Genomic DNA, 144,179 nt, shown 5'->3' on the forward strand with positions numbered 1-144,179 from the left:
AGGGTTGATTTCCTTTTGGATTGATTGGTTTGATCGCCTTGCTCCTAAGGGACTCTCAAGAGTCTTCTCCAACACCACAATTCAAAAGCATCAGTTCTTCAGTGCTCACCCTCTTTACTGTCCAGCTTTCACATCCATACATGACCTCTGGAAAAACCATAGCTTTGACTCTGTGGATCTTTGCTGACAAAGTGATGTCTCTACTTTTTAACATTCTGTTTAGGTTTGTCATAGCTTTTCTTCCAAGGAGCAGGTGTCTTTTAATTTCATTGGTGGAGTCGCCATCCACTGACTTCTCTGAATGTTGTAGATCCTGTGTTGCTCTGTGCTATTCTCAAGTTATGACTGCACATTTCATCTAAATGTTTAAGCTAAACTTTGATAATTTATGCACTGCTAAGTCACTTCAGTCCTGTCTGACCCTGTGCCACCCCATAGATGGCAGCCCACCAGGCTCCCCCATCCCTGGGATTCTCCAGGCAAGAACACTGGAGTGGGGTGCCATTTCCCTCTCCAATGCATGAAAGTGAAAAGTGAAAGTGAAGTCGCTCAGTCGTGTCCGAGTCTTCGTGACCACATGGACTGCAGCCTACAAGGCTCCTCCGCCCATGGTATTTTCCAGGCAAGAGTACTGGAGTGGGGTGCCATTGCCTTCTCCGAATTTGTGCACAGTCATTGACTAATCATTGCTGGATCCAGAGTATAGTTTATCACTTTATATTTAAAATAATTTTAAAAAAGCACAGCCTTTACTTACCCCAAATTATGCATGTGTTAGTTTACCTGAAATTTTGTCTAAATTTTTTTTATAGCTTCCTTCTTGATAAAATTCAAATTTAGACTTTTCTGAAAAATCAGATCATTGAATCTCCCTATCGTCATGTTGTGGATAAATCTTTAGGAATAGTATATATTTATTTGATCATTTATTGATTCTTATACCCAGACTTTAAATTTCTTGGATAGGAATCATTTACATCACTCAGGGATAAGCATTGTCATAAATTTGACATGCTGCTGCTGCTGCTGCTAAGTTGCTTCAGTCGTGTCCGACTCTGTGCGACCCCGTAGACGACAGCCCACCAGGCTCCCCCGTCCCTGGGATTCTCCAGGCAAGAACACTGGAGTGGGGTGCCATTTCCTTCTCCAATGCATGAAAGTGAAAAGTGAAAGTAAAGTCGGTCAGTCGTGTCTGACTCTTCGAGACCACATGGACTGCAGCCTACCAGGGTCCTCTGCCCATGTGATTTTCCAGGCAAGAGTACTGGAGTGGGGTGCCATTGCCTTCTCCAAAATTTGACATAGATCCTTCAAATTAAAATACACCTTCAATTTATCTTGAAGTGTTGATTGCAAAGCTATATTAATTAAAGTTATAGATTTTATGATTCTTTATCAAGAGTTTTTTTTTTTCCCCTCTATGGAAAGATGGCTGAGGAGGGATCTTAACAATTCTTTCTTTACATCTTTTACAGGCTAAAACAATTGGAGCCATGTTCTACATCCTGTAATTTTGGTGCCTTAATAGTTAGCCTGTATGTTAGCTAGTTGCAAAATTATTGATCTGGGGAAATCTTACCTTTGTTCTACATTTGAAGTGTGAGTGTATTCAGACAGCTGCATCTCAACTTCATAAGAATATGTCAACATTTCCCTCAGTTCATTTGACTGTTAAAGTAGCAAGAGAGAAAATCTGTACTCCAACTCACTACTATTTTGATAAAACCTCAAAACTCAGTTGAAAGTAGTATTTTTGAGAGGTTATCTGAAGAGTATATAGTCAATTTCATTTGTCTAGAAGTCTTAAAGTTTAACTTTGAATTAAGTCATATCAGTTAGCTGTATATTTGGACACTATTATCTTGGCTTTTTGTAGAATTGTTTTGAGAATTGATTTTTGAATTTAGCAAGTCCTGACCTCAACAGGCAGTTTATGAGGAATAGTGGGGATGAAAGCCCAGTTAGAATGGGCTCAAGGAAGAAATTTTAGATGAGCCTAGACAACTGTTTTGTTTTGTTTTTGTCTTTTACTCTGATAAAATCTTAAACATAAATGAATATCTCTTAAGTATTTATCTAAAAGGGATCCCTAATAGTGGAATTGCTAAGTCTGATGGCATACACATTTAAAATCTGATAGTTTCTGCTAAATTCTTCTCTAAACAAGCATGGATAACTCTTAAGAGAAGTTTCAGTGAGTAGAAGGAGAGATCACTAAGAGACTGGGGGGCTAGTATATTTTAATTTGGGGGGAAATAATAGCATGGTTCTCTGCTGATGCAAAGAATGTAGTAGATAAGGAAACACTGATGGTGTAAGAGAGAGAACACAGACTTATTTATTAGTACAGTGCTTTGAGAAGTTGAACAAAGATGAGACCTAATACATTGGCCTTACCTAGGAGTTTAGCCATAATGGAAGAGAAGGTAGAGCATATGGGAATGAATGCTGGTATCTTATTCTAGTGTAAGGGAGCATCATAATTTATTTAACAATCTTAGAAACTGCCATAGGTTCTTCACTTTCAGAGCTCTGCAGTGAAAATCCTTTCATCCTTGTATACCATGCAAGTATTTTTATACAGCATCTAAAGGATAAACCTCTAGAAACTGTATGCTGGCTCAAAGGAAAAGCATATTTAAAATTATAAAATGTTACCAAATTCACATTTAAAACACTGTTCCAGTCCACACTTCCTCCAGCAGTGGTGAGAGGTCTATTTCCAAACCATCCCCTCATCAACAGTGAATTTTCAGTCTCTTTAGTTTTGGTTGATCTAGTAGGTAAAAAATATAAGTTTTGATTTTGTATATTTGGAGATATTCCTTCTCTTTTTTTCAATTTCTGGGTGACTTAAAAATGTCTTATTGAGACATACACATACCGTTAAATTCACCCATTTAAAGTGTACAGTTATGATTTTCAAGGTTCATATGTGTTATGTATTAGAATCATTCCTCTTCTGTAATATTTCATTACAGATATATACCATATTTTTAAAATTCATTCATAATTTTATTTGTTTTGTTTGATTATTATGAATAATGTTACTACAAACATTTGCATACAACTTGTTGTGTAGATATTTGTTTTCATTTTTCTTGGATGTATATCTTGAAGTAAAATTGCTGGGTTTATAGTAACTCTGTGTCTAATATTTTGAAGAACTACCAAACTATTTTCCAAAGCAGCTGCAGCATTTTAAATTCCTACTAGCAATGTATGAAGGTTCCAATTTCTCCATATCCTTCCCAACAGTTGTTATTGTCTGTGTTTTTTATTATTGCCATCCTAGTGGGTGTGAGGTGGTATCTCACTGTGGTTTTAATTTGCATTTCACTAGTGGTTTATAATGTTGAGCATGTTTTCATGTACTTATTGGATATATGTCTATCTTTAGAGAAATAGTTATGCAAATCTTTTGCCCATTTTTAATTGGGTCATCTTTTTATTGTGGAGTTATAAGAGTTCTTTATATAGTCTGCATTTTTTGGTTTGTTCATTCGATAAATTGTGTTCGCCTCTTTGAGGCCTCATGAACTACAGCATGCCAGGCTTCCCTGTCCTTCACTATCTCCCAGAGATTGCTCAAACTCATGTCCGTTGAGTTTGTGATGCCATTCAACCATCTTATCCTCTGTTGCCCCCTTCCTCTCCTGCCCTCAATCTTTCTCAGCATCAGAGTCTTTTCCAATGAGTCAGCTCTTGGCATCAGGTGGCCAAATTATTGGAGCATCAGTATCAGCATCAGTCGTTCCAGTGAATATTCAGGGTGATTTCCTTTAGGATTGACTGGTTTGAGCGCCTTGCTGTCCGAGGGACAGCAAGTCTTCTCCAGCACCACAATGCAAAAGGATCAATTCTTCAGTGCTCAGCCTTTTTTATGGTCCAACTCTCATATCCGTACATGACTACTGGAAAAACCATAGCTTCAAGTATATGGACCTTTGTTGGCAAAGTGATGTCTCTGCTTTTTAATACGCTGTTTAGGTTTGTCAGCTTTTCCTCAAAGGAGCAAGTGTTTTTTAGTTCCATGGCTGCAATCACTAGTGCACAGTGATTTTGGAGCCCAAGAAAATAAAGTCTGTCACTATTTCCATTGTTTCCCCATCTATTTGCCACGAAGTGATGGGACTGGATGCCATGATCTTAGCTTTTTGAATGTTGAATTTTAAGCCAGTTTTTTTACTCTCCTCTTTAACCATCATGAGGCTGTTTAGCTACTCTTTGTGCCATTAGGGTGGTGTCATCTGCATATCTGAGGTCATTGATATTTCTCCTGGCAATTTTGATTCCAGCTTGTGAGCCATCCAGCCTGGCATTTCTTGTTATGTACTCTACATGGAAGTAAAATAAACAATGTGACAATATACAGCTTTGATGTACTCCTTTCCCAATTTTGAACCAGTCCATTGTTCTGTGTCTGGTTGTCATTGTTGCTTCTTGCCCTGCATACAGATTTCTGGGGACAGGTAAGTGGATCTGAAATTCCCATCTCTAAAAATTTTCCAGAGTTTGTTGTGATCTACACATTTAAAGGCTTTAGTGTAGTCAATAAAACAGTAGGTTTTTTTTTTTAATTCCCTTGTTTTTTCTGTGATCCAGCAGATATTGGCAATTTGATCTCTGGTTCCTCTGCCTTTTCTAAATCCAGCTTGGACATCTGGAATATCTCAGTTCATGCTACAGCATAGCTTGAAGGATTTTGAGCATAATCTTGCTAGCATGTGAAATGAGTGTAATTGTACAGTAATTTGAACATTCTTTGGCCTTGCCTTTCTTTGGGATTGGAATGAAAACTGCCCTTTTCCAGGCCTGTGGCCACTGCTCAGTTTTCCAAATTTGTTGGTATATTGAGTGCAACCGTTTAACAGCATCATCTTTTAGGATTTGAAATAGCTAGGTTGGAATTCCATCACCTCTGCTAGCTTTGTTCACAGTAACACTTCCTAAGGCCCACTTGACTTCACACTCCAGGATGTTTGGCTCTAAGTCAGTGACCACACCATCATGGTTATCCAGATCTTTAAGACCTTTTATGTGTAATTTTTGTGTGCATTCTTGCCACGTCTTAATCTCTTCTTCTTGTGTTAGGTCCTTGCTGTTTTGTCCTTTAGTGAGCCCATCTTTGCAAGAAATTGTTCCCTTGGTATCGCCAGTTTTCTTGAAGAGATCTCTGTTCTTTCCCATTCTGTTTTATCCCTCTATTTCTTTGCATTGTTCACTTAAGAAGGCTTTCTTATCTCTCCTTGCTGTTCTCTGGAACTCTGCCTTCAGTTGGATATCTTTCCCTTACTCCTTTGCCTTTTGCTTCTCTTTTTTCAGCTATTTTTAAGGCTTCCTCAGATAACCACTTTGTCTTCTTGCATTTCTTTTTCTTGGGGATGGTTTTGGTCACCACCTGCTATATAATTTACGAACCTCTATCCATAATTCTTCAGGCACTCTGCCTACCAGCTCTAATCCCTTGAATCTAATCATCTCCACTGTAAAATCATAATGGATTTGATTTAGGTCATACCTGAATGGTCTAGTGGTTTTCTCTAATTTCTTCAATATAAACCTGAATTTTGCAATAAGGAGCTGATGGTATGGGCCACAGTCAACTCTCGGTCTTGTTTTTGGTGACTGTATAGAGGTTCTCTGTTTTCAGCTGCAAAGAATATAATCAGTCTAACTTCAGTGTAAACTTCAGTGATGTCCATGTGTAGAGTCATCTCTTGTGCTGTTTGAAGAGGGAGTTTGCTGTGACCAGTATGTTCTTTTGGCAAAACTTGTTAGCCTTTGCCCTTTTCCATTTTGTACTCCAAGGCCAAACTTGCCTTTTACTCCAGGTATCTCTTGACTTCCTACTTTTGCATTCCAGTCCCCTGTGATGAAAAGGACATCTTTTTTTGGTGTTAGTTCTAGAATATGTTGTAGATTTTCAGAGAAACTGTTCAGCTTCAGCTTCTTTGGCATTAGTGGCTGGGACATAGACTTAGATTACTGTGACTTCCCTTGGAAATGAACTGAGATCATTCTGTCATTTGTGAGATTGCACCTAAGTACTGCGTTTCAGACTCTTTTGTTGACTCTGAGGGCTGCTCCATTTCTTCTAAGTGATTCTCACCCACAGTAGTAGATGTAATGGTCTTCTGAATTAAATTCACCCATTCCCATCCATTTTAATTCACTGATTCCTAAAATGTTGATGTTCACTCTTGCCATCTGGTTGACTATGTCCATTTACTTTGATTTCTGGACCTAACATTCCAGGTTCTTATGCAGTATTGTTCTTCATACCAGTCCCTAATTAGGATTTTTGATTTACAAATATTTTCTTTGGTACTATGATTTGTCTTATAACTCTCTTGATAGTATCGTTTGCAGCAATAAAGTTTTCAATTTTGATATAGACTAATTTACCTATTGTTTTCTTTTGTTGTTTATGCTTTTGGTATTATGCCTAAGAAATCATTGCCTAATCCAAGATCACAAAGATTTACTTGCATGTTTTTTATTTTGTTTTGTTCTTTTGTAGTTTTAGCTTTTAGGTTTATGATGTATTTTGAGTTATTTTTTGTGTTTGATGTAAGAAAGCATTCCAACTTCATTTTATTTGCATGTGGATATCCAGTTATCCTAGCACCATTTATTGACAAGACTTTTTAGACATTATTATTGTTTTGTGAAGACTCAAGTGACCATATATGTAAGTATTTCTTTCTGGACTCTCAATTCTATTCCATTGACCTATATGTCTCTCCTTATGGCAGTATCATATTCTACTGATTATTGTAGTTGAGTAGTAAGTTTTAAATTTGAGATATATGAGTTCTACAGCCTGTTCTTAGTTTGAAGATTCTTTTGTTTATTCTGTGTTCATTTAAATATGAATTTTATGATCAGGTTTTCAGTTTCTGCAAAAAATCAAGGTGACATTTTTAGGGATTATGTTGAATCTGTAGATTTGGGGAATATTGCCATTTTCACAATATTATGTCTTCCAATCTATGAACCTGAGATGTCCTTCCATGTATTTAGATCTTTAATTTTTTTAAACAATATTTCCTAGTTTTAAGTCTACAAGTCTTGGACTCCTATTGTTAAATTTGTTGCTTAGTATTTTATCCTTTTAGATGCTCTTGGAATGTAACTAATTTTATTTTCTTATTTTTCATTGCTAGTGTATTGAATTCCAATTAATTTGTATCCTGCAACTTTGCTGAATTCGTTTAGTGGTAATCATCCGTGTGTATATATGTGCATGTATTCTTTATGATATTCTATGTGCAAGATCATGCCATCAGATAATAAAGATCATTTTCTTTTTTCTCATTTGGATATCTTTTTAAAAATAATTTTTAAAATTTATTTATTTTTGGCTATGCTGGGTCTTCATTGCTTCATGGACTTTTCTTTAGTTGCAGTGAGCAGGGGCTACTCTCCAGTTGTGGTGAGCAGGCTTCTTATTGCCCTGGCTTCTCTTGTTAAGGAGCATGGGCTCTAGTGCTCACGGGCTTCAGTAGTTGTAGCTCCCAAGTTCTAGAGCACAGGCTCAATAGTTGTGGCCCTCTGGCTTAGTTGCTCCATGACACGTGAGATCTTCCTGAATCACAGATGGAACTCATGATTCCTGCAGTAACAGGTGAATTCTTTACCACTGAGCCACCACGGAAGCTCTGGATGTCTTTTATTTCCTTTCCTAATTTCCCTTGCAAGAGTTCCACTCCAGTGTTAAGTAAAGTTGTAAGCAAGCACATCCTTGTCTTGTTACTGATCTTAAGGGCAAAGCATTCAGTCTTTCACCTGTATGTGTGATGTTAGCTGTTGGTGTTTCATAGATGCTGTTTTCAGGTTGAAGAAGTTCCCTTCTATTTCTAGCTTGTTGAATGTTTTATCATGGAAGGGTTCTGGATTTTTTCAAATGTTTCTTCTGCACCATGGGAATGATCATGTGGTTTTTGTCCTTATTCCATCAATATAGTACATCACATTGATTGATTTTCATATGTCACAATGTGGTGAGATTATGGAATTCTCTTCAGGGATTTCTACTTTAATATGTGGTTGTGTATGTAGATTCTGGTGATAAACTAAGTTCAAGTCATGGCTCATGCCAGACACTAACTTTTTGGCCTTGAGCAAGTTGTTTGACATCTCTGTTTCTCCATCTGTAAAATGGGGATATTAACAGTACCTACTTCATGGGTTTTTGTAAAGTTCAAATATAGAAATTGATGTATGTGGAGTGCTTGTGTTTAGAACAGGGCTTGGTATTAGAAAGGAACTTGTTATTATTGTTAACATCACTATTAGTATTATTTAGTAGTTTTGGAAGTTTCATTGGTTATTCTACCCTTCTTCCTCTGTTCCCTGCTTATTCTCCCTTTGAGAATTACCATTCTAGATTTCTCTTCCCACCTTGTATTTATCTATTTTTGGAATAACACTTTATCTACATGGAGGGTAAACTGTAAGAGTACCATTGCCTTCAACCTAGCTGTATATCTCTGCTCCCCAGAACTTCCCTGCTTGCCACTTATATGTTCATCGTTTATTATATAAGCTCCTAGTTTACGCTTGTGTGGGTGCACAGCAGTGATCTGCACTATAGGAATAAACTGCCTGCTGCTGCTGCTGCTGCTAAGTTGCTTCAGTTGTGTCTGACTCTGTGCGACCCCATAGATGGCAGCCCACCAGGCTCCCCCATCCTTGGGATTCTCCAGGCAAGAACACTGGAGTGGGTTGCCATTTCCTTCTCCAATGCATGAAAGTGAAAAGTGAAAGTGAAGTTGCTCAGTTGTGTCTGACTCAGCGACCCCGTGGACTGCAGCCTACCTGGGTCCTCCGTCCATGGGATTTTCCAGGCAAGAGTACTGGAGTGGGGTGCCATTGCCTCCTCCGAATAAACTGTCTAGAAGGAGGCAATAATTATTACTGGTCCTGCTTCTTGCTACATGACTTTGCTGATCATTTCTTCCTGTTAATTCTTTAAAGTTGATGGTTTATTGTGGTTTAATTTTGGATACAACATACTAAAATTTTTTCCTGTAAAAATCATGACACAACCAAAAAAGCACAGTAGCAAACTCTTCTTGGCATAGATCTATCTATTGGTCATCAGCCTTTAAAAACCAGATACTGTTTGTGAAGGGCCTGATTGGCTAGTAGAGTTATATTGAAGTGTGCACAGTTCTTTTTCATATGGGTAAATAGAACTAAACAATTCATTCTCAGTTTTAATGCTTAGAGTGGAATGAAGCAGAATGACTTATAGGCAAGTTGGGAATCTGTTTCATGTACCATCTCCTTCAAATTCTTTTAAGAATTTATTGCATAAAGCAGAAGGATAAAACATCCCACTTCCTTATTTATCCGCTTGAAACAATACATAGACTTCAAGTGCTGGTTTTGATTGTGGTCAATTTGAAGTTAGGGTGTTAATCCCCATGAGGATAGCGGGATTTTTTTTTTTTTTCCCCCTGATGATTTATGATGTTAATGTGGTTTTCTTCTGAAGTAATTTAAAACAATATTTTAAAAGTTTTAGTCTGAAAATATCTTCTTTTTTAGTCTTCCCCCTCCTCCCCCCAGTCTACATTTGACTTTGACAGTTTAGCTATGTGGATTGAGAAGTAAAAATTAAGAGACAGCAATAGGAAAGTTTACAAAGTTTGAGAGTCCTTGATTAGGGAATGTTTTTTATGTAAAGTCAAAACTAGGGTTTTGTTTCCGTGTGTTTCAATTATCATCAAACCAATCTTAAATTATACTTCTGAAGGTTCCAAATAAATTTAGATTTTCTAGATACAGTAGATTGGAACATACGAATTTACTATCTTTTCTGTCTGTTGGACTTGTGTTGTGGATCTGCTCTGCATCAAGTGTCATATTAAACATGTTCTTGCCCCCAGCTCCTACAAAATTGATGTCTTTAGTCAAATCACGAATATAAATTTCATCAGTGCTATCCTGTATGAATTGGTGATGGACAAGGAGGTCTGGAGTGCTCCTGTCCATGGGGTCTCAAGGAGTTGGACACGACTGAGCGACTGAAGTGAACTGAACTGATTCTGTATGGATTAGGATATAAGGGTTTACACATTAAAGTTATATCTAAGAAGATATATCCTCAGATATGCAGAGTCATGTTGGAAACATCCATGGGTTTCCTTATTTTCATACTTAAAGATTGCTAGGTAAGATCAAAGCTAAATTCTAATTCCACTTAGTTTTATGGAATGATCACCCTTCTCTGTTTCTTAATAAGTTTCCAATTATTTAGCCCTTTTCCTCTAAAATCTACGTAGGATTTAAACACTATCTTCCCCTTAATTTCATAGTTTATTTGAAGGAACTTTGTAGGGAATGGAGCAAGATGACAGAAAACTAAGCATGAAAAAGACTGGGTTCTTGAATCTTATTGCCTCCTGGTAAAGTATTTGCTAAAGCTGAAACTCCAGTACTTTGGCCACCTCATGCAAAGAGCTGACTCATTGGAAAAGACTCTGATGCTGGGAGGGATTGGGGGCAGGAGGAGAAGGGGACCACAGAGGATGAGATGGCTGGATGGCATCACTGACTTGATGGACGTGAGTCTGAATGAACTCCGGGAGTTGGTGATGGACAGGGAGGCCTGGCGTGCTGTGATTTATGGGGTCGCAAAGAGTCGGACATGACTGAGCGACTGAACTGAACTGAACTGAACTGAAAGTATTTGGGGAGTGCTGCAGTCATTATTATTCAAGAGTAAAGGAACACTGGAAAACAATGTAGTTTTTCAAGGTAATCATTCAGATTTATTTTAAAAAGGAGAGGAGAATTCTTTTGTTGATTTTATAACAAAGGTAAGAGTCAGGTGTTTGGCTAATTCATGCAATCCTTGAGTAAAATTTAAGCCCAGGTTACTTTGATATGATTTAAAAGAGTAAAACATGTGAATACAATGATGTTAGATCTGTGTAATTCTGAATAATAAAATAAAGATTAAGATGGTAATATTGGTCCCTCAAGTACTGGTATTTAAACTTTAAAAATCATTCAAGAGAGAAGATTAAGTGGTGTTTCTTTGGTACTAAAAATGTAAAGCTAAGACCAAATTCTTCTATTTTCACAGATTTAAGATACAAAGAATGATATTTAAAGACCTTAAAATGGCTATTAAATTATCTTCAGTTTGTAAAGAATCTCCTATGAAGTATGCTTAGAAGAAATCCCTGAGTACATTAACTACTCTATTAGTATCTTCCTTCATAAACAAAAAGGAACAATTTAAAAGCTTTGCAAGACATATAAACACAGTACTTAGTGAAAGCAGTATCTATATATAAAACTCCCTCCATAGTGCTTGTAAATTAGGCCACCAAATATTTAACAGGAGAAATAATAGAGTCACAAAATTAAAATATGATATTTGGACACATTAACCATTCAAATCAAGAAACCAGTTTCTTATGGTGTCCCTGTTTTGTTTTAGCCACTCGATATTGTTTTTCACTGTTTCCAGTACTTGCTCCCTAGGTTTTTGTCCCGCTCCAGCTTCAGGATATCTTTCAAAAAAGCTCTTGATCTATAAAAGAGAAGGCAGTAATTAAGAAAGTAATTTTAGGCCCAGTTATTCTTCAGGGATTTTATTGACATTCTGGATTTGTTTCCTTCTTCCCTGGAAATTCAGTATCACTGAACAACATTAAGATACATCTTCTGGTGCATCATTAGATTGAGCCCATCTCTCAGATTGGTAGTCATTACCCATGGCTTTGGATGCCTGGCAGCATGTCCCGCAGAAGAGGCCCTGCTGTACTGGGGAAGGAGAGCCGCACAGTGGTGGCGGGCATGCTCTCTCTGCTTCTGCAGGTTCCTCAGTTTTCTGCACATTCTCCCAAGGTGTTTCCTGGAAAATCTGTACTGTGGAATGATGGCTTTGCTTTGTTCCAAGAGTCTGGAGTGTTTTATATACACTCAGTTCACTCATTGAGGGCTCATCAAAAAATCTCTATTAAATCTGGTTTGTTTTCCCTCTTCCTTCCAAAACCCTCTCTGAAACTTAACCATAGTAGTATATGCTATTTACAAAAATAAGAATTATTTTGTTTCACAGAAGGATTAAGAATTATTTTGTTTCACAGAAGGATGTAACCTTCCAAAATTCATACAATCTTTGTTTGGCTAATGTTAATGAACATCCCCTCACCCCTCTACCCCACAGGAATTGATGAAAGATTTGGGCTTAGTTTTGAAATTCCAAAACTCTGAGTTCTGAAAGGAATCAAATTTTGAGCAGCTTATGCCAGGATTGCACTTACCTGGAAAGGGGAGATTGACTGCTCATGGCTTGCCAGACTGTATGGTCTCATGGACCAAGAGCCTAAGCCTCCTCAGGCCTCACCTTTCTCAACTTTTAAACTTTATTTCTTGGTTATTTGAAATTTTTTTAGTTTAGAAAAAAAATAAGATGTACATTTAATTATATATAATAATTATTACTTTTTCCTTGTCTTTCGGGATCTGAATAGAGAAAATATAATTTCTACTTGACAAAAAAAATTAATTCTGTTCCTTCCTTGACAAGTATAGAGGAATTTATCTTCCTACCTGCCAGAGTTGTAGTTCAGTGTTGAATGGCTCGGCTATAGTCACAATCCGGCCAAGGTTTCTGTTATTGAGTGTATACCTGAAGAGAAATTTAGGGGTGGAAAAGGCTACATAAGTGCTCAGAACTTTAAATCTTTCCTCTAGATGCAGACATGTCGTTTTTATTTTGAGAGTTTTTTTAAATTGTCACAGTAAGTATAAAACAGTAAGTAAACATATTTAATTTAAAATAATTCTATTCAGTAGAAATTCACAGCAACTTCTGCACTTTTTTTTTTGTAGACAGATCCACTCCACTTTCCCAGAAATGGTAGGCTGGTTGTTACATTCCCCAAATCTAGTCTCCTTTTTCCTGCACACGTGAGAACCATAGTCAGATTACTTGTCTCAGCCTTCCTCCTAGCTAGGTGCAAACAGGTGATCCAGTTCTCATCAATGGAACATAAACAGAAGTGGTAGGTGCAACTTCCACCTTCTTGTTAAGGAAGTAAAGGGAAATTGCTTGCCTTCGATCTTCTTTTTTTCCTTCCCCTTCTTCCAGATTTCAACTACACAGAATAAGGCCCTAGGCCTCATGCAGCACAACCACCCTAACAACTTGGAATGCTCACTTCAGGAGACCAATCCAAATGAGAAATAATTACTTTTGCCCTTTAAGCTGCTGTATTTCTGTGTCTCTGTTACAGCAGAATAGCTCTGTCACCTTTATCTTAACTAATAATCTATGTGTCTTCCTACAGATACAGAAATTCGAATATAGGCTATTTATTCTGCTTCCATAAAGCTTTATTGGCTACTTGCATATTTGGCATTATCATCTATATCAGCCTGCTAAGCAAAGACATTTGAAGCTAAGTGCAAAGATAGCACTTGAGCGATTATATTCTATTCCTATACCTTTTGCATTTTTCTCTCTTAAAAAGTAAAAATCACAAATTTCCTTACAAACCAAAATGCAAATAACAGTGACACAGGTAAAATTTCATCCCAATTAATCACAGTATAAAAAAACAATCCCAAGAATTATCTATAAACTTTGAATTTTTGGAATGTTGGGAAAGGATAAAGGAAATATATCAACGTATAAAGTATTAAACAGGAGGAGAAATTTTACATTTAAAAAATATCACATAAAAAGAAATCATGAAGATAAAAACTAATAGTTTGTCACATACACATTAAAAAATTTATGTGAAAGGAAGCCTGCCATAAAATTAAAAGTAAAAATTTATTGTTGTAAAAAGAGCAAATATTTTGACTATCTAAAGAGCCCTTTCAGATTGGTGAAAGTCGCTTAGTCGTTGTCTGACTCTTTGTGACCCCATGGACTATACAGTCCATGGAATTCTCCAGGCCAGAATACTGGAGTGGGTAGCCTTTCCCTTCTCCAGGGGATCTTCCCAACCCAGGGATCGAACCCAGGTCTCCCTCATTGCAGGTGGATTCTTTAGCAACTGAGGCACAAGGGAAGCCCTTTCAGATTGGTAATAGGGAGAAATACGCCAACATGAAATTAGCAAAGGAATGAATCATCAGTTTGCAAAAGAAATATATAGAGAAAATGTACCCAATGGAAACAGATGAAATGCTCTAATGATTATCCACAATTTTGGTATACTAGGTCCAATGATCACTCTTATCGCAGACACCACTGAATTTAAATCCATTATGTCTTTTGTCTTTATTTTCTTAGAAGTATAATGCAAACGATTTCCCTTTACGTAATATCATCAGTCATTATCCAAAATGTAAGACTCAGGCATGACACTGCACCTGTCATGTGTGTACCTTCTTGTCTCTGACTGGGCCGTCTAGAGTTACTCTCAAACCCTTCACCTAGCCCTTTGGAACTACCCCTTTACAGAGAATACTACTACTCGTTTGGAGAATGTTTCTTTTCCTGTATCCTCCATAGCAGCAGATCAGAAAAGGAATTGGTGTGATCATGCTCCCCATTAAGTTTACAAACCATTATTCCCTCACTCTTTAAGACCCTCTGCTTCTTCAGGTTATTCCCCTTGATCTCATTTATGATACACTTTAGCATCTGACTCCTGGTTGTCTTTTCTACTCCAGGCCATGACTTCAAGGTCCACTTAGATGAAGATAAAACAGCTTAACTCCTTAGTTTCTTGACCTCCTCATTTCCAAAGATATTTTCTCCACTCTACTCCAGCCACCAATTTCCATCATCATACTTTGTGATCATCCATAAGTACTCTACCTCTAAAATCATTAATTTATGTATGCTCCATGACATAATTTACCCTCATTTTTTGACTTTATCTGGATTTCTGGTCCACTGAGCATCTCTATCCCTACTTTCTTCAGGATCATCAGCTTTTCCTTTGCTTTCACTTTTTTCCTAAAATAGTTTAAATTCCATGATATACCATTTTCAATAACATTTTCGCCTAAGCCCTAAGCTTCCTTATAGTTCAGTAATGTGTGTATATGTATGTACGTATACACACACTCACACACATACCTGAACTCACTGTTCTGAAAATTTTATCTTTTCTAGAAATCTAGACATTTTATTTTTGTCACCTCACTTGCCTCCCATTATTAATCTCAGTCAGTTCAGTGGATCAGTTGTGTCCAACTCTTTGTGACCCCATGGACTGCAGCACGCCAGGATTCCCTGTCCATCACCAACTCCTGGAGCTTGCTCAAACTCATGTCTGTCAAGTTGGTGATGCCACCCAACCATCTCATTCTTGGTTATCCCCTTTTCCTCCTGCCTTCACTCTTTCCCAGCATCAGGATCTTTTCCAGTGAGTCAGTTCTTCACATCAGGTGGCCAAAGTATTGGAGTTTCAGCTTCAACATCAGTTTTTCCAATGAATATTCAGGACTGATTTCCTTTAGGATTGACTGGTTTGATCTCCTTGAAATCCAAGGGACTCTCAAGAGTCTTCACCAATGCCACAGTTAAAAAGCATCAATTCTTCACCACTCAGCTTTCTTTATGGGCCAACTCTCACATCCATACATGACCACTGGAAAAACCATAGCTTTGACTAGACAGACCTTTGTCAGCAAAACAATGTCTCTGCTTTTTAATATGCTGTCTAGGTTAGTCATAGCTTTTCTTCCAAGGAGCAAGCGTCTTTTAATTTCATGGCTGCAGTCACCATCTGCAGTGATTTTGGAACCCAAGAAAATAAGGTCTCTTACTGTTTCCATTGTTACCCCATCTATTTGCCATGAAGTGATGGGACTGGATGCCATGATCTTAGTTTTTTAAATGTTGAGCTTTAAGCCAGGATTTTCACTCTCCTCTTTCACTTTCATCAAGAGGCTCTTTAGTTCCTCTTTGCTTTCTGCCATAAGTGTGGTGTCATCTGCATATCTGAGGTTATTGATATTTCTCCTGGCAATCTTGATTCCAGCCTGTGCTTCATCCAGCCCAGCATTTCGCATGCATGATCCCAAGGACGGAGGAGCCTGGTGGGCTGCCGTCTATGGGGTCTCACAGAGTCGGACATGACTGAAGTGACTTAGCAGCAGTAGCAGCATTCTGTATATAAGTTGAATAAGCTGTCTAACTTCTAGTCTACCTTTCTAACTTCTAATTCTAACGGTTGTTCTTATCTTTTCATCTTTATCATTACGCCCATAGTATAATCTACCACCATCTTTTATCAGGATTATTCCAGTAGCTCTATAATTGCTTTCCCCAAGTTTCCCATTTAGGCTTTACCACTAGAGCTTTCTTTTGAAAACAAAATTGATCATTTTTACTTTCTTAATTAAAACCCATTAGTGACTTATCATTACTTTTATTTTTTGGGGGGGGGTACTTTTTATTTATTTATATAAATTTATTTATTTTAATTGGAGGCTAATTACTTTTCAATATTGTATTGATTTTGCCATACATCAACATGAATCTGCCACAGGTGTACACGTGTTCCCCATCCTGAACCCCCCTCTCACCTCCCTCCCTATACCATCCCTCTGGGTCATCCCAGTGCACCAGCCCCAAGCATCCTGTATCATGCATCAAACCTGGACTGGCGATTCGTTTCATATATGATATTATACATGTTTCAATGCCATTCTCCCAAATCATCCCACCCTTGCCCTCTCCCATGGAGCCCAAAAGACTGTTCTATACATCTGTGTCTCCTTTGCTGTCTCACATACAGGGTTATCGTTACCATCTTTCTAAATTCCATATATATGCGTTAGTATACTGTATTGGTGTTTTTCTTTCTGGCTTACTTCACTCTGTATAATAGGCTCCAGTTTCATCCACCTCATTAGAACTGATTCAAATGTATTCTTTTTAATGGCTGAGTAATATATCCATTCATCTGCTGATGGACATGTAGGTTGCTTCCATGTCCTGGCTATTATAAACAGTGCTGCGATGAACATTGGGGTACACAATTCTGGTTTCCTCGGTGTGTATGCCCAGCAGTAGGATTGCTGAGTCATAAGGCAGTTCTATTTCCAGTTTTTTAAGGAATCTCCACACTTTTCTCCATAGTGGCTGTACTAGTTTGCATTCCCACCAACAGTATAAGAGGGCTGCCTTTTCTCCACACCCTCTCCAGCATTTATTGCTTGTAGACTTTTGGATAGCAGCCATTCTGACTGGTGTGAAATGGCACCTCATTGTGGTTTTGATTTGCATTTCTCTGATAATGAGTGAATGGTGCTGAAGCTGAAGCTCCAGTACTTTGGCCACCTCATGTGAAGAGTTGACTCATTGGAAAAGACTCTGATGCTGGGAGGGATTGGGGGCAGGAGGAGAAGGGGACCACAGAGGATGAGATGGCTAGATGGCATCACTGACTCGATGGACGTGAGTCTGAGTGAGCTCCAGGAGATGGTGATGGACAGGGAGGCCTGCCGTGCTGCGAATCATGGGGTTGCAAAGAGTCGGACACGACTGAGCGACTGAACTGAACTGAACTGAACTGATAATGAGTGATGCTGAGCATCTTTTCATGTGTTTGTTAGCCATCTGTATGTTTTCTTTGGAGAAATGTCTGTTTAGTTCTTTGGCCCATTTTTTGACTGGGTCTTTTTTTTTTATGGAATTGAGCTGCAGGAGTTGCTTGTATGTTTTTGAGATTAGTCCTGTATCAGTTGCTTCATTTGCTATTATCCATTTTGAGTTTATTTTTGTGTATGGTGTTAGAAAGTGTTCTGGTTTCATTCTTTTACACGTGGTTGACCAGTTTTCCCAGCACCACTTGTTAAAGAGATTGTCTTTTCTCCATTGTATATTCTTGCCTCCTTTGTCAAAGATAAGGTGTCCATAGGTGTATGGATTTATCTCTAGGCTTTCTATTTTGTTCCATTGATCTATATTTCTGTCTTTGTGCCATTACCATACTATCTTGATGACTGTGGCTTTGTAGTAGAGCCTGAAGTCAGGCAGGTTGATTCCTCCAGTTCCATTCTTCTTTCTCAAGATTGCTTTGGCTATTCGAGGTTTTTTGTATTTCCATACAAATCGTGAAGTTATTTGTTCTAGCTCTAAAATCCCATGGACGGAGGAGCCTGGTGGGCCACAGTCCATGGGGTTGCTAAGAGTCAGACATGGCTGAAGTGACTTAGAAGCGGGAGCAGCAGCAGCTTGATAGGGATTGCATTGAATCTATAGATTGCTTTGGGGAGTATACTCATTTTCACTATATTGATTCTTCCCGATCCATGAACATGGTATATTTCTCCATCTATTAGTGTCCTCTTTGATTTCTTTCACCAGTGTTTTATAGTTTTCTATATATAGGTCTTTAGTTTCTTTTGGTAGATATATTCCTAAGTATTTTATTCTTTTCGTTGCAATGGTGAATGGAATTGTTTCCTTAATTTCTCTTTCTATTTTCTCATTGTTAGTGTATAGGTCATTGCTTTTAGAACAAAAGCCCAATCTTTATGTGATCCCCAAAAGCTTAGCCCTTACCTTTCTTCTTTTCAGCCAGGAATGCTCACCTCCTGTTCATCTAATTTACTCCTGCCCTTCTTTCAGAATTCAGCTCAGTCATCGCTCCCTTTGGGAATCCCTTAACCTCCAACTTCTCCTGACTTGGTCAATTTCCCCATTATGCTCTTTCAGTGTACCTAGAAACTTTTCTATCTGTAGTTATTACAGTTTTAATTATACATGTATTTATTTGATTCTTTGCTTACTGTTACAGGCTTCCCTGGTGGCTCAGATGCTAAAGGATATGCCTGCAGTGCAGGAGACCTGGGTTTGATCCCTGGGTTGAGAAGATCCTTTGGAGAAGGAAATGGCTACCTGCTTCAGTATTCTTGCCTGGAGAATTCCATGGACAGAGGAACCTGGTGGGCTACAGTCCATGGGGTCACAAAGAGTCGAACACGACTGAATGACTAACACTTGCACTTTTCTTAATATTGCTATTCATCATTAGACTTTAAACTCCATGAAAACAGAGAAGCAGATCTTTTTCTCCTGTACACTATTATAACTTTAGTGCCAAGCACAGAGCCTACCACATAGTATATGCTCCATAATACTTAATGAATGAAAGAATTATTTAAAATGAGATACCAGTTTTCATGCACTCAATTAATAAGAATATTTTTAAATGATAGCACTGAGTATTGGCAATGGTTGGAAAATAGGCAAAGTTAATAGTAAAGTTTGTTCTGGGAGACAGTTTTGCAATATTCATCAGAAACTCTAAAAATGAATGCATCTTTAACTCAGCAGTATTGCTTCTAGTATTATTTGTATCCTAAGGAAATTGTCAAGGACATTCAAAGAGAACAAATAAGTTCAGTTTCAAAGATGTTCATTAGTACATTAATTATACAGTGGAAAATTTCAAACAATTTTATTATCCAACAGATGGAGATTAGCTAGATAAGATGTATTTACATGTTGAAATATGACTGAGAATTTACATAGGTAGTTGCAGTTTTTATTCAATCTATTCATTGCTAGTTTCTAAATATATTCTTTAATTTTTAGTCACAAAGAATAAAACAGAAAAGAAATGTTATAGAAATTATAGAAAATCACTGGAAAACTGTTAGCTGTAATAGACTTTCTTCAAATCTATAAAATACCATTACAGGAACTTAGTGTGATTTCCTTTTTTAAAATTTCAATTTTCTTATCATAAAATAGGTGTATATTATTTTGCACAAAATACAGAGAAGCAAAAATAAGGATATAGAAATCACCCATACACACCACCTAAAAAAAAATCCCTATTGTCACATAGCTGTTTTCCCTTGAGTCATTTTTCCATGGATGTTTGTTTATAGAAATGGAATGATATTAAACATGTTTTTATAATCTGCTGTTTTTTACATTATCCTATATTGTAGATATCTTTTTATGTCTTTAAGTAGGCTTCTTTGATGTTATTTTTAATTCTCAGTCATATTTCAACATTTAATATAAGTATGTTTATTCCAAGAAACTAATACCATATTGAATGTACCATTTAAGGGGAAATATGCTGTATATTTATCATATTGATTATTTTAAAAACTAAAATAAGGATTTAATTATATCTTAAATATTTTGAAAAATAATTATATAAAAATAATCTCTGACTTAATATTTGCTGAGTGGAATAAATAAAAGCAAATAATAATTTCTGAAGTGTTTTTGGAACTTTTTGGTTAAGTCTCAAACTGGAAAGGACATTAGTGGTTGGTCATCAGCTGTCATAAAAACCATAAAGCAAAAGCTTTATAAAAAAGCAGATTATTTAAGATGACTATAAATTATTTAGAAACAGAGGCAGTAAAACCACTCATTCTGAAGTCTGGAAAATGTTTAAGAGTTTGAAAATATTTGACTGAAGCTTGGCTCATTTCTGTTTAATTTGTCTTATCCAATTTTAATGGGGAAATTATACTTTTTCAAATTAACCATAATTAATATTGGGCTTTTTTGTTTGTGTCTGACATATGGTTATTATATGATTTTATGTTTCATGCTACTTGAAATAATATCACATGAGAATTAGATTATCAGACTATGAAGAAATATTAAAAGCCTTGGGAGAGGGTTTAGAACTAGCATTGGAAATAGTCATTAATTTATTTGTCCTGAAAAAATTAAACTTCAGGTCTAATAGATTTAAGGTCAACTCTTTTTGACTTTTATCATAATACAAACCTGTTTTTTTCTACTTCTTAATTTTTTAAGAGGTATAACAGTGAACTAACTTTTAAAATGAAATATGCATTATTTGAAATAAACCACATATGTGTGCTTAGTTGCTTGGTCATGTCCAACTCTTTGCGAGCCCATGGACTATAGCCCACCAGGCTCCTCTGTCCATGGGATTCTCCAGGCAAGAACACTGGAGTGGGTTGCCATTCCATTCTCCAGAGGACCTTCCCTACCCAGGGATCAAACCTGGGTCTTCCGCATTTCAGGCAGATTCTTTACTGTATGAGCTACAGAGAAATTCCTTTAGGGGCTTCTCTGATGACTCAGATGCAATTTAGGCATGTTTGAAGATTTTAGAAATCTATTGATCAGTTGGAAACACTACTTTCCAGGAAAGGAATTATGCTTAAACTAGCATATTGCTTTCCTAGAGGGAAAGTACCATGATCCTTTACTTCTGATAATATGGCACTTCAGATGTTGTATAGATGTCAGAGAAAGCACAAAAAAGAGAAAAAAAAACTTGTAGATGGTATCAGACAAAGAGAACAAAAAATCATTATCTAATCACCTCACCTGTTGACTAGATATTCCCAGTTGAGTTGTATCCAATTCCAGGCCATAGTCTTCCCATAGCTGTTATATGAGATGTATTGAATGACTGTAAACACATCCTGTGTTTTAATAAGGTTTGAGTCCTTGAGTAAATCCAAATACCTAAAAGAAGTCAAATGGAAAAGCAATTCAAAATGAACCTTCAGTGTTCACCCTTAGCTAAATTCCAATAGAACTCAGCTTTCATTCCAGTAATTTAATTATTGAGTCATCAACTGAAACACTTAAATATGAAAAATAATAAAACACAATTTAATATTTTCTAAAATACTTAACTGTTCTTTAATTTTGAGGACTAGAGAAGTGTAAACTGTATGAAAATTTCAGTTATTTTGGAAGTACTATAACAGTTAAAACCCACAATTTTAACTATTAATTTAAAAAATTAATTGTATTTATTTAATAGAAACACTCCATCCATTTGCCTATTATTCCATGAAACTAAAAAAGGAACTAATAAATTAAATTACTGATATTCTTTCTTTTTCATAATTTTATAAAATTATAAAATTTTGGCTGTGCTGAGTCTTCATTGCTGCACAGGTTTTTCTCTAGTTGCAGAGTGCAGGGGAGTGCAGGGGCTACTCTCTAGTTGTGGTGCATGGGCTTCTCACTGTGGTGGCTTCTCTCGTTGTGGGGCATGGGCTCTGGGGCATGTGGGCTTCAGTAATTGTGGTGTGTGGGCTCCGTAATTGTGCCTCCAGGACACTAGAGCACAGGCTCAGTAGTTGTGGTACATGAGCTTAGCTGCTCTGCAGCTTGTGAGGTCTTCCTGGATCAGGGATCAAACCCACATCTCCTGCATTGGCAGGCAGATTCTTCATCCATGCGCCACCAGGGAGGTCCTTATGTTCTTATTTTATATGGGACTACAGTTAAGTCTTAATTGATGCTTTTGAACTGTGGTGTTGGAGAAGACTCTTGAGAGTCCCTTGGACTACAAGGAGATCCAACCAGTCCATCCTAAAGGAAATGAGTCCTGAATATTCATTGGAAGGACTGATGTTGAAGCTGAAACTCCAATACTTTGGCTACCTGATGTGAAGAACTGACTCATTTGAAAAGACCCTGATGCTGGGAAAGATTGAGGTGGGAGGAGAAGGGGACGACAAAGGATGAGATGGCTGGATGGCATCACCGACTCAATGGACATGAGTTTAAGTAAACTCTGGGAGTTGGTGATGGACAGGGAGTCCTGGCATGCTTCAGTCCATGGGGTTGCAAAGAGTCAGACATGACTGAGCGACTGAACTGAAGATTGTGAAAAAAACAACTTTCTAATATAATATGTATGGTTAGATTAGTTGGCTATAATTAGAGTATAAAGCAAATAAGTCCAAGATAAATTAAGTGACCAAATAGATTTTTATTTACTTTATTCCATGGCTGTACCCAGAGGGAATATCTGAGCATGCTCTAATAAACTTCTGCATTGGAGTGGGGCACTCCTGAATTTTGTACAATTTATCTTTTATCCTCTAGTTCGTAAGAATCTTAGTATGGCATCTAAGTGGAGCTTCCCAGGTGGAACGGTGGTAAAGAATCTGCCTGCCCGTGCAGGAGATCCAAGAGACGTGGTTTGATCCTTGGGTCAGGAAGATCCCTTGGAGTAGGAAATGGCAACCCACCCCAGTATTCTTGCCTGGAAAATTCTGTGGACCGAGGAGCCTGGTGGGCTACAGTCCATGGGGTTGAAAAGAATTGGGCATAACTGAACACGCACACATGTAAGTACTTGCTAATTTTCTCATCATATACAACAATTAGCATGATGACAACCAAGTAATGAATCAATATGATGTTTTGTGGAATGTCAAGATGATCAAGTTCTGGATAGATAGACTATCTTAGGCCAGAGAGAAGGAGACTTCACATATAGCCCTGAGGTGAGATAGTGAAAGTATATTGTTGACCCTGCTAAGTAAAAGCAAACTGTTTCTGGTAGCTCTTACAAATTCGTTATTGCACTATAATTTACTATTTATATTCTGCCTCTCCCATGAACCTATAAGTTTCTCAAGGATAGATATTATTCTTTTTCATTTTTATTCCCACAATCTACATACCTATACAAAGAAAGGATATCTTAAGTGTTGGTTAAATGAATGAAGCAAATAACTCAGAATCTATATAAGCAAAAAATGAATAAGGCAGAAACTAGTTAATTTGGGACATAGGTGTGAAGTGGGAGAACATTCATAGATGGGCTTCAAGTGGTCTCTTGACAGTCAAAGTGAAGTTGCTCAGTCATGTCCAACTCTTTGCGATCCCATGGACTGTAGCCCACCAGCCTCCTCTGTCCATGGGATTTTCCAGGCAAGAATACTGGACTGGGTTGCCATTTCCTTCCCCAGGGGATCTTCCCAACCCAGGGATTAAACCCAGGTCTCCCGCATTGCAGGCAGATGCTTTAACCTCTGAGCCACCAGGGAAGGCTGTATCTTTTGAGTATAATGTAAATAACTATTTGTGTGTGCATACATGCCTGTTGTGGTGGACAGTCCTCTGCTGACAGAGACCAGTTTCGTTCTGGGTTTGGATCAAGGTATCCTTGATTCTAGAGAAGGCAAATTGCTACCCCATCCTCAGAGTAGCAGGATTGGTCCAAGTCAGTCAAAGGAACTCAAGTTCATTGTAGTCAGCAAGTGATCAAGTGGTAGATCCAGAGAATCACCCAGAATGGTCAAGGGTGACCTAGTGCTGGATTATGAGAGGAAGTGAAGATAACTGACCTCTTATCGTAAAAGACAGAGTCTTGTGAGGAGGAGCTCTTTTGCTCCTGTCTTTCTTCCATTGAACGTATTTATGTGAAGACAAAATATCTGGGGCTCTGGAAGTCGTAAAACATCCAACATGTTGAAGACGGCAGAAAAGAAAGAGAAAGAGCCTAGGTCTTGGATAAAATGTTGAATCACTGTACATGACTGGAACTTATCTACCTCTAGAATTTTTTATATGAGATAATGTGTCTTTATTTTTTAAGCCACTCTTAGATGGATATTTTGTTTCTTGCCAGGAAAATAATTTTTTAATAGACTTTCTTGGAAATGTATCTTCCATTAATTAGCATTTTAAAGAGACTGTGACATGTAAACTATCGAGTACCTTTCATGTAATTTTTAAAAACGTTCCAACTTACCTTGACAAAAGAGTAACATTCTTCACTGATGCTAATCCATACAGTAGCTTTTCTTTTTCTTGAGCTAATGAAGTTTTCTGGTATTGCTCGAGAGTGTAATTCCATGAAGTCTCATTGCCAGAGTTCTGCATACCATACCGATATACCAGAAGCCTGAGATTTACAGGAAGACTAGAAGAAGAAACAGTGTTTCAGAGATTTTAATTCCTCATTTCTCAGTTTAAAGTCTTCTAGATATGAAAACATGGGAACAGTCACCTTACAGTCCCAGTTAGCCACTCCTGAAATAACTGGGAAGCATTGTTCAAGGCATCGCTGTCTCCCGTCTTGCACGCCAGTCCTAATACAGAGGCACGGAGTAATCTAAGAAAACAAACACACACAGAGCTGGGGCCTTGAGAACTTTTCAATGTATCTTAACACACACAAATATTAAACAAATATTAATTTTTAAAAAGGTAAAAAAATAACTTTGTGAGGTGGTCTCCAACATCATTCCATCCCAGAAAATCTGCAATGGGCTTCACTTGATCTCGGAAGTATTTCTGAAATACAAGCATCATGTGCAGTGAGTAATAATTTACTATTTAGCAACAGTCTCCCATTTATTATTATCTACAGTTCCCAGTGGTAATCTTTTCCCCTACTAGTTCAGAGAACTTTGGGCCTGTACTTAGGAAAGGTATATATTCCAGTTTTTATTACATAGCAGTTTTACTTCAGTTCTGAACATAAGAACATTCTGGATCACTCTCTAATGTTTTATAGAACTTTGGGTCATCCCCTTTTAACCTCCACTTCTTAGCTGACATTTTAATAAATAGAATAACACCTGATAGACTTACCATATTAAAGATTGCTCAAGTATTAATGAAATAGTAACTAATATTTGTATATTGCCTTAAGATCTACAAAGGATATTTATATTATATGATTCTTACTATCCCATTACCATGGGAAGTCAAGTACTAACTTCCTATTGTACAAAGAAAATGAATATGAAATCATTTGTCCAATTTCTTTCATAAAGAAAATGGAAGAGCTAGAAATTGGAATCCAGAATTTGTTTAAAATTACAAGTGTTCTTGTAATCAGAAAGTGCTACAGAAATCACAAAGCCAAGAAAAGTAGTCTGAATGACTGTCATAATAAAATCTCAATGTGGAAATAACAGCAGTAATAATAAGGAAAATGATGTTATATTTTGATAAGAATAAATTCATTTTAACATAGATAAATCCATTAAAATAGGATCTAGTTTGTATCTATGGTTTAAAACATTATATGTTTTAAATAAAATATTAACTATTGTATTTCTTCTAACACTAAACTACACCTTTAAGTCGTATACTGAACCAGAAATACTGATACACTTCAAGCTGAAAGAAAATAGCATCTCTTTGATTTGATTAGTCAAGTCATTGTAATTTCCTTTGATTTTACTTGGCAGTCAAAGTATGCTTTTGCGTTTCCCAGGAGCTCCATCTCTCAGAAATCTTCCTATTCTACCAATGGGATTAAACATCTACTTTCATGAGATATAGCATTACCTCAATCACAGGGTATAGCTCTTTATCATCTTCAAACATGCTAATAATATAGGTTACAGCTGAAATGGCTCTCTGCCATGGTAAATATTCCTTTTCTTCTCTGAGATACTTGGTCAAGTTCAGAGCCTCCTTATAAGTTAGAAGCTGAGCTCTAAGAAAGAAAAAAATACCCCACAGTAAATTAAAACCAATAGATTGGTTTCCTTTGACTGAAAGTACTAACATGGGCATCATAAATGTCAATGTTAATGAGAATCCTTCAATTAAACAATTAAGAAAATGCATTACTATAAAGGTCCAATCAAAGAGGTTTGTTCACAATCATGTATTAGTGTTTTCATATGTTCAACAATAAAGAGGAGACAAAACATTAAGGTATGCATTGAAAAATTTCTGTGGCAGAATTTTAGATAAAACAAAAGCCATTTAAAGAAACGAATCGCCAGTCTAGGTTAGATACAGGATACAGGATGCTTGGGGTTGGTGCACTGGGATGACCCAGAGAGATGATATGGGGAGAGAGGTGGGAGGGGGGTTCAGGATTGGGAACTCATGTACACCCGTGGTGGATTCATGTCAATGTATGGCAAAACCAGTACAGTATTGTAGAGTAAAATAAAAATAAATAAATAAATAAATAATGGGGGGAAAAAAAGCCATTTAGTTGTATGGTTAATATTGACAAATAGAAACTTTTAAACATTAAGTTCACTAGCTCATTATAATATACAAATGCACCATTATAAATGTACCTTATTGAATTTTTTATATTTGATATGAATAAGAAATATAACAGTACTTGTGAATCATCAATGCTTAAAACATTTCAATTGAACTTATATTCCCCACAAAACATCTCCTTTTTAATGGCACCCCACTCCAGTACTCTTGCCTAGAAGAATGCCATGGATGGAGGAGCCTGTTAGGCTGTGGTCCATGGGGTCGCTAAGAGTCAGACATGACTGAGGGACTTCACTTTCACTTTTCACTTTCATGCATTGGAGAAGGAAATGGCAACCCACTCCAGTGTTCTTGCCTGGAGAATCCCAGGGACGGAGGAGCCTGGTGGGTTGCCGTCTATGGGGTCGCACAGAGTCAAACACGACTGAAGTGACTTAGCAGCTTAGCAGCAGTAATATTTATAAATAAAAATGGATTTTGTTCCTCAAAACAACATGAAATTACTATTGACACTTTAGTTTAAAGAGTCTGACTTATTCCTCCTTAGAAAAGATTTTGGAAGGTTTTGAAATAATAGTCTCAGAAATCTGTTATGCCTCAAATTTTAGCCTAGGTTTTGTAAAGACTCTTAGGTGGGAATCCTGTCTTTCCAAACTACATTTTGAAAATTTAGGTTAAATAATAAACTTTAAATTACTGAGTAAGTCATACTGGTGCATTGAGTGCTATTATGCTTGAGATCACTTTTTGTGAATGAGAAATAATATAATCATACCTTGATTTCTCCCCTGAATTGATAAGAAGATAAAATGGTATTGGAGATCTAGGTAAGAATAAATACTTTCAGCATCATATGATTTATACTAATGTGATATGATATAGAGTTTGTTTTCAGTTCAGAGAGCCGATTTCTCCTATTTTCTCAGATCTTAATCTTATTTGTTGTTCAGTCGCTCAGTTGTGTCCAACTCTTTGTGACCCCGGGGACTGCAGCACACCAGGCTTCCCTGTCCTTTACCATCTCCTGGAGCTTGTTCAAACTCATGTTCATTGAGTCGGTGATGCCATCCAACCATCTAATCCTCTATCATCCCCTTTTCCTCCTGCCTTAAATCCTTCCCAGAATCAGAGTCTTTTTCAGTGGGTCAGCTCTTCACATCAGGTGGCCAAAATACTGGAGCTTCAGTTTCAGCAGTCCTTCCAATGAATATTCAGGGTTGATTTCCTGTAGGATTGACTGGTTTGATTTCCTTGCTGTCCAAGGGACTCTCAAGAGTCTTCTCCAGCACCACAGTTCAAAAGCATCAATTCTTCTGGCTCCGCTTTCTTTATGGTGCTCAACCTTCTTTATGATTTTTTAAAAGGATTTATATTTTGGAACATTCAACTTGTCTTAATAAAAGTATAACTAATATTGAGAAATGGAGTACTTTATTGAGAATGTTTGTTGAGTAGAAAGTGATTGTAGAATTTTATGTTGCAATTTGAAATGAGAATTTTCTAATTTTAATAATTCTCTAGTTTTCTGGGTGGATAGAGCAACAGCTTTGACCTGTCAGTATTTTCTTAGAATAACTATGAATAGCTGTTGCTCTGAGGATCAAATTGGTGAAGGCTAATGAAAGTTTATGAAGAATAATAGGTAATTCAGAAACCTAGTGGGCTGCACATTTATAGCAGGTGAAGTTTAGAGGCCCATTTTATAAATATATATAAATACTATATATAATATATATAATATATATTTTATAAGTATATATAAATACTATATATTTATCTTCCCTGGTGGCTCAGACGGTAAAAGCATCTGCCTGCAATGTGGAAGACCTGGGTTCAATCCCTGGATCGGGATGATCCCCTGGAGAAGGAAATGGCAACCCACTCCAGTATTGTTGCCTGGAGCATCCCATGGACAGAGGAGCCTGATGGGCTACAGTCCACGGGGTCGCAAAGAGTCAGACACGACTGAGCGACTTCACTTTCACTATATATTTAATGTTGAAAAATCGATATCCTATCCTAGTGCCTTGTTTTTCAATGTATTTGATAGCTATGCAATCATTGCACTGGTATCACTTATTCTTTTAAGGCTGAGTCACTTGGTCAAAACACTGGACTGAGAATAAAATTTTTGTCAGTTATTATAGAGAGAATATTTTGAGAATTAAGTTGATGCCCTTTTCATTTCCCATACATCATGTGATTCTGTGTTATTTGATACTTCCAAGGAAGAGCGGTATCATTTAGGTTCATGATTCTCAAGTTTGAGCATGTATCAGCAACACCTGAAAGGTTTTTTTTAACACTTGGGCCCCATCTCCAGAATTTCTGACTCAGTAGGTCTGGTGTAGGGCCTAAGAATTCTCATTTCTCACAAGTTCCCAGCAATGCTGATACTGGGACCATGTGTGAAGAATCAGTTTTTAGAACAAAGACATCTACAGTGCCCTTCCCTCCCAGGTCCCCTTACAGTGCTGTTTTGGCTCATAGCTGCACTTTTTCTTCAGAGAATAGCCCTTGACCAAATCTACCCATCTTGCTTAAAAGGTTATGCAACCCCTACCCCTGGTCATTGATTGTCTGATGCAGGAATGCAACAGGCCAGCCTGCTTCCCTCAAGCTGGGTCACTATGTACTACAGCTCATGGATGGCTTCCTACTGGAATCTGGCAAAGCTAAACTCCTGCTAAGACGATGTATTTGCTGCTCAGCTTTTCCCCTGCCCCACCCTGCTTCTCACACTCCCTACTTCATAAGCATCTTCTCTCAATAAACCACGTGTTCATGAACCTCCATTTCAGACTCTGCTTTGAGGGAACTCAAGACAGCATTTTTACTCACTTTGAGCCTCCAACCCTATTTATTAAATCCATAGACCAACAGCAGTTATGAAAGCCAGATTTGGTTGAGAATTTTCCTTATTCAGAAATCTTCCATTTATAGTAAGAGTCCAGCCTGAGGAACTTTGATCCTAGAATTGGCCTACAATCTATATTGTAGAGAGGATAGAGGCTATAACTTAAAGAAAGTTCCCACAAAATGCTATGAAGAAGAAAACAAAAAGGTCTTTTGAGGAAATTCTTGCTCTCCTATCTTGGGCTGAGGTACTCAGAAGTTTGGGGAATCTTGGAACAAAAGGTTTGCTTTTGCTTTCCTGGGTATGACCTGGAAAGACTGCACAGTCCTCCAAGAAGGTCGAGTTCAGCACAATGTCTTATCAAACAGTGGCTTTTGAATGGGACAGGACAAATGGTTGAGAGGTGGTTAGGTAGAGGGATCTGACGCTATGGTCTCAAGTTCTTCAGCAGAGCCTTCAGGTGGTGTGGAGACTTGAAAACTTCCCATGTGTTTGTTCTCTTGACGTTAACTTTCTAATTAAATTCAGATTTCTGGCTTAAAACAGTCTCCTTGCAATCAACTAGATCCCTTTTGGAGTCTTTCCCCAGCAACTCCCTTCTCCCTTTTTTAAAAGGGAGTCCTCAATAGGGTGGGAAAAGTTACTTATCTAGTTCTGTGCTGTGGTCTGGTCAGCTCTGTAAGCACCTATAAAAAGGTAACCTGGTGCGCCTAGAGGTCTGTAACCTTGGCATGGCTCATGGCTCACTTTGTGGTCTTTATTTGCTAACCTTCCCCTCACCTTGGACATGGTTGGAGCCTCAGTACCTTGAAGTCTGGCAAAAGTCTGCTTACATCATTAGTTTAGGTGGCCCTTGAAGCCGCCTTCTCTGCCATCCTTTCCTCAGCTAGAAACCCCTGCCCCCTTCCGTGTGCTTGCCAGCCAGCACTCTCTGCTTTCACTGGTGCTATTCCTGGCCCCTCTCCTGGCTTTGGCACACAGTGGGCTGCAAGGTGCCAAATAAGCTATTGAAAAGACAAAGCTCTACTGCAACAGGTAGACAGGAAAGGATTCTGTCTCAGTTTTGGCAAGGCCCCCAAACCAAGCCCCTCGGCCTGTACTCAAAAGTGAGATGGGGGCCGATCCAAGCAGGATTGACATGGTCAGGAGGGTCAGCTTTCTGTGACCCTCAGCTGACAGCCCACTACAGCTGTGAAAGAGATTGGAATGCCTAACAGGGAGACAGAGGCCTTTTAGAAGAAGGCTTTTGGAGAAGGAAATGCCTACCCACTCCAGTATTCTTGCCTGGAGAATTCCGTGGACAGAGGAGCCTGGCAGGCTCCAGTCCATGGAGTGGCAATAAGTCAGGCACGACTGAGCGACTAACACACAGTTTTGGAGGACTCCTTTAGTGTACTGAATGTGCTGTCCCCCCCGGAGGACAGAGTGCAGGATGCTTTCCCCCTCACACCCAGCCTAGAAAAGAGGTTTTAATGCAGCCACTTGAAGAGTTTTATCTGTGTATCCTGGAACTCGTGTGGACACAGTGGCCTGGTATCTGATCCCCAAGAAATCTAAAGGATGAGAGACTGTAGTCGACTACTGCTTTAACATCAGAGTGAAGAGATGGGACTGCATGAGGTGGCCATCTCTCCAGACTTTGTCAGGGGAAAGGATATATGAAAACTTGCTATAGACTAGATGTGGTTTGGAAGTTTTCTCACCTCAGGGAACTGCAGAAGAAAGACCGTTGGCCATGGACTGGGCCATACGATAGCACATACACCATGAAAGCACCATACAAGGGAAAGCATCAGTGCCAAACATGTCCAGAGTTCAGAGAGGACCAGAAGTAGACAGCATGTCAGGATCTTCCCTCCTCTGCCCTCTCTGTGCTCCTCGCAGTGGAGAATCAGAGGCAACATGGTGAGAAGCAGGAGCTCCATGTAGCAAAATGGAGAGGAGATCAGGCACCTTGTTCTCATTGCAGGTGGCTGGCCTGAAATTAGCCTGAGTAGGGGGCTGGGGGAAACTTTAAATGAACTTCAAAACTTTGAGGGTATAACTAGGCAGGGCATATGGTTGAGCTGAGCCTGTTGTGGGGACTCAGAGTGACTGGGTGAATTCTTGCTCCTTGTCTTCAGCAAATGTGCCCAGCTGGAGAGCAGTAAGACTCCTGGCTCCTCACATTTGGGGGCAGGGAAATCAAGAATCCATTTATTTTTAGATCCGTCAGTTTACTGATGAAACATAATAGTTCATTTCTTTTTGAATATCAGAGTAGAACTGTGTAAATTCTAATCCTCCCTCATGCACTTACCTATCTACGCATTTCTATTTTTCTCTGAAGTTTGAGTGATTTGGGACAGACTCTAACGAATACAGGTGGGGGTCTGTTTCTGAGTCCATTTTTCCTCATGTGTTGCAGACAGAAATTGGGTGATAACTCAATAGCTCAGGCAATGTTTCAGATGACAGCTCAGGTATTTTCTGGATTGGTTGCTGTGTGATTCTACATGCTTTTTGACTTTCAAATTTGTTTCACTTTCTTCCTTTCTGAAGCTCTTCAAAATTTGATGGGGCTATGGTCAAGCAGCTGAACAAATGCAGGAAGATTTTTCAATTGTGTGAGTTATCCACTTTGTATCCCATTCCTCAGAGAAAGCTGTTCAAGAGGCTTTCACTTCTTAAAGCAAAAGAACTGTGTTATGATGAATCTTAAACTGTAAAGATATTATAATATCTTTATAATCTTTACAGACGAGATTCTAAGCTTTGGAAAAGATCATAATACATTCACAGGAGAGTTTTCCTGAAAAAAAAATCTAATAGTCCTATTATATTTAAAAAAGGCTTTTTTTTTTTCTTTTTTCTTTTTGGCCACACCATGCAGCTTTCAATTTCTTAATTCCTGGACCAGGGATTGAACCCATGCCCTCAGCAGTGAAAGTGCAGGGTTATAACCACTGCACTGCCAGGGAATTCCCTAAAAGGTGGATCATTTTTTTTTCACCATATTACCACTTAATTTTCCCAATCTACATAGTGCCAGGAACAGAGCAGGTGCTCAATATATATTTATAAATGAGGGATTGATATACCATAACATAATAAAAATAATCTGTTACATAGCCAGGAGATTAAACTTGGAGGTTCACCAAAGAGAATCAAGTTCTATTACCTATAATAGAGTCTAGATTACAAATTTAGAAGAGCTTTTCTAAATGCTTCTTTTGTTTAGTTGCTCAATCATGTCCAACTCTGTGTAATCCCAGGGAATGTAGTCTGCCAAGCTCCTCTGTCCATGAGATTTCTGAGGCAAGAAAACTGGAGTGGGCTGTCATTTCCTTCTCCAGGGGATCTTCCTGACCCAGTGATCAAACCCATGTCTCCTGCATTGACAGGTGGATTCTTCACCACTGAGCTACCAAATGCTTCTTTGCTGCTGCTAATCAATGGTGGGTGCCTTTTTTGGTCAAGCACTACGATCTATTGAGCACTTCCTAAAGACTGGACAATGGTTGGGGTCCTTTGTGTACATTCTCTCACTCATTCCACACAAGAGTGTTGTAAGTTCATATCCATTTTACTAATAAGGAAACTAACTGAAGCAGAGACAAGTTAAGAAACTCTCTCAAGGTTATACAGAGCCAGGATTTTAACATGGTTTGAGAGCTTGTTTTTAATTCCCTATAAATTCCTCCCTTAAACATATCACAAAGGGTTTCTAACTTGCAGTATCTAGGGATTTCATGTAAAATAGTTCTCCCATGCCTTTAGCGCTGTTACACTATCCTTCCAGCCATATATTCAGTTCCTATTTAATGAACATCTACTAGGGGCCAGGCACAGTTAGGAGCTGGGGATAAAATGAAGAGGAACATGATCCAGGTGCCTACCTTCATGAAACTTATAATTTGGTGGGTGAGATGGATAATTAATAAGCAATGACAGTTGATATCACTGGAAACATAGGGGCCTATAAAAGGGACACCCAACTCAGACAAGGGGAACTGCTGCTGCTGCTGCTAAGTCGCTTCAGTCGTGTCTGACTCTGTGCGACCCCACAGACGGCAGCCCACCAAGCTCCCCCATCCCTGGGATTCTCCAGGCAAGAACACTGGAGTGGGTTGCCATTTCCTTCTCCAATGCAGGAAAGTGAAAAGTGAAAGTGAAGTTGCTCAGTCGTTCCTGACTCTTAGTGACCCCATGGACTGCAGCCCACCAGGCTCCTCCGTCCATGGGATTTTCCAGGCAAGAGTACTGGAGTGGGGTGCCATTGCCTTCTCCAGGGGAACTAGCATCTCATTGTCAGTACATTGCTTGTGTCTAAAATGAGGCTACTACAAAGTCAGCAAAACAAATTGGGTGTGTCCCTAGCTCCTACAGAAGTGCCAGAAATTCAAAAAATGCTGGTCAAATTACTAGTGTTAGCCTAGCTGAAAAAAGAATCTCAAAGGTGCTATGGTTACTACTCTTACATTACCCCAATCTATGTTGATTATTTTCTTTTTTCAAGGTGTGGGTTGTGTTTTTCTAAGTTAAACTACCTTTAGGCCATGAGAAAAAATTCAAATTTCTGAAATGACACTTTAATTCTATCAATCCTAGAGCACCATGTCTCATTCTTCTTACCCCAATGACCTGAATAATATTTGAAAACTCTAGCCATAAAATCTGAACAGACTTTTGGACTCTGTGGGAGAGGGAGAGGGTGGGATGATTTGGGAGAATGGCATTGAAACATGCATACTAGCATATAAGAAATGAATCGCCAGTCTAGGTTCGATACAGGATACAGGATGCTTGGGGCTGGTGCACTGGGATGACCCAGAGAGATGATATGGGGAGGGTGGTGGGAGGGGGGTTCAGGATTGGGAACTCATGTATACCTGTGGCGGATTCATGTCAATGTATGGCAAAACCAATACAGTATTGTAAAGTAAAAAAAAATAAAAAATAAAGAGCAAAATAAATAAATAAAATTTTTAAAAAAGAACTAAGGGGAAAAAAAAATCTTACAATGGGTTTGGGCTCATAGAGATGAATTCATGAAACACATTGTTTGTCTTTTTATTAAATCAAATTATAATGGTGCACTTTTGAGCATTTGTAAGTGTCACTCCTAATTAGCTCAAGAACTCAGATTAGTCAAACTTCACTTAAAGTCAATAGGATAGGTGAGGTTTTTGTGTCTGTTAAGGGCTGATATCAGTATTTTGGCTATAAGGCTCATATTAGTTTTAAAGAAGAAAGCTATGTAAAATAATAATGTTGTAAATAGTGGTTCTGGATACTTTAAACTATAAATTAATACTTAAACTGTGTTGTAATTCATTTTAAAAGAAATTTATGACAAGATCCGTAGTATTTTAAATAATTGAATCTCATTCCGAAACCTACCGTGCCAAGGCAAAAGCATCATCAATAAAACTTGCACGATCAGCAGAAGAAAAGTCCTGGGAAGAGAAAGAAAGAAAGGTAGGAAACATGAATCTTAAAGCAAAATATATTGAAAAATTAATATCATTAAGATGCTGTTCTTAGAACAAAAGTAAAACAATTCACAACAATTTCTACTTTTACCGTGTGGTTGATGGAAAGATTGGTAGCTATCCATTCCCAAGTTGACACTTCATAATTTACACGATAAAAGCCAATATGATCAGGGTTTATTTTGAGAAAAGCATTTCCACTAAGAGTAGATTCCAAAGTGATTCCTGTGGTAGTAAATAAACACTAATGAGAAACATGTTTGCACATACTGTAAACACATAGAAATTAGACCCAGAGGGCAAAAAGAAATGTTAGTTTGAGGAGTCAAGTTTGATTTGGATCCAAAGCCCCAAAGTCTAATTCTTATTATTCTTATTGCCTAATTTTAACATGTCATTGTAGTGTGTGAGATGAAAAAGAAATAATTACAGGGCACTTACCTATATTAAGTGCCCTGTAATTTGTGACTTATTATTATTTCTTACTTTCAGAAGCTTGTCATATGGGTGAAATAATTCTATGCTTGTCAATCCCTCAATAAAAACATTTAAAAAAAAAAAACAATACTTAAAGACAGAGAAGTCCATGCCCTTTGGGGGTAATCCATATATTCTTAATCATGATGGATTAATTACACAAACAATATTCACTGGGATAGCCTAGGAAGGATACAAAAATGTAAACATTTAAAAGAATACTATGTTTATTTAAAATCAATATCCTAATTGATGGATATGGTGATTGCTAAGCAGGATAATGATTTGAGAGTCAGTAACAATTTTCAAATGTCAAGAAGGCTTGCAATAGGACTAAAATCCAAATACAGCCTTTTTGATCTTGTAGTCCATTGCATACTCATTCTCCCAATTTTATTTATTTCTGTAAAGCCTTCTACTTTCATATTTCAACTGATTATATCAATGTTTTTTCATCAGTGGATTTACCAAATTAACTTGATTTCTAAAGTAGTATTTAGAATTTACATAAGGCTCTAGGATATAGATTGTGGAAGCTCAACATTGAAGGAACAAAGACTTACGTTTTAAGTAAAAACTACTCAAAATAAGGCAGGAGGAAAAGGGATCAACAGAGGATAACATGGTTGGAGGGTGTCACTAACTCAGTGGACATGAGTTTGAGCAAGCTCCAGGAGTTGGTGAAGAACAGGGAAGCCTGGCATACTGCAGTCCATGGCGTCTCAAAGAGCTGGACACTGAGCAATTGAACGGAACTGAGCTCCAAATAGTATTTATGCTCTGATATGACCAGTGTTGGTTTAGCATTACTCATATACTTTTTAACTCCTATACTCTTGTCTGTCTGGACAATATGCAATTTAAATAATGATGTGGGAATACTTAGTATATTTAAATAACTTCAGATAGTTTAATGTAATAATAACATGGGATGTGATATTGGAAAATAGGATATGCGGCTGGAAGTAAAAGTGGGGCTTCAGTGTGAAGAGCCACACGCTGTATTAAGTCCATCTTCTGAGAGATGGTAAAAAAAGAGAAGATTTTTAGGCAGGTAAATAATACACTCAGGTCTGTTTCTAGAAAGATAATTTTGATGGTAGGATGGGAAGGAGATATTGGAAGGAGATTCTAGAGTCTACTGTGTTAATCTAGGGCAAGAGAAAATGATTGTTTACCTTAATGTGGAGATGATGAAAATAGATGATGTGTTCAAGAGACACATCACCAGTAAAATCAACACTTATCTTTTCTGACTTGATGTGGACAGTTAGAGGGGAAAATGGCGTGCATGACTGGATGAATAATGGTGTTGCCATTACAGAAGGAAGAGAGGAAGATGAGTCAGTTTGGGAGGAAAGGTGATTTACATTTTGGAAGTGCTCACAAGGTTTGGAAGATATCCAGCGACACAGTAGTTTTTCATAATACATGAGTAAACACTTCAGCAAGACAATACGTTTCTTTAGGAACATTCATAGTAGGTTCTTGACAAATTGTAAACCTTTACCTCACTCATGTAGTATTTATCTTTCTTTGTCATTCTCCCATGGACAGGTTGTTGAAAGGAAGCTAATCTTTTGGCAGCCATACACTTTGAATGTTTGCATCAGGAGGAGAGCCTCTTGCTAAGCACAGAGCCATATGTTACAGGAGAAAGAACATGAACTTTCGAGTCTGACAGGTCTAGGATACAATCATTGCTCTCTCTGACTTACTAGCTGTGTGATCTTGGCCAAATCACTTGACCTCTCTGTGTCTCAGTTCACCATGAGGGAAATGGATAAAAATCCCTCACAGGGCTATTGTGAAGATTAAATAAGATAACATAGGTAAAGTGTCGGCTACATAGTTATGTGTCCAACAGATGGTAGCTATCCCCATTATTATGAAAGGGGATATGCCGCCAGTTCTATAAATAGCAAGGCAAATATAAATAACATTGAGAAGTTCCTGGCAATCCATCTAAATACAGCAGTATTTTAGTGTGCTTTATATATACCTAGTTAAGCCTGTCTAGAGTTACTGTGATTTTTCTCACTTTATGGATGAGGAAGCTGAGGTCCAGGAAGTCAGTAGTTACTGGACTTTCCAAGTTCATGCTACTTCTGGAGCAGCTGTCAACAACAAAATACTGTTGGGTTGTTTCGTTGCATAATGAAGTAAGTAGGATAAAATACTGATGGCTGTTCCAGGCAGCACACAGAATAAAGGGCGCATGATTCACTCTGTTTCTCCAGTTACTAATAAGATTTTTCTGATTATAACAGTAGGATGTGTTCTTTATGGTTTCAAATATGTATTTGGAAAATAAAAAAAGAATATAATGAAGAATACAAAAATTAGCCACCACCAGTTGACATTACGTTTTTCTCTTGTGTGTATATGTGTTTTTATCTTCCAAATATATGCACATGTGAAGACACAATACATATAGAGAAATTTATTGTTTTTGATTATTAATCCTTTTCACTTGAAATTATATTGTAAACACTTTGCAATTTCATTTTATGTATATGAAGATGTAGATTTAATGGCCACATAGTAATCACAGAATTTATAAATTGTTTTGTACCACTTCTTTCTAGTTTTATGGATAAGAATGGTAAATGGATTCTTTCTGGGTAGGAACTGTTTCTAAAATTTTTTTTCCTTTTGACCTGTTTGACAGATCTGCTCTTACAGAAAACTGTGTATGTGGAGAAATCTATTGGTTGTTTACCACACTGTTCCCTTTTCTTCTAGGTACACAGCTAGACTATATTTATTAGCCTCCCTTGCAGTTAGGTGGCAACATATGATTGACACTGGGGCATAAAGTGTGGGCAGAAATAATAGTTGTCCTCTGATCAGATGCAAGAGATCCAGTACGGAAGTCTAATATTAGTTTGTAGAGAGAGAGGAAGTGGAGCCATAAGAAGGAAAAAGACAGGAATTCTAAGTCATTATCTGCGTATGAGCTACCTAGGAGAGATGGCAGGTCAGGAACATCTCCATTGGACTGCTGCATGAATAAGAAATTTTTGTTGCATTAAACTACTCCTGATAGCCAATATATGCAATAATTAGGCTTCCCTGGTTAATGCAATATACAAAGCTGTCACAGCTTGATTGGCATCTTTAAAGCAATTGATGTAACTTAGCTCTCCCCTTACCCTAGTTAAGTAAACTTTCTTCCTGGAAGAGATGCCTAATTAGCTGAAGTGAATATTCTAGTTGACGTTAGCCAGTATGTTTTTGTTTGTGTAAATTAACAAATTAGCATTCTTATCTGTGTGGTTCATGTGAATAAGTCTTTCAAGACTTTGTTGACCAGTGCTGAATTAAACAAACTGAGCTTCTCAATCTGCAAAACTGAATCCATAATGAATGATTATGGATTTCTTTTCTTTTTGTTTTCTTTCTCTCTCTCTCTCTCTCTCATTAAATTAGAAAAATATATGTCCATCATTATTTTGGTATGAAATATTTAAATATAACAACCATAACATTTTAGGAATATTTATATGATAGAATTTGGTTATCTAAATCATCCATAATACATAACTGAAAGAGTTGCGAAAACAGTCATCACAAAGTCTATTCTACATCCTATGCCCTAAAACTGTCTTTTAGACCCTATATGCTCATGAATCCCTATTTTTAAATCTGTTTTAGCAAGACTGGTTGTCTGATATCGTATGCCAATCTATAAGTCTGCTAAATGTTGGAAAGCAGCAGATTAAAAACAAAAAGGTGGTTTACTACTAAATGTAGATGCGTTGACAATAGACAGTATAGTAGCTGATGCTAAAGATAGAGGCATTCACTATACATAGGCAACCTCTAGAAGGACAGCAGTCTTCAGGCAAACAAGTCTTAATTAAGAAAGGACTTGCTGAATTCTTAGTACATCTTAAGATGTACACAGTGCCTTGAGGGAATAGGGTGAACAGGAGACAGGGAGTATGCTAGGCAGTGTGTACCTTCAAAGGGCTTATAATTTACATAAAAAGAAAAGACAGAGAATATGAACCTTAATAATGATGTTGCTTAAAATCTAAGGATTGATGAAACTGATAGCATAAAATATGCTCTCAACAATAAGAGGAGAGATTATTCAGGGTAGGTTAGAATTGCCAGAGAAGGCCCTGAGATGGACATCCTCTTTTTTTGTTAAAAAGTACATGTTTAATTGTTTTCATCTTTAAAATATTGTGCACAACACAAATGTGAATAAAAGACCTTAGGGGAAGCCCCACTATTGCCTGGGAAATTTCTAGCTGATGAATCACCAAAGAAACCAAGAAGAAGGAGGTGGGGCTGGTAACCTGAGCTGGTTGCCCATTCAGTACCCTCAGGACGTGTTGTCATCTGCGCTCTGAGCTGGGAGTTGAAGATGTCCCTAAACAGGAAACAGGAACTTATTGCATAGCCTAAAAATGGAGCAGGCACTTTGAAGTAGGAAGAGATGTCTAATTTGCTTCTGGCTAAATGACCAGTCATGATTCTGAAGTTGCAGATAAAGATAGGTTTGTCATCAAAGCTCTGTGGACATTAGAGCCACTTCATTCATTCCTTCAGTTAACAATTACTAGGTATCTGCTGGAGATATGGAACAACCACACAGCAACAAAAAATAAGCTTCATTCTCAAGGAATATTCTACAGGGAGGGGAGGGACAGATAAAAGTCGGTAGTTACAGCAAAAGAAATGTCTCAAATCGAATGACAGAGGGATCAAGGTTGCTCTGCGAGCCCTTTGCTCTCTCCCTTTCATACTAACATTTTCTGTCCATAGCACTGTTTGAGTCTATACGCAGTCAGTCCTATTATATAAACTCTACCGGTAAGTCCCCCTAACCCTCAGACAGATGTCCCTTTCTTTACTAACTTTTCTCAGCTTCCAGATCTCCACTTGTATTTCTCCTGTGAGCCAGGCCCTTACGACATGGTGTTATATTTGCCTGCTGACTCACCCATACCCTCCCTAGACAGTAAGTGCTACAAAGTAAGAATTGTGGGGATTTTTCGCTCAGCATTATCTCTGTATCTACCCCTGTGTCTGGCCCATTAGTTAGTGCTCAGTAAATACTTGTTTGAAAGAATTAATTAATATTTTAATTAAGGACTAAGTTCATTATTAAAACTGTGTCTAATAAGGACATAATACACATAAGAAAAATGTTTATTATTAACTCCTGAAATCTATTTTCTGGACCACTAGAATAAACTTTAGTTACCTGGAAATTTTACGTTTATGAAAACCTCAGTTTATGAAAATTCTGGATAGACTGTATTAGTGAAAATAAATTATCCATGCTTTAAATTTGTAAACATCACATCAAGAAGATTCCCAGATGTTCCTCCTATCTTCAGTTAACCAGTGGTGACCAGTGGGGAAAATATGTAGTAATATTTCAGCCAAATCCACTGAAAATTTCCCAAGGGAATCCTAGCCTCATTATGTTTATTGGTGCTATCGAACATTTTTTTTTTTACTGTATTTTTTTCTGTCCCCATTTTCCTTTGGCTTAAGTAAGAAAAAGCTCAGAAAAGATCTTGGTATGCAAACAAAATGATCCTATATAAAATACTGATCTGGGTATTCTAGAAGAATTTAGGAGAGACTGCTGACTACATCAATTAAAGTCAGTATAAATGAGCAAGAGAAAGTTTTTGTTGTAAAGGCAACAGTAAAAGGTCTTACCTTGACAATAGCAAAGCTAGTAGAGTTTACAGTAAAAGCTAAGAATCACAAAATAGGGCTTCCCTGGTGGCTTAGTGGAAAAGCATCCGCCTGCCAGTGCAAGAGACACAGGTTGGATCCCTGATCTGGGGAAAATCCCACGTGCCATGGAGTAACAAAGCCTGTGGGCCACAACTGTTGAGCCTGCGCTCTAGAGCTAGAGAGCCAAAACCGAAGCCTGCGAGCCCTAGAACCCCTGCTTTGCAACGGGAGAAGCCGCCACAGTGAGGAGCCCACACACCGCGACCGGAGGGCAGCCCTGCTGAACACAGCCAGAGAAAAGCCTTGCAGCAACGAAGACCCAGCACAGCCAAGATACACAAAGAACTACAATTATTTTTAAAATCACAAATAATTTATAATAAAAATAAAAAAAGAAACAAAGGTGAAAAACCTTATAGGAGCCACATGGAAACTTGTACACAAATGTTTATAGAAATATTCATAATAGCCAAAAGACAGAAACAATCCATATGCTCATCAACTGATGAACAGATAAAAGGTGGTATATCAATATGATATGAATATAACTTGGCAGTAGAAAGGAATGAAGTACTGATACATGCTATGACATAGACGAATTTGAAAACAAGCTAGGCGAAAGAAGCCACTCACAAAATGCTATAGATATCATTCCATTTATATGAAATGTCCAAAATAGCCAAATCTATGAAGATAAAAAAATAGGTTAGTTGTTGCTTAGGGCTGGGATCAGGAGAATAGAGGAGTTGATAGCTAAAGGGTGTGGAATTTCTTTTTGAGGTGACTGAAATGCTGTAAAATTGACTGTGGTGATGCCTACACATATCTGTGAATGTAATAAAAAGTGGATTGCACATTTTAAATGGGGGGATTTTTTAATATGTGAATTGTATCTCAATAAAGCTATTTTTTTAATCTACTGGAAACGGTAAAAATTTACTTGCCAGAGGAAATGAATTACTATTTTAGAATATTTTGCAGGAGCAAATAGGCATATGTAAATAGAGGGTAGATGATCTGCTTTTATTCTTGAGAAGCAATGGGTGAAAGTCCATGCCAAATGCTATTTGGAAACCAAGTCCTTATAGGATGGGATGAAAAAGAGTCTCATTTTGTTTTAGATAAGGAAGCGACTTTGAAACACAAAACAAGCACAATAGCAGAAGTATAGAATGCAGGATTCTTCTTGGATAGTTGCTAAAACTTGCCTTTTTAAATTATTTTTTCAGCGATCTGTAGTAGAAAACGTGATAAGGTCTTGTTTTCATGTAACTCTAAAATTTTTCAAGAAAAGAAAATACAAATGAATGGAAATAGAATACAGAAATATATTTCTAGTTGACTTAAGTGGATGGAACAGTCACAGCTGAACTTTAACACAGGCAAGGGTCAATGCGTTCACTTTGGAGGTGGATGGATGGATGGGTAGATGAATGAATATAGATACTGATAGTCCCTTGAGCTACTGGCGACAACTTACAGCTTAGAAAAAATAATTTAGTGTCATTAAAAATTCTAGTGTCATGCCGATTTGAGAAAAACATTAGGTCTGATTTAATGGCAGTATTTTAAAAGTCAGGCTTGTCACATAACATTTTAAGAAATTCAATGACATTTGATATTTATAAAAAGAAAGGAAGAGGGAAGGAAAAAAGAGGGAAGAGAGAAAAGCAAAGAAGAAGACTGATATACTGATCTTCTAGTGGTTGGGTGTATGACCCTTCTCTTTGAATGCAGGTATTTATTATTGTTTCAGTTATGGTAAATCATTACAAAGAATTTCTTATGGCAAAAAATTCTGATTATTATAGATAAGGATTTGGGCTTATCAGTTAATTATTTAAGAGATTTAGCTGAAATTTACATCATAAATTCCAGTTTTATTGCTGTTTCTTTACACATACTTATTTAATGTAGTACATTAATTCAAGGAAGAAATAAATCAATTGATGATATTTACCTCCTGTTTCTGACCTATTGTATAATGTAATCCTTTGCTCATCATCTTCAGTCCATTTAACTGGAATATTCCATGTGTAACTAGTTTTTTAAAAAGAAAAATTTAACTTTGATTACTAAAACATAAAAATATTTCCAAAGTAAAAATAGACAAGCATAAAAGGCAATAAATAAGCATATTGTCCTCATATGCGATTATCTAGTATATAGTATACAATTAACACAGTTAATACATTATACTCTTTTTATGGTAAAGATAGGCTATGTAATTGCTTTCAATTTATATAAATCTTTAAAATTTGGAAATCTTTTTCAGAAAATTAGCTAAGGTGAAGAAGATTATTTCAATAAAATGCCTTGAGACTTTGGGATAGAATTATTGCATAAATATAATATATATATTATACAAGAAAACTGGGCATTCACCTACATACTCATATGCACTCTAGTATGCTATAGTTCCCATCAAGGAACATAATGCATTGTTAGAATTCAGAAGACAATCTTAAAATGCTGTGAAGGAAATGAAACATTTTGGAAATTACATTGAAATGATACTACCACCATCATCCCTTAAAATGTCTCATGCTCTTTAAATATCTCCTATTTAGAATCATGTGCACCAGTGTGCTGCAAAGAAAATCACTAGGCAAGCACGTTTCAGGGATTTTTAGTGTTTTCTTTAGCTCCTTAGTATTTTCTCCTGGAGCCAAGGGAGGAGATGAGCTTTGTATTTTGATACAATATGCATACCTAATATTTACTCTTGAAATCTCTTAAAAGAGATCATAAGTGTCTTTTTGGTTGTTCTCATTATCATACAAAATACAGGAAAATACAGGAGATCTAGAGAAACGATGAAATCTGAGTTTGGGTTTAGGTTTCGCCTCAAAGTTGACCAATGACCTGTGATCATTCAAGTCCCTAACAGAGAATGGGGGAATGAGATTTCTCCCTTTCAAGAGCTAATAAAATTTATATAATTCAGAGAGATGTGTGTTTGTCATCTGCATGAAAGAAGTAATCCTTTCTTTTATAATTAGTGAAATGTTTTATAGGTTGAGCTTTTACTAGCTTTTTTGAAGGACTTTTTTGCATTTGAATATTTTCGGCTGTTAAGTTTCACAGAACCAGTACATAAACTGTTTCTGGGATCTTATAGGAGACATTGTCAGTGGTCCATCCTTATCCCCTTGAATCCCTTTGTCATATTTGTACTTCCAGTTGTAGATTCCAATGTGCTTTCCCTGCCGACAGCCAACACCGGGTCTGTCAGAGGACTGCCCTCTGGCTGCCTGATCAAGGAAAGCCAGAAGTTCCTGAACATGTATACCCTTGGGTGCAGTCTTTAGCCAGTGGTGGCTGGGCGTGAGAGTGTTCTTTGCCCCATCTGGCAGGACCATGCTGAAGCAGTCTCTAGAACTTCCTTACAGGGTAGTTACCTTGGACAGCACCTGCCTGCTGTATTTTGCTGCTTGATATCCCACTGCCGAATCCCCCACCAGCCTTTCCTAGATTTCCTTATGAGTCACTGTCACTTGAATGATCAGAGTCTGATTTTAGTGAACCTAAGAAGGATACCTTATAACGTCTTGACAGACAGACAAAGAAACGTCTTTTAAAAGTCATATCCTACCTACAGATTTCACTGTCACTGCTCTGCTGATTTGGTGTTGCTATGTAGACTAACATTTCATTCTCCTCAGCTTTCCCCCTTGCCAACCCAACTGAAACAACTGATTCTGCAGTGTCTGGATACCCTATGTATACAGTTAGGATTTCACACTTCCACTGTCCCCTCTAAGACATGGTGTTTGGGACTAGGCTGTGCCTGAGAGTAAGCATAAGACATATTACTAAGGTCATATAAAAAAATATTACTCTGAGGTCTGTAAGAGCATCATAAGACAAAAAAGGTTAGAGGGTTGAGGCTATATAACTTTGTAGTTTTGGAACCACTTGCAGGATCTAATATAATCTGAGTAAAACAATAGACTTGAGAGTACAAAATATCAAGAAATAAAAATTACATAAATGAAATGATAGAGTTTCTTATCTGTTATCTAAACTTCAAGAGTATATTTTTAAAGGCATAATTCACTTTTTAAATATCTAACAGGGAATATATATATATGTGTGTATGTGCTTAATTGCTCAGTCATGTCTGACTCTTAGCGACCCCAGGTAGCCCGCCAGGCTCCTCTGTCCATGGGGATTCTCCAGGTAAGAATACTGGAGTAGGTTGCCATGCCCTCTTCCAGGGGATCTTCCCAACCCAACCCAGGGATCAAACTGAGGTACCCCACATTGCAGGCGGATTCTTTACTGTCTGGGCCACCAGGGAAGCCCATATATGTGTGTATATATATATAAAATTATAACTGATTCACTTTGTTGTATGGCAGAAACTAACACAGCATCGTAAAGCAATTTTCCTCCAATTAAAAAATAAGTTAAAAAAAGAGAAAAGTCTCTTCCCAGAAATATGTAAAACAATGTAACAGTTTCTGGCAGTATAAATATGGCCAATCTAATTTTTAAAATAAGGAAACTAATTTTGCCCTAATCTACCTACTTGCATTCTTGCACCTGTTTACATTGACTAGACTGCCAAAGACATGTAAACCTGTCCCATAGAGAACTCTCTCTGATGGAGATGTGAAACTCACCCATTTCTAAGAGATGGGTTGACGCCATAGTGTTAGAACAATACCTTACACACTTGTGAGCCATTTAGGTTATAAAAAAGTTCTGATCAGTAAGAATTCCCTGATGTTGGATTTAAGCAGTGAGAAAAGGGAAGAGGTTACTTAGTTTATAGTATGACTTAATGTTGTCTATCAGACAGGAATATATCTGAACAGAGAGCAAGTGAATACTAGGGTTGGAGGGGAAAAAGATTCCTTTCTGGGGGTATTAGGCATACATTATGATCCAGCTTTGGAGAAGGCGATGGCACCCCACTCCAGTACTCTTGCCTGGAAAATCCCATGGACCGAGGAGCCTGGTGGGCTGCAGTCCATGGTGTTGCGAAGAGTCGGACACGACTGAGTGACTTCCCTTTCACTTTTCACTTTCATGCATTGGAGAAGGAAATGGCAACCCACTCCAGTGTTCTGGCCTGGAGAATCCCAGGGATGGGGGAGCCTGGTGGGCTGCCGTCTATGGGGTTGCACAGAGTCGGACACGACTGAAGTGACATAGCAGCAGCAGCAGCATGATTTAGCTTTTAAATCAAATTGAAAAATAAGGAATGACAACTTTTTATATAATGACTTTTTTCTCTCTTATTAGTTCAAGAGTCACTATAGATTTTTAAGAAATGTTCTTAGAAGTAGAGCCTGTATTTTCTAGGTTTATTTTCCTATGCATATATAATTTGTAACTTTTTTAAAAAAGGGAACAAATGGATTGATTTTATGATAAATGATCACTAAAAATCATACATCTATTAATCTAACTTTTTTTTAAGTATCTGAAGGTTCAGACCAAAAAATTTAAAGAAAAGTATAAATGTTAGTATAGTTCCATGTTCTAAATCTTGATGGGACTTCTCTGGTGGCTCAGACAGTAAAGAATCTGCCTGCAATGTGGGAGACCTCAGTTTGATCCCTGGGTTGGGAGGATCCCCTGGAAAAGGGCATGGCAACCCACTCCAGTATTCTTACCTGGAGAATCCCCATGGACAGATGAGCCTGAATGCAATTTAAAGATTAATTACCTCCAATTATTATAAATGAATTTATATTAAAAAATAAAGATTTGTTATAACTTTAAAAGTGATTTTAGACTGGCTGATATGCTTAGTTCCATTGGCAATAACATCTTTTTCGTTTGGTGAGGGATCCATAACGCAGGAGTAGTTTTAGAAAATCCAGTTCCACGGGTTTAAAAACACCATTGGCTGTCTTTGACTTAACAAATCAGTGGATATGAGTGAGAGAAGGGAACAACTACTGTGAAACTTTCCCAGTGGAAATTTGTTTCTCAAGAAAGAAATATATTTTAAAAATTTTACATGTGTAAAGACTATTAAATAGCAGTATTAAAGATAGCCAATCTGATCTGCTAGAACATAAACAGTAACTGTAAAAAAAAACAATTTATGGTTAATAGAATGATCACATAAATTATGTATGTTTATGTAATTGAACTGTCAGCTGATAACAGGTCAGATCTAAGTATCAAATCATTCACATATTATGAAGAGGAAAGGAGGTCTTCTCCATCATAATCTCTCCTCTCCAAAATAAAGGATATACAGACGCTCCCTGACTGACTTCATTGGGCCTAAAAACTCAAATTCTCCTATATTTTGGCGTGAACTATTCATTTTCAGAACCTGCACTCCAGCAAGATATCCAGTTTCTCTGAATTTCCTTTACTGTGGGAGAGCTGAGGCTTTTGGGGGGTGGGGGCAGGGGGAGGCTGGTAACAGGTTTCAACAAGGTGACCACCACTGGCTTCTCCGGTTTAAGTGCCTACCAGTTTACTGGAAGTAGGTTATTTAATAATTCTGCGTGTTCTTCATCCTCCATGCCTTAGAAAGTTTTTGGCAATTTGAATTTTTGGAAACACCTGAGGTGCTATTCATGTGACTTAATTCCCAAAGTCCTGAACTGGAAGCCAGGAAACAGATTCTGTTCCCTATTGCATGGAATATGTATCATAAAGTGGGTCTATAAAGCTTTTTCAGTGCTCTAGAAATATGGCTATGACTCCTATGCTGCTGCTGCTGCTGCTAAGTCGCTTCAGTCGTGTCCGACTCTGAGCAACCCCGGAGATGGCAGCCCACCAGGCTCCCCTGTCCCCGGGATTCTCCAGGCAAGAACACTGGAGTGGATTGCCATTTCCTTCTCCAATGCTTGAAAGTGAAAAGTGAAAGTGAAGTTACTCAGTCGTGTCCAACTCTTAGTGACCCCATGGACTGCAGCCTACCAGGCTCCTCCATATAAACAAGATGAAAACAATGTTCTAAAAGGAGATTGTTCCTTGCAAATTCATCCGATTTGATTCCCTGTACACTGTTTATTCTTTAACTGGAAATTTTAGCTCAAGTCAATCTTTGGAACATCCGCCACATGCCCCCAGCCCTAGCCCCTCTCCTGGTGCGGGCCCCAGCAACTCCATCATCTCTCACAGAGGTCACCCACTATGGTATCATCCTACCAGGTCTCCCTGAATCCACACTGGCCCCACGTGATCTGTTCTCCATTGTACACTAGAGGGGAACTCTGAAAATTATAAACGTGATCCTGCCTGTTCTTGCCTTAAATTCCTTGAATTTGCACACTCTTTTGTTCGAATCTTTAACGTGGTCTGCACGCCTGGCCCCCATCTTCCTCTCCAGCTTTATCTGCCCCCAACTTTTCCCAGGGCCTCTTTGTCACCCAGTTCTTGGAGCCAGACTGCCTGCATTCAAATTGAGGATCCATCACTTACACTCTGTGCAACCTTGAATAAGCTGTTTAATCATGTTCTGCCTAAATTTCTCCATCTGTTATAAAAAAATACTCTAAAGCACTTAAAATTGTGGCAGCTACTTAGTAAACGCCCGATCAGTATTGCATATCATATGTAAAATGCTCCTTTTCAACGTTAGAGCCTTCATACATGTTTTCTATTTTGACAACCCTGACAGTCACCCTCAACATCAATTTTTACTCAGTTTAAGAATCACTTCCTCAAGACAGAAAGTCTTCTGTAGCCTTCTCTACTCCACCACACCTCTTGCCTCAGGCTCAGTGTATCAGTGGACACGTATGGCAGGAGAGAATAATTACTGTGAAAGTTCCAAATGCAAGCTTGTTTTGCGAGAGAGAAATGTTTCCAAAATTTTAATATCCAGAGGCTCTAGCAGTATTAAAATGGGCCAATCTAGTGATAATTTGCTGGAACATAGAGCTAACTATAAAAGAACCAGCTTACGGTTATTAAACACTTCCTGAGACACTTTCTTTACACCCTGTAATTCTCCTTCCTCATATTATCCTAAATGCTATTGAATAAGTGATCTTGTGATGCTTTATATATGTGACTGTAAGATAAGGTCAGTGAGACTATTTAAAATGAGAGGAAGAAGGTGAAGGGTCTCTACAATAGAAATCAGGCAGTGGCGATTAGAAGCCACCTGGAGTGTGGTGGGTACAAAATTGTCTCCACCCAAAGCAAGTGTTAAGCTAAAAGACAATTAAAATCAGCATGGATGAAATTGGAATAGTTTCCAGGGGATTTAGTGTATGGCTTTTATTTAGCCAGAATCCTGTCTAGGAGGGGGTTCAGTTGGGTAGGGGGGTGGTCTGAGATGATATCCCCAAAGCGGCACACCCAGGTTCCTGTGACCAGCCCCAGTGGCTGGGCGATCCTGCGGTTGTGGTTTTGTTCTCTTCAGTTGGGAGCAGTTGGCACTCCATTAATGTCTACAAAAATAACTAATTACACAGCAATGGCTATAGTATTAACTCTTTTATAAAAGTTGTTGTCATACCAGGGGGATAAGTTTAGAAACCACTGGCTGTGCGGCACATATTTTGTCAGCTTTTATAATAGTTGAGATGTTTAAGAAATCTGGCAAATTAGAGGGAATGACATATTGGATTTGTAATTTTAACTGAAAGTCTCAGACTATCTTCACTCAGTAGTCATGTTTAAATGTCTAGAAAAATCTGATTTTGCTGGGGATTTTTTTGTTATTGTAATTTTATTGGACTATAATTGACTTACAATGTCAGTTTCACGTATATAGCATAGTGATTCCATTATACATATACATGTATCATTCTTTTCAGATTCTTTTCCCATGTAGGTCATTGTAGAATACTGAGTAGAGTTCCCAGTGCTATACAGTAGGCCCCTGTTGGCCATCTGTTTTATACAGAGTGTGTGTATGTTAATCCCAAGCTCCTAATTTATACTCCGCCACCATGTTTCCACTTTAGTAACCCTAAGTGTATTTTTGAAACCTATGAGTCTGTTCCAAATATGATTCCATATGTGAGTGATATCATATGATATTTGTCTTTCTCTGACTTAACACACTTGGTATGAGAATCTCTAGGTCTGTCCATGTTGCTTCGAATGGCCCTATTTTGTTCCTTTTACGGCTGAGTAGTATTCCATTGTATACACATGCCACACGTTCCTCACCCATTCTTCTGTTGATGGATGTGTAGATTGCTTCCATGTCTTGGCTATTATAAACAGTGCTGATGAACACTGGGGTACATGTGTCTTTTCAAATTACAGTTTTCTCCAGATATATGCCCAGCAGTAGGATTGTTGGATCATCTGGTAGTTCTCTTTGTCATTTAAGAAAACTTCATACTGTTCTCCATAGTATTTGTACCAATTTATGTTCCCACCAATAGCGTAAGAGCGTTCCCTTTTCTCCATACCCTCTCCAGCATTTATTGTTTGTAGGTTTTTTGCTGATTGTCATTCTGACCAGTGTGAGGTGACACCTCACTATAGTTTTCACTTGCATTTCTCTGATATTTAGTAATGTTGAGCATCTTTTTATGTGCTAGAAAAGTCTTATTTTGTAAAGTTAAAGGTTTGATTCTTTTTGTTGTTGTTGTTTTTAAAGCTTAATGTGTTGAAAATGTCCAAGAAATTTGATATGCCATATTTATGAATTTTAGTTTGTTATGTCCATAAAAATGTATAGAAAAGTATTTTAAATTAGATTTATAAATCTGTGTCTTTAGGTGTTTATATTTGAAATTGTAAATGGAATTAAATAACGTGTTCAGTGGTATTGGGGGTTTCTCTGATAGCTCAGTTGGTAAAGAATCTGCCTGCAATGCAGGAGACCTAGGTTGGGAAGGTCCCCTGGAGAAGGGAAATGCTACCCACTCCTGAAGTCTGGCCTGGAGAAGTCCATGGACTGTGTACTCCATGGGATCGCAGAGTCAGACACAACTGAGGGAATTTCACTTTCACTTCACTAAGTAGTGTTGTTTAGAAGTTTCTTGTAAATGAAATATACAAAATAATTTGATTGAGTTTGTAATTGTTAAAATATTCAGGAGAATTTCATTTATGCATTGTAAATAAAGACATCTTCAATCAAAAACTAGGGAAACTGCTATTGAAAAGTCTCCTCCACTCTACCCACAGGCCAGCACCTCTCTCAGAAGCACCCCCTTTTAAATGCTTCTGGTTTTAGTTCTTTGGATGTCCTGTAACTATAAATACCTCTATATTTTTTAGGTAGTATTTATTAACTCACCCACAAAAGAGGGTGATTTAATTCACTTTCACTGTTTTCTTTTTCATTCTCCCTTTAACAGTCAAATTTTAATAAAGCAAAATTATTGCTATTCTTATTAGACTTTGTATAAATTACAGTTATTCCTTTAGATAGTATACTCATACTGCCGTTTCTTGTTTTTATAAATTTTAGTATTGCTACTCTCTCCTAACTGTAGAATAAGGTTCTCTTGTGCAGTGCTAGTAAATGCTCAATAACTGGTTCTCAGGGTGGAGTGGAAGGTGGAATGTGTTATTTGCTGATTTCTATTAACTCACATCATGACCAATTTCAGGCTACTGGAATGACATCTCTGAGTTGGGATTAAAACCAGCTTCAGTCCACCACTGAATCAGTATCCCAACATTCTTGTACCTTTTCTTCCTTTTCCACCTCCCTTCTTCTGTCAACTATTTTTTTTTCTTGTTACAGTGTTAAAACTGTTTATATGTACAATCTAACCTGCCACCAGAACAAAATTTTAACATGTTATCCATTGGTTGATTATAAAAACTAAAAGACAATAAATAACATATATGGAGTTATGCTGTATACCTATTGTTGGCCAAGAACTGCGTTGGAGTTATATTTCCTTTTCTATGGTTTGATTTCATGGCCTTTGAGTCACTTAAGTAAAAATTTCCCCTAACACCTTATTTTATAAGGGTAAAATCGACTCCTTTTTGGATTTCCCTGGTAGCTCAGTGGTAAAGAATCCACCTGCCAGTGCAGGAGACTCCTTTTCCTTATACTTCATTCTACTTCTTCATATAAAATACTTCTTCATATAAAATCATTCTACCTGCTTCTTCTTTTTTTTTATTTTTGGATCACAATTTTTACATATGGCCTTGATTTTTTTTTCTAATTTTTCTTCTTTACAGTTGACCAAACTGCTAGGCCTTCAGCAACCCCTCAATTTTGCCAGCCTCCCGATTATGCTGTCTTTTTCCTGCAGCTCACCTAACTCAGCTCCAGTCTTCCTGCTCCTACAGTGCTGTGAGCCACTGGATGGGCACTGACCTGTATTTCCTTCCATGGATCTCCTAGGCCAGACACACTGTTTCCTGGATCCTGTGTCTTCCTCTTTTTTTATATATTCATATTTTTTCTCTCCCTGCTCCAGTTCACCTGGAGTGTAGCCTTAGTAACTTTCTAAGTGCAGCATGTAAAGCATTTTCTGGGGCTGCATGTCAGAAAATGTCCTCACTATGCTGTTACTTTTGGTTTAGGGACTGGGTAGAGAATCAGAGGTTGAAAATATTTTTTGCATCTACATTTTAAATGTCTGCTTTATGTTCTTCTTGTGTTCAGAGTTGTTGTGAAGAATTCTAATGTCACAGTACCTCATGTACCCTTATTCTCTGAAATTTCATGAGGCTGTAGCTAAGTATGTTTTGGTTTTTATCATTTTGTACTATGTACTCAATGGGGCTTTTTAATCAGAATCCTTTGTCTTTTATTCTTTCTTTGATATAATATGCCCATTAACTTTCTGTTTTCCTTTCTTGAGAGACTTGTATTAGTTGGTGCTAGGTTTGTTTCATATTTATCTTCTCTTTCACACTTGCCAGTTCTGTATATGCTTGTCCTGTACTTTTAGAGAATTCTCCAAATTTATTTTGAATTGGTCTATTAATTTCTTTGAAACTGAAATTTTAATCTTTCATAGCTCTTTTATATTTTCAGTTTGTCCTTTCAAAAACAATCTGCTCTTAGTTAATGTGTATAAGAGCTTTGATCTCAATATATTTCATAAATTTTTTTATTTCAATTATGTCTGTTATTGAGATGGGTTTATTGTTTGTTCATGTGAGATTTTGACTATAAACATAAAGTTTTTTAAATTTTTTTCATGCATCTTGTTATCTTTGATGTTCATTCATGTTTAAGAAAGAAGGACTAAATTGATTATTCTTGGTGTCTTGTATTTAACCCCTCTACTGTTGAGAAGAGAGGTATATTTTTGAGACAGACTTCTCCGCTGAACAGGAAGTCTGACTAGAGGCTCTGTGTATGTATGAGTGGAGCTGGCAGCTCCAGCCCATTCATCCTACAAATGCCACGAGGAGGAAAGCTTTTCTCTGAGTGTACCAACCAAATGGAAATTCTTAGCTTTCCTCCACTGTTTTAGTCAATTTGTTCAGGAAAAAAAAAAAAGCCCTCTGGGTTTGGCTGGGTCATTGCCAGACTTTTGAGAGCTCTGTGCCGAGGAAAGAATGGCAGTCAGTGAAGGGAAAGTGGAGGGAGAGGGGTCTGGCTAATGCAATGGTCCTGAGTGCAGACTTCAAATTAACTGCCCTACTTTCAACCTCACTTCTCACTCCTGCCGTCCACTCTGAGTGCTGACATTGAGCCCAGGCCCATCTAGGGTAGGGGAAATCAGCTTCCACCTCTGCTCAAGTCTCTTTTCATCTGGCTGCACCTTCTCAGTTTGTTTTCTGTCTGTATCCCTCCCTCCCTCCCATCTAGGAACTTCAGAGTTCCTCTCTGTTTTCTTTACTTCTCTGAGTTTATTTCTTTTAGTACTTCTGTTTCCTTATTCAGTCACTTCCGGGAAGAATACGACTTGCATGCGCATGCTCAATCCACCATTTTGAACCCAGAGATGACTGAGCTATTTCTAAATGTCTTTATTTCCATAAAGATACTGTGCTTATGAATCAGGTACCGAAGAACAAGTTCTAAATGAATTGCCAGTATTTCCATCAGATTTCTGCTTCCCCTGAAGTACATTGTAGAGTCTTACCCAAAAGCTGAATGTGGCTCGGAAGAATTAGCTCTCGAGTCCAACAGAAAGCGTTTCTGTGTGATGTTTTTCATATTGTTCACATTAAGTACAGGGTAACCCATCTGATTGGTCCAGGTGTCCATTACTTCTTTCACTGGGAGATTACTTGCCTAAGATCAAAAAAAAAAGAAGAGAATAATCAATCAACAAATAAGGGAAATAAAAGGATAGAATAATCAGATAAAGAAATGATTGATAAATCATTTGTTAATCAAAGGAATTTTTGAGGATATACTTCTCATTACCTCTTCAAGTGCTGCCCAGAAATCTGAAGTTTTGGCGTTCTCAAATTTGTGTTTTTTCAAGTAATTCTGCATGTGAAAGATAAATATTTCAGAAGTCAATGTTTGCTTTTTCCATACTTTCACAACATGAGTGAACCTTTCAACAATCTCATTCTAATGTATAATATAGCAAGTATACCTGGAATGAAAATCAAATGATATTCTGTATGTAAAACATTTCATAACCTATAAAAACACTGTACAAATAATGATTTATTTGTAAAGTATAAGAAATACTTTTTATTATTAATGAGATAATTTTTTTTTTTTTTTTAGTCTAGTGGAATTGTGAACAGGAGAGGGAAAGTTTAATTTTTTCAGGATATACAATGCAAGGTACTTAAGGACAGTCAAGTGTTCAGCAGACAGTCAGCAGACTGTAACATGTTTGATCTGGTAGGGAAAAAAGACTCATGATTCTATGATGTTCACTTATTAGTGTTAAACTGTCCACTACCAGCTGTATCCCTTACCTTTATTTACAACAATAGTGTTTTCTCATCTCAGATACTAGACGGCCCCATCACTCATGAGTGGTTTAAGTGATATGCAAAGATAAAAACTGGTAAGCTTGGCTCTAAGCCAGGGCTCTCAGCAAACTTCTTCCATAAAAAGCTGTAAAGATTTTAAGTGTTGTGAGCCATATAAGCTCTGTCACAACTACTCAACTCTGCCTCCATAGCCCCAAAGCAGCCAAGATAATATGTAAGTGAGTAATCATGGCTGTCTTCCAGTGAAGCATTATTTATGCACTGATATTTGAATTCCATGCAATGTTCACATGTCATGAAATGTGCTTCTTTTGATTTTTTCCAGCCATTTAAAAATGTAGACATGATTTTCATTTGCAGACCTTACAAAAATGGGTGGTGGACTGGATTTGGCCCACAAGCTGTAGTAGTAATTTGCAGATTTTTGTTCTAAAGAAATGAATATACAGTCCTCGGAATAATAATCATCATGATGATGATAATGGATAAACTGGGGAAATTACTCACTTTAAAGTGTAAGCCTTAATTTTTCAAATATTTTTACAATACAGATACAAAATATTTTTAACTAGAAGTTTCCTCATTTTGTCAGTTCTGGTCCCCAAACCTCTCTGCATATGAGTTTTCAGGGATACTGTGATATCCCTAAAGAAAATTCCTAGTCTTCTAATCTCATAATTGGGCACTACTTGTGGTTCTCCAGGAAACCTTCCAAAATTCCTACTGTAATCTCTTCTCTGTTATACTCTAGAATTGTCCTGTTTAAAATATAGGTGTCTTTGATGGTAACAGAACCTTCTTAAGTGGTCTTTGAATCTTCAAAGAAAATAAACCAGTGGTTGACTTTGTACATATCATTTTCACTCTAAGTTGCTTTAACTTTCAAGACGTGCTATTCCTAAGTCATGTTATCTTCTAAATTCCTTTTTTTAGCCATGGAGAGATAAAACAATATTAGCAGGACTGCTCCAAGATACCTGGGAGAGGGTTGAAAACAGTTTGAAATGCTGCGTTCATGTTTGTTCTTTTGGTTGGTTGCCTGCTCAGCACTGCCACTGGAGGGCAGGCAAAGGAAGGGAGAGGAAACGAAAGGCACATTTTATCAAATTTCGTTCCAGAGTTTTGTATAGATCGTTCTTTCTTAGTTAAATAATTGGATACTTGAAACGGTAATGATTATAATCATAGCTACCTACGTAATGATGATTTTTAGTGAATAGTATCTTCTTAAAATTAATTTAGAGGAACTTCTTTGTATTGTCACAGTTGTCTTGTACTGAGAAACATGCAATCTTGGGACTGAAAGGAACGTTAAATACTGTTGTATGCGACTCACATTTTGGGGGTGAAGGAAACTGGTGTCTAAAGAGGAGAAGAGATTTGCCTGAGATTACAGTGAAGAGACTTCTGAGTCCTGGATCAGTCTACGTGGTTCTCATCACTGTTGTTACTGTTTTTTAAATTAGTTCCTTGCTTCTTCTGAGTGAGAGGATTGCAGCTTATAGTATACTAAAAGTAACTGATTTTACCTAGATTAGTGCTTTTGAATATTCTATATTGACATTTTCTTCTTCACTTTGAAAAATTACAATATAGTCATTCTAGTCAAAAGTTCACGATGCCTAGATCTCTCGATAATGGTCCCTCAGTTGTTACTGGTAAGCACAAAATGAAACAAAGTGTTTCTACTACTAATATCTTAGGAAGGGAAAGGACATTTTCCAAGCCCTAGCCCTGTAAAGGATATCAAAAATAACGAAGTAATCTGTTAACTTCTCTGTGAAACTTTGGCTAAGTGTCAGTTACAGACCCGATATAGGTAACAGACTGTATGTGAAATCACTTTGTTTGAGTTTGCAATATTATCTATTCCTGAACAAGGAAAGTAAAAGTAAAAGGGGAATTGTCCTTAATTAATCACATATCTTAACATTCACCAGCCACATACCAGTGTAGATTTTAATAGTATTAAAAGTAATAAGTCATACCTGACATCCTATTTGAAATTTCTCTGGTGTTATCCAGTTTTCAAGCATTCTCAGAATGGAAGCTCCCTATGATGTAAAAGAATGGCAAATAAAACTAATAGAGGATATACAAAAGAAACAAATAGCAGTGATCTCTATTGGGACTAGTATCTCATATTTGTGGGATAATGTCTTCAAGATGACTCTGCTAAATGGTTATCAATCTGTGATTCTAGGGTGAAAATACCATCTGGCATACCTCCATATCTATGCTTCTAAAATAACTAAAAGGCAGGAAGAAAAGGATACAAGGGCCAGCCTTTCATGAACCTAAGATTCAAATAATTATTGCACTTCACCACATGAACCAGTAGATGGGGCTTTCCTAATGAAAGAGAAACTTGGGGAAAAAAGTTTTAAGTCATCTTCTTTGAACAAAGAAACCAATTTCAGGATAAAATTCTGGCAACTTCTTAGGTATATTGGAATAGTTGGGAAAATTATATTTAACAGAGGGGAGTAAACAGTTGAGGGATTAATCAGGTCATATAGTTTAATATAGGTTAGACATATAATTTACTGAAGCCCAGGTGGTGCAGTGGTAAAGAATCTGCCTGCCAATGCAGGAGACACAAGAGACGCAAGTTTAACCCCTGGGTTAGGAAGATTCCCTGGAGAAGGAAATGGCAACCCACTCCAGTATTCTTGCTGGAAACGTCCATGGACAGCAGAGCCTGGAGAGTCTATGGAATCGCAAAGAGTTGGACACAACTGAGCACTATCCACACACAAAGACACATAATTTAGGCATGAAACCCTTCTCTTCCAAAATGGTTTATCTTACTTGGTTTTATTTAGTCTGAAGTATCTGATGAATACCTCTGCTCTCTACTTGCTTTTCATATGTTATAAGACTAACTCTAAAACACTTTATTGGTAGATTTAAACGGCTTCCTGGTGGCTTAGTAGTAAAGAATCCACCTGCCACTGCAGGAGACCCAGGTTCGTTCCCTGTGTTAGGAAGATCCCCTGGAGAAGGAAATGACATCCCATTCAATATCCTTGCCTAGGAAATCCCATGGACAGAGGAGCCTGGCAGGCTATAGTCCATGGGGTTGTAAAGAGTTGGACATGACTTAGCGACTAGACAACAACAACAATAGCCAAAATAGATTTTAAAAATCAATTTTCAAGTAGCTGACCAGAGAAACATTGCTTCCTCATTTAAATTAGCAATTTTTACTGTAATTTATTAAAATATAAGTTATTTTTATACCTAGTAGAAGGCTAAAGGCTTAGAAACATGTATTTATTTCTGACCTATTACCTTAAACCCATGGAATACCTGGGACTTAGGAAGAAGGTCATTTAATAAATATAAATGTGTCTCCATGAATTATCAGAATATACTATAAGTAGATTCAAAGTTTTCATTTTAACTGAAAGATAAAAAGAATAATTGACAATGTAAAAGAAAAATGAATAAAGGAAGTCTAAAAATGCCATGAGAATATATGAGAGGGAAAGCCAAAAAATACGACGCTATAAGCTTCAGATACTAATATATGGTATTTTTCATTCAAGCCAATGTTATCTACTATTCATTTTAATAATTATCATAGTTTGTCTTAAATAAAACTTTGAGTATCTCCTAGAACAATAAAATTTATTCGTTTACAGAGGTTTTTGGACAACTTAGTATAGTTGGTAAACCATAAGAAGTTGAGGTAGAAAATTGACTAAAATATGCTGCTTACAAATGTGGAATATGTTTAGAAGAGAAGCTACAGGAGAAAAAGTTGTAAGAGAAAATGGGTAGCATGAAACTTTGCGTCACTGTGGATTTTCCACACCTTTCATAGAATTAATGGATAAAAATGCCCCATCTATGACATACTAACAAAAGTCATTCATCTTTAAATCTCATATGAAACTGGATGAAAGTAATTCCTTAAATGGACTGGGATTTAAATACTTACTGGAAGCACTCTACTAGAAAAGGTGTCCATGTATATGGCATTTCTCATTGACTACAGAAAAAGATTTAATGTCATTCAAATAATCAAATCAAATAATTTTAAATTGGATGTTTAAAGTATAAATGTTCAGTTATCAGAATGAGAGCCATTTTAAGCAAAAGTGAAAAGAGAAACTTTAAAAAGAATCTGATTCAGAATTCTGTGACAATGACTAGCATTGATTATTTCCACTGAAAATTGCAAACTGTGGAATATTCTGCACTGGCATAAGCTCTACACTATTTCTCCAAACCCACTAACATAATCTAACCATTCTTACCATTTTTAGGCATTTGCTAAGGAAAAAGCCATTAAACAGGAAGACATTCAAAACAGTGTCATATTTTCCCCACCTTACTATAGGAAATTCCATCAAAAACAGATGTTATTTCATCAGGAGTTGTCACAGTGACTACAATTGGGTGTGAAGATATCAAAGAATCATCCTCCTGCACAGGTAATACATCATCAAGTATTATCTGATCACGCTGAAATGACAATGAACCAAAGAAATACAGCACTTTATACTGGTTTATATATAAAAATATTTATAGAACACAGATTGACTCATGTTATTTAAAGCAAGCATTAGGTGTCCAATTAATCAAATTTTGCATTGATTTTTCTATACTGATTCCATTCCCTTCCTCCACATATAATTCCTTTGACTTTGCCCCTATATGGCTGGCCAAGAAGACACAAGCATTTATAAATTCTGTTTCTGCTATTTCTTTATGACTTTCAGACATGTGCCAAACTTTTGAGGCTCTGTTTCCATATCTGTGCAATAGGAATGATGCTATCACCTCACAAATTTGTCTGAGAAGTAAGGAAGAATGTTGATTTGCCAAAAATGGATGTTTTAGGGGTCTTTTCTGCCAACTAATCATTGGAATTTGGATGATTCATTATTGAAGAAAATACTAACTTTTGCATTAGTTCTAATATTTACCTTCTCATTCCAACCCTAGGTTTTCACAGCAAAATAGAGTGGTTGAGAGATCTAGCCCTATAGTAAAGCTTTGTGGATTCAAAGCTCATTTTCTCGACATGTAAGTTTAAGTAATTTCCCTCACTCATTAAATAGGAGTAATGATGGCAGCTACTTTTCAGAAACGTGCAGAGGATTTAATGAGACAATGCATGCAAGCATTTGATATAGTTCTTGGCATACAGTGAAATCTTAGCACATTAGCTGCTGTTATCATTTTGATTCTTAATCAGAATCTGAAATCTAGCTCTAATAAAGCACTACTAATAAAAAGTCAAAAGCTTTATTGGTCTTACTTAATCAAAAACTGTTTCCAAAAGGGAGGATGCTATATTGGTTTACATTTTACAAGTTTGTGAATTCCATTTATGATAGGCAGGATACTACTGTCAAATGATGACTGTCAATCAAGGTAATTTGATTTAAATTTTAATTTTTATGTCCCTAAAATGTTTTGGTAAGAAGAAAGAATCTTATTCTCAATGTCAGTAAATTTGACTCTAGTCTTGGTTGTGTTACCAACTGTCTATGTAATATTGCAAACTTATATTACCTTCCTGGGCATCAGAGTTCTCACCTGTGAAATAAGGCTCCACTATTGTGGTACTTAGCAAGCTTTCTTACAATGCATCTTTGTTCATCTATCCCCTTCACCACCAGACCCTAAATTGGGAGCTTTTATAAGGGCAGGAAGTGTGTGTGTGTTTTATTTAGTTTTGAGACCTCTGTAGTGTTCATTGAATGAAGAATGAATGAATGGATGAAGAATGAATGAGTTGGATCATATGATTACATTTCATTTAAGAACTGAATACTAAATTGTTCTAATATTTAATTGGTGTTTTTGAAACACTAAATATTAAATGTTAAAATATTACATATTATATTATGCATAATATAGCAATATTAAAATGTTATAATTTCTTATATCTTGATATATAGAGGGTTAAAAAAAGTAAAGGACAAAATAACTTTTCATTTATATAGTTTAATTTCAACAAATTACAAAATCAGCATTTTTCAACATAAATGAATGGTCTTCAGCTAGGGAATTTTGTCCCCTAGGTGACATATGAAAATATGTGGGGAAATTTTGGTTTTACAACTGGGATGGAGAGTTACCCAAATCTAGTAGATACAGGCCAGGGATGCTGATAAATAGCCTACAATACATAGAATACCCCCACAACAAAGAAATATCTGGCCCAATAGTTCCAGATGAAAAATTCTGATGTAGATTAAATTTTAAGGAAGCAATTGTTGCAAATTAACTTTTTTAGTTTTTAAACCAGGTTGTGCAAACTTGAAGTACTTCAAGCATATAACGGTCTTCTCATTCTGTCCAGTAGAGGGCAGTAGCCTGTACAGTAGACAACCTTCTGTAACATTTCTTCCACATGCTTACACTTTTATATGTACAAACTGATAAGCATATGCTTTCCCTGGTGGCTCAGATGGTAAAGTGTCTGCCTGCAATGTGGGAGACCCGGGTTTGATTCCTGGGTCGGGAAGATCCCCTGGAGATACTTACATCATGTAAATATACTTGAAAACAGATATAGCTTTTCAGGAAAACAGTATCTGTAGAGTTCATAGAAGCCTCTGTTCCAGGCGCCTCGGGGACAGTTAATAATAGTAATTACCTGTACCTGTACATTTTTCGGGGCGCTTTTAAGCTTACGAGATAGAGAACAATGTTCTTTAATGGAAGAGAGAATGGACTCAGAGAGCGTATATAACTTGCTCAAGGTCACATTCCCTGTAACACACCTTAAAATGATTCATCCGGGATTTAAACCTGAGTCTAACTACTAAGTTTATGTGCTTATCTCTTTGCCGTTTATCTCTTTGCCATCATTTCAGCAAACTGTGTACGGGAAGTCATTTATAAAATTAGGCTTAGACATTTTTCAAAGGGTTAGAACTATGGATACTTTCTTGAACGCAGAGTTCACTCTGTTTAAGCTGGATATTTTTTCCTGCCTTGGCGTGTGTTCTTGAATGACTCTACCAATGACATCCTAGGCTTGTGGTGTTCAGTTGCTTGGGTGTAGGCTCTGAGCATGGTACAGTCACTGGAGCCAGCTGGCTCCACCCCATCCTCCCAGCACAGTTCCCAGTTCAGTACTGCACATGGTCCCTAACTCAGGGCCACTGTCCTAGTCCAAAGTCCCCAGTCTGCTTGGCACGAGCATAATAGAGATTGAAGTTTGCGTGTTTCAAGCTTACCATTTGCCAGTCTTTTTCTGCATGGTCTACTCCCAGGTACTCAAAGAAGGAAGCAAATCCTTCATTTAGCCACAAGTCTTCCCACCATTCCATGGTCACAATATTTCCAAACCACTGCAATTGTCAGCAATAAAGAGATAGTTAGATTCCCATGCCTATGGTACAGAGGCTGAGTAATTTTCAATATAATAATTTGTTCATGCAAGTTTTGTAATGACACAGAAGTATTTATTTCCTGCTTTATTTCTCCCTAGTTTATTATTTACTCAGCATTTATTTCCTGCTTTATTTCTCCCTAGTTGATGCTAAGATTCTATACCTGATGTACAAGCTCATGGGCTATCACAGCAGCCACCCTCTGTTTGTTTGATGAGGCAGATTCATCAGGGTCATAAAGCAGGTTTGTTTCTCTGTAAGTGATGAGTCCCCAGTTCTCCATAGCCCCAGTGCCGAAATCTGGAATAGCAATTTTATCTATGGAAAAAGAGTCCAGTGAGAAATACATTCTTTCCATTCTGTTCATAACATTTCTTACCAAATTAAGTTCTTTAGATGAATGCTTTTTAACAGGCTAAAAATAATTTCTCAGAGTGAAAAACAATCATCTATTTGTATAAACTTTTTTAGTCTTTAACGTGCTCAAAATTTCCATGGGACTTTTTCTGTTGACTCCAGAAATCAGTGTCTTTTATTTCTTAAGGATATGATCGGCAATGCTCTTTTCAAATCCTCTATAATTTTAAGTCTTCTGTTTCTTTCTGTATTTCATTTTTATTTGCTTTTTTTCCCAAGCGTCTGTTTTGGAGGATATGCTTGTAAGGAATAAATTGGTGAGAATTCCACTTTCCAGGTTATCGTGAGTGGTACAAGAGAAATAAACAGAAAAAGACTTTTAAATTAATGTGCTTAATATTTTATTAGATATTATGCTGATTTTTGTGAAGTATTTCTCTTCCCGTCTCCTTCTCTGATGGTTGTGAAGCAATCAAAAGAAAGTGAGGAGGAGCTTCCACAAAGTTTTTCAGAGCCATAGCCATTCCCATGTAGAGAATTTGGCATTCCAGTTGCTTTGCATTGGTAATTTATTAAAGTAAGGGCAGAAACAGAAAAAGAGAAAGTCAGTTGTTGGTTGGTTGGTTTTTTTGTTGTTGTCTTCATTTCATCCCTACAGTCATCTGTATGGGTGTTACATTTACAGTCTTTGCTAATACCACTTGAACTTACTAATAAAGTGTTTCTGATTATAGCACTGTTTTTATTTTCAAAAGAAAACATGTTCCCCCATCCTTCATATTAGAAAAAATATTTATGGTAGGAGCACCAGCTCATTTCAACTGCTGGAGAATCTAGAATTAGTCTTGTACAACAGTGGAAAGACTGGAAATACATAAGACTCTGACAGCATTATTTATCCCTATTGTTTATTAACTCGCTGATGGTAGAGAGGCAATGTAAGCTATTGGGATGGGTACTAATTTTGAAATCAACAAATCTAGGTTGCTCTTTCTGGCTCAATCATTGTCTGTAGTTTAATCTTTATTTGGAAATAAAATACTGTACATTTATCAGGTAAGAAGAGAGACTAGACATTACTCTTGGAGGAATCCAGAATGAATCTTTCAGCATCGAGTAAGTATTAGACAAATAGTGTAGGCATATGATTAAAAGACTAATGAATAACCATTAACTCGGGATGCTAAAAGTAGAGGAAGCGAGTTAACTCAGGTGAAAACAAAGGCAATATTAAAAATAAGAAAATTTAAAAAATGGTTCTCACCTAATTTAGGAAGAGAATAATTCATACCAAAGTAGTCTTCAAAATAGTCAAACACACTTTTAGTTATGTTTGCAGCATATTCGGCTGTGTGCTTTTGCTCTGGCTGGACATATATAGTGAGCTATTAAAAAAACAGAAAACTTCAGTGAAAATTCTTCATTTGGTAAAACACAAAAACTATGATACATGACTTAGTAGAAAGAAGGTGGGCTTTGGAGGCAGATAAGTCTAATCGAATCCTCGTTCTGCATGGCCTTGGGCAAATCACTTCACATCTCTGAAACTCAGGTGTGAAGGAGAATACTGCCTAACTCAGTGAGTAATTTCATCAAGGACTGTAAATAACATAAGACACAAAGGTTGGCATAGTGTATGACATATTTGTAAAATATTTTTTTTCCACTTAGAGCATATATTGTCATCTTAATATTTATGTATCTATCTATCTATGTATCTCTGTGTAATTTGTCTTTGAGGAAATAAGGCATGATTTTTTTTTTATCTAAAGAGCCCTTACATACATGTTTTCCATTTATGCTTTTCTATCCATTGCCATCAAATTACCCTTTTGATATTTTAACTGTTCTACTCCCAGAGTCTAAAATACAGTGATTCAAAATTTTCTTAAGAGGGAGGCATCTTGATAAGCTACATCTCTAAATACCCAGGATATTATTTTATGCCATGACATAATTTCTAAATCAAAGCAAGGATAGACTTTTTATTCCCCAGTTCTGAGCATGTATAACCCGGAGTATCCAGCACAATATTGGAAGAGAAAAACAATATTGAAAAATTGATACTATCTGACTTCAAGACTTACTGTAATGCTACAGTAATCAAGACAATGTGGCATTAACAAAACAATGGAAAAACAGATCAGTACAAGACAATAGAGAGCCTAGAAACAGACTCACATAAAAATAGGCAACTGTAATTTGACAGAGGAGTAAAGGCCTCACCTCGGAGCACAGAGAGTCTCAAGAAATGATGCTGGAATAACTGAACATCCACATGGAAAAAAGTGAAGACAGACACAGCCCTTATAACCATCACAAACATTAACTTAAAACTGATTGCATGCCTAAATATAAAACACAAAGCTATAAAACTTCTTAAAGATAACATACAAAAGCTATCAATAGATGATGTTGGATATGAAGGTGATTTCTTATTTTCAACACCAAAGGCATAAACTATGAAAGAAAAACTGATAAGCTGGGCTTCATTAAAACTTTTGCTCTGTGAAAGGCAGTATCAAGAGAATGAGAAGATAAGGCATAAACTGGGAGGAAATATTTATGAAAGGTCCATTTGATGATTAATTATTATGCAAAATATACAAAGAACTCTTAAAACTCAACAGGAAGAAAGCAAACAACCTAATTAAAAAAAAATGGGCCAAAGGCCTTAACAGACACCTCACCAGGGAAGATATACATATGGCAAGTAAGTATGTGAGAAGCTGATTCATATCATATTCATCAAGGAGATGCAAATTAAAATAACAATGAGATACCACTACAAACTTACTAAAATGCCAAAATTCAAAACACCGACGACAGCAGGTGCCGATGAGGATGTGAAACAACAGGAACTCCTATTGCTGGTGAGAAACAAAATGGTACAGCTACTCTGGAAGACAGTTTTGGCAGTTTCTTATAAAATTAAGCATACTTTTACCATATGGCCCAACAATTGTGCTCCTTTGCATTTACCCAAAGGCGTTTAAAACATACCTTGCACAAAAAATGTTTGTAGCAGCATTAGTCATAATTGCCAAAACTCGGAAGCACCCAAGATGTCTCTCGTGTACCACATAAACTGTGAACAATGGAATATTATACAGTGCTAAAAAGAAATTAACTATGAAACCATCACAAAAAAACAGGGAGGAACCTTAAATGCATATTTCTAAATGAAAGAAACCAATCAGAAAGGGCTACATACTGTATGATTCCAACTATATGACATTTTGGAAGAGTTAAAGCTATGGAGACAGTAAAGAGATCAGTGGTGGACAGGCTGAGGGGTGAAGGGTGGAGAGATTAATAGGTAGAGCACAGATTTTTAGAGCAGTGAAAATACTCTGCATGATGTATTGATGGATATTTGTCATTATACATTTGACTACATAGAATATACATAGAATATACAACACCAAGAATGACCCCTAAGGTAAACTATGGACTTTGGATATTATGATGGCTCGATATAGCTTCATCCTTGGTAGCAAATGTACTGTCTGGAGGAGGCGTATTAATAATGAGGGAGGGTATGCATGTGTGGGAGCCGGTGAGGGGAGGTCATATAAAATCTTTGTACCTTCCTCTTCATTTAGTTGTAAACCTAAAACTGCTCTAAGAAAGCAGTCTTTTTAACAAAGTTTGTGAGGAATTCAAATGAACGGTATTTGTTGAACTTGAGGCCTGATTCTAAAACCTCAAATAAAGCAAAAGATGCAGCCATCTGGTAAGTTTAAGCCTGTCTACCTAACTAGAGCTGGGGCCTCATCACTCTTTAATAAGGAAAAATGAAAAATTAGGCCTACTCTTTTCCTTTTTATTATTTCAAATGCATTGTTAGTTTGCTATTCTTTTGGGCTTACCCCTTTAGCCGTCTTTTCTTAGACGTGAACAATAAGAAAGATCCAATAATTTAAGGGGTGAGTTTCTAAAATCATCTTAAATTACCAGTGGTTAGTGTTCTCCCAGATACTGGGTGATTAACATTCTTGCTTTATTTGCATAAATAAAATTGTATTCATCTTCATCTCCAAAGCCTACAAAGTTCACTCATTTATCATCCTTTCTTTTAAATTTCATTTTTATTTATTTTTAAGTTTTCCAGAAGAGGTGGTACATTTCCTTACTGCTGCTGCTCTCCTGTTCTCTTTGTGAACGATGGCATGCATTTTCCAAGACGGTAAGTAAAACCAAGGATCCCGTCGGTGGTTGCTGAACAAAGTGAAGGTAATTGCCCCCTATGAAATCAAAACCATCATGTTCATATGGCATGACCATGTCGTAAACTGAGATTCTCAGAATTTTTCACCAGTAAACTGATTAGTATGTCAGGACTTCCTCAGACTTTCTGTTCTCTTCTGTTAAAACTTTCAGAAATGGTAGCTTCTCTTGACTCACCGTGCTGTCATCTACTCACTCTGAACATTTATGTTGCCCATAATATTTGGAGAGTGAAACAGGGTTGAAAAAGAGGAAGAGGAGATAACAGGCAGGTCTCCCCGTTAGGTGGAGCAGTGGGGAGGAGAAAGGCTCTGTGCTTTTTCTGCCAGTACCATGCTGGTGGACTGACTTCCTTCAATCAGAAGGCTTCTGAGACAGTGTGATCAGGTTTTCCTTACTCTCCATATTTCTGTTGCCAGCAGCAACAGGCATGCAGTGTCCTTTAACAGAGTTGTGTTCATGTAAACCCAATAAAAATAAAAGTAACCTTTATTTTAAAGTGACCTTTATTTTGATGCATCATCTTTTTTAACCCTGAGATATGGTCATATTTGATCAACTTTGTTCAACTGAGATAAGCTGAGATAAGCAATTTGATCAACTGAGATAAGCAATCACAGAATATGAAGACATTAACCTTGTTAGAGTGTTAGCCAGAGCATATCTGTGTGTCCTATCTGCTCTATATCACAAACATATTTTTATTTTAAAGATTCCTTTCTGCAGCCTTTGGTAGGAGTAGCTAACTCCCCTCCATCATCTGCTAAGCCTCAGCACTTCTGTCCATGACAAAGTTCGGTCAGTTACTCCTGAATTGTCATTGCTTTGTAACAAACTGTTGTTCTAAGTTTACATGCCTGCTTCACTGAGATGATTCTTTTTAAGCATGTGACTAACCATATTGAAATAGCATGGGGTGAGGAAGGAGATATACATGTATATTCTTTCTTCTTAATTTCTATAAAGTCACATATGCCTTTATTATTTAAAGATTTTATTAAAGGCTAAATATAAAGGTTTTATATAAGCTTAATAACTACAACTATCTATGAAGTTTGTAAGTCTTCAAGAACCTACCTAACTTGAATGCATATATTTAGTTTTTAGATACTAAATTCTTTAAGTGTACTAAATTACTGAGATATACCACTGTTGGATACTATTGGCGTAGTAGTGTTAATCGCTCAGTCGTGTCTGATCCTTTGCAACCCTGTGGACTGTAGCCCAACAGGCTCCTCTGTCCATGGGATTTCCCAGGCAAGAATACTGGAGTGGGGTGCCATTTCCTTCTCCAAGGGATCTTCCCAACCCAGGGATCGAAATTGGGTCTCCTGCATTGCAGGCAGATTCTTTACCATTTGCGCTACAGGGAAGACCTGTTGGATACTATCAAAGTGAAAGTGAAGTCGCTCAGTCGTGTCCGACTCCTTGCGACCCCATGGACTGTAGCCCACCAGGCTCCTCTGTCCATGGGATTCTCCAGGCAAGAATACTGGAGTGGGCTGCCATTTCCTTCTCCAGGAGATATTCCTGACCCAGGGATCGAACCCAGGTCTCCTGCATTGCAGGCAGACGCTTTAATCTCTGAGCCACCAGGGAAGCCCCTTAGGCATAACTCAAAACACTGAATCTATTGAGCTAGCATCAGATGTAAAATCTGTGCTTCCTGAAGCCCATATGCACTTGATTATTCTTTTGGGAGGTGTGCTTCATCTGTCTTATCAATGTTGTTGTTGTTGCCTTTCTCTTATCACATGGGAACCCTACCCAAGAAGGCTTTTGGAGTTGTTAATATTATCCCTTTAATCAAGGGTCTCCAGAAATTTGAGAGATGGAATTTAAGTCCACAAGAATTTATTCTAATTGGTTGCCATTACTTCTTTTATGTGTAATCATTATGGTTAATTATTAGTCTTACTGAGTACTTAAAAATTTCCAGGTAATGTGACATTTACCATGCACATCAATCCTATTAATCTAGACTATTAATAATGATAATAAAATATAATATTTTGCATCACTAATGATATCTTTACTCCAGTGCTTTCATTAGCCCAGTTTCCACGATTACAGAATCCAATGAGTTTTGAAAATCCAAAGTTTTGTTTTTAATATGTTCTCAGCAAATTAATTTGGTGGTATCATCTGACCTGAACTGAGAGGAATTTTTTTTAAATAACTTATTTTTCTCACTACAAAAGTATTGCTGTAGAAACACTTTTATTTGGTCATAAGGAGCTACCCCCAAGATCCCACTGCAGTTACTCAGTAATACTCAATATCTGTACATATTGCCTTTCACAAATCTGAAAATTTCTGAATTCCAACATGCAACTAATCCCAAAAATTTTAGATAAGAATTGTAAACTTGTATCTCAAATTTTAGAGTTTGAAGAGTTTTAAAAGTAAACTTCCAATTGTATATATGAGGAAAATGTATACACAAGAGAAATGAAGATGAAACTGACACTAAACTTCAGCACCAAGTTTGTTTTTTACTATATTGTACTGCTTCTTTTCTCTACTCCTAAGAATGAAGCCTGACTTTCCCAAGTTACAAAATAGAGTTAACAACAGTACGTAACTAATAGTTAATGTGAGCATTAAATAAGCTAATGCATAAGCAATACTTGACACATAATAGTTTTCATGTGTTCCATCAAGAACATTTGTATCATCAGAGATAATACATTGAATGATTATCCCCTGTAATTTTCTTTGTCCGTACTTCCTTATATGTGGAATATCCACCCTGTGGTACCCACATTACCATTAGGAATACTAGGAGAATGAAGAGGGAAAAAATAAAACGTCAAGTTTTCAAAGTTCAGAATAGGCTTTTCACACCCATACAAATAAATTTGAAAGCCAAAACCTTTTGATTTGCAAGAGCCTGGTTGGAAAAGGCTTTAGCAATAAAAACAGAAGGCAAGAAAAAAAGTAAACCACAGAGTTTATGCTTTAACAATAGATTGGAAAGAGAGTGGAGGCAAGTCCAGAGGGCTGTGTGTCAATGAGTAACCCCAGGAGAGGGGTAGTAAGGTTGAAGGGACAAGACTCTGGAAGGGTGTCTTAGAGTTGAGACAAAGGCACTGAACTTGGAAAGACCATGTGAACAAAAAGGAATCAAACTGAACAGATGCTTCTAGCCACTACCACCTAGTCAGAAGTCCAGCCAGTGCCTGCAGGGTCCCCACCACCACCTGTGAGCCCTGCAGGCCCGCTGGGCCTGGGACCATGTTTTTGTTGTCCTTGTCTGCTAAGTATCTTCTATGGACAGAGATGACCAAATATCCAAGTTTGCCCAGAAATGTCCCAGGATTCTAAGTCTGTTGTTTATCTGTTTACACCTCTTATCCCAGCATAATTAATAACACCTCTATTATTTATATTCTATAAATAATAAAATATTTGGTCACTCTACCCATTGACAACAACCTGCCTTTCCACTGCCGATCATCCGTCAGACTTAGCACCTGTTCATCTCTTGAGATTTTTCCATCTTATCTGAATTGTTCCAGATAGACACACTCCTTTTATGTGGCCCATGACTCTTGCAGAGCCCCCTGTTTTTGTGTTTTCTGTTTTAGAAGGTGAGATCTTTGGCACCAAAGGGATGGTGTGATCAAAGACCTTAAAACACAGTTGGGTGACAGTGGACAGTGGTGACCACCTATGTTTCACATGTCCATTGAGGTATAGATGTTTTAGCATATTTCACTCCCTTTAGGACCTAGCATACTATTTGTGCACATAGTAGGTGCTCAATAAAGACTGACAAAATGTTGGGGGAACCTCAGTTTTATTATCAATGTTGATGTAGCCAGGATGAGAAGGAGAAAAGAATTTGATATTGTTTTTAATTCTGTAAATGCATGTTTAAGTTACATAGTTAGTATTACTGGATGCCATCAATATGTTTAATTTTATAACTTTGCATGTGTGCTAATTTGCTTCAGTCATGTCCAGCTCTTTGTGACCCTATGGACCATAGCCTGCCAGGTTCCTCTGTCCATGGGATTTTCCAGGCAAGAATACTGGAGTGGGTTGGTTGCCATGCCCTTCTCCAGGGGATCTTCCCAACCCAGAGATCTAACCCATGTCTCTTAGTCACCTGCATTGGCAGGTGGGTTCTTTACCACTAGCACCATCGGGGAAGCATGTTCTTCTAAATATTCTTCCAGCAGTAGATAGAAATTTGGGGAGGAGGAATACTTAGTAGAAAGGAATTGTGATGTTTTGGTTCTTTTCAAGTTTTGTTTGTGATCCTGCTTTATCACAGGAATGTGATAAATTCTTCCTAAATTTTAGATTGTCCCTTATCCATCGATAAATTATTATAAATATGGAAAACCTTGGCTTGAAGTCTGGGTGACTCAGGACTGTATTTTTGCTGTGGCTTTGCAGTTTCAACGTGTGTTCAGAACGTTGAGTCCCAGAGCTCAGCAGCCATGAGGTGCTGTTTGAGAAGCAGCCCAGCATCATCACTAGGTTACACAGAACACTTACTGGCAGCTCACTTCTCATTCAAGTCAAAATTTGGGTAGTTTGATGCGTGGTGATTATCATGACTGCAGTAGAGTTTTTTTTTCCAAACAACATTTAAAAATCTAGCTTCACAGAATTTTATATACTTCTTTGTTCATATTATTTTTGTAAATTTAAGAATAAGAATCATTGGCAATCTTCTGTGGCTTCCTGAATTAAATGCATTCTTTCAAGAAAGATTGATAGCCCTTAATTTAGAACAGTCCTTCCAGGAAAGAAATTAAAAAAAAAAAACTCATTGAAATAAAAATGTTGTAAAAATCAAACTCATTCTGAAAATGTGCCACAAATAGCAAATGCTTTTGAGAATATGGAGAAAAGGGAAACGCTGTTCACTGTTGGTGGCAAGTTGGAGCAGCCACTGTGGAAAACGGTGTGGAGGTTCCTCAGAAAACTAAAGATACAGTTACCATATGCCCAGCAATTACAGTGCTGGCATACACTCAAAGAAAACAAAAGGATTAATTCAAAAATATATACACACCACAGTTTTCATAGTAGCTTATTTACAATAGCCAAGATGCAGAAGCAAACTAAGCGACCAGCAACAGATGAATGGAGCATGTGTGGTATATATACAATGAAATACTACTCAGCCAAAAAGGAAAGAAATTTTGACATTTGCCACAACATGGATGGACTGGAGTGTATTATGCTTAGTGAAATAAGTCAGACAGAGGGAGACAAATGCTATCTGATGTCACTTTTATGTGGAATCTGAGAAATGAAACAAACGTGAATATAAGAGAAAAGAAACAGACTCACAGATACAGAAAACAAACTAGAGGTTACGAGTGGGGAGAGAGAACAAGGGAGGGGCAAAATATAGGTAGGGGATTAAATGGTACAAACAACTATATATAAAATACATATTGTACAGCCCCAGGAATATAGCCAATATTTTATAATAACCACAAATAGAGTATAACCTTTAAAATTATGAATTGCTGTGTTGTACATCTGAACTTTATATAGTATTATAAACCAACTAAACCTCAATAAAAGTGTAATGCAACTGGTGGTCACAAAAGGAAATGTGCAGAGTTAAGTCTTTTGGAACTACATTCCAAACTTGGTTACCTTTTTTCCCAACAATTTTTTAGGATTGGATTCCTAATCTTCATGAGCAACAAGGACATTTTAAACATAGTGAATGGTTCAGGTACTAATATCTGCCATTACCGGTAAACAATTAAGAAGAACATGGGCTTCGATTTGGTTTTATTGATGTAAAGGAGTTCTTGCCAGAATGGTGACTTCAGTCAGGGTATTATAGAGTCTTGGATTGTACAGTGTAACCCGACTGTGAAAGCAAGTGATACATGTTACCAGAATAATACTGTCAGAAGTGGAGTGGATAAGAACGGTTTTCTGATTTATGAAATTTATACTAAATATGTAGTGTTACACAAAAACCAACTTCATCTGTTAGAGGGACCAGTAATATGGAGACTTCGGTTCTAGAGCATACAGCATATTAATGCTTTAATATACCCCCACTTCTCCTGACAGGCGTCCCTGGTGGCTCAGCGGTAAAGAATCCACCTGCCAATGCGGGGGACGCGGGTTCAATCCCTGGGTCGGCAAAATCCCCTGGAGCAGGAAGTGGTAACCCACTCCAGTATTCTTGCCTGGAGAATCCCCGGGACGGAGGAGCCTGGTGGGCTACAGTCCCTGGGGTCGGAAAGAGTCAGACATGACTTAGCAACTAAACAGGAACAACACTGCTCCTACCAAACAGAAATGACAGTCGCAACATAAAAGTGGAAAGCCCACAAGACATATCAGGGCTTCAAACAACGTAAGCACCTCTGTGGAGTGGATAAAAATACAGAGCAGTTGGCAGGGACTAAACCGATCGGCCTACTGGGCCCTGGGTTTGGAAGGAATTCGCAACAAGCTCCTGGGGGTTAGAGCCATGTCATGCTTTGAAAGTTATGTTCTTAAACTCTGACTACTATTTCTGGTTGTTTTCTCATAGTTTTCTGTTTTTATTTTACAGTGGTCATATCTTCTTGAATCTCTGAGGGTAATAATTAAAGGTTGGGTATGTGAGAATGTTTAATCTTTATGGCTTTTTTGGTTTCTAACTATTACTATTTACTCACACTGTGCTTGGCTGTTTATTTGTCTTGGATTTTCTCTTTTATGTTGCTTGTTTTCCTCATATGCCGGTTTGTCTTAGGTTGTCTGTGTAGCCATAAGAATGTAGTACTGTGAGAATAGTGTGGGTTCCCACTGATGTTACTTTTGAGTACATAAAAGTGGTGTAGTTTTCCCGTAGTTCTCTCTGGAGTGGGAAATTGTACTGGAGCATTTGTGCTTAGGTGTTAAGTGCTAGATTTCAATTTAGAGTGAATGGGTAGGGAGCCAGTCAAATGCCAAAGAGGCAGAATCTACCTTGAATTGACATTCAAACTAGATGCCCTTAAGTTTTCCTTCAGTTTTGAAGAAAAGAGCGCCACAGGTTTTTGCAGGAAGGAAAACTCTGGCTAGCTGTCTTCTATAGATAAGATGGAGAGAGAAGTACCTCTTCTCTCCAGTGACTGGTGAAGAGGTGAAGATATGTTTCAGGATATCACATTTCAGAAGGTCTGCAGCAGGGCACATTGTTTGCAAAGAATCTGGAATTTGAGTCTCTGCACTTGCCGGTTGCGTGATTCTGAGCAAATTACTTAGACTCATCGTTTCAGTTTTCTCACTCGTAAAATGGGAGTGATGATTTCTTCCTTCTAAAATTACATTACAAAGAATATAGTGTTTCATATATATAATATATAGCACAGAGGCAGACTAACCATTAGATAGCAAGTTTAGGGCATGAGCAGAATGGGGGCCTCCAAAAAGAGAAACATAACTAGGTAATCATTAGGTTAAAGTATTTAGTATTTCATTTTTCAAGAGAAAATTATTAAGTTCATCATTTGAATTTTTTTTTAAAAAGCTTTATTTGTATTTTCTTACATTTTTAAGAAGATGCTTTTTGAGACCTTGCTGCTATCTTATGTTGAATTACATATTGGGATGGCACCACAAACGTCTCAGTGCTTAGCTACTTGAAGGATATTCACCTACCTCTGATTTCCTCCTCTCCCTCTGGCCTCTATCTTGGACACCACCCAAACACAGAAACCCAATCATTTTACTAAATTGAGCATGCTCAAATATTTAATACTTTTGTGCTGATATCCTTAGAAACTAGCTTTGGATTTATAGTGAATTTTCTCCTGAAATAATTCAAGGCCATCCATTCCTATGGCTATTTTGTTTATTTTTCACCTGGGTCCTCTCAGCTTACATTTTTCTATATTGTTCAGTGTTTCATCAGACTCACAGACCTTGGTGTCTAATGGGCTTTTCTAGTGTGGGGTTTAAAAAGACTGTTCAGAAAAAGTAGACAATCACAAACGCATAGGTGGTAAATTTTAAAAAATACAATGGTACTCACAGGTATCCCCCTGTTTGATATTCTCGTTACAGAGTCGAACTGATGTACCGCAAAGCACACCAGGTAAGTACTCATGGGAACAGACTTCTGGAAAGTTGTCCGATTCCATTTATCATCCACCGACTCTTCTTTCTATTGAAAGCAAAAGATAATCTTTTATTTATAAAGTGATCAATCATGGACAAGACAAACAAATAGTTACTCTAAACCTGGCTTTCCAGTCAGAAAAAAAAAGCTTGTCAAAGCTTAATGGTAGAAAGAAATTTTACCCCTAAATGGTGATGTTGAAAAGACTGGAGGAAAATTCATTTTATTTTTAGTACTGTGAGAGTGTGATTGAACTATATACTGTATGTGGTTTCTTAGGGAGAAATTAAACTTCGTGATATAAACTAGACAGGAGTTTATCTTTCTGCATTAAACAGAAAATCCTGACCATAATATTTGAGCATACACTATGACCCCTTAATGGAGAATAGGCTAGTGCTCACTCCAGTGTTCTTGCCTAGAGAATCCCAAAGGATGGGGGAGCCTGGTGGGCTGCCGTCTATGGGGTCACACAGAGTCGGACACTACTGAAGCGACTTAGCAGCAGCAGCGCCTTGAACACAGGAAGAACTAAGCAGGTATTTGCTAATTTGACTACATGCAAGAGGGCAATAGCTGTGCAGGCATAGCAGGAGGTCAGGCTGTCTTTTCCATCTCTGGTTGTCTCCATCAGAGACCTAAGGTATGGTCACTAAAGTCACTGCCTTGGTTACCATGGAGAGAGAAGAGATTGTATTACTTGCTGCAGCTCCCAACTCCATCTGTCTGGTTTTCTGTCCATGCCACTTTGCCTTCCTCACTGCCAATCACCAGTCCTAATACTTCATCCATGAATACTTGCCTAATTCCTGCTGTCCATTGTATAAACACTTCCACATGCCCTGCAGCCACACAGTGAGTCGCTCTACAGTGAGAAGCTTTAAAAAAGGATTAAGAGAGGGAGGCTGGATTAGAGCTCGATGCATCATCGGCAAGGCAGGCATGTGCTAGTAGAGGAGAGTTGAAGCCCCAGCAGTTCAGTCCAGTTCAGTCGCTCAGTCGTGTCCGACTCTTTGCGACCCCATGAATTACAGCATGCCAGGCCTCCCTGTCCATCACCAACTCCCGGAGTTCACTCAGACTCACGTGCATCGAGTCGGTGATGCCATCCAGCCATCTCACCCTCTGTCGTCCCCTTCTCCTCCTGCCCCCAATCCCTCCCAGCATCAGAATCTTTTCCAATGAGTCAACTGTTCACATGAGGTGGCCAAAGTACTGGAGTTTCAGCTTTTGCATCATTCCTTCCAAAGAAATCCGAGGACTGATCTCCTTCAGAATGGACTGGTTGGATCTCCTTGCAGTCCAAGGGATTCTCAAGAGTCTTCTCCAACACCACAGTTCAAAAGCATCAATTCTTAGGCGCTCAGCCTTCTTCACAGTCCAATTCTTACATCCATACATGACCACTGGAAAAACCATAGCCTTGACTAGATGGACCTTTGTTGGTAAAATAATGTCTCTGCTTTTGAATATGCTATCTAGTTTGGTCATAACTTTTCTTCCAAGGAGTAAGCATCTTTTAATTTCATGGCTGCAGTCACCATCTGCAGTGATTTTGGAGCCTCCAAATATGAAGTCTGAACTGTTTCCACTGTTTCCACTGTTTCCCCATCTATTTCCCATGAAGTGATGGGACCAGATGCCATGATCTTCCTTTTCTGAATGTTGAGGTTTAAGCCAACTTTTTCACTCTCCTCTTTCACTTTCATCAAGAGGCTTTTTAGTTCCTCTTCACTTTCTGCCATAAGGGTGGTGTTATTTGCATATCCGAGGTTATTGATATTTCTCCTGGCAATCTTGATTCCAGCTTGTGCTTCTTCCAGCCCAGCGTTTCTCATGATGTACTCTGCATATAAGTTAAATAAGCAGGGTGACAGTATACAGCCTTGACGTACTCCTTTTCCTATTTGGAACCAGTCTGTTGTTCCATGTTACTCCGTGATAGAAAGTTTGCATCCTTCCTCCTCCCACCCTAACTTTACCTGTTCCATGGCAAGTATTCTGACTGCATTGTACTCTGACCCAGTCAGAGTGTGCCCTTTAAGTTCATCTTTTCCTCTTTCTTCTCCAGTCAAAACCCAACTGCCTAGGAGTCTGACACTAGAAGAAAAGTTGATGAGCTTACATTGACCTTTTTAAGCTTCCATTTACTTATTAACCTTCTTAAGCTTTTGTTTGCTTTTTTGAGGAATATTTGTAATTAAAGAGGATGATTTCAGTGATCATATTTCAGATAGTGGATCAGAAAGATGGGAAATGTAATGTAGGCACAGTGCTTTTCTGGTATTGGGTAGGTGACAATTATATCTAAGGATGAGCTTCACCCTTTTACATGTCAAAGCTATAAGGCATAATAAACCTCAACCTTGAGGTAATGATACTTTAGTCAACTGCATTACGCATTATAGGGTTGAGGAGCAGGAAAAGAGGGAAGAGTCATGTTAATAATTATACAAACAGAATTTACTGTAGCCTGTTTTTTGTTTAATGAGTACTTCTTGTTCACCGGAATACCTATGGGCATGGTGATCCCTGGAGTTGGTAGCTATACGTCAGCATTTAAGTGATGATTTTTTTGTAGAAACCAAGACAACTAGGCTGCTGAGTATTTTAAAATCTGTAATTCCATTCATTTGCCTTTAATTTGTCATGATTAGGGGACGCTTTCATTTAAGCAGAGCCTAGCTGACATATGTCTACTGTATCCATTCTTGCTTAGAAAACCCAACATGGTATTTTGACTAGATAGTAAAATCTTGAATTAAAGACTTCTAGTACTCAAAGACAAGAGATTGCCCAAATGTATCTTCAAGCCTCTAAATAAGCTATTCGAGTACATTTATTTTAGAATTCAGTGGGTTCTCTCATAGCAAATCAGGAAATTGATATTATAAACAAACCATCTGCGTAAATTTTAAAAGAATTTAAAATACTCACCTCCACTGGCATATTTGAAAGTGCCTTATATTCTTTGGAGTGGACAATGGATATCGTATACGTTGCCTTTTTGTTGGGCTCATCAAAACAAGGGAAGGATTTCCTGGCATCTGTTGGTTCATGATCAGTGGCTGCTATGCTCCTTAGAAACAAACACATAAGCAAAATACATGTTGCCTCTTCTGACAGCCTCTATTCCCATATAAAACAATCAACTATGTAATCAACTCTTGCATTTCTTAAAGCAAATGTCCATCCAGAAATCTATCAAATAGTTGTCAAAGTCTTTACTGGAATTTTTAGGTTAACAAATGAAAATTCAGAAACTGCTTTGGGTATTTTATATGAGTAGTTAAGTATTTTGGTCCCATAACTAAAAATCTGTGATGAGCAAAAATCAGTCCAATTTATGTGCTGTTATTCTTTCCATCCTAGAGCTATCAAGTGACAAGTAGATAAACACAAAGCCAAACTCGAAGGCTTGCTTGTAGCTGTCCTTGTAAGTGTGAACAGCTGTGTTCTGTCATGGACTAGAGGAGTATATTCTAGAGTCTACAGATCCTGTCCCTAATAGCACATTCTTTCTTACTTATGTTACACCAGGGACAAAACCCTTAGTTTCATTTCCATGAAAAGCAGTCCCTGAACAGTCTCCCAGTGAAGCAACCTTTGGCCAGATTTAAAACCCTTTTTGGAAAGAGACAGGATTCTTTTATGGCTCTAACTAGGCATATGCGTTATTAAACTAAAATGTTACTTTATAATGTTTCCATCATTTCAAAGTGGGACTATTTTTTGAGTAATTGCTCCAAAAAAAATCAATGAATATATACTTTTTATATGTAGCTATAGGACAGTAAGATTGTACATTTGCTCATTTGAAGACTAAGCAGAGTAAAAAGTGTAAAACAGAAAGGTTGACATATTCATTAATAATTTGTACAAGAAAAATATTTTATGCTTCAGAATTCTCTGGGACTAATGAAGGTATTTCATACAGGATAACAAATTATTGCATCCTTCATTCATCCAATAAATATTTGTTGAACTCACTCTTTCATATTCAGACACACACATACATTTACCAGGTATCATTCTACATACTGAGGAAATAACAAAGAATAGATAGATAAGGAGAGTGATAAGAGCTGTGTAGGAAATAAAACAAGGAAAGTGACAGAGAATGACCTCGGAAAAGTGGTGGGCAATATAAGGTACAATAGTCAGGGACAGTCTCTTGCAGTAGGTGATGAGAAAACTCCAGATAGGTGGAGATTAAGGAAAATATGTTTCTGTAATAGAGGGAACAACAAGTACATAGCTGCTAAAGTGGAAAAGAATTTACTGTGGTTGAGGACCTGAAAGATGTCCAGAGTAGCTGAAGTACAGTGAACTGGAAGGACTAAATGATCAGCAGAGGCCATGGTAAAAGTCTGCACTTTATTTGGATTCAAGGATGCAATATATACATAATTTATGTAAAAACTAATATGTCATAGGTCAACATTCATCTACACGAAATTAAAATATTTTTGAAGTTCCTTTAAAAAGTCTCTGGATATAAAAATTACTTGTTAGAAACTTAGCCAAAAAAACTAATCTGTGAAAAATAAAACTGGAAAAGGGCTGTCTTTTGGGATACTATTGACTGAAGGGGACAACTTTCTGGGATGATTGAAAAAAAATGTATACTTTATTATGGGTATGATTAACAAAGATGTGTACATTCCTCAGAATTCATTAAATTAGTTCCCATTAGATTTGTGCATTTAATATGTATAAAATCTGTCTTAAAATAACTGTAGATCAATATTGAGTTCCAGTAAGTAGGTTTGGATTGTTGCAGTGATGTGAATTAGCAATGAAAAAACAAACTTTTATGTATACTGAGCTTGAGCAAATGAAAAAAAATAACAAATGAAGATAACAGAAGGCAGGTTTCTCACTGCTGGGGAAGAGAGTTATAAATTTGTTTAAAAAAGAAAGGAGACTAGACCTTGATACTGAACTGTAACTGAAGGATCAGTGTAAATTCAATGATTTTTTTGGTAAATATGTAAATGTATATAAAAATATGCAAGACATGTATTCCCTATCTTTGTCTGCTGAACAGGACTAGAAGAAATAACACACTTGTAGCAGTGAGCACAACTAGTTCCCGTTCAGTGCAGTTCAGTTCCGTCGCTCAGTCGTGTCTGACTCTTTACGACCCCATGAATCACAGCACGCCAGGCCTCCCTGTCCATCACCAACTCCTGGAGTTCACTCAGACTCACGCCTGTCGAGTCAGTGATGCCACCCAGCCATCTCATCCTCTGTCGTCCCCTTCTCTTCCTTCTCCTGCCCCCAATCCCTCTCAGCATCAGAGTGTTTTCCAATGAGTCAACTCTTCGCATGAGGTGGCCAAAGTACTGGAATTTCAGCTTTAGCATAATTTCCTCCAAAGAAATCTCAGGGTTGATCTCCTTCAGAATGGACTGGTTGGATCTCCTTGAGTCCAAGGGACTCTCAAGAGTCTTCTCCAACACCACAGTTCAAAAGCATCAATTCTTCGGCGCTCAGCCTTCTTCACAGTCCAACTCTCACATCCATACATGACCATGAGAAAAACCATAGCCTTGACTAGACAGACCTTAGTCGGCAAAGTAATGTCTCTGCTTTTTAATATGCTATCTAGGTTGGTCATAACTTACCACTCTCCAGTAAAAGGAACCAGAACGGGTCACAAAAATTATATCAATGCTGTGGTTTATGTTAGAAAATGTTCTGTACTTTAAAAATATATACTGAATGTGAAGAGGTAAAGAGAGACAATGTTTCAACATAGTCTAAAGAGAGAGACAGAGATGTGGGGCTGTAGGGAAGAGAGAAAACAGGACAAAATGTAAACCATTGGTTGTGTTCCTACATTCCTGGTATTATTATTATAAATTTCCTGTTAGTTTAAAATTATTTCAAAACAGAAAGTTATCCAAAAAGTCCCAGTATTACTGATTAGTTTTTGTGATGATAACAGTTTAACTAGTCAATTGGAGTTTCTAACACCTGAGACTGTTAAGTAAGTGTTAGTCGCTCAGTCATGCCCAACTCTTTGCAACCCCATAGACTGCAGCCTACCAGGCTCCTCTGTCCATGAGATTTTCCAGGCAAGGATACTGGAGTGGGTTGCCATTTCCTTCTCCAGGGGATCTTCCCAACCCAGGGATCGAACCCAGGTCTTCCGCAGGCAGATTCTTTACCGACTGAGCTACAAGGGAAGCGTGAATCTCAAATACATCAGAACGTAAAGAAACCTATACACTTTCCCAGAATACTGAGGGTTTATAATAAGATTCATTAGCTCCAACTCCATGTTTAGTCAGCTGCTTTTTTCTTCTGAATTCTTCTGGATTCTGATTTCTTTCTCAGACAAAAGAAAAGGAAAAGTTACTCTCTGCAAGAATGTTTCGGTTTAGTCACATCTCAGAAATAAGCCAGCCCACTAATTTGGGAATATGAGAGAGAGAGAGAGAGAGAGACCGTGTGTGTGTGTGTGTGCACAAATGAGCATGTGTGTGTGTGCACATGTGAGCATGTGCGTGTGCATGCACCTTCATGTGTGTGGGAGGTGATGTGATAAAGGAGTGGAATAATACTGTTCTAAGCAACAGCCATTGGGTAGGTTTTCAAATACTTGGTTTCAGTGTCTATGCTACAGTATGTACTCCTAAGCATCTAAGAGAAAGAAGAATTTTCCGTCCTTTGCTCACAATCTCTCTTTAAAAGAGATTGTGCTTGATTGTAGGGGAAAGATGCCTTATTATATTACAGTACATCAGAGCCTACCTTTGGAAATGGAATGGGACGGTATTGGTGAGATCTCTGTGTGGTAGTTTGGTCCATGTTGGTGGTCCTGTCAGCAAATGTTAGTTACAGCAAGTCCCACTCAATCATAGTGATCTGGACTTACACTGGTATACATATAGTGACATTCATCAACCAGAAGGGCTATGAAATGTGGATTTTATTTGTTTGTCTGTTTTTTAAGTCCAGAGCCTATGTGATTTTATGGGGAAAACCCTCTTCTAAAAGTAAAAATTCCTAGATTCAATGGACAGTCATTCAGATAGGATCATTAGAAAACCATTAAGAAAGCAGTGATCTTAAATGACACCTTGGACTAGTTGTGCTTAATATGTATCCATAGGATATTACATCCAAAAACAGGAACACATTCTTCTCAAGAGTACATGCAATGTTCTTCAGGATGTATGTTAGGCCACAAAACAAGTCTAAACAAATTTAAGAGGACAGAAATTATATCGAGCAGTTTTTCTGAAACTATTATGAAACTATAGGAATCATTTACAGGAATGAGAATGAGAAAAAACACAAACAGGTGGAGACTAAAAAACATGCTACTAAAAAAAAACCCAGTGTTTCAATCCGTAAATCAAAGAGGAAATCAGAAAATACCTTGAGACAAATGAAAATAAAAACTATCTAAAGTCTATGGGATGTAGCAAAAACTGTTCTAAGAGAGTTTATAGAAGCACATGCCACCTCAAGAAACAAGAAAAGTCTCAAATAGACAACCTGAAAGAAAAAGAACAAACCGAGCCCAATGTCAGTGAAAGAAGGAAATAATAAAGATCAGGAAGGAAATAAATAGAAACCTAAAAAAAATAGAAAAAAATAAAAAAAAACCAAGAGCTATTCCTTGGAAAGATAAACAAAATTTATAAATGTTTAGCCAGATTCACCAAGAAAAAAGAGAGAGGACACAAATTAACAAAGTAAGAAATGAAAGAAGAGAAATTATAACCAATATAACAGAGATTAAAAAACATGAGAGAATATTATGTACAGCTATAAAGCATAAAGCAATAAATTGGACCACCTAGAAGAAATGGATAAATTTTTAGAGACATACAGTCTTCCAGACTGAATCAGGAACAAAAAGACAATCTGAAATAGACCAATTAAAAAAGAACTCCTAGCAAGCAAAAATCCAGGACTAGACAGCTTCACAGGGGAATTCTACCAATATAGAATATATACAGAGAGAAGAGTTAACATTATCCTTTTCAAAATATTCTAAAAAAATTGAGGAGGGTACACTTCCAAATTCACTCCACAAAGCCACCATTAATTTGATACTGAAAATAGGCAAAAACAGTACAAAAAAAATTATAAGCCAATATCTCAGATGAATATAGATATAAAAATCCTCAACAAAATATTAGCAAACTAAATTCAACAATAAATAAAAAAGATCAGACACCATCAAGTAGGATTTATTCTAGGGATGGAAGGATGATTCAAGATCCATAAATCAATCAATGTGATACACCACACTGACAACAGGAATCCAAAAAGTACGAATAATAAATGATGGTAAGGATGTGGAGAAAAGGGAACCCTGGTAGGACATTGCAGGGAATATGTATTGGTACAGTCACTGTGGAAAGCACCATGGAGGTCCCTCAAAACAATAAAAATAGAACTTCCATGTGATCCAGTAATTTCAGTCCTGGGTATCTATCTGGAAAAAAAGTGAAAACACCAATTTGAAAAGATAGATGCACTTCAATGTTCATAGCCAAGATATGGAAACAGCCTAAGAGTCACCAGCAAATGAATGGATAAAGATAATGTAGTGTGTGTGTCGGAGAAGATGATGGCACCCCACTCCAGTACTCTTGCCTGGAAAATCCCATGGACAGAGGAGCCTGGTAGGCTGCGGTCCATGGGGTCGCGAAGAGTCGGACACGCCTGAGCGACTTCCCTTTCACTTTTCACTTTCATGCGTTGGAGAAGGAAATGGCAACCAGTGTTCTTGCCTGGAGAATCCCAGGCACGGAGGAGCCTGGTGGGCTGCCGTCTATGGGGTCACACAGAGTCGGACACGACTGAAGTGACTTAGCAGAGTGTGTGTGTATACAGTGACTGTTGTTCAATAGTTAAAAAGAATGAGAGCCTGCTATTTGCAACAACAAATAAAACAGACACAGACTCACAGATACAGAGAACAAACTAGTGGTTACCAGTGGGAAGAGGGAAGCAGGGAGCGGCAAGATAAGGGCAGGGGATTAAGAGGTGTAGCCCACTATGAATGAAACAGGCTCTCAGGATATATTGTACAGCACAGGGAATGTAGCCAATATTTTATAGTAACTTTACATGGAGCATAATCCGTAAAAATATCGAATCTCTATACTATAAACCTGAAACTAATATTATAAATCAAGTATTCTTCAGTTTTTTAAAAAGGCCCTATTTGTATATGCTAAATTCCATCAGAGTTACTAAAGTTTTCTAAATATATGCAAATTTGAAAACAATGTACATGAGATAGCCTTACAAAACCATTTCGGACAATGACTTCTCTGGAGGGGTTTTATTCAGTGGTAAAAGCTTCTTTTTAAAAAAATTAGATATATTGTTTTGCAAATTTAATGGAAAAAGCCTGGCTAATCACAGTCTGTTCAGGAGTAACTTTCGGGTATGTCCTGAATAATTATAATGCTCGGCAAATGTGCTGAGGTAAACCATTTTTCTACAGGGGCCTCTCCACATCATGTTAATAAGTCACTTACTAGACCCAGCGCATTAAAAATATAATTCTGCGTAGCTTGTTAGTTTTACAAAAGGGAAGGCATTCCTCTGACTTCTCTGAGTGGGTGAGATTAAGGAAACCTCAGAGAAAGCTGAAGGGAGAGGAAGTGATGATGCAAGCACCAAGCCGTTCACTTGGAATCAACTTAAAATAAAACAACTGCTTGACTGCCTCATAAATCATCTGGCACACTGTTTCCAATGAAGGCTCTCAGGCTACGTTCAGTAGTTTAATAACTTGAGCCAGCAAATGAACAGCAAGGTCTGGGTGAAAACTTAAATGAAGGACTTCTGATGCAGGTGAGGCAGCCACAACTAAGTATCATTGCAGACTTAGTACAGGGTTCCAGAATTAAGTACGGGAGCTGATCGGTGCAAAACAACCCATTTAGATTATTATCCAGACTCCAACCTATTTTTATAGTGGTTTGAACCAGCTAATTATTTTAATTTATTTTCCAACAGCTCTTTTTCCAAATGGAGGATACTCAAGTAAAATTTCTTTTTGTTTCCGTGCTTCCAACATAAAGGAAATTACTATGCATCCTGCAACAAGTAAACAAGGCCTCTGCCCGCCAAATCTGTTCTTTATTGATAATGGGCATACCAATAACTTAACACATTAATCTAAGAATAGAATGAATAAATTGACATACAGTTAAAATTTCAAGATCAGAACTACAGTGAGGATACATGTCCGTGTGTGAGGATATCACACACATACACACACACCCTTATGACCATCCCACTGATTTCTTTTCTGCTGTGTTTCCACTTAACTCTTACATCTTTATCCCAAGTCCTAACCTTGTGCTTCAGATTTATTTATCCAGATATCTTCTAGACATCTCTTCCTAGATATCTAACATTCAGCACATCTGACACCAAACCCATGACCTTCCCTTCTAAACCTGGTTCTTCTGTTTCTAATGTCAGTGAAAGGTGGGCTGTCAGATCAGACTTCTGGAGCATCCTTGATCTGTAACTTTAGCTCATCTCTTCCCCGTAGCCAGTTAGTCTGCCAGTCCTGACTATGTTGCCTCCAGACCGTTCCCTTCACTGTATCCTCTTCTGTCTGTCCTGAAGTCACTGTCCTGCCTGATCCTTATCATCTCTTTCCTGGATACCTGCAGTTTCTCTCATGTACTCATGTATAGATTTAGTTCTTTTCTCCCCACGTAAATAGTCATGGGTTAACCTTTTCTGCATAATGCGTTTCATCAATTAATTATCCTTACTTTTTTTCCCAATGGGTTTTCCAGACTTATCTCTAGCTAGCATCTCCAAATAAACCTCTCCTACAAAGGTATTTCTTCTCCTTAATCTGCTTTTTTGACGTAGTGCCTTTCCTTTTTGCCTGCTTTTTACATTACTTGTCTCTGCCTATTGAAATCCCACCATTACATCAAAATTCAGCTTCAATCCCAGCAACACTGTTGTTGTTCCGTCGTGTCCGACTCTCTGCAACCCCATGGCCTGCAGCGCGCCAGGCTCCCCTGTCCTTCACTGTCTCCCACGGTTTGCTCAGACTCATGTCCATTGAGCCAGTGATGCTATCTGTCTCATCCTCTGCCAAAACCCCAGAAAACCCAAACTGAAAACTGTCTGTCCTTCTTTTAAGTTCTTGTAATTCCTATCAATTCCAATGATTCTCAGTCCTTAAAGTTTGAAGATGGCATTCCTAAGTCAAAAAAATAGGTTTTATCAGCTCCTCTTGCCTTTGACATAAGATGGGGAGAAAAAGAACCAAAAGAAGTTTGCCATGCTTAGTGGGAAAGTGAAGGTGTCATTGGTGGGAACTGGGTTCCTCTACAGGAAAGAAGCTGTGGCGATGTAGTGGATCCCAGCATTTGCCAGAGCATGCTAGTCATGTGACAGCCTACGTGAAAATGCTTCTATATATTCATTCAGTAATAGTTGAGTTCTCTCTGTGAGCTAGGTAGTGAACAAGAGAGACACAGAGACCCTACTCTCAGGGGCCACGGAAGATTCCACAGTCATGTGGTTGGGAAACGGCATATTATGGCAGCTTCTAGAGGTTGTCATGAACTTTATAATATAAAAGTCTCTGAAAAGTCCCACCATTAAAAAAAAAAAATCATTTTGTATTCAGTATTATTTCCCAAACAACCTTGGCCACAGAATAACTCTGCTGCTTTTTTCTGGCAATATCTATTAATACCTTCATGCAACTAGAACTCTGTGGAACAGATAATTAGGAAATGCTGTGTAAGAGCAATCCAGATGTAGAGAAGGAAATGCTGAACCTTAGAGAGAAGGGAATATTGTTATATACTTTGGAGATGTGAGTAGAGGGGAACTCTGAGAAGAGAGTAACTGGGGAATCCTACGTAACTGTTGAGAGTGTTAAGAGGGTTTAGTGATGTGGGCAGGAAATCATTCCAAAGATTTCAGTCCTTTGAAGTGGTTTTCCTCAGACCCAAAGGAACAGACCAGACGGTAGAAAAAGTGGCTGTCAAGTTTCTCAAACTTTCTCCGCCCAAGCCTCACTACAACTCTGTCCCCAGTGAGATGCTATGGTTATTATAGCTAGGGAACTCTGAACTGGTTCTACCTTCTTCTCCAAGTCTCCATTTGCCTCTGAACTTTGACGGAAAGAAGCTCAGATAGTTGTCTCCTTTCTATGAAGTCCAAGTCTCAGTTGTATTTGCAGAAATCAAGTAATTTTGGTTTCTGTTGAGTGCACTTATGTTTAGTTTGCACTGTGGTTCCGACAGTAATATCCCATACCACACATACTCAATCCCAGAGTTAATTTTACAATAAGGCAGAAAAGCTGGAAAATATAATCTTGACAGTATACATAAAAATGTATTACTCTGATGGCATTTGAAATTGTATGAGCATCAAATATGACAAAGTTCACTAGATAATATGAAAGAATGCTGCTATTCCCCCTGAACTCACTCTTGTGGCTCTTCTCTGCATTTTGTAGATGAAACCCACTGGAGACCTGCATTGTCAAAACGTTATTCACAAGCTTGAAAGAAAACAATTTCTCATATGCTTGAAATATTTCATAATAGAAAAACAAAAAGTATTCCATTGAGCCTAAATGAGGTTACCGAGTATGTGTCAGAATCGTTCCAAAACCATGAATGCAGTACAGAACTGGCTGCGTCCTGTGTAATGTGAGAACCTCAACTGCTACCAATGAAAACAGACAAACTTGGGGACACCAGTCCTCCAGGGAGCCTAGCTGACCACTGGCCTTCCCCTTGCCTTGCTGTCACTTAGTATTTCTGAGCATTTTCTCAACTAAAACAGCTAAGTTTCAAAATGTCAGCTCTCAAGTATATATTTTATCATAAAATTAGCTCATTGGTAAAATAATCCAAAGATTCAGAATGAATAATATATGTTAGCATACAGTAATTTTTATGCTTATGAAATACATAACAGAAACTTATGAATGGAACTGTGTTCCTTATTTTTTGGCCTTCCTATAGTGTATAGAATTTTTATAAAGTATTTTGATGGCTTTACTCAGATGCAATTTTTGTTGTTTTCACAACCCAAGAAGCAGTTTTAAACTCTTAGCAATAATCATTGAAAAGTTTTGACTTGTTTTCACTTTACACTGACAGGTTTTTAGAATCTCTGGAAGGTAGATATTCTTTAGAGGTAGATATATCTTTAGATGTTCCTTTTCCTCTACCAAATTGCAAACACTTAAATCATTTTATTGTTAGACTCAGAGAAATAGGTACTTTATTGTTTGTGAAAACGTAATTTGGAACATATTTTTGAAAGTCAGTTTGGAGATACATATACATAAGTACACGCACATGTGTTATATATGTGTAGGTGTGTGTATATACACACACACATGTGCTCATACATACATAGTTTGAGCCAATTTCCTAAGAATTTTCCTATGGAAATATGAGAAAATATTATTCCTAGTTTTTTAAAAGGCTGTTTATTACATTTTATAGGTGTTCGTAGGTAAAAAAGTGGGAGCAATTTAAGCACCCAAATCTAATGGGAAAGTTGAATTACATGATATTCATATCATGGACTATCATGTATCCATTAAGTCATTTACAGAACACCAAATAACATGTTAAAGTGTTGATATATTGTAAAAACATGTTACACAACACTATATAAAGCATAATAATGCTGTGTTTGTGTCCAGAAAAAAATGACTAGAAAACTATCTGCCTAAATACTAACAATTTCTATACTTGAGTGATGGGGTTATTTATGGACTTTTTTTCTTATAAGTTTTTTGCTTCTCAAGTTTTCTGTAGTGAATGTCTCATTAACATATTTTATGAAATAACTAACCAAAATAAATGTTACAAGTTTCTTGACATATTTGTACTTTGACCCAGCAATTTTATTTTTCAGACTACATCCTAACACAAGGAAATACACTGTAAGTACACTTACAGATGTACTTACAGCTATGTTCTTTCTGACTTGTTTATAGTAATAAAATACTGGAACCTGCTCAAATGTCTAGCATTAGTGAATTGGTTTTAAAAAATAACAATGCATTCATGCAGTGGAATATTGCTCAGTCTTTAAAATCAGATTCTTGAAAATATTTAATAAAGGGAAATGCTTACAATATATTCAGTTAAAAGGCATATGGATGGAGAGATATGTAGAGATAATTTAATTACAATTTTGATTACCTAAAAAATTAGAATATACATTAGCATGTTAACAGGGCTTACCACTGGATGGTGAAATTATTTATACATTTTTTTGATTTTCCTTTTTATAATTTCTATGCTTTCAACATTTGTAATTTTTATAAACAGAAAAATATGTAAACAATAAAGAAACTTTATTCTATAGTATATAGAATAGTGTATCTATATAAACATGATCCCTCCAAATATTTTTTCAAACTATCATTTCTAGTCTACTCAGTTTAATACTATACCACACAATAAGAATGTTTAAATATTTTCTTTTAATCCCTTGGTCTTTCTGATAAACAACAGGAAGCATTTTGACCAAAAGATTTGCTTTGCTCTATAAAATGCTTCAAACAGCATAGGGATATTTAGAGGGCTGGCCTTAAACTTTCTCTAAACAGTGACATAAGGTTTCTTTTCTTTTTTTTTTTTTAGAATGTAAATACTTTTTATTGTATATACCAAGTTTGATTGAGTGTCAAAGGTTTGCTTATGCGTTTTTAGTTGCCAACGTTGGTTTTAGTTGCCAAATTTTAACGTTTCTCCATTATTCACTTGTTCGGAATCTAAGTAGGTAAAAGTCAAAACGGTTTCAAGTTCGGTGGTACCTCAGGTGTAACCTTCCTCTCGTATGCAAGAACCATACCCACAGGGTGAAGTTTTTTTAATTCATTGACAGAACTTATGTCTTTGACATAGCTCTAAGTAATAGCCTCTGACTAAATGAAAGATAAGTAACTGTCTCAGGGAATGCAAATATATATACAGGTGTACTTGGAGGGCTCCGTGTGTGGGGATATTTTTATGTCCTTAATTGCCTAATATATCTTTTTTGTCACAAAAGACTGATCATAATTACTGCATACTGCATGATAGATAATAAGCCCAAAGATTTATCCCATGTGCTACTACTGATGTATGGACTCAATGAGTATTTATTGAGTAAAACATAGTTCTGGCCATTTGAGATAAAAAAAAAAGACACAGCTGTACCTTTCTTAAGTGAAAACACAAAGACAGTTACATGAATTTTATATGCTCTTTCAATGTTCAGTCTCCAATAAAACAAAAAATTATAATTGATATTTACTGATTTTCACTTAAATTTAGTATGATATCATTTTAAAAGTTCAGCTTAAAGTCATTGCCATATAGCCCACAAATATCACCAGTGAAAGTTACCAAAAACATAATATTTTTTAAAGTTTCAGGTAGTTTATATAAACATTAAGGATAACATGCAGTATATTATGATTTTTCCTGATGAAAAGAAGGACTTACACTGATTTTTTGGACTCCGTGCACCTCATTCAATAGTTTCAAATTTTGTGATAAGCTTTGAAAAGACAACAGGGCAAGAGTTTTTGCTTCCCAGAGGAACAGGCAGAAATGAAGTCAAGTTTAAATAAAGATCAGACCATGCAAAAAAGTGAAAGGTGAAAAGAGAAAAGGAAAGGAAGAGAAACGGAAAGCAAAGATAAAAGCTTTGGAAAAACGTAGCAAAAAACTTTTATTTTACTTGGTTTGTCCTTTCTCCACGTATGTCGTTCTGTAAAATCCCACGAGCGAGCCGTTCAGCCAGCCGGCGAACTCCAGGATCAGGTGGTAGAGACCTTCGCCAGCGCTGGGCGCAAGCTCTTCTTCTGCTTCCACCACCACATACTCCTGCTTCTTGTATTCGAAGCACTGCCTGACTTGAACCTGCTCCCCAGACGGCCTCCTCAGCACCGGGAGCTTGGTGATCCTCGTCTCCCGGAGATGTAGCCACAGGTACCGGGTGAGTGAGCTCACGTTGATGGAGATGTCCACGCTGCCGGTGTACGTGTCCTCCTCCATCAGCGGCTTCACCTCCAGGTCGTAGTGCACTGGCTTGATGAAGTCCGGCAGCCTGAAATCTTTCCAGCCTCCGCTTTCATCCTCACTGGCAGGGCAAACCCCCTGGTCCTGTGGAGGGCTGGTAACGGGAGGCAGGTGGGAAGGAGCCTGGGTCGTGCCCTGTCCGCTCTCTGTAGAGTCACATGATCTGGTCAGACCCACAGAAAGTCCTACTATTAATCCGACAGCCACCACCACTGCACAGATAATGGCCACGTGTTTCGTCTTAATGCAGTATCTCTTAGAGCCTTCCCAAGATGATCCCTCCTCCAAGAACATTTTTCTTTCCAAAGTCAAATGTTATACATGAAAGGATGTTAAATGTAACTAACTAACGTCAGCAGTCCTTTTCCAGTTGGAAGTAATTGCCTGGCTTGGCAGCCGGCTTTTGCCTTTCGCAAACCTCTCTCTGGCTTCTTGCGTCTTTCCCTCTCCTTTCACGTTCCCACTAGCCACTCCACGATGAATGTGGAAACAAGGGGGTGGAGTAAGGACTCCAGAAGAGGGGCTGAGCTGGAGAAAGAAGGCTGACGAGAATATTGTCACGGCTCCTCTTATAAACAACGCATCCCTCACTCCACCCCTCCTGCGCCGGAGTGAGTTAAATATAAAACAGGGCTTAGCTTATCAGCCAAGAGGAGGATGATCTTTTGCCAAAGCTCTGTCAGCAGCTTTCAGGGAGAGAGCATTTGGGAAAGAGGTGTGCTTATGATAGAAAAATTCAGCCTTTGCCACTGAGTCTATTGTGTGCACAATCTCTCACTCCTAATCAAAGGGCTTCTTGAATTTCAGCTATTTTTCAGGTAACTTGCTAAAGAAGCTGTGTTTTCTTTTCATTTTTTTTTCCCCCTCATGTAAGCGTTCAGATTCTGTCTTTTGCCAAAGCCAGTTCCTGGAATTCAGTGCTCAGTATGATACATAAATTCAGGGACCATGTAAGTACTCAGTAAATATTTGTTGAATTGGCGGATTAACAAAACATGGCCAGGTCACCATAGATCAGTTGATGCTGGATAAAAGAGAGAAGGAAACATAAGACATTAATCAAAGCAATGCATAAAAAGAGCTGAAATGCATAAAAAGAAAAAAAGAGAAAGGGAATGGGTTGAAAGGATAGAAGGATAAGGAAGATAAACTTGTTAGCTTAGATAACTAAACTATAGTCTGGTCTCAGTGAGATAGTTAAACAGATAGTCTGGTCTCAGTGAGATTGAGTTCTTTAACCTTGAGTATGGTAGATGACATTTGGAGCAGATTCCAGATGCCAAACTTGGCCTTTTAGAAAGATCTATTATCTGCCCAAACCTATTGCTTTTATATGAAAAGGTCAAGATGATGGAAATTACAATAATTGACTCCCATTATTGTGAGTACCTAAGATATATATACACCCAAGCCTTCACTAATAGTAACAGTACAATCATAAATGTAGAGCTTTCTACATGCCAGGCAGTATACTAGGTACTTTCAAGAAGATCTGTCTTAGCAACAACTCCATAAGATTGGTACTATTATGATGCCCATTTTAGAGACAGAAAGACTGACATTCAAAGAGGTTAAGTCATTTGCTCAAGGTCACCGAACTGGAGTTAGAACTCAGGCTGTCTGAGTCCAAAATCCAAATAACTAATTACACTGCCTTTCTTTTCTGAAGAGGAAAAATATTTAAGTGTTAAATAACTATGAAAAACTTGGTCAGTATTTCCCAACATGCAATCCATGGATATTAACAGATATACTTGCAAAGTAGGCAATGCTGGGGTAGATAAAGTTAAGAACATTCTTTCATTACCTCCCATTCTTTCAGGGCCTCCAGGTTGCATTAGCATCACACCGTGAGTCTACCAGACGGGATACACTATTGAGTGATTTCTGCCTTTAATTAATGAGAAAGCTTTCTTTGGTTTACCTTTTTGGGGGGTCTTGAAGGTCTGTGTTCCTTGAAATACACTCTGAGGGTCTTGTATTCCATACTCTGAGAAATGCTACCTTAAACGGTTCCAAATTATAAACACACAGGAAAAAAAGAGAAGATTTTAAGAATGAAAGGGTCTGTTTTGCTCTGAACATTTCTATTGTTTTTATAAAAATAGTAGTAAAAGAAATAAAGGGGAAAAGGTATATTTTTCTAAATTATGGGCACATCTTGTTATTTATTTCATATTCTGAAGCAATCCTAAACTTTTACAATTATAGCATGTTTAGCTTTGGTAAGTCAACTTCCTGAATTTTAGGCTTTTAAAAAAAATCCCTTTTTTTAAATCAGAAAGATCATCTGATGTTTCACTAAATGTTTCAGAAACATTTTGATGTGTTCTCCATAAATTAAAAGGAAGATGTAGAACAAATTTATCTCAGCATAATGACTGAAAATGAAAAGGAAAAACATGTACATAAAATTATATTAAACTGGAAGCATTTTTTAAGAAATCTCAGCTAAACTCTTAAACTCAGCTGAAACTCTTAATCTTGTCTAGAAAGATAGCAATCTTATCTCCATCTTATTTGGGCTCAACTGACAAAGACGATAATAGACTTTTGAAATAAGGTACACTTCAGGGGAATTGAGAATGACCACCTGAAATCAAGTATCTCGGGGTTCCCAGGTGGCTCAGTAGTAAAGAATCTGCCAGCCAGTGCAGGAGCCGCAGGAGATGTGGGTTTGATCCCTGAATCAGGAAGATCCCCTGCAGAAGGAAATGGCAACCCACTCCAGTATTCTTGCCTCGGAAATCCCATGGACAGAGGAGCCTGGTGGGCTTCAAGTCCATGGGGTCGCAGAGTAGGCAAAGACAGCACACAAACACCAAATGTCTCTCCTACTTTGCCTGAAATTCCACCATAAGGAATTCATTATTTAAATGCATTTTTTTGTTGTTGTTAGAAGAAATAAAATAACTTAAATCCGCTTAGTGTGTGTGCACACATCCATAAATTTTTAGTCTAAGGCCCAGTTCTGGCCACAACATCTTATTAGTACCAGCCTAAAAGAGCTGCCTACACCCACTGAAGGGCACCACATGTTACCCACATCAGCATATTAGGGGTGCCTGATGTGATCGAGATTAAGTGTCCAGCCAGGCAAGCTGGAGTAGCAGAGCCAACAAGTGCACTAAACACATTTAGGGTCAACACACTAGGGTTTACCAAATATAAAGCCCCAGCTTTCATAATTAGTAACACTGCACTCTGCTGCAGCAGTGTCTGCTGACTTTCCTCTCCCTGACACTGGCATGTGGAGTCTGTGGCAGGAGACTCTTGATCTTAAAAGCCCTTGTTCCAGATCCAGTCCACAGTGAAGGTCAAGGTAGCCACTAGCAGGACAGAGAAAGAGAGAATCTACTGCAAGAAGATCGACAAACCATCACAGGCACTCACCTAGATTAAACTATTTATATTGACTGATGTTGCGTCAGAGAGTCTTCATTACATATAATTAATTTGAAAAGGCTACCTCTAGTCAATTTCCATTTAGGTTCAAGCCAGGGGAGTTAATGAATGCACAGCTGTTCATTGCTGACCCTAGATCACACTATCCCTCCCCCACAGCTTTTGACAAAAAGCTGTTATCAGCTTGTATCCCAAGTACACATCCAGTCTCCCAAATATGACCTCAATAAATGTTCATTGATTGCTTGTTGAATAAACAAATGAATGGATAAATAAAAAGGAGGAAAAAGACTCCAAGAATACAGAATGGGAAAGGTCAGTGGGTATAACAGCAGAAATGTTGAGATAAACTCAGTTCAAATTCCAAGAATGACTGTAAGGGAATTCCTTGGAGGTGAGGGCTTGAAAAACATTCCTGATCTTGAGAAGATGAGCAACTTCTTGGCTAATTCCTTCCCATAGCAGGTAGATTGATGCAAGAGACTCAATACCGAAACATGCTTAGTTGTTCAGTCATGTCCAGCTCTTCATGACTGCATGGTCTATAGCCCGCCAGGCTCCTCTGTCCATGGAATTCTTCAGGCAAAAATACTGGAGTGGGTAGCCATTCCCTTCTCCAGGGGATCTGCCCAACCCAGGGATCGAACCCAGGTCTCCTGCATTGCAGGTGGATTCTTTACCATCTTAGCCACTGGGGAAATCCATAATACTGAATACACAGTGTGTACTGCCCCCCTTTTCACTTGGAGCTTCAGTTTAAAGTCAAGTGAAATCAAGTCAAGTGAAGTTGCTCAGTCATGTCTGACTCTTTGCGACCCCGTGGACTGTAGCCTGCCCAGCTCCTCTGTCCATGAGATTCTCCAGGCAAGAATACTGGAGTGGGTTGCCATTTCCTTCTCCAGGGGATCTCCCCAAGCCAGGGATCGAACCCAGGTCTCCCTCATTGCAGGCAGAAGTTTTATCCTCTGAGCCACCAAAGATGGAAGATTTAGTTTAAATCAGAGCTTTTCAGTATAAAGCTCTCTGTTAGATCTCAGAAAATACACATACCCCAGAGGCTACTGGGTTTCTGTGTATCTTCAGTGCTAACAGCTCACCTAAGAACTAGAAGCATCTCCAGAAATAGTGTCAGCAATTTACACTACGGTGTGGTTATTTGACTGACTCTCCTGTTTGTCAATGAAAGCTGAATGGTTCAGGAAAACAGTAAACAAAAATGGCAAGATAGAATCATACTGGATGGAAGAAGCAGAATCTGTGAATTGGGCTATATTATATAGGGAGCAGGGAGAATCAGAACCAGTTTTTTTCCATCTTGCCACAGCATCTCTATAATCAACCATGTCAATTCTATAAACCTCATGGTCAATCCAAGTATTTCTAAACTTCAAAGGTTTAGCTCGAATTTTAAAGGGGGGAGTGCCATTCCATTTGACTTCACCAACCGTGCATTCTTAATAATCCATATTGGTAATGTTCATTGTGATCCTAGTCAATTATATTTTATTCTCCTCAGGAACATCATCTTTTGTTCAGCCTCAGGAACTGTTTTTAAAGGTTCAGTTGGTTTTTTTTTTTTTTCTTTCTCTCCATTTTTTTTTTCTTACCCATGCCCCTCACACTTGAACATCCTTCCACCAAGCCTCCTCCCCATTCCACTCCTCAACTGGTTTTAAGACTAAGTGATCTAAGCTAACTTTTTCCATAACTGCATATGTCAGGCAGAAAGTGTTCATGAGACCATCTAGCTTTTGTTGGTTGGTAATGGTGAATTTGTCCAATGACTAGCACAATAAGAAGAAATACGCAGTAGGGAAGACAAGGAAGAGAGAAGAGGAAGTGGGTCAAGAGATAAGGAAGAGAAGGAAGAAGAAAAACTTTCAGAGAAACTGATGAGAATAAATTTCCAAAACATATTCCAACATAATTCAATAAAAAATGAAAATCAATGAAACAATACTTTTATGTCTTCTCTGTTTTTGTTGTTTCCAGACTGATTTGAGAATCCTTCTGTAGGATTTTCTGGACACTCAAATTTCTCATGGTATTCTCTACCCAGGTAGTCCATGGACACCAGGATTTCATAAGCTCTGAGCAAGAATCACATTCCTGTTTCTCATTTGGATTGTTCTAGGGAAAATTGGTGCACTTTACCTGCCTCTGAAAAAGTGTCTATGGGCCACTTTTTTCTTTCAGTCATTCAACAAATATATACTAACTCCATAAATATTTACTTTTCAGCAAATACCTATTGGATAAGGAATTCAAGGATAAACTTTAAAATGTGGACATTAAAAGAAATGTTAATAAATACTCTTTAAGGCATGTGTTTAAACCCCTGCTTTGTTCTTAGAATGTGAAAGTTTTGAAAATATTCATGAAAGCAAAGAAAATAAAATGACAGGATTTTTATTATTCTTATAGTTTTATTTTTCTGTATTTCTATTAATGCTTTTATTCTTATAATTTTAAACTGCTTTTATATTTGGTTCTCTGCTGCTACTGCTGCTAAGTTGCTTCAGTCGTGTCCGACTCTGTGCGACCCCATAGACGGCAGCCCACCAGGCTCCCGCGTCCCTGGGATTCTGCAGGCAAGAAAACTGGAGTGGGTTGCCATTTCCTTCTCCAATGCATGAAAGTGAAAGTGAAGTCACTCAGTCGTGTCAGACTCTTCGTGATCCCATGGACTGCAGCCTACCAGGCTCCTCCATCCATGGGATTTTCCAGGCAAAAGTACTGGAGTGGGGTGCCACTGCCTTCTCCACAGTAGTACACTGGGAGACAGTGGCAGGACATAGAAACAGCAGGAGAAGAATAATAGTGATAATATAGTTTAGATTTCTGTTCTGATAACTTCAAAATCATCCTTATCTATTTTCTCAGTGTACTAAAAAACAGGTTTATATTCTGAGTTTTCAAACTTTCTGTTTAATTCACTCAACATTTCCTTCCAGCCTTTTGTGGGCTTCCCTGATAGCTCAGTTGGTACAGGATCCACCAGCAATGTGGGAGATGTGGGTTTAGTCCCTGGGTTGGGAAGACCCCCTGGAGAAGGGAAAGGCGACCCACTCCAGTATTCTGGCCACACCTCTATATTCTGAGTTTTAAAACTTCCTGAAATGTTTAATTCACTCAACATTTCCTTTCAGCCTTTTGTAGCATCAAAATTCTTGGCAATGTCTTATCTCTCTCCTCTCCTATATGCAGAAATCTGCAAAAATAATGTTGATGTAGAGAAAATATCTTACATAATGTTCTTTTATTCCATAAGGAATCCAAGTGAATTATACTAGTAATGATGATTTTGGATCACGTTCTCCACAGAAATTTTCATAGATTCATTCTTCATCTTAATATTAATCATTTCTTTCAGAGAAAGAACATGTGATTTTCCAATTTTTATTTATTAGCACTGGCTGTTTGGTTTGAAATTTTCTTCATTGCTACATTAATTTTAACAAAGTTGTCTTTAATTTTTGTTTTCTCAGAAGTAAAGTTTTTAACTGCATTAGAAGTGCTCATGTCCGATTCTTTGTGACCCCATGAGGCTCCTCTGTCCATGGGATTCTCCAGGCAAGAATACTGGAGGAGTTGCCATTTCTTCCTCCAGTGAATCTTCCTGACCCAGGGATCAAACCCGCGTCTTCTGCATCTCCTGCATTGCAGGTGGATTCTTTACCACTGAGCCACCAGGGAAGCCCCTTTAACTCCACTAAGATGATCCAAGTCATCCATGTGATAAACAAATATATTATTTCTTTGTTAGACTCCCTTTTCTTGGTATATCTTCTGTTTTTCATTTATTACTTTCTTAGTATGCTTTTATATTAAGCTGAAAAATTGTCCCCCTAAAAGATATCCACATTCCTAATTCCTGGAACCTAGGAATGTTAGCTTGCATTTTTTTTTAAAGTTTTTGTAGATATGGTTAAATTAAGAATCTTGAGATGAGGGCACTATTTGGAGATTATTGGTATTAGGGTAGGTTTTAAATGCCCTCACATATTCTTACAAAAGGGAGGCAGAGAGAGATTTTTCCCACTGACATACAGGTGATGTGAAGATGGAGCTGGGGAGAATTTGAAGATCCTGCTCTTAAAGATTGTAATGATGTAGTCACAAACTGCAGAATCCTGGCAGCTACTAGACATTGTAAGAGGCAAGGACCAGACTCTCCTCTGCAGCTTCTGAAGGAGGGGTAGCCTGCTGACACCTTGATTTTGGCCCAGTGATATGGATTTTGGACTTCTGACTTTCAAAAATGTGAGAGAATGAATTTCTGTTATTTTAAGCTACTAAGCTTGTGGTGATTTGTTACAGCAGCCACAGGAAATTAATGTCATAGTCTTTAGATATTCATTCAACAAATATATATTGAGATCCTCAACATGCCAGATATTTTCAACTGACAGAAAGCACTAAATAAGAGCACAAAAACAGTCTCAGAGCAGAAGAGTTTTTCTCAAGTAGGAATAAGGTTGGAATAAGAAAGATTACTGGCTTTTTGGACAATAACATACTCTCTCATCCACTTCTGATTTTCTAGAGATATGCTTCAGAGTTCTGTTTTTGTTCTTCAGGGCATAGGTAGATTTTACTCAAGGTTTTAAAGGATTTTTAAAATATTTACCTGACTGCCTCGGGGCTGTGTTGCATCACACAGGATCTTTCTTTGTAGACTCTCTAGTTGTGGCCCACAGGCTCCGTAGCTCCATGACATGTGGGATGCTAGTTCCCCGACCAGGGATGAGACCCACATCTCCCGCACTGCAGGGTGGATTCTTACCCCCTGGACCACCAGGGAAGTCCCCCTTTAAAGGATTTTTATGCATTTATTTTCCAATTGACTTCACCATGGAACATTTGTTAAGAGGACTGATAAATCGTTTCTTCAGTGAATAGAATATATGTGTTTCTGTATAAACATTATAACTCCCACTGAATTTATCTGAATCATTTATTAAATTACATCTTGGGAAACTTTATATTGGCTTTTGATTTGGAAGCTTTAATTCTAAATGCTTTTTTTGGTCAGTGATGTTGCAAATCCAAGATAAAATAATACTATTTCTTGTGGATGGAGTGATTCCCTTCTATCTTCTGAATGCTTTGCCTCATTTATTTCTGCTCTTGTCATTGATAGTAATCTATTGAATTATTTAGCTTCTTCATTTAGATATTTTCCTTTGATATCTTGATTTTCATTAGCTTTTAAAGGGGGTCAGGTAAGTTTTGTTCTTGGTTTATCTGATATCTTTTGCATCTGTGGCTAAGATATTTATATGCATATGTTGCAAGGGTTGGACTTCCCACATGAATCATCAGAAAAGAACTTGCCTGCAGTGCAGGAGACATGGGTTCAATCACTGGGTCGGGAAGATCTCCTGGAGAAAGGCGTGGCAACCTATTCCAGTATTCTTGCTCGGAAAATCCCATGAACAGAGAAGCCTGGCATGCTGCAGTCCATGGGGTCACAGAGTCAGACACGGCTTAGCGACTGAACCGTGATGCTCTCTAGTAACAAGTCTGGAGTTAGAGAGTAGCATCATGATTTGACAGCTCAATAATGTCTTCAGGAAACTAACATGTGCTTATCTATTCATTCCATAACCTTTATTGTGTGGTCCCAAGCTGGTTGTCACAGTTCTGGCTGTGACAATCATTTTCAAGATTAAGAAGTGGAGGGAGGAAGGAAGAATAACTTTTTTTTTCCTTTAAGAGTTCTTTTTGTTTTATTAGTGAAGATGATAATTTCTCAGAAGTCCTCAGCAGTCTGCGTCTAAAATTTCATTCAGGAATCCTGATTCATTTGGCTCTTCTGTAGCTTTACCTGCTGGAGAGGAATGTGATAGAAATTACTGACCCGAATCACCACCAACTTATCTCTAGAGCAGCACACATTGCTGGTGCAAACTCAGGATATTTGTTGGCAAATAAGAGGAGAAACCGCTGTTGGCCAGGCACAAGCACAGCCTCAATAGATCTTATCTCTGGAGAGGATCAGGACAAATCTGAGAAGGGCAGAGAATTTGTACTTCCTATGTTCTATCTGCTGCCTCTATCCTCCCAACATCTTTACTGGTTTTCTGGTTTGTTTATGTTGGAGAGTTTTTTCTAGGGGAGGTGTAGGGCAAGGTCCGGGGTGAGGGGAGCGGGTAGGCCAAGGTGGGGAGGACTCTCGTATTACCTATCTCCTCACAACTTTCTAAAGTCATCTCACGTTGCCATCGCACTATGCAAAAATCTTCAGTGTGTCCCACTCACTGACAGGATCAAATTCATGGCATGGTATTCCAAGCCCCAGTTCCCTTAACTCTAGAAGGTTCCTGACATCTTAAAATCCTTTTTCAAGTTTACCCCCAAGCCAGACTGGCCAACTGATTGTTAACGCACAGTACCCATTGCTATCATGATGCATTTGCTGGTGCTGATGCTCCTGCCTCTTCTCCCTTGAGTCATTCTCGGGACCCAGCTTGCCTCTCTTCTCAAGTAAACCAGCATTCTCTGATCCAGATGGACCAAATTGGTCAATCCTTCTTTACCTCCTATAAACGCACTTGATGTCATTCATTTGTCATTTATTTTTACTCCAATCCCCAAACGGCCACTCATGCTGTGTATTAGTAAATGCAATCCAACCACCCAGACAAGCTGTACCCATCTATCTGCTGTGTTACTTCTCACTCAGGCTGTATCCAAGGTGGATGTTTTTGTTCGTGGACTCCCCTGGATGCACTCCATTAAGCAGTAAGTCAGGAATTTAGGTTCCTTCCATCTTGTTTTGTTTCTCTCTTCAATATATGACTCCAAGGTGGCCGTAGGAAGAGAACAAACATGAGAAACTCATACTGGACTTTTAGTGATCTTAGCCTATTGCATTCATTCAAAACCATTGGCCAGAATCAGTCACATAACCGGAAAAGGAAATGGCAACCCACTCCAGTACTCTTGCCTGGAAAATCCCATGGATGGAGGAGCCTGGTAGGCTGCAGTCCATGGGGTCAATAAGGGTCGGACACGACTGAGAGACTTCACTTTCACTTTCATGCATTGGAGAAGGAAATGGCAACCCACTCCAGTGTTCTTGCCTGGAGAATCCCAGGAACAGAGGAGCCTGGTGGGCTGCCATCTATGGGGTTGCACAGAGTCGGACACGACTGAAGCAATTTACCAGCAGTCACATAACTCCACGAAAAAGTAAAGGGGCTGGGACAGGCAGAAACAACCCAAGCCTTCAGGAGAGGAGCTTTGGTGGTCAGCTAGCCATGACTGCCTTCTGCTGGCCTCCCCTCATCTTAGGGTGAATGTTGTTAGTATGGCACAGTGACTCAGAAGGAGAAGAAGGTCATATGTAGAACAACAAAAAAAACCCCACTGTGCCAGTTGCTATTATTTTTATTAAGTTCTCAGGATATAGCCAAGGCAAAGTGCCTTCTTTCTTCATGCATGTATAAAAATGGTTCACCTACATGCTCATAGTTTATGCTTATTTCCATCACTGCTGCTCTAGATATTTACTTTAACTTGATTTCTCCTGAACAGACACGTAATATGAATGGGACACACACTCGAGTGATTTACTCTGGATCCCGCTCTGCTTCTAGGGATGGCTGAGGTACAGCAGCTCCTATTTTCCTAAAGGTCATTTTACCGGCACTTCAGAATACCATAGAAACAAGTGTAAGTAAAAGTAATTGCATTCAGGTGGAAGGAAAGAAGAAGGAAATGGAACGAAAATGAACTACCATTCATGGTACATACTTGGTGCCAGATGTCTTTTATTTGCTGTCTTTTTAATGCATCCAGAAATGCTATGAATTCGTTATTATGGGTCCCAGCTGCTACTAACCAACCCATGCTGTCCCCAAATCTAGTAGAAGGAATTTAGTACTATTTATGGGCTAGTCCAGACTTGTCCATGAATAATTTCGTATTTTAGGTACATCGTGGACTATCTTTGCAGCTAGCCTAAGTGACAAATCTTATTTATAATATTGTTTTTAGGTGAAAATGTACCACAGGAACCAAGACATGAGACCTGCTTGCTTATCTGGTCCTCAGGCCTGTCAGGACACTGGGAGAGTCCCCTTCCCACCATGTGCACGGTGTTGCACAGCGCCAAATTCATACAAGATATTACACAGGTAGAATGAGTGGCTAAGTGATAATTACATAACATTTAAGCTGAAAGAGAAACTAGTTTCCTCTTTTGATCATAAATTTAAAATTAAGCTGTTTATAAAACAGCATTTTCCCAGATTTTCTCTCTAAAACATTAACCAATTTTGTTGGAGTACAACATAAAACTGTTTTAGTCAGAATCTAACATAGATTTGTGACAGAAAAAAAAGAAAATGCACAAAATGTAATATATGTGTCCTTACATGAAGTGATAAAAGCAAGATAACAAAATGATATATACAACATGAAATTCCTGTTGTAAAATATATATACACAGAAAAAGATTGGAAAGCATGAATCAAAGTGTTAAAAGCAGGGATTTTGTTGGTGATATATAAAATTATGGGAAATTTCTTTTGCAGTCTTGTGTTATCATTCTTATTTTGTGTAGAGTATTTCCCTGAAGATATGTTATTTAGTATTTAGGGAAAAAACACACATATGCAGATTGTTATACAAGGTCAAGTCTTCCATGGAAAAATCTAGATGTTTATTTGTATCTGTTACTTCCCTGTACTAACTATCCCTTGAAATCTTGATTAATTAAATTAAATAAACTAAGAAAAGATGTTTATATTGTCTCTAGAAAATACAAATCCATTTTCTCTCATCATTTCATATTTCCAGTTTATTAGGATAAGTTAAATTATTATGTGGGTTCCCCTTTTTGCACTTTTCCATAAATTATATTTTTGATTGCTGAGATTTCCAGGCCGTGGATCATCCACTTCCTCCCAATCTTCTTTCCCACATCTCACCCATCCCGCCCATCTGGGAGCCCTGTTTCAGACATTATTAAACATCATTCTTCCCCTTGGAGGTTGTGTTTTACAACATGGATTACAGGTCACACAAATAACAAATATGCCTTATGAAGCCTTTATTGGGATAACTGACATTCAGACACACATAGAGGAAACAAATATTTCACATTTTAAAATTGGATTTTATTTTTCTCTTAAAGAAAAGCTTTATGAATTTTTATATGTTTTACTTTTCCCTTTCTTATTCCCAAACAATATGGTTTATACCACAGCCATAGTAACCTTTTAAAAACATAAATCATGTTACTTCTCTGCTTACAACTTTTAATGTCTTCCAAGTACAATTAAAACAACATTGAGACATTTTTTTATGGCCTTCCAGTCCTCCAAGATAACTTTTCATTTTATCCCACAGGCTCTGAAAAAACAAGAACTTTCTTTCTGTTCTTTAAACACTCAAGAGTCCCATTTGGGGCTTTTTTTCTTACTTAAAATAGGTCTCCCGGGCAGCTTTGCAAGACTGCCACCTCACCATTCACGTCTCATCTCAATGCCTCCTCCTCTGAGGGGTCCTCACCAGCTGCCTTACTTCATTATTACTGCCCTTCCCCCTCTTCTGTGACTGTCTATCCCATCACACTACATCAGAGTTCGCATAGCCTTCTCTCCACCTCAAGTTATTTTACATAGTTTTTCATTAATGAGTATTGTCTGTCTCACCAACTAGAATGTAAGTTCCACAGAGTAGGAACTTTTTCTTGTATCCCCATTGCTAGAATTATGCCGGGCACATAGTAGGCACAAAATAAATATCTCTTGTTTAAACAAAAATTGGCTTTGAATAATGCACAATACCGTGTCTTCTCTGCTCCTAAAAACAGCTATAGGATCTGCGGCTCAGGACGTAAGGAACACACCTTTCATCTTTGAGCAGAGAATGTCCTTTCTCCCAGGTCCTTCAGTCTCTTTTTATCTCCATTTGTGAACCATCAGAGCCTTTTCAGGCCACCACTAGAAGGGCAGTTTTCTTGACTCTGCTTTCACCTTCTGGCTTTCACCAAATTCCTGAAAACTCCTATGAGTTTCTGTAATGGAAAATCAACCCAAATCAGAGAGTCTCACTGTTGTTCTTTGGTCTACGAAGATGAAACTACGGTGCTTTCCTCAGCACAGTGTGTGCTTTTAGTTGGATTTTCACTTATCTGTTACACCTACACCTTACCCCTGATTTTTCTGCAAGGCTGGTCAGTAGGACTTGGAATGATCTATTTTAGAACTTAGGTCAAAATGGGAATTATGGTAATCAGGAGCATGGTTTCATTAACATCACAGCCTAACCAATTTTTCTAATTCATCTTAAAATGTTATTCAACCATAACTTATTGAAAAATATAGACAAATTTATCTTTTATAAAAACTTGGGAATTTAGAGCTGCAATGCAATTTAGATACAATCTAGTTTAGACCATATCTAGTTAGATGTGATCATGGTTTTTATGATCTAGTTTATCAAACTATATGTGATCTAGTTTATCAAGCTAGATGTGACCTGGCTTATCAAACTAGATATAATCTAGTTTATAGTTTTAAATATTTAAATATAGATATTTTAAAAATGTTTCAGAATATTAAAACCCAGGCTAAGTAACTTTTTTAAAAAAATTTAAATTTATTTATTTTAACTGGAGGCTAATTACTTTACGATACTGTATTGGTTCTGCCACACATCAACATGAATCCAGCACGGGTGTACACGTGTTCCCCATCCTGAACTGGCTAAGTAACTTTTCAAAGGTCACTGAGCCAGGCGAAGGCAGAGCTACATTTAGACACCCAGTCCAACACTCTTTCTACTACATATAATGAAGTTCAAAGTTTATTAAGTTCAAAGTTGTAGGACTAACTATTTTGCAATATTTAATAATCTTTTAAATATTTAATAATGTTTTATGAGTTTGAGTGAACTCTGGGAGTTGGTGATGGACAAGGAGGCCTGGCATGCTGTGATTCATGGGGTTGCAAAGAATTGGACACGACTGAGCGACTGAACTGAACTGAATAATCTTTTTCTCTGTTACAGTGCCTGGAACATAGAAGGCAATCAGTAATTATGAAAGATTTTACTTCAATTTGGAATAGCAATTATAATGCCTTGTTGCCTTTCATTTATCTGTCTTTTGAGATCGTGTTTTACGACAGTCATGACTGTTATACACAATGACTTAAGCAGTATTAATTTACATAGTTAACTGACTCTCGCATGCATCATTTCACACATTTCTACCTGATGAACACACCTTGTATTTATAATGTGTCTGTATTTATAATGCACATATATAATTCCATTTCTGATGTGAATAGTATAGAAATGTTACTTTATTTATTTACTGATAATTGTTTATAAAAGGAAAATAAGGTGGAATTCTTGGATTTAATTATCAGTACTTATTCATATGGAAATGACTTTAAACTATTTGGCATTGAAATAATAGCAAAGATTTGGCATTATAATTGAAAATGTCTGAATCCTCTGTTTATGAGCTCATAGTATTTGAAAATTTATTTGATAAAGTCATAGAAAGTTGAGAAAAAAAAATTCTATTTGACATTAAAAGTGAGAAGTAGAAAACGGAAAATGAAATGAGGATTTCCTGAAATTTCAATCTGAAGAGTAATTATAATGGTGACTATAATTTTATGAAATAAAATGCCAAACATCATTTAAGATATTTTGAAATTACACCTTATATTTTGAATATAAATCGAGCCAAGTCTGGAAACAGTCCCATGATCCAAGAGAGTGTTTTGCTTCCACTTACAGGCCATGAACCAGAGGGCTCATCTATTAATATTTTGAATGTAATGACCACTTTTTTCACCTCTCTGTTTGCATGTACCTCTAACTTGCCCCAATTTACTTTTGTGCTGTAGAAGAGTACACAGCATTATATTTTCCTTCTTCATGGGTTTAATTGTCTGCATTTGTCTCCCATGAGTCTCAGCTTTCACTAGCTCTGTTTATCACTTCTGCTGATACATGTAGAACATTATTACTTTTCTGTGACCTGACAGGAGGGAAGAATAAATAGTGTACTCCTCTGCTTCACTGACAAGCAGTTCTACATTCAGCAGTTTTCTAGCATCCACTCTGCAAGATACTTCCACAGACAGCAGAAAAATGATGCTACCATTCTTGCATGAAGATACAAAGCAGTACTGAAAACAACTGTCTCATTAGTTCACTGAATCGGATAATGATCAAAATAATGGGTAATTCTTCGCAGTATTATGTGGTACTCAATGACAATACCACATAATGGTACTGCCTTATGAACAATGTCTTTCCCTCCCCACCATGGTAAAGTAAGAGTTTAGAAGCTATTTTTGTGGGACCACTACTGCTGGAGAGCCCAGGAGAAGCAGGTATGTGGTTGTCTCTAGGATATAATGTTTCAGAGTTTCTACTGTGGGGAATGCCAAATTTTATAATTATTTGCAATTATTTCCCCTTTCTTGATGCATGCATGGATGGTGCATGGTAGCTCAGATGGTAAAGCATCTGCCTACAATGTGGGAGACCTGGGTTCGATCCCTGGGTTGGGAATATCACCTGGAGAAGGAAATGGCAACCCACTGCAGTACTTTTGCCTGGAAAATCCCATGGACTGAGGAGCCTGATAGGCTACAGTCCATGGGGTCGCAAAGAGTCGGACACAACTGAGCGACTTCACTTCACTTCGTTTCACTTTCTTGAAACTTCCCTCCATCTTTGAAGGTGGGTCTGTGAAAGGAAAGTTATAATAAAATGAGTCATAATGAATCTTGTAGAAGAAAGAATTCAAAATCTGTTCACTGAAATCCTGTCAAGCACAATACAAGTCCCACTTCTTCAATGAGACCTTTATAAACCAACCCAGTTAGTGGTTACACATCACTTTGAACTTGTAAATATGATTGTTTTCTTTACCATGTGTTTTATACCCATGAAATTTATTCTGTTGGCACTATATTGTTATTTGCCTTTCTTTCCTTTGTGCTCAGTTCAGTTCAGTTCAGTTGCTCAGTCGTGTCTGACTCTTTGCAAACCCCATGAATTGCAGCACGCCAGGCCTCCCTGTCCATCACCATCTCCCGGAGTTCACTCAAACCCATGTCTATCGAGTCAGTGATACCATCCAGCCGTCTCATCCTCTGTCATCCCCTTCTTCTCCTGCCCCCAATCCCTCCCAGTATCAGACTCTTTTCCAGTGAGTCAACTCCTCACATGAGGTGGCCAAAGTACTGGAGCTTCAGCTTCAGGATCATTCTTTCCAAAGAAATCCCAGGGCTGATCTCCTTCAGAATGGACTGGTTGGATCTCCTTGCAGTCCAAGGGACTCTCAAGTGTCTTCTCCAACACCACAGTTCAAAAGCATCAATTCTTCGGAGCTCAGTCTTCTTCACAGTCCAGCTCTCACATCCATACATGACCACAGGAAAAACCATAGCCTTGACTAGATGGACCTTTGTTGGCAAAGTAATGTCTCTGCTTTTGCATATGCTATCTAAGTTGGTCATAACTTTTCTTCCAAGGAGTAAGCATCATTGGATTTAATGGCTGCAGTCACCATCTGCAGTGATTTTGGACACCCCAAAAATAAAGTCTGACACTCTTCCCCATCTATTTCTTATGAAATGATGGGACCAGATGCCATGATCTTCATTTTCTGAATGTTAAGCTTTAAGCCAACTTTTTCACTCTCCACTCTCCACTTTCACTTTCATCAAGAAGCTTTTTAGTTCCTCTTCACTTTCTGCCATAAGGGTGGTGTCATCTGCATGTCTGAGGTTATTGATATTTCTCCCAGCAATCTTGATTCCAGCTTGTGCTTCTTCCAGCCCAGAGTTTCTCATTATGTACTCTGCATAGAAGTTAAATAAGCAGGGGACAATATACAGCCTTGACGTACTCCTTTTCCTATTTGGAACCAGTCTGTTGTTCCATATCCAGTTCTAACTGTTGCTTCCTGATCTGCATATAGGTTTCTCAAGAGGCAGGTCAGGTGGTCTGGTATTCCCATCTCTTTCAGAATCTTCCACAGTTTATTGTGATCCACACAGTCAAAGGCTTTGGTGTAGTCAATAAAGCAAAAATAGATGTTTTTCTGGAACTCTCTTCCTTTTTCCATGATCCAGTGGATGTTGGCAATTTGATCTCTGGTTCCTCTGCCTTTTCTAAAACCAGCTTCAACATCTGGAAGTCCCTGGTTCACGTATTGCTGAAGCCTGGCTTGGAGAATTTTGAGCATTATTTTACTAGCGTGTGAGATGAGTGCAATTGTGCAGTCGTTTGAGCATTCTTTGGCATTGCCTTTCTTTGGGATTGGAATGAAAACTGACCTTTTCCAGTCCTGTGGCCACTGCTGAGTTTTCCAAATTTGCTGGCATATTGAGTGCAGCACTTTCATAGCATCATCTTTTGGGATTTGAAACAGCTCAACTGGAATTCTATCACCTCCACTAGCTTTGTTCATAGTGATGCTCTCTAAGGCCCACTTGACTTCTCATTCCAGGATGTCTAGCTCTAGGTGAATGATCACACCATTGTGATTATCTGGGTCATGAAGATCTTTTTTGTACAGTTCTTCTGTGTATTCTTGCTATCTCTTCTTAATATCCTCTGCTTCTGTTAGGTCCATACCACTTCTGTCCTTTATCAAGCCCATCTTTGCATGAAATGTTCCCTTGGTATCTCTGAATTTCTTGAAGAGATCTCTAGTCTTTCCCATTGTATTGTTTTCCTCTATTTCTTTGCTTTGATCACTGAGGAAGGATTTCTTACTTGCTATTCTTTGGAACTCTGCATTCAGATGCTTATATCTTTCCTTTTCTCCTTTTCTTTTCACTTCTCTTCTTTTCACAGCTATTTGTAAGGCCTACCCAGACAGCCATTTTGCTTTTTGCATTTCTTTTCCATGGGGATGGTCTTGATCCCTGTCTCCTGTACAATGTCAAGAACCTCAGTCCATAGTTCATCAGGCACTCTATCTATCAGATCTAATCCCTTAAATCTATTTCTCACTTCCACTGTATAATCATAAGGGATTTGATTCAGGTCATACCTGAATGGTCTAGTGGCTTTCCCTACTTTCTTCAATTTAAGTCTGAATTTGGTAATAAGGAGTTCATGATCTGAGTCACAGTCAGCTCCCAGTCTTGTTTTTGCTGACTGTATAGAGCTTCTCCATCTTTGGCTGCAAAGAATATAATCAATCTGATTTTGGTGTTGACCATCTGGTGATGTCCATGTGTAGAGTGTTCCCTTGTGTCATTTGAAGTGGGTGTTTGCTATGACCAGTGCATTCTCTTGGCAGAACTCTATTAGCCTTTGCCCTGCTTCATTCTGTACTCCAAGGCCAAATTTGCCTGTTACTCCAGGTGTTTCTTTTGCATTCCAGTCCTCTATAACGAAAAGGACATCTTTTGTGGATGTTAGTTCTAAAAGGTCTTGTAGGTCTTCATAGAACCATTCAGCTTCAGCTTCTTCAGTGTTATTGGTTGGGGCATAGACTTGGATTACTGTGATATTGAATGGTTTGCCTTGGAAATGAACAGAGATCATTCTGTCATTTTTGAGATTGCATCCAAGTACTGCAATTCAGACTCTTTTGTTGACCATGATGGCTACTCCATTTCTTCTGAGGGATTCCTGCCCACAGTAGTAGATATAATGGTCATCTGAGTTAAATTCACCCATTCCAGTCCATTTTAGTTTGCTGATTCCTAGAATGTCAACGTTCACTCTTGCCATCTCCTGTTTGACCACTTCCAATTTGCCTTGATTCATGAACCTGACATTCCAGGCTCCTATGCAATATTGCTCTTTACAGCATCAGACCTTGCTTCTGTCACCAGTCACATCCACAGCTGGGTATTGTTTTTGCTTTGGCTCCATCCCTTCATTCTTTCTGGAGTTATTTCTCCACTGATCTCCAGTAGCATATTGGGCACCTACCTCCCTGGGGAGTTCCTCTTTCAGTATCCTATCATTTTGCCTTTTCATACTGTTCATGGGGTTCTCAAGGCAAGAATACTGAAGTGGTATGCCATTCCCTTCTCCAGGGGACCACATTCTGTCAGACCTCTCCACCATGACCCGCCTGTCTTGGGTTGTCCCACAGGGCATGGCTTAGTTTCATTGAGTTAGACAAGGCTGTGGTCCATGTGATTAGATTGACTAGTTTTCTGTGATTATGGTTTCAATGTGTCTGCCCTCTGATGCCCTCTCGCAACGCCTACTGTCTTACTTGGGTTCCGTCTTCCTTTGTGCTACTCTTAATAAATACATGAATTACTTCCCTACTAGAGCACAGGCAGTTCCTTGTTAGATATTGTTGTTATTGTTTAGTCACTAAGTTGTGTCTGACTCTTTTGTGACCCCATGGACTGTAGCCCACCAACCTCCTCTGTCCTTGGGATTTCCTTGGCAAGAATACTGGAGTGGGTTGCCATTTCCTTCTCCAGGGGATCTTACTGACTCAGGGATCAAACTCATGTCTCCTGCTTGTCAAGTGGATTCTTTACTGATCCACCTAATCCACCTGGGAAGCCCTCCTTGTCAGATACTTATATATATTCCTTGAAGCACATAAAACTATCATTTTGTGAAGTTATATTAAAAATTAAAAGATGGGTTTATTTCCAAGTAGGTAAGTGTAGGTTCTTGAAAACAATGTCTGCTTAAGAGAGTAACCTTTGTAAGAACTCAGGTGGGGAGAAAGGGTTCCCTAGATCAATGTGTTCCTCATTCATTAAGGTAAAATATTCTCTCTTTTCTGACTGTCTCTGCAACCCTGCCCTGGAGAATCACCCAGGCTTCATTTAGGCATGTGCTTGCCTGCTTTGTATCCACTTGAAGTATGTTTAATGAAATAAATCTGACAAACATGACTACGTATTTCCAGAATGGGTGTCTTGCTAGTTTCATCCCACTCCTGAGTTAGCCCACAGTGTGTTCCCTTGGTATTCCATGCCAGATCCATAAGTAAGCTGGCAGACTGTGCAAAGTTCCAGAGCAGAAGCACCTGCTATGTTTTTATCTTCTACAAGGCATTCTCCTTCCCATTATTGAACAGTTGAGAAGAGGTGGGAAGAATTTTAATTATGTGTGGGTAAATACTTTTCAACTTTGGTGATTGAACCTGATGTGGAGATTAAGGACAGATTGGCATAAAAAATCTCAAGAGCTATTTTGGTTAAAAAAAGAGATTGAGACCCCAACCCAAAGGCAAAACCAAGCAGGCTCAGCCCCCTTCCCATAATCTCCCTCATTTTTGACAGAATGTGTATTATTTCCATACTATGTAATATGCTATGCAAACACAGCTTTACGTAACTTCTTTCTATAAGATTGCCGTCTATAAACATCTCTTGTTTAGACATTCTCATAGTACCACTTCTTCAAATCCTTTCCCTCAAGGTGGAAAATTATTGAAGTCTGTCTGATATTCAAAATTGGGGTGTAGGAAATGGCAACCCACTCCAGTGTTCTTGCCTGGAGAATTCCATGGACGGAGGAGCCTGGTTGGCTACAGTCCACGGGGTCACAAAGACTTGGACACAAATGAGCGACTTCACTTTCAGTTTCAATTTCACTTTCATTTATAGCCAGGATTAAGTAACAAGGACCAAATTTATCCTTCCACCTGAAACTACAAAGAAAAGGAAAATAAGGTATGGAATATATGATTTCCAGGATACCAAACATCAGGCAACATAAGACAGTTACCTTGAAGGACAGGAAACAAATAGGTGACTCTTATTTTTGCCCAAGCTTACTGCTTTAAAAGAGTTTCCAGACTGTAGTGCAAATAGGAGGAACCCAGGAGGAGTTAGCAGGCTCTTTGAGTTGAATAGAACCCAGGGAGACAAAGTCAGCTAGAGTTCGAAAGAGTAATAAAGAGGAGGGGAAATCCAGAAATATATGGTGTGTTCCCCTGACCGTGCAGCATGTACTCATTAGTGTATGTCTGTGAGGAAACTGTCAGAGGCAAGGAAATCTCCCAGAAGAATAAGAGAGAACAATATGAGCACTCACACAGGGGTGGGTATAGTCACTGTTCCAGCCAGTCTAGAAAACCTCAATGTGCCCAGGGTGAAAATAGATTGTTCAGGAAGGTTTAGCCTCAACAGTGGAAATTAGCCATCCAAGACCCAAAAGGATGAAAGTGTTTCCTACTGTCTCAACTGTATATTAGCATAAAGCTCAAGAATATTGATAGGAATACAAAAATATCCAGCATTCAACATGATAAAATTCACAATGTCTGACCTCCAATCAAAGATTACAAGGCATGCAAAGAAGCAGGAAATAAGAATCTCTAAATAGGTGGAAAATAAATCAATTGAAACCAGAGCTGACACGCATATTAGAATTAGCAGATAAAAATATGAAAACAATGACTACAATTGTATGTACAAAAAGTTAAGCAGACATGGAGAAAAGTAAAAACTGCCAAACTGAACCTCAAGATAAAAACTATATATAATGCCTGAGGCGAAAAATACACCAGATGGGATAAATAGTATTTAGACACACTGCGGAAGAAAATGCTTAGTGAATTTGAAGGAATGGTAAAAGAAACTATCCAAAACTGATGGATCCATGTATCTGACTGGAAGGAAGGGCACGGAAGCTACTGGGGGAAAAGTTTCCATGAGGGTGGAAAGAGACAGAACAGATGAGCTGATTCATGCTCCGAGTGTGTAGTCAAGGGCAAGGAAGGGGGCATTTATGGTTTTAAGTCTGTGGGGTAGCAGACACTAGAACCACTCCCAAATCAGTCATCCACCTAGGAGGGGTGAGAGATAGGGAGCCTTTGGACTTGGGGTGGTCTGAGTGAACTATCTGTCACATTGAGGCTGAGACCAATTTTAATGCTAACATTTATGGCTGTGGGGATAACTATCCTATCTTGTACCTGAAGAAACACGCTGGTGATTGCAGCAACCATCACCTTGGAGGCAGCAATAACACGTCTACTGCAGGTTGTGATGAGTGGCACATTTCTTTGAACTCTACAGGTTTAAGCTGCATTCACAGGCAGAAGCTGTGTAGTGTATTCTGTGCACTTGGCTTCTCACAGCCTTTGTGGAATAAAGGCTGTGAACTCTCTCATTGTCAGAGACAGTACAATCAGTTATGGTTCTGTCTGTAAGCCAAAGGCAAACATGGCTGGTCTTTCATAACAAGAAAGCATTCTGAGGGATTCTAGGATAGCTCAAGGGAGGGAGAACCTAGTACGGAAGAGACTCTGGTGTCCTTTTAGCATGGGCTTGAGTGTTACACTTTAAAGTGCTCCTGAGGAATAGTTATTATGCTCCAAATTGAAACTTGACCACTCCAGTCACATAGGAAAAGTCGAGGTGTATTTCTTACCTTTTTATCTGCTAAAATGTTTCCAGAAAAAAGTACCCAAATAAAAAGAAACAAATAGCCCTATAATAGAGTTTTCGGAAATTCTGCCCAATTTAAACTTTGCCTTTAGATTCCACTAAACCTCATGCATTATTTTGCTTTGTTGTGAGTGACAAGGAAGTTATTGAGATAAATTTCCCTTACCCAATCCATAACCCATTAAAAAATTTTTTTTTCATATTATTTTTGGCTGTACTGGGTCTTTGTTGCTGCATGTGGGCTTTCCGTAGCTGCCACAGGCGAGGACGGCTCTGCAGCTGTGGTGTGTGGGCTTCTCACTGTGGGGGCTTCTCTTGCTGAAAAGCACGGGCTCCAGGTGCATCGGCTCAGTAGCTGCAGTGCATGGCTTGGTTACCCTGTGGCACGTGCAACCTCCCCAGCCCGGGCATCAAACCCATGTCCCCCGCATGGGCAGGCAGATTCTTAACCAGTGGACCACCAGGGAAGTTCCCAGAGCCAGTTTTTATCTACTGTCACTGTTCTGCATGGTTATGGCTAATACATGTGTAGATTTATTATATGCCAAGCACTGTTCTACACACTGAGTTAACTCATTAAATATAGTTCACTTAAGTCTCAAATCTAGCCTTCTCTATTCATTAAAAAAAAAAGAAAATAACACAGCTAGAATGTGAAACATTTCCTGTGGGGGGAAAAATATGGGTTGTAGTACAAATAAATGCTGTCTGTACAAGACTTAACTCGATGTAGAATTAAAATTACTTACTTGCAGATTTCATGTGATGAAACTTTATTTGGATTGTCTTTTGCAAAAAAAAAAGAAAAGAAGCCTTATTATTCAGACATGTTTGCACTTGAATGTGATGATTTAGGGTCTGTTACACAAAGACAGTTATAACTGTATGTAAAGCCATGTAAAAACATTAGACCTATAAAAATGCTTTCCCCCTAAAGTGTTCATGAAAGAAATGAGACCGAGAAGGAATGGAAGAGATTTTACTAATTTGAACAGAATTGCCCATACATGCAAATCTCAAAACTTCCAAGTTTGTTATTTTCAAGTAAATCTATTAACTGATATACAGTCTCTTCTGTCTCATTGTAATGAAAATTGTTTCCAATCATTTTGTAAATAAAAAAGTTCTGTACTCCCCAATTGTGATTTACATAACTATATATAGATAATCCAAAGCAAAAGTGTCAACTATACTGTCCTTTTATCTATTTTTTAAAAATACCAATCTCAATGTTTATTTTGTACTCAAAGGATAGCTTTCTATGTGAATAATTCCAAAAGCATGAGAACTAACAGTACAATAAGTTTAAAAATATGCGAATGTTTGGAAATTAATGGGTTTCAGTTCTTTGTAAATTGTAGTTTTAAAAGAAATACCTCTTCACTGGGTGTTCCTAAGTTACTATGCTTTTGATACAAATGAATTTTATTATCATAAAACACTAAAATTAAAAAGAACTTTAAAAAATATTTTTATTAAAAAATAAAATTCTCAGGTAATATACTTTGCCTATTGCTAGTCTTTTCACATGTACAGATAATGTTTTAAAAATCAGGCAATATAGTATTTCAGATTTGAGGAGAAAACAAGTATTCAGTTCTGCGTGCTCTTCTTGTAGTCCTCAATAGGGCCAGAACTCTATTAGATAATTTATTTAATGGGTAAAAAGTAAGTTATGATATGAGTATATTCCTTCATTTAGTCCACTTAGATTCAACACTAATGTACTGAGTGAAACTTTCTTTTCCTGAAAAGTGTATGTAACATTAGGAAAAATAAAAAGCTAACTTTGCCCTGAGATATTCACTCATGGAAATATGACCCAAAAAAACCCCTAAAAAAAGCCATAATTTTACTTGTCAATCATCTTTACTTTCAAATATTGATATAAACAGTTCTAAGATATTATGCTTTAATCTCTAGGAAAAATAACATTGAAAATAGCACTGAAGCAGCAAATCGTACTGAATAGGTAGTTCCTCAAAGTTGATTATTCCAAGTTTCAGTACCAAAAGAATTTTTTTTAGAATATCAAGTGAGAAGTCAGTCGTACATTTTTCAGGAAAGATCTTCTTTCCCTGTGTATGAAAATATCATTTATCAGAATGAAAAACACTAGAAAAAAGCCTTCAAATTTGTTGCTGTTTTTAAAACATGAATAATAGCATTAGTTACAAAAGAATCTGATGCTAGTGTATTGACCTGGTCTACCTAGACATACTTATTGACCAACACCAAACACTGGGTTCTGAAGATGCCACTGTTGTGGAAAGCTCAGCTGAATTTACTCGAACTTAACAGAACTTCTTGAACTTATCTCAGTGAGTCAGGAGACTGAGGACTGGTGGTACACACCTGCCAAGAGTCCACTTACATCTGAAGTGAACTACCATCTCGAAGAAGAATTTATCCTAAAAGAGTGGGGCCCTTAAACTGTGATCACGGTCAGTACTCCGCCTTAGGGGGAGGAGGACTTCTGAGGATAGCAGTGTCTGCCTCTGGGCTCAGCGTCCCCACCTTGGCTTCTGACTGAGGCCATGGGAGTGGGAGAGAGACAGAGGCCTGGTTCAGCCCAGCACTCCTGCTAGCAGGTTGTGACCTTTGCCAGCAGCAGGAGACTTTGGCAGCATGGCCCCTGCAGCGTCGGTGACTGCATGCAAGCCGGCAGCTGCAGCAAGGCACAGAAGACCGTTGGCAGCAGAGGGCCAGCAGTGGAGTAGCGGCACCGTCAGTAACTAGTGCTTTCAGGAGGGGGTTTGGCTGATTCAGGAGTGATAACTCGGAGGGAACCAGATCAGAGCAAGGATGTTAGAGAAGATGGTGGCTGTGGCACAGCAGCTAAAATGATCACATGCACGTGACACACACCTGCAAGGTCCTGGGTAAAACTAGATGCTTTTGAAAGGGTCTGGAGGAACCCAAACAGTGGTTACTATGGAAAATACTATTTGGGATGCAACACAGACCACAGAAACAGACTGTGTTTAATCCTACCTGCACTGCTTGTCAGCTATGTCAGCAATTTAATCTCTGTTTCCTTGTTAGTAGTATTTACTTACTCCATCAAGTTTGTGGAGAAAAATGAAATAGAGTCTTTCTTTCTGCGTAGGAAACTTTAACAATTTTATCTCATCTTAGGATTGCACTGCAGCCAACTGTGCTAGTGAATCAGAATATAAAATTTTAATGATCAATATTTCTTCATAAACACACATCCTCCCTCTCAAGCTGTCTTACATAAACTACTTTCATCTGGGCATTGTAAAGACTGTGATTTTTTTCTTCTTTTAATTATTGAAAAGATAATTTCATGAAACTATAATTATAAAAATGTATTTTTGGGAAGATAGCACATAAAGATCTTATGTGTATGACGATAATAGTACAAAGTGAGATGAGTGATGGAGATATATCCAAACAGTGAGATCAAACAGGAACTAAAACCCATAGACAAAAGGGAGCATCAAAAATGGTAAATATGGGAATTAATATAAAAGACTATGTTTTCTTCTTTCTTCTCTTCTTTAAAAGACATAAAAATGTACAAGCAATAATCATGACACATAAGAATAGTGCAGAAGAGGGGAGAGAGAATCCAGTTACAATGGAAAAAAATTAATTTTTCCTGTCATGCTCCTAGAACACTGCCCTGTGACCATGATAGGGATGATGAGAAGCTACCTGGAGGGGCTTTTGGAAGACTTGTGTTGGGAAAATATAATCAGTTTGGAGTAGAAAAGGAAAGATAGACAATGCACAATGAAATGAGGCCTTTGGTCCATCAGTTTTCTGAGGGCAGAAAGCAGCAGCCCAATTGAGAAAGCTGCACAGCTATGAACAGATGTGTTTGTTTACCATAAAGGAAAGATGTCACAGAATCCAGAGCAAATAGTCTAGAGGGGAGAGCCACGGATAACTGAGAACAATAGATTAGGAAGCTACCAAGAAATTAATCTAGCTGGTTGTGGGAAATAAGACCAATAAGCAAAAATCAATGCCAACAATACAAACTAAAAAATAAAAATACCTTCTCTAGGCAAGGGTGGGAGGATTAGAGAGAATAGCACTGAAACATGTATATTACCGTATGTGAAACAGACGACCAATCCAAGTTCAATGCATGAAACGGGGCACTCAAAGCCGGTGCACCGGAACAACGCAGAGGGAAGGAATGGGGAGGGAAGTGGGAGGGGGTTCAGGACAGGGGGGACACGTGTACACTTGTGGCAAATTCATGTCAATGCATGACAAAAATCACAATATTGGAAAGTAATCAATTAAAACAAATTAATTAATTTAAAAAATACCTTCTCTAACTTCCAGATATGTTAAACACGAAGGGATAAATTTATCAAAATACTTGCAAGATCTGTATATTGAAAGCTATAAAATTTTGTTGAGATAAATTAATGAATTGCCAAACAACTGGATAGACACTCCATGTTCATAGATGGAAAGATTCAATATTTTTGAGGTGTCAGTTCTCTCATATTGATCTAGGATTCAACTCAATCCCAGTCAAAATCCTAATAGACTTTTTTCAGACAGACATTTATGTCAGTTCAAAATGTAGTTATGAAATACCCCAAATCTGAAAGAGCCGTAACAATTTTGAAAGGGAATCAATAAGGATTTTGAGAACTAAAGACGACCTGATTTCAAGATTTGTTGTAAAGCTACAACAACAAAAAACATGAGGTATTTACATAAGAACAGGTATGTAGAACTTGCAACCCCATGGACCGTGCTCCACTGTCCATGGGATTCTCTAGGCAAGAATATTGAAGTGGGTTGATTGCCATGCCCCCCTCCAGGGGATCTTCCCAACCCAGGGATTGAACTAAGGTCTGCTACACTGCAGCCAGATTCTTTACCCCCTGAGACACCTTGGTGACAGTAGTAAAGAACCTGCCTGGCAATGCAGGAAATATAAAAGATGAAGGTTCAGTCCTTGAGTCAGGAAGATACCCTGCAGAAGGGAATGGCAACCCACTCCAGTATTCTTACCTGGAGAATCTCATGGGCAGAGGAGCCTGGGGGGCTACAGTCTGTAGAATCTCAAAGAATCAGACACTGCTGATGCAACTAAGCAAGCAGTTATGTAGAACAATTTCAGTTCAGTTCAGTCACTCAGTCATTTCTGACTCCTTGCAACCCCATGGACTGCAGGACACTAGGCTTCCCTGTCCATCACCAACTCCCGGAGTTTGCTCAAACTCAGGTCCATTGAGTCATTGATGCCATCCAACCATGTCATCCTCTGTCATCCCCTTCTCCTCCCACCGTCAGTCTTTCCCAGCATCAGGGTCTTTTCCAATGAGTAAGCTCTTTGCATCAGGTGGCCAAAGTATTGGAGTTTCAGCTTCAGCATCAGTCTTTCCAGTGAATATTTAGGACTGATTTCCTTTTGGATTGACTGGTTTGATCTCCTTGCAGTCCAAAGGACTCTCAAGAGACTTCTCCAACACCACAGTTCAAAACCATCAATTCTTTGGCACTCAGCTTTCTTTATAGTCCAACTCTCACATCCATACATGACTATAGCTTTGACTAGACGGACCTTTGTTGGCAAAGTAATGTCTCTGCTTTTTAATAGGCTATCTAGGTTGGTCATAGCTTTTCTTCCAAGGAGTAAGCATCTTTTAATTTCATGGCTGCAGTCACCATCTGCCGTGATTTTGGAGTCCAAGAAAATAAAGTCTATCTCTGTTTCCACTGTTTCCCCATCTATTTCCCATGAAGTGATGGGACCAGAACTGTGGTGTTGGAGCAGACTCTTGAAAGTCCCTTGGACAGCAAGGAGATTCAACCAAAGGAAATCACTCCTGAATATTCATTGGAAAGACTGATGCTGAAGCTGAAACTCCAATATTTTGGTCACCTGATACAAACTGACTCATTGGAAAAGACCGCGATGCTGGGAAAGATTGAAGGTGGGAGGAGAAGGGGACAACAGAGAATGAGATGGTTGGATGGCATCACTGACTCAAGGGACATGATTTTGATTAAACCTTAGGAGTTGGTGATGGACAGGGAAGCCTGGTATGCTGCAATCTGTGGGGTCGCAGGAGTCGGACACAACTGAGTGACTGAACTAAACTGAACTGATGAGCTCAGATGCCATGATCTTAGTTTTCTGAATGTTGAGCTTTAAGCCAACTTTTTCACTCTCCTCTTTCACTTTCATCAGGAGGCTCTTTAGTTCTTCTTCACTTTCTGCCATAAGGGTGGTGTCATCTGCATATCTGAGGTTATTGATATTTCTCCTGGCAATCTTGATTCCAGCTTGTGCTTCCTCCAGCCCAGCGTTTCTCATGATGTACTCTACATATAAGTTAAATAAGCGGGGTGACAATATACAGCCTTGACGTACTCCTTTTCCTATTTGGAACCAGTCTGTTGTTCCATGTCCAGTTCTAACTTGACCTGCATACAGGTTTCTCAAGGGACAGATAAGGTGGTCTGGTATTCCTGTCTCTCAGAATTTTCCACAGTTTGTTGTGATCCACACAGTCAAAGGCTTTGGTATAGGCAATAAAGCAGAAGTTTGATGTTTTTCTGGAACTCTCTTGCTTATTCGATGATCCAACAGATGTTGGCAATTTGATCTCTGGTTCCTCTGGCTTTTCTAAATACAGCTTGAATATCTGGAAGTTCATAGTTCATGTACTGTTGAAGCCTGGCTTGGAGAATTTTGAGCATTACTTTGCTGGCATGTGAGCTGAGTGCAACTGTGCTGTAGTTTGAACATTTTTTGGCATTGGCTTTCTTTTGGATTGGAATGTAAACTGATGAAAGGGAATGAATAGAGATAAGGTCACATACATATGGACAATTAATTTTTCACAAAGATACCAAGGTAACTGATGAGAAAATGATAGCTTTTCTTTTTTTTTTTTTTTAAGCAAGTAATACTGAAATAAGTAGATAGAAGACACTAGTTGTACTGAAGGAAGTGAATTTTGATACATAATACATCACTATATTAAAAAACAGAATTGATTAGAGACCTAAATGAAAAATTAAAACCATAAAACTCCTAGAAGAAAATATTTGGGACAGGCAAGTTTTCTTAGGATACACAAATATTAAATATGAAAGAGTTTATAAATTAGACTTTACCAAAAACCTCTGCTCTTCAAAATACACCAAAAAGTATATGATAAAGCAAGATATAGACCATAAGAAATAAAATTAGGAACAATTTGACTTTGTTTAGTAAATTTGAGTATTTGAGTATTCCTATAATCCAACAATCCCACTCCAGGATTCTTGCATGGGAAATCCCATGAACAGAGAAGCCTGGTGGGTTACAGTTCATAGGGTCACAAAGAATCAGACATGACTGAACCAACTTGGCATGCATGCAACCGTCTCATCTTAGAGTTGAGGCAGCTGAAATCCAGAAATCCAAAATGATCCAACAATTACTTTCCTAAAGACTATCCCCTAGTTCAGTTCAGTTCAGTTGCTCAGTCGTGTCCGACTCTGCAACCCCATGGACTGCAGCACGCCAGGCCTCCCTGCCCATCACCAACTCCTAGACTTTACCCAAATTCATCTCTATTGAGTCGGTGATGCCATTCAACCATCTCATCCTCTGTTGTCCCCTTCTCCTCCTGCCCTCAATCTTTCCCAGCATCAGGGTCTTTTCAAATAAGTCAGTTCTTCGCATGAGGTGGCCAAAGTTTTGGAGTTTCAGTTTATATCAGTCTTTCCAATGAATACCCAGGACTGATCTCCTTTAGGATGGACTGGTTGGATCTCCTTGCAGTCCAAGGGACTCTCAAGAGTCTTCTCCAACACCACAGTTCAAAAGCATCAATTCTTCAGTGCTCAACTTTCTTTATAGTCCATCTCGCACATCCGTACATGGAAAAACCATAGCCTTGACTAGACAGACCTTTGTTGGCAAAGTCTCTGCTTTTGCATATGCTATCTAGGTTGGTCATAACTTTTCTTCCAAGGAGTAAGCGTCTTTTAATTTCATGGCTGCAGTCACCATCTGCAGTGATTGTGGAGCCCAAAAAAATAATCAGCCATTGTTTCCACTGTTTCCCCATCTATTTCCCATGAGGTGATGGGACGAGATGCCATGATCTTAGTTTTCTAAATGTTGAGTTTTAAGGCAATTTTTCACTCTCCTCTTTCACTTTCATCAAGAGGCTCTGTAGTTCTTCTTCACTTTCTGCCATAAAGGTGGTGTCATCTGCATATCTGAGGTTATTGATATTTCTCCCAGCAATCTTGATTCCAGCTTGTGCTTCATCTAGCCCAGCGTTTCTCATGATGTACTATGCATATAAGTTAAATAAGCAAGGTGACAATATACAGCCTTGACGTACTCCTTTTCCTAATTGGAACCAGTCTGTTGTTCGATGTCCAGTTCTGTTGCTTCCTGACCTGCATACAGATTTCTCAAGAAGTAGATCAGGTGGTCTGGTATTTCCATCTCTTTCAGAATTTTTCACAGTTTATTGTGATCCACAGAGTCAAAGGCTTTAGCATAGTCAATGAAGCAGAAATAGATGTCTTTCTAGAACGCTCTTGCTTTTTCAATGATCCAGCAGATGTTGACAATTTGATCTCTGATTCTTCTGCCTTTTCTAACACCAGCTTGAACTAAAGAGACTCTTATATGCTCCAGACATATGTGTATGTGTGTAAGTGGTGTGGGTTTATTTCCATCTTAAAATCTTGTTCCATTCCTACCTTCCACTCCCAACCTTCTCCTGCCAAATGCACGTGCGTGCACACACACACAGATGCACATTCAACTTTGTTAGTAGAATCTTCTTATTTCTTTTTAGTCTTTCTTTCAGAGTTAATGAGTTTCATTACCCTGCCCCCTACCATGCTCATGCCTTCTAATCTCCAGGGGTCTTGAAAGTGTGCCCTAGACAAAATCTTTTGGGGATGTGTGTGCTCTATTGGCAACAGGAATGGGGATGTATGACAAAGATAGAATAGTATTCACAACGTGCTCAATGTATCATATGGTGAAATGTTCTTAAATTTGGCTTTACTGGGCTTTTCAGTTGACATCTTGTAAATTTATTCCTAATGAACTGCCCAGAGTTGACAACAGCACAGAAAATGTCCCACAGCACAACTAACTAGGAGACGTTTCCTTCTCAGTAAGAAGGGGAGTTGTGTTAGTAATGATGTTTCGATGGTCTGATGGAAGTGGCTTCATGTTCTTCTGCAACATATATATGTACATTCTACACACATACACACATATATGTACATTCTATCTGTAACAGGAACATTATATATTCACATATGTAATTATTGCACATGATATTAAAATAATGACTTTATCTGTTGAACAGTTTTAGGTTTGCAGAAAAATAATCAGAAAATACACAGAATTCCCATATACCCCATCTTGCCCCGTTTTCCCTGTTATTAACATCTTGCATTAGTGTGATATTTGTAATAATCAATGAGCCAGTATTGTTACAATGTTAATAATTATAGCCCATAATTTACACTGAGGTTTATTCTTTGTAAGTTCTATGGATTTTGACAAATATTTAATGAGCTCTATCCACCCTTACAATAGCATACTGAATGATATCACCGCCCTAAAAATTCCCTATGCTCTCTATCCATCCCTCCTTCACCTTCCCTCTGAACCCCTGGCAACCACTGATGCGTGTGTTGTCACCACAGTTTTTCTAGTGTCATAGAGTTAGAATTATACGGCATGTAGCCTTTTTAGATGGGCTTCATTCACTTGGCAATATGCATTTTGCAGGGTTTTAAATAAAAGCATTTGACTTCAAAGATTGTTGAAAAGGAAAGTAAATACCACTAAGTGTAGTTTCATCACGAACTCCCAAAAATGGTGATTAAAGAAAACAGATCTATGCTGTTTAACTTGTTGCTGAGGTAGATAATTTTTTCTTAAGACAGTAGATTAATGTTTATTGTTACCACACCAAGTAAAGAGTGATGGAACACAGTGCTCTGTGAACAAACTTGGAGTTTCACTGCAGTTTCATGTGAGATCTTCTCTGCTAAGCTGCATATTCTGTGTACATTTTCAGGAACCAGTTATGTTCCTGAGATAAAATCTCAAGGGTTTTCACCATCATTGCTTGTCAAAATATTTGTTGCAAGGATTAAATGAGCATGTGTGTAGCATGATTAAAGCGAAACCTACTCTATGGAGTAAATATGAGGATAAAATGTAATAATACATTTAAAATACTCAGACCACTTCCTGGTACCCAGTAAGTGTTTGGTAAATATCACCTATTATTATTTTCAGCGCCACTGCTGATTTCCTTTCCTCTGTAAAGGCCATTGTGTAAGAAGGAGGGTGCACTTGAACACTGATGGGGAAGCAGCAAGTTACAGAAGCGGTGGGTCAGTGATCAGGTGGCACTGGTGGTGAAGAACCTGCCTGCCAGTGCAGGAGATGTGGGTTCGATCCCTGGGTCAGGAAAATTCCCTGCAGGAGGGCATGGCAACCCACTCCAGTATTCTTGCCTCGAGAATCCCGTGGCCAGAGGAGCCTGGCGGGCTATAGTCCACTAGGTCACAAAGAGTCAGACACAACTGAAGTGACTTAGCATACACAGCACAGATCAATGATTAAGAGCTCTGGCCATAGAGTCATATGGGTTCAAAAGTCTAGTTTTGCTTGTTACTAGCTAACTTGAAGTTACTTAATCCCTCTGTAAGACTACCTCCTGTGTAAATGAGGAGACTAATAATTCCTATCTAAGTGGTTCTTTGCCAGGGCCTGACATTGGCTCTGCTCTACAGCAGTGATTAAGGTGCCATCACGAGTGGGTTACAGCCTGCACTCCGGAGCATCTGGGTAAATCCTGGCCCCTTTGATTTTGGGGAATGTGATGGGGCAAGCTATCTAGTACTTCCTTGTTTCTGTTTCATATTTGCATAAGAGAAAGTGTTAGTTGCTAAGTCATGTTTAGATTTTTTTGTGACCTACCTCATGGACTGTGGCCCATCAGGCTCCTCTGTCCATGAGATTTCTCCAGGCAAGAACACTGGAGAGGGTTGGCATGCCCTCCTTCAGGGGATCTTCCCAACCCAAGGATGGAACCCAGGTCTCCTGCATTGCAGGCAGATTCTTTACTGTCTGACCCACCAGGGAAGCCCTGCATAGTGCATAATGAGTTAATAAATAACAGCTTTAATAGTTAGAGAAGTGAAAAAAATCCAAGAAAAGGATGTTTGGAGAACATGGGCAGGGCATTTTGTGACAGAAACAAGCATTTGAGATGTTTTTTCCCATTCCTAGAAATCGCTAAACCATTGAAGGAGCATCATTGGAATTTATTCTTGAGTAGCGATTGTGGTGTAGTCTGCCATCACTGGACAGGAAAACAGCCTCCTGAAAACAGGTCACCTTACCTCTCTGAGTTGCTCTCCATATAAAATAAATAAGGGACATGTGCCCTACTTGCCTCTCAGGGGTTTTGTTAGATGATACAGATTGTGTGTGACTTCAGTGTTAATTCAGTATGCATTGGGCATCGTCCTAGATGTTATGGCTAAGAAGGCCAATAAGAAAAGGTTTCTATCCTGCCTGAGCTTATCCATGAGAAGGGAGTGACTGTGTGTGTTAGTCACTCAGTTGTGTCTGACTCTGCGTCCCCATGGACTGTAGCCCACCAGGCTCCTCTGCCCATGGAATTCTCCCAGCAAGAATACCGAAGTGAGTAGACATTCTCCTCTCCGGGACATCTTCCTGACCCAAGGACTGAAACTGGGTCTCCTGTACTGCAGGCAGATTCTTGGCTGAGCCACCAGGGAAGCCTGAAGGAAGTAAATACAGCCATAACTGTGTGTAATGAAGTGTCAGAGGTACTCTGATGAAAGTTTGTACAGGACACAGCTTGGGCACAGATGAGAGTGATTGTCTCCATCTGAGGTTAATGAGGAATGGCTCCCTGGAGGCAGTGACACCCAGTGCAACCTGTGAACATGCTTGGCTTACCTCATGGTGGGGTCCAGTTGAAAATGAGCTGAGGTCCTGAGGTATCTCAGACACTTTTGGGTCATCAATTTATATCTGAATGTGAAAAATTTAGTTGAATTGCTGGGATCATTTTCAAGAGTACTAAGACCTGATGATGGAGTTTATAATACCGTTCAGTTGATGAAATTTTATCATCTTATTCAGTGTTTGTTTAAAGCATACTTCCCCCCTAATAAATATAGAAAGATTGATAGCACGAGAAAAATCACTATTTTGTAACCTCCAATGTAAAAATTGATTCAGATCACCAAGAACAGATGTTTCACCTGAAACAGTAGGTGAGAGATTCTTGGAGAACTGGATAGTCTCTTAGTTTGGGAACTTGCCTGGTGGCTCAGATGGTAAAGAATTTGCCTGCAGTGCAGGAGACCCGGGTTCGATCCCTGGGTTGGAAAGATCCTCTGGAGAAGGAAATAGCAACCCACTCCAGTATTCTTGCCTGGAGAATTCCATGAACAGAGAAGCCTGGTGGGCTACAATCCATGGGGTCACAAAGAGGCGGACACTATTGATGACATTAAAGTATCAGCCCATAGATAACTTATTGATTACAGAGAGGCAAAATATGTCTTTATAATGGAGAGGTGACCGCATTAACCAAGTGATGGAGCTTGGCACTGCCAGTAGTGGGATAGCCTGAAGTCCTGCCTCCTGATGCTATGTGACAGGAGGAATATAGCATCACCTACAGTGTATTCTGCCAGAAATGTTCAATCTGAACCTAACGCAAGGGAACAGACAAATCCTGGATATGGAGTGTTCTGCAGGACTCTTCAACTATTTTAATATTATAAGCAGAGGAAGCAAAGACAGATGAAAATTGAGGGAGTCTAAGCAGGCATAACAGCCAAATGAAATACATCAACCTTGATTATTACAACCTGGACTGAAAAAATAATCTAGCAAAAAGGACATGATGAAACAATTGAGAAAGTTTGGATATGACTGTTTGTTAGATGTGGTACTGGTGTGAACTTGTGTAGAGGAATCACATTTTCTTGAGAACTGAAATATTTAAAGGTGATGTGTTCCGCTGTATGTATACAGCTTAACTTTTGGATGGTTGAGAGAAGAATATTCATGTGTGTGTATAGGCGGAGGGGATGAGGGAAGAAAGGAGATCAGATATGGCAAAAACCCCTTACTACTCAGTGAATTTAGGTGAGGTTGTATGGGTTTTACTCCATTGTTCCTTGACATTTTTCAGTAACAAAATAAAACATACTTCTTATTTTAAAACAAGGTTTAAAAATGGTTCTAATATTATGGTCTGCTTATTAATGTATATAAGTATGCATATAGATGTATGTAGCTTGTACAAATCATTTGCTTTGCATGTTTTTAATACAATGGAAAATTTACCTCCTAGGCTTGCTTATAGTAACATCCTGCATTAGGATATCACATTTCTAGATACAAAATAGTGCTCAATAATGGCATGAATCAGTTCAGTTCAGTTCAGTTCAGTCGCTCAGTCATGTCCGACTCTTTGCGACCCCATGAATTGCAGCATGCCAGGCCTCCCTGTTCATCACCATCTCCTGGAGTTCACTCAGACTCACGTCCATCGAGTCTGTGATGCCATCCAGCCATCTCATCCTCGGTCGTCCCTTTCTCCTCCGGCCCCCAGTCCCTCCCAGTATCAGACTCTTTTCCAATGAGTCAACTCTTTGCATGAGGTGGCCAAAGTACTGGAGCTGCAGCTTTGCCATCACTCCTTCCAAAGACACCCCAGGGTTGATCTCCTTCAGCATGGACTGGTTGGATCTCCTTGCAGTCCATGGGACTCTCAAGAGTCTTCTCCAACCACAGTTCAAAAGCATCAATTCTTCGGCGCTCAGCCTTCTTCACAGTCCAACCCTCACATCCATACATGACCACAGGAGAAACCATAGCCTTGACTAGACGGACCTTAGTCGGCAAAGTAATGTTTCTGCTTTTGAATATACTGTCTAGGTTGGTCATAACTTTTCTTCCAAGGAGTAAGTGTCTTTTAATTTCATGGCTGCAGTCACCATCTGCAGTGATTTTGGAGCCCCCAGAAATAAAGTCTGAACTGTTTCCACTGTTTCCACTGTTTCCCCATCTATTTCCCATGAAGTGATGGGACCGGATGCCATGATCTTCGTTTTCTGAATGTTGATCTTTAAGCCAACATTTTCACTCTCCTCTTTCACTTTCATCAAGAGGCTTTTTAGCTCCTCTTCACTTTCTGCCATAAGGGTGGTGAATATGTGATCCTAAAAACTACTTAATCATATATTAATATAAGTGTATGCTGCTGCTGCTGCTGCTAAGTTGCTTCAGTCGTGTCCGACTCTGTGTGACCCCATAGACGGTAGCCTACCAGGCTCCCCTGTCCCTGGGATTCTCCAGGCAAGAACACTGGAGTGGGTTGCCATTGCCTTCTCCAATGCATGAAAGTGAAAAGTGAAAATGAAGTCACTCAGTCGTGTCCGACTCTTAGTGACCCCATGGACTGTAGCCCACCAGGCTCCTCCATCCATGGGGTTTTCTAGGCAAGAGTACTGGAGCGGGGCGCCGTTGCCTTCTCCAAATATAAGTGTATAGTCATATTCAATTTTGCACAAATTATGTAGTAAACTGAAAATGTATGATTAACACCAAGGAGACTGAAACTTGCATATATAAATATGTATGTGTGTGTGTATGCTTAGTCACTCACTCATGTTCGACTCCTTGCAACCCCATGGACTGTAGCCCCCCAGGCTTCTCTGTCCCTGAGGATTTTTCCAGGCAAGAATACTGGAGTAGCTTGCCATGCCCTCTTCCAGGGGATCTTCCCAACCCAGGGATTGAACCCAGGTCTCCTGCATTGCAGGTGGATTCTTTACCATCTGAACCACCAGGGAAGCCGATAAATGTGTATACCTAGATGCATACACAGTTGTAATGTATAAGTTTTGGTGTCTCTACTACTTTATCACTTCTATCATCCTCCCCTTTTTCACATGTTATGCAGAGCTAGAGGTAGCACAATTTCTGAAGCACTTCCACTGGAATAATTGATTGAATTAAGATACCCTATGCCACAAACGATAGAAACATAGAAATACAGACCATTTCTATGATTATCACATTGATAAATATTCAATACTATCTCAATAATTTAATTAAAACTGATTTCTTCAAAATGTGTATAGACAGCCTCAATATTTTCTTTTCCTTGACAATCTTCTGCAGAGGGAAATCCTGACTATCTCTTTTCGTCACTAGATCATGTTGTAAAGTGTTCTGCATAACATACTACGGTAGTACTAATAGTAGTAAAAATGATGGTAAGATAGGAAGACACTGCATGCCTGCATGCTAAGTCATTTCAGCTGTGTCCAGTTCTTTGCACTCCCATGGACTGTACCCAGCCTCCTCTGTCTATGGTATTTTCCAGGCAAGAGTACTGGAGTGGGTTGCCATTTCCTACTCCAGGGGTTCTTCCTGACCTGAGGATTAAACCTGCATCTTCTGTTTCTCCTACACTGGTCGACAGATTCTTTTACCACTAAGCCACCTGGGAAACCCCAGAAAGACATTATTTATACTCAAAAAGTCTCTGAATACCTCAATAAATTGCTTTAATTCCCAATTTGATAGATGCTGTTTTGCATATGGTAGGCACCAGAAATACTTGTTTAATAAGGATTATTTAAATGAGCTATCCTAGACTGAGCGACTGAGCATGCACACATGCATACACAAAGGACTTCGGTTTAAGTTGATCTGATCAATCAGAAACACTTACTGAGCACATTCTGGGTGCCAGGCACTGCATCTGGCACTGGAGAAAAAGGATAAATAAAAGTCCTTATTCTTGAGTAGATCACAGTATAGATTGGGTGCAAGCATATAAGTGTATGTCATGCAATACATTTTGACAAGTGTGAATTTCTGTGGTTTTGTGTAAATGCCAAAAGCAAACTCTCCTGACATAGATAGTATTTCCTTTCACTTTTGAATTTTCACTGGATGGACAGCTCTTTTCATCACCATCATTAAGATGTTGCTCTACTGTTCTTTTGTTACACGGTTACTGACAAAAAGTCCACTGTTATTCTCTGCTAAGTCGCTTCAGTCGTGTCCAACTCCGTGCAACCCCATAGACGGCAGCCTACCAGGCTCCCCCATCGCTGGGATTCTCCAGGCAAGAACACTGAAGTGGGTTGCCATTTCCTTCTCCAATGCATGAAAGTGAAAAGTGAAAGGGAAGTCGCTCAGTCATGTCCAACCCTCAGCAACCCCATGGACTGCAGCCTTCTAGGCTGCTCTATCCATGGGATTTTCCAGGCAAGAGTACTGGAGTGGAGTGCCATTGCCTTCTCCATGTTATTCTCTAGGTAATGATTTTTTTATCCCTCTGGTTGCCTTGAAGATTTTCTCTTTATTTTATTTTTATTTTTTTGCAGCAATTTGACTATGATACATGTGTGTACCTGTGTGTGTGTATCCTACTCAGGGTTCTCTGTGCTTTTTAGGTTTGTGGGTTTTTGTTTTTCATTAATTTCAGGAAATTTAGGCATTATCTCTTGGAGTGATTCTTCCCTGTTCTCTCTCTCCTCCTTGTAGAAGTACACTTATATCTATGTTAGATGGTTTGACATCATCTCACAGCTCTTGGATGCTCTTTTCTCTTTCATCACTCTTTTTTTTTTTTGTCATTTTGTTTAATTTTTGGTTAATTTCCACTTTTCTGTCTTCAAAGTCATTGATTCTTTCCTCAGCCATGTTTAATAAAGGAACTGCTGATTTCTTATACCATGATTTTTTTCCATTTAGCATTTTATTATAGTTTCCATTTCTTTCTGATACTCTCTGTCCACTTTTTCCACCATATACTTTAACAAATTATTTATAGTTATTTTAAAATCCTTATGTGAAGTACCACATCTAGGTCATTGTTTCTGGTTCTGTTGATTGATTTATCTCTTGACAGTACGTCGATTTTTTCCTTGCTTTTTTGAGTCTGACTTTTTCTAATGCATTGTGTACATTGTGTGTTGAAGAACAATATACCTTGAATTAAATAGTTTCAGATCTAGGAATAGCCACTCTTCTTCTGCTAGGTTATTAGCAAGGGATATTGAATCAATCTAGCCAGGATTCGGGGCTCCCCTGGTGGCTCAGACAGCAAAGAATCTGCCTTCAATGCAGGAGACGCTCGTTTGATCCCTTGGTCGGGAAGATGACTTGGAGAAGGAAACAGCAACCCACTCACTCTAGTACTCTTGCCTGGGAAATCCCATGGACAAAGGAGACTGGCGGGCTACAGCTCATGGGGTCACAGAGTTGAACACAACTTAGCGATTAAACAACCAACAGTCAGTATTTAAGCAAGATTTGGGTTTTGTTAGTGCTATTGTCATCCTCAGTGAAATCAGAGGCTTCAAATTCTAACAGTGGGTTATTTTCACCTTGTCTTTTGTATGGGACTTGGGGTACTGAGGAGTTTTTTCTGGTATTCTACACTCTCAGCTTTTATTCATTCTTGGTCACCTGCCTTGGTCCATGGTCTTGCCCCTTTCCCAGTTGCGGTTGCATATTACTCAGTGGTGGGTTGTAGCGGGGGTAAAAGTTCTTGATTTTCCTGGTCCAACCTCAGTTCCAGGCAGTATGCCAAGGCTTCAAAAGTGTGCCCTTGTGAGTATTCATTCCCTCTGCTTCTGTGGCAGCCAGACTCTGCCTCGAATCTGTGGTGAGTTTGGGGCAGGAGAAATACTCTCTCCCCTCCCCCAGCAGAAGGAAATCTTTTTTATTGGTGCAGAATAACTGGTCCAAGAGTGTTTCCTTCACATCCTCCAGGGAAGATATCTTTTGCTTCTACCCTCCCTACAGAAGCAATGGGTCTGTGACTAGTTCCGAGGGGCAGGAAGGAGCATTTCCTACCCACCGCCACATGAAGGGGGAAAGGGCTGAGAATGACTGCTGTCCTTCTTCCAATGGCTTACAGCTTTTGGTTCTTATGAAAATAAGGTCCACAGGAGTAGGCACTGTTTTGTGCCTGTTCCTCGGAGTCACCAGGTCACCACTGATGAGGTTTGATCTCGTCTCCTTCCCTGTCCTTACTATTTCTCTAAGAATCTAGGGGAGGCTTGTGCAGAAGAGCATGCAAGTGGGTGCAAACTTCCCTATGCCTGGCACTCCTGTCATTCTAAAGTGGTATGCTAACCCACTCTCAGCCTTTAGGGATTTGTTAATTTTTTCTCTTGTTTCATCTTACTTACTTCTATTACAGCCACTTTTCCCTCCATGGTTTTACTAAGATGAATCCATTTGAGTATCCTTATGTCCCAGAGGGACTCTTCACTGTGGAATTCAGTTCCATTGGCTGCCTCCTTACCTCAACTCTCAAGAAAAGTTATGACTTTGTAAATAATTCTGGTTTTTCTTACTGTTATGGTGGGAGCAACATTTGATTGTTTTTAAAAATCAATATATTTATTTGTTTGCTCTTCTTAAATATTTACTTATCTATTTATTTGGCTGCATCTGATCTTAGTTGGAGCATGCAGGGTCTTCCTTGCATCATGCAGGATCTTTTTGCAGTGCACAGACTCTGGTTGTGGTACATGGGCTCAGTAGCTGCAGTGTGTGGGCTTAGTTGCTCTGCAGCATGTGGGAGCTTAGTTCCCTGACCAGGGACTGAACCTGTATCCCCTGCACTGCAAGGTGGGTTCTTAATCAATGGACCACCAGGGAAGTACCAATACATTTACTATCTTTAATATACTCATCAATAAAACAAGAAAAGGTCATTTATAAATTGGACACCTCTGTGGTTGGTTGACTAAAGTGCAATTACCGAAACCTGAGAATTAGATTTTAGGATAAGTAAATAAGTTATGTTGGGGCTGGTATCCACAACTGGGAAGTTTTCTTCAGGAGTAGTTAGAGACGTAGAGCATGTGAATTCCCCATTAGCAGGTCTTCCTGGGATTCATATTGTTATTCAGTCACTCAGTTGTGTCCAACTCTTTGCGACCTCATGAACTGTAGCGTGCAAGGCTTCCCTGTCCTTCACTATCTCCTGGAGTTTGCTCAAACTCATGTCCATTGAGTCAGTAATCCCATTCAAACATGTCATCCTCTGTCGCCCCCTTCTCCTCGTGCTCTCAATCTTTCCCAGCATCAGAGTCTTTTCCAATGAGTCAGCTCTTTGCATCAGGATTCGTGTAGAGAAAATATTGTTGCTTATCCTTCTAGTCTGCCTGCTGCTGCTAGGTCGCTTCAGTCGTGTCTGACTCTGTGCGACCCCATAGACGGCAGCCCACCAGGCTCCCCCGTCCCTGGGATTCTCCAGGCAAGAACACTGGAGTAGGCTGCCATTTCCTTCTCCAATGCATGAAAGTGAAAAGTGAAAGTGAAGTCGCTCAGTCGTGTCCAACTCTTAGCGACCCCATGGACTGCAGTCTACCAGGCTCCTCCACCCATGGGAGTTTCCAGGCAAGAGTACTGGAGTGGGGTGCCATTGCCTTCTCCGTCTAGTCTACCTACTTTATCTCATCTAAAATGCTGGTTTTCTTCTAGGTACTATTGTGGTATTTTGGAGAATTATCAATACAAAGATATCCTCCATTTGCTTTCAGTGGTCCCAGCAGAAAGAGATGTCACACTGAAATAGGGTAATTTGAGAAGAGGAGTTAATAAAGTTTACAAAGGCATAGGCAGTGTGTAGAGATATTACCAGGAAGAGTGATGTATTGCCATGCCAGTGACAGTGGGGCTCTGCTATCATCAGGGGCTGAAAGGGAAAGAGGAGGAGCAGCTGGAGAAAATTTGAAGAAAAGGAGAGCTGTGTAGGCAGGGCACCCAGGTGGCATTGTGACCTTTGATTTATGGGTACAGCTTGTCCCTGGTGACCCCAAAAGGAGGCATACAAAGGAATGAATACTTCAACTTCACTGTCCTTCTTTATCTTCTGTCTGTGGTTTCTGTGGATTGTCCCCATCCCACACAGAACAGATGAACATCCCAGGTCACACAGCAGGTGGGAAAGCTGGAGAGTGTATCTGGTGAGGCACATAAGGAGGTCTCCCACACGTCTGGGGACTCTGCATGGGCATGGAGACTCCCTTTTTCAGTTTTTCTGCCTTATTTTGTAGATAATAGCACTTTTCCATCTCTTCATTATTTCTTAGAAAAACTTTTAACAGGGTTTGTTTTGTTGACTAGATATTACTGGTTAAAGAAACTCTGTAACATTTTACCAGAGGACTTTCTTAAGAAGAGAGCAAATGAATTATAGGAGAGCAAAGTCATTGAATTAGGATGAACTAGGCAATGGCACCCCACTCCAGTACTCTTGCCTGGAAGATCGCATGGACAGAGGAGCCTGGTAGGCTGCAGTTCATGAGATCGCGAAGAGTAGGACAAGACTAAGCGACCTCATTTTCACTTTTCACTTTTATGCATTGGAGAAGGAAATGGCAACCCACTCCTGTGTTCTTGTCTGGAGAATCCCAGGGACAGGGGAGCCTGGTGGGCTGCCGTCTATGGGGTCGCACAGAGTCGGACACGACTGAAGTGACTTAGCAGCAGCAGCAGCAGAAGTAATTCACTAGTGGCCAAGTGACTCTTCCTGAACTCACTGGTTCAGCCTCTAAGCTGGCTGCAGAAGCCTCAATCCTCTCGCCTTGGTGGTGGGAAGCTTTGTGAGGAGGACATTGCAGTAGGCAGCTGAGTTAGGCTCCAGTATGCTCAGGGTCTGCTTGTGAGTGACCTGCTCTCTCCAGTACCTCATTCTCTGTATTCCCAGTGTGGGGGTGGAGATGAGCATAAGTCTCAGAAACATCAAAATGAGCTCCTCAGCAGGAATGGTTGGAGACCCTGGAGAAGATTGGTCCATGTCTCTTGCTGAAGTCAGAGAAAAGGTAAGTCATTAACCCATGAGGAAAAGAGGCAGAACTGCAAACAGCAACAGGCTCTGCCAGGAATGACTAAGCCTGGAAAGAATCATGAAAGAAACTATCATGAGTCACAAGGCAAATTTTACAGCCTCGCCTGTGCACCTGCACAATCAGCAGCAACTTCTGAATATAAAAGATGATGATATAAGCATGTGCAGGGGACAGGGTGCCCAGAGATACAATATGCTCCTTTAGTGGATATATGCAATCTCTCTTGACAGATCTACCATCTCACCTTTTAACCAATCTGATTCTCACTTCACAAAACTGCTGTAATCAGTGGATATAAGAATGTGTGCTAGAAACACCTGAAAGATAACTGGGCATATGATACAATGGAAATGCATCCATATTTGTTTTGCTCCATATACTCCTATATTTTATATTAAAAAATTGTGCAGTTAAATTTTAATTGCACAATTAAATTTTTTTAATTTACATTTTAATTAAAATTTGTATAGTGTTTGTAAAATTAAAAAGGAATGCTTCTATATCTCTACAAACACAGAGAATATGGTAGTTCCAAAGACTCTTGAGAGTCCCTTGGACTGCAAGGAGATCCAACCAGTCCATCCTAAAGGAGATCAGTCCTGGGTGTTCATTGGAAGACTGATGCTGAAGCTGAAACTCCAATACTTTGGCCACCTCATGTGAAGAGTTGACTCATTGGAAAAGACCCTGATGCTGGGAGGGATTGAGGGCAGGAAGAGAAGGGGACAACAGAGGATGAGATGGCTGGATGGCATCACCGACTTGATGGACGTGAATTTGAGTGAACCCCGGGAGTTGGTGATGGACAGGGAGGCCTGGTGTGCTGTGATTCGTGGGGTCGCAAAGAGTCGGACACGACTGAGCGACTGAACTGAACTGAATACTGATTATGCACCAGATTCACCTGTTCTTATGGACTCAGTGTTTGTGTCCCCCCAGATTCATATATTGAGACCCTACCTCCCCCCAATACGATTCGATGAGTCACTATAGTGTTAAACTGCCTTCTTTGAATCCTGGCTCTGTCAAGTATTAGCAGTGTGATGTTAGGTTGGTTATCTAACTTCTCTGGCCCTCAAATTCTCTTCTGTAAAATGGGGATGATAACAGTACCTATCTGGTAAGGTTGTTGTTGTTGTTTAGTAAAGTGCTGAGATCAGATTTGGGCACATAATAGAGTGCTGTAGTGAGTATGTACTGTTTTATTATTTATTCATTCCAAGTGTAGACTAGTCCAGCCTGACACTGAGGATCTGAGTTATAGAATGCAATTCAAGAAGCAGGCATAATTTTATTCTTTACCACAAAATTCTGTTTTAAACTACTAGCCATAAACATTTGCCTTTTATTTCTTTTCTAAGTTTTTATTGGAGCATAGTTGATTTACAATGTTGTGTTAGTTTCAGGTATACAGCAAAGTGAGTCAATTAGACATACAAATATATACAGTCTCTTTTTTTTTTCTTTAGATTCTTTTCTCATATCGGCCTTTACAGAACATGGAATAGAGTTCCTGTGTTATGCAGTGGGTTATCAGTTTTCTATTTTATATACTGTTGTTGTTCCTCAGTCGCTAAGTCATGTCTGACTCTTTGTGACCCCATAACTGCAGCACACCAGGCTTCCCTGTCCTTCACTATCTTTTTGAGTTTGCTCAAACTCACATCCACCGAGTCAGTGATACCATCCAACCATCTCATCCTCTGTCGCCCACTTCTCCTCCTGCCCTCAATCTTCCCCAGCATCAGGGTCTTTTCCAATGAGTCAGCTCTCTGCATCAGGTGGCCAAAGGATTGGACCTTCAGCTTCAGCATCAATCCTTCCAGTGAATATTCAAGATTTATTTCCTTTAGGATTGATTGGTTTGATATCCTTGCTGTCCAAGGGACTCTTAAGAGTCTTCAGCACCACAGTTCAAAAGCATCAATTCTTTGGCACTTAGCCTTCTTTATGGTCCAATTCTCACATCCATGCATGACTACTGGAAAAACCATAGCTTTCACTTTTATGGACCTTTGTTGGCAAAGTGATGTCTCTGCTTTTTAATATGCTGTCTAGCTTTTCTTCCAAGGGGCAAGCGTCTTTGAATTCCATATGTGTATGTGTCAGTCCCAGTCTCCAATCTCCCAGTTTATCCCTCCCCGCTCATCCCTTGGGAAAAACCATAGGTTTGTTTCCTACATCCATGACTCTACTTCTGTTTTGTAAATAAATTCACTTAGCAGAGGCCACGCTTATCTTCTCTGTATTGTTCCAGTTTTAGTATATGTGAAGCAAACACCTTCATTTCTATTAGTAATTTCCTTATTTCTACCTGCATCCCAACTCTGGCTGGGGTATAGAAAAATCCCAAGGGATGCTACAGAACCTCAGAGCCGTTAGGATGGGGCTTGTTCCATTGCATCCATAGGGGTAATGGTGGGCACTGGATGGGCAGAGACTTCATGGGGAAAGTTGAATTTATATTGAGACTTAAAAGATGAGGAGCATTATGATATATAAGGATGGGTATTTTATTGAGAGAAAGTGAGAAATCCTGGGGCAGAGTCAAAAGATCCAATGAGAAAGGAGGTGTTGATAAGTCAGTTTAGAAATGTTGGGTCACAGTTTCAGATGGTAAAGTTCTAAACAGGAAGATTAGTTCATCTTCAACGTGGGGATGGGATTGTAATGATTATATAAGTAAAGACTAAATAATTTTTGAAATGAGTTAGATAATCCAGTAAGCAGAATGCTCAACTTTAACCCAGAACTATTTTAACACCAGAAGGACGTGGATTGAGAGGGCATTGGTTGAATAAGTTTCTTTCACATTGTATTAAACGAAGAATAACTTTCAAAATCTCCTCTTCTCTTGTTATATAAAACTGAATGACATTTATACCTTAATAGATATATGAGGAAAAACCTGGGTTATAAGTTTGATCTTTAGTTGGAGCAAATTTTACTAGTCTCCTATTTCTCAGGATTTCAGGGCAAGACCTATATAGTTAGAAAAAAGGAGCAGAAAATAGCTGAAGGAATTGATGGGAAAAAAATTGATGGGACTGTGGAGTGGGGGCAGTATGGTACAGCAAGTTAGGTGGAAAAAAAAATGTTAGCTTTGGAATCAAGATCCACGAGCTTCACATTTCATCAACATATGATCTTGGGTAGTTCCTTAACCTTTCTGAACCCCAATTTCTTCTAATGACCTATGAGTGGGGGGCTAACAGGTGCCTGCCTATGGTTGTGCACACCAAATCCCACACACCTCCTGGGGATGCAATGCCCATCCTGGTTTAATGGACACCCAGCAGGGATGACAAGGCTTCCCTGGTGGCTCAGGGGTAAATAATCCGCCTGCAATGCAGGAGATGCAGGTTTGGTCCCTGGGTCGGGAAGATCCCTTGGAGAAGGAAATGGCAACCCACTCCGGTATTCTTGCTTATGGGATTTCATGGGATCACAAAGAGCTGGACATGACTTAATGACTGAACGACAAGCTGGGATAATACCCACAAAACAGAGTTGTGGTGAGGCCTCACCCTAATGAAGAAATCTAATCATCATATTCTTAAAATCTCAAATTGCTTTCCATTTCCTATTTAAAAGATTTCAAACTCATATATTGGAACAGTGTCTGAAGTGAAACAAAAACTACTTTCTGGGAATTCCCCTCCACTTTGCCCCTTTTCAAAGTACGCCTTTCTTCAGTTTAATAAAGTCACTTATCACTACATTCTTTTCTATTTCTGTACCTTTATCCTGCATTAGGAGGTGGATTCTTTACTACTGTGCCACCTGGAAATCCCTGTACCTGTTTATACCATTTTCATGCCCCTAATTCCCTGCTTTTCCATGTTGACTTATTCCCCAAATTTACTGGTTCTTTAAAGCTCAATCTAAAGTCTACCCATTCATTGAAGTCTTCCCTGATTCTTTCTCAGCTGAAAGCCATTTCTTTCTCTGAATTGCCAGACATTGTCCCTGCATCTGCCTCTACCTGAATCTTCTGCCTTGAACCACCGTTTTTACTCATGTGTCTTATCACCCTTGCCAGATTGAGAGCAGGGTGAGAAGATTCACACAAGTCACGCTTGTGTTCCAAGATCACAAAGCCCAGAGTCTTGCCTTTAGTAGGTGTGCTGGATTATTTGGACTCATTTTGGCATCACTGCCACCTTCCTAAGGTCTCCATTGCAAGAGAAGTTGAGAACTGTGTTTCCCAGAATCCTACTGAGATGGGAGACACCAGCACAAAGTTTAGGAGAAAAGGAAGCCATTATTTTCTGGAGGCAACTGCAGGCGGATGACTGAGCATATGAGAGGTTCTAATCAGCTTCTGGTGAGCTTTCTGAGAATCATCTGCATCAGTCCTGCAGCCTGAGGGGTCAGAAGGAAACTTCCAGAGCTTCTTGATATTCAGAGAGTCTTTGGTGCAAGCCTCTTGAGAACCTTGTGGTACTACTGGCCGATATCGTCACTGGCGGCTTCCCTGGTGGCTCACATGGTAAAGCGTCTGCCTGCAATGCAGGAGACCCAGGTTTGATCCGTGGGTCGGGAAGATCTCCTGGAGAAGGAAATGGTAACCCGCTCCAGTGCTCTTGCCTGGAGAATCCCATGGACAGAAGAGGCTATCGAGCTCTAATCCATGGGGTTGCAAAGAATCAGACATGACTGAATGACTAACACTTCACTTCTAATTCCCTGCATTGAAAATATTCATACTTGGAATATATTGAGTGACATCCATTTCCATACCCAAACGTTGACGTGTTTAATATTTGCAGAATAAATGAAAACCAGTTCTATTCATTGAAAAGTCAGTAAATATTCCACTTACATTCATTATTCAAGGGGAAAGAAGCCGACGTCTATTGTGAGTTAATCATATGGCAGACAATTTCCTAGGTGTTATTTACTACTTCACAATAATTCTGAGAGATCAGTATCATTGTCCACATTTTATATGAGGATGTGGCAAGAAGAGAGTCAAACAGATACTCTGATTCACAAGCTAATAATTTTCCACACTATGATGTTGCCTTTTTGTGTGTCAACTTAGGGTATGCCTTTGTGGATAATCATAATCAACTTCAAAAAACATTTGAAACCCCAATATCAGCCAAGTTTTCCAGAGCAGTTTTACCTGCTCAGAGCAATAAATCTTAAGTTTCTTCTAAATTATACCACTGAGGAGGCTACCTATAACTAATGGATTTGATTTAAATATTTGAGTCAATTTTCTTCAGTTATTTAGACACTTGTATGTTCATATATTGCTAAGAATGAGTACTTTCATACCAGGTAAAATGACAAAGTTAAAATTGTTTTAAATATCTGAAATTTGGGGTGAGGCTGGTTTATATATTCAAACTAGAAGGACAGTGTACAATAAAAGACCCAGCAATATACTTTATCAGTTACAGTTTAATTACCGACCAATATCCATCGAGCTCCTTTGGAGCTTAATAACTACTACTTCTTGACCTTTGTGGGAATGCTGAAGACTTTGATCTGAAATACAATCATCTGGAACACTTTTTAATGATTTATTCTTCATTGCAAATTATTTGGAAAATTTTATGTTATGCTATATTATGTCTGCTTATAAACATTATAGTCACATCATAAATAGTTTTCTACATTTAAAAATAATGTTTATGTGCTTAAATCATGAACAGATGAAATTATCAAAATTACAATGGTAGGAAAAGAATAGTAATAGTAATGAATTTCATAAAAATCTTATTCAAAAAGAGAATTAATGTTTATGAGTTAGCAATTAACATTTTGCTAAAATATTGGCAATCCCACCAAGGATTATTTTTTGGCCTTGGTTATTATCTTTGTACTAGTTTTAGATAAGTAAAGGATGCTTCCTTGAAGTAAGAAATAAAGCTGGTAATATTTCACATGGCAAAGTCCTTATACTTGCAGACAAACAACTATGGCTCAGATTGAATACGTGATTTTTAGATTTTTAATTCTGTTAGATGTTTGTTGAGAGACAAAAAATGTAAATTTAAATTCCCAGAGAAGTGACAGGTAGTTGCTTAAAAGTCTGTCTTATTTTATTATAATGATTCCAAATCTATTTTGAGCTTTCATTTGCTTCAATTTAAAAAAAAATTGCTGTGCCTTAGCAGTAAATTTGGGGTTGATAAAACAGTCTCATGTTTAAAAACAATATGGTTAATTAATATAACTTACCAGCAAAACACACAACCATTCAGAATTTAAATCTTCAGAAAGCAAACATATCACCTTGCCTTATCAGTTTCTTTTTGAAAAATAATGATGACATTTATCAAATACAAAGAACACTAAATCTACCTGCCTGCACTAAAGTAAAATAGATCAAGAAATGCTCCAATCATGCTGCTCAGTTAACTAAACATTAACTTGGCCTAGAGTTTGGTGTGACATCCACTTTGAGGCTCTTTTAAGTTTTTTCCCCTTGGACTGAATCCCAACTGGTTCTTTTATTGACATGTATAATTCAGATAGTTCTGAATAAGACTGGATCCTTAAGAGACCCAAGATAATGAAATAAATATACACATTCAGGTTTATAGATGAGGCAAAAAGCATTATTTATTTAGAAAGAGAAATCTTATCCCTTTCTGGTGGAGAAAAAGAAAGATTAAATGGAAAATAAAATTAGTAGTAAAAGAAAATGTAGCCATTTATACTAGCTTGCTCATGAAAAAGAAGCCTGAGAATACAGATCTGCTAGAAACACAGTGGACTCATATGGAGTAAGGTGAATGTAGGCATAAAAAAGGGTATTTTTCCTCCTCTCTATTTATAGTCAGTTTATCTTAAAGGCCACTCATCCAAAAGCACAAACTTTATAATATATTTGCAGGCCAGGCCCATTCACGTATTACTCTTCTGTATTTTTTAAGAACAGTATATGTTCATTACTGGAAAAAAAAAAAAAAAAAGGAGAAAACAAGCAGAGACAAGCAAAAGGAGAAAAACAGAAAACATCCATAATTCCACCAAAAGGTCATTATCTTCAATTTGGTGCACCTACTCTAACACCTGTTGTTTTCTTTACCTTTTCATAATAATCTTTTAGTTCAGAATCCAGGTATAAATGTTCATTTTCACCATGAATATGACATCAAACACTTTTTTCTGTAAAATGTTTTCTTCCGTATTATCATGATGTGAAGGCCACAGAATGTTGAGAGGCAGACAGGGCAGGGTGAAGCCGCAGGCTCTAAAGACAGGCTGCCTGACATTGTGTTGGCTCTGCTGTGTGCTAGCTGTGTGATCTTGGACAAATACTTAACTGCTTTGCACCTCAGCTTTATCATCTGTAAAATGGGGGCAATAATATTATTACATTATTAACATTTTATACTATATTATATTACATTTGTTATAAAGATTAAATTACATCTTTTGAAGTGCTTGGAACATTGTACATAATAATCCTACATAAGTGTAATAGTTTAATCAAAATCTCTTAATAAGTTTTTAAATTATTATCACTTTTCTACTAATATAGTCAATTTTGCAATGAATATTTTTACATATGTCTTTGCACATTTGTTGTATTTTCCTTGAGATAAATTCCTAGAAATAGAATTGCTGTGTCAAAAGATGTGCATCTTTTTAATTCTGGCAGGAAAATTTGCAAGAAAAAATTGGCATAATGTAAAGGATAGGCCAGTTTTCACTCTTAGCAGTGATGAATCTAAACGTGGTTGTATGTTTTGAAACCTAGCCTGCAGACTTTAGTTTTCATAAGAATCATCTGGGAGCTTATTAAAATTATTCTTAAAACTCACAGAGAGTCAGTATCTCTGGGGTGGATTCTTGGAATCCGCATTTCTTAAAAACAAGCTTAGGTAATTCTGACGCAGAGAGCTGATGAATTTAGAAATACTGAATCTTCTCTTTGGCCACTCTTGTAACACTGACAACTACAACCCTATTGATGTGATAGGTTCAGGAAAGACAATTCTATAGGAACTTTCAGCCAGAAAATATATTTTACAAGCCAACTATTTTACATCATATTTTACAAGTCAACTAGAAAACATATTTTTTCTTTATATGGCACCAAAATTTAACCCTTTCTGCAGCTATTCTCCAGAGAAGGCAATGGCAACCCACTCCAGTACTCTTGCCTGGAAAATCCCATGGATGGAGGAGCCTGGTAAGCTGTAGTCCACGGGGTTGCGGAGAGTCGGACATGACTCAGCAACTTCACTTTCACTTTTCACTTTCCTGCATTGGAGAAGGCAATGGCAACCCACTCCAGTGTTCTTGCCTGGAGAATCCCAGGGATGAGGGAGTCTGGTGGGCTGCCGTCTATGGGGTCGCACAGAGTCGGACACGACTGAAGCGACTTAGCAACAGCAGCAGGAGCAGCAGCAGCAGCAGCAGCAGCAGCAGCTATTCTCAAATTTTCAACAGCTAAAGCAGATTTTGCTAGTTTGCCGATTTGCATATTTCCATTAATGACAAATGGTTATGTTATACCTCCAAATCTCCTACATAATTTTTCCAATGTAGATCTCATTGTTCCAGACGTCCTTTTTATTCCATGAGTATGTAAAACTTCTCTATAGTATGCCAAAGTACAAAACAGAGGAAAACAAAACCAATTTTCCAAATGAGACATAAAGTCTGAAGTTAGCAGTTTGGGATGGTTGGGCAAGCCTAAATGCTTGGTTTTGTGCATGTAAGCCTTTTTGGTGTGGGTGTGTACCACGATCTATATTTTCTTAAGCTACCAGTCTAATTAGTCTGTTAGCTCCCCCTTCTCATAAAGGTTGGCTGCAAAAGGTCGGAAAGGAGCCACCGAGTGCCAACAACAGGAGCAGCTGTTGAGGAAAACAAGGTTCCCTGAGGGTTTGTTAAAACTAGCTGAACAAAAAGGAAAATTAGGAAGGAAAGGGCCACACGTTCAAATTAATAAAACAATTTCACACCTTTTAACAGCAACAGGCTTATAAATTAGTCTAGGTAGAGGCTATCTTTATTTTTAAATGATACGGATAAATTCTAGAAGCTGGGAAGTTGTTTTTAACAGTTTGCTTCTAAGCTGATCATCCTGCCAAATGAGTAATATTTAAAGAATAATCACTATCTTAGAACATTTCAAAGCTTTGCTCCACCTGATGACGTGGGCTTTGTGATTTGATCGCAACCATTTTCTCAAAAGGGTCCTCTTGTCTCTTCTTCCGTAAGGGCATGTTTCTCTTCACCATCCTTCTTGTGCCTTTTGACTACCAACTATACCATGTCTTTTTCTCTTACTCCTGAACTCATGCCATTTCTCTCTCCTTCCTCAGCCACCTGTGCATTCCGAAGAAGATGGCTTCAAAACAATTGACTCCACTGGGGAATCGGAATTGTCAAATGCCACATAAAATTTCTCAA

The 144,179-nt window shown here is 38.4% G+C and overlaps 1 protein-coding gene and 1 non-coding gene across 3 annotated transcripts; both read right to left on the reverse strand.

Annotated features, from left to right (window-relative positions):
- Positions 1–10,810: 10,810 nt before the first annotated feature.
- On the reverse strand, positions 10,811–91,509 carry ENPEP (glutamyl aminopeptidase). Of its 2 annotated transcripts, XM_068975108.1 has the most exons (20): positions 90,740–91,509; positions 77,948–78,089; positions 74,924–75,055; positions 63,962–64,082; positions 62,504–62,658; positions 62,185–62,298; positions 59,318–59,452; positions 56,968–57,033; positions 54,450–54,515; positions 54,163–54,314; positions 43,164–43,243; positions 35,109–35,242; positions 34,926–34,981; positions 26,006–26,156; positions 24,927–25,000; positions 24,714–24,818; positions 24,456–24,626; positions 21,278–21,418; positions 12,580–12,658; positions 10,811–11,554 (listed from the first exon to the last, which is right to left on the reverse strand). In XM_068975108.1, the coding sequence occupies exons 1-20, from the start codon at positions 91,372–91,374 to the stop codon at positions 11,408–11,410; spliced, it is 2,856 nt and encodes a 951-aa protein (XP_068831209.1). In that variant the 5' UTR covers positions 91,375–91,509; the 3' UTR covers positions 10,811–11,407. The 2 variants fall into 2 exon arrangements, with proteins under 2 accessions (XP_068831209.1, XP_068831210.1); XM_068975109.1 differs by lacking the exons at positions 24,927–25,000; positions 26,006–26,156.
- A 45,462-nt stretch (positions 91,510–136,971) lies between these two features.
- LOC138082460 (U6 spliceosomal RNA) lies at positions 136,972–137,079 on the reverse strand. Its single transcript, XR_011145090.1, has one exon. It is a non-coding gene; the product is annotated as a U6 spliceosomal RNA (small nuclear RNA).
- Between the last annotated feature and the right edge of the window lie 7,100 nt (positions 137,080–144,179).

Source organism: Capricornis sumatraensis, chromosome 7, assembly GCF_032405125.1.
Source record: "Capricornis sumatraensis isolate serow.1 chromosome 7, serow.2, whole genome shotgun sequence".
Lineage (NCBI taxonomy): Eukaryota > Metazoa > Chordata > Mammalia > Artiodactyla > Bovidae > Capricornis > Capricornis sumatraensis.

Coding starts and splice junctions, on each gene's coding strand:
- ENPEP (XM_068975108.1), bottom strand. CDS start 91,374: ATGTTCTTGGAGGAGGGATCATCTTGGGAAGGCTCTAAGAGATACTGC. Junction 26,157..34,925: donor GATGCTTTTGCCTTGGCACG/GTAGGTTTCGGA, acceptor TTTCTTTCTTAG/AGCTCAGCTTCTAACTTATA. Junction 21,419..24,455: donor AATGTTACTCTTTTGTCAAG/GTAAGTTGGAAC, acceptor GACTTCTTTTAG/GTATTTGGATTTACTCAAGG.